The sequence below is a fragment of the Centroberyx gerrardi genome, chromosome 6 (genome assembly GCF_048128805.1).
Source record: "Centroberyx gerrardi isolate f3 chromosome 6, fCenGer3.hap1.cur.20231027, whole genome shotgun sequence".
NCBI classification, from domain to species: Eukaryota; Metazoa; Chordata; class Actinopteri; order Beryciformes; family Berycidae; genus Centroberyx; species Centroberyx gerrardi.
In genome coordinates this window covers 6,893,407-7,037,585 of record NC_136002.1, presented here as the reverse complement: position 1 = coordinate 7,037,585, position 144,179 = coordinate 6,893,407, and the positions used below count along the sequence as shown (strand labels likewise).

The 144,179-nt window shown below is 45.7% G+C and overlaps 1 protein-coding gene across 6 annotated transcripts; it reads right to left on the bottom strand.

Moving 5' to 3' along the window:
- Positions 1 to 44,789: 44,789 nt before the first annotated feature.
- On the bottom strand, positions 44,790 to 97,626 carry LOC139927485 (ephrin type-A receptor 4). 6 transcript variants are annotated; one of them, XM_071919642.2, is made up of 17 exons: positions 97,515 to 97,626; positions 95,597 to 95,664; positions 92,057 to 92,720; positions 73,612 to 73,767; positions 66,170 to 66,505; positions 60,212 to 60,336; positions 59,883 to 60,042; positions 58,648 to 58,759; positions 56,424 to 56,482; positions 55,800 to 55,913; positions 54,874 to 55,068; positions 51,111 to 51,172; positions 50,265 to 50,474; positions 49,991 to 50,140; positions 49,343 to 49,539; positions 46,709 to 46,867; positions 44,790 to 45,412 (listed from the first exon to the last, which is right to left on the bottom strand). In XM_071919642.2, the coding sequence occupies exons 1-17, from the start codon at positions 97,609 to 97,611 to the stop codon at positions 45,298 to 45,300; spliced, it is 2,979 nt and encodes a 992-aa protein (XP_071775743.1). In that variant the 5' UTR covers positions 97,612 to 97,626; the 3' UTR covers positions 44,790 to 45,297. The 6 variants fall into 6 exon arrangements, with proteins under 6 accessions (XP_071775743.1, XP_078140324.1, XP_071775739.2 ...); XM_078284198.1 differs by having other exon boundaries at positions 54,874 to 55,110; positions 97,515 to 97,611; XM_071919638.2 differs by having other exon boundaries at positions 50,241 to 50,474; positions 54,883 to 55,068; positions 97,515 to 97,611.
- Between the last annotated feature and the right edge of the window lie 46,553 nt (positions 97,627 to 144,179).

Genomic DNA, 144,179 nt, shown 5'->3' with positions numbered 1-144,179 from the left:
AGTGACTAGTTTACAGTGGGCTTGGGTTTAGGGTTATGGTTATGGTTAAAGTAATAATCAGTGACATTTTCATATAAATACATTTCCATTTTGCTTTTCTCAGTTGCCGTGACAAAGACATCATCAAAATCAAAGGGGCTAGTTTAGGGCTATAGGGAATAAATGTAGTCAGTGGAAGTTCCTCACAAGTATAGCAATACATACGTGTGTGTGTGTGTGTGTGTCTGAGTGTGTGTGAGTGTGTATGTGTGTGATGTCAAGGGTGTCAGATTTTCGGGCTCCTTCTGACAGTAGTTCTAAATCTCAGTGTTTGACATAAGCTCTGAGACTCTCTCTCTCTCCCTTTCTCTCTCCCTCTCCCCTCATGTCTCTTTTATCTGGGTTTTGGATTCAACTTCAGTGAAAAGAGAGTCGGAGCACTCGCTGGGCTGGTGGGCAGCAGAAAAGAGAGGGTGACGGGGGAAAGGAAAAGGAAAGGGAAAGGGAATGCAAATATGAGAGAGGTAAATGAAGAGGGGATGAGGTATTAGAGGGAGAGGAGGGAGGGAGGGAGGGAAAGTGAGAAGGAGAGATAGGGGAGAATGACAGATGGGCCCAAAGAAGAGAGGGCTGCTGGGTTCAGCACTGCGGCAGAGCGGAGCATATGACAGCTTTACAGTGGGCTCTGTGTGTGTGTGTGTGTGTGTGTGTGTGTGCTCATACGTGTATATCCTAGCTCTTACACAAGTGAGTCTCCATGAGTGTGTGTGTGTGTGCACGTGCCTTGGCGTCCTGCCAGTATTTACCTAGGACATTTTGTGTGTGCTCAGTGTAGCCAGAGGGACCGTTCCTCCACCTGTTATCCTTCCATTCTTCTCCTTCCTCACCAGCTCCTGTCATCCGTCTCTATTGACTTAACCAGCGATAAATCAGGGCCGCTGTGTGTGTGTGTGTGTGTGTGTGTGTGTGTGTGTGTGTGGGAGTCGCATGTTTGCCTTAGCCTCGGCACATGTTGGCTTAGCGCTCAGGAGGATTTCGCACCACCAATCTTAAATGCATTGAAATTTGTTTACACGTGTTTGCCTGCGCCCGCTGCTTCATCACATATTGTTTTCATGATACATGGCCGATCCTCCCGGTATGTGCGGGTTTTCAGAAAAAGGCTTCGACCAAGAATATAAAATATAATACAGTATATGCGTGTGGATATGCTTGACGTTGCTTGTGCTATTTTTTTCTTTCTCTCTCCAGATGAAACCCCATCCCGCCGTTCCCTCCTCCTCGTTCCAGCTCCCTCCGCTCCTCCTCCTCCTCCTCCTCCCCATGTCGGTCGTAATTTCTGCACTTCCCCGTTTCTCTGGGCTCGGCTATGATGTCTGGAGCCGAGGTCAGAGGTCGCGTGGGCCAGGTGTGCTCTAGCTGGCGCTGGCTGCTAGCTTCGTCTCTCCTGCTAGCCTGCTTCTCTGGCACAGAGGACCAACTCAGCGGGAGGACATTTTGTTCTATTGTTCTCTGCATGGGTTGGGTGTTAGGCTGAACTGTTTGCGTCTGGCAGCCTTGCAAATTACATTATTTATGAAATTATGTGGAGCTCGTAGGTTAGGTCGGCTAGTAGCGGTGATTTGTGCCTCACTGGCAGCACTCGCTGTGCAGGGGTAGTTGCAAATATAGAGCCTTTTACATAAAATTACCTACAAGTCTCTACTTTTGAATCATATCCCTGTAACTCACATGTCTACTGTCTTTTAAATCCAGTAATTCTGGTACCAGATCCCAGGACTGGTCAGTTTTAAATACTCCACGCATAAATTCTGAACTTGGCAAGGCCGGCTTCTGGCACTACGCACATTACAAATGGAACAGACTGCAAAGCGGTTCAAAATAAAATTTCTTTTCTCCCTCAAATGAGATTTGTGATTGGTTTCTTCGTGAATGTTTCTTGTTTTCAGGACCTGATTAAATAAAGGATACAAAAATATATTGTGTGTGTGATGATTTGCTCAATAAAAGAGCGTGCATCTTATGGCTCCATGGTGAGGTATAACATCGTCTCCTATGTGCAGGCATCCTCCATCTCGGCTCTACAGTCTGTTGTACCTGACCCCTGCCGCATAAAGCTTCCGTTACGTAGCCGTAGGACCGCCGTAACAGATGTCGCTGACGCTTTTTATTGCCGCGGGGTCAGAACCCGTCTCTTAGTGCTTCTACTTTTGGACGAACCAGGGAGGGGGAGACATGAGGCCAGCGGAAGAGCCGCGGCGATGCGGTTCGCCTAAAAATGGAAGATGTGAGATCGTGACTGTCACGCGCCATTGATTATGAGTCAAGAGTGACGTTTACCTTCGAAAGCACGCACTTCGCGGCAGGGGTTCGCTCACACACATTCATAAACACACGCACGCACATTATACACCCTTCACATGCGGCCCTGTTGCCCGGGGCGATAACCCAAACATACATAAGCGCTAATCCACAGCTGATTTCGCTATGAAACGGTACCAGAGCGTTTAGGGTCTCTGCCTTCTCTTTAAACTGCCGAGGTGGATCACAATGGGTCCGAGGGCGTAATGAGAGGCCGGAGCAAAGGGGCCCCCGTAAAGCCAGCCAGGGATTTAACGGGGGCTGTGGGAACGCAGGGGGAAACATTGGATCAATGTCGCGGGAAGGTTGATTTAACGTCGCATGCGAGCCGGGGACGTGCTCTTGATGTATAGAGGATTTTACAAGGGTTAGGGAGGGTCGAGGGACTCCGGCAGAGGGAGAGGGAGGGCGATCTGGGACGGGTGGAGGAGGAGGCCGAAACAAAAACAGACCCGGAGACAGTTGAGCGCAGAAATGAAGATGAGAGGCACAGAAATAAATAGAGAGAAACAGAGAGACGCTCCGAGACATATGGGATTGAGAAGGGAAGTCTGCATGTGCTAACTTGTGGCCTGTGACATACCATTTGTCATGAGTCAAGAATGACAGAGGGGGGACAACAGTGGAAACCACAATGTGATCCCTTTTCTCCTTCGTTCACTCTGGGCTGTCATCCCGCTTCTCTGCCCTCTGGTTTTAGTTTGCCTGTTTAGACTTTCTCTGTGTCTTTGTGTCTGTGTGTCTTTGTGTGTGTGTGTGTGTGTAGGACTGTGTCCCAGAGCACGTGCTGAACAGTATGTAAATGCCAGGCCATGCTGAGCCCGAGGGCAAGCGGGCCACATAGGGGACAGGAGAGTCTAGAAATGACTTTTCCACATGCTATTTTAGAACACACTCCTCTCCTCTGCTGTCTAGGCTTGCTCTCTAGGCACACGGATGCATAGGGACACAGATGCACACACACACACACACACACCATTTACTCCTCTCCCACAGCCTGACCCACTCCCACACACACACAGAATATATGATCTAACATATTCATGTCACGGACCCCTAAATATACACACATTAGGCCCCACTGCTCTCCATTTGATAAGATGGGACACCCATATGGGAAGACTTTTGATTTAGTATTGAGTTATATCACTGTCTACACTGTACATGAGGGGATAATGTGTGGTGAGAGTGAAACCTATGATTACTGTAGTCATTTCTTATCCATTCTCTCACTGGGATAATTTTCCAGCAAATTAAATTATAGTGAAAGTAAACTATTCCTCGTCCTGGAACCTCTTCAAGGACCCCACTTTGAGAACCACTGAAATATGACATCTCATCCCGTCTCCATAAACCACACGCTCCCTGTTATCGGCACCATCCAACTCTTCTAACTCGACAATCTTCCAACTCCCCGCAATCTTTCCGCTCCCCCCGTTCCACTCAACCCACCTCAATTAAACCAGGAAGTCCCACCGAGATAAAGGATCTGCCCCATCTCGGCAGCCAATTGTCACTCTCCTGACGAATCCACTCACCTGGTTGGCTAGATTGCAATCAGTGGGGGTTGATTGAAAGGCAAGGACACAAAAGGACAAAGGCAAAATCACTTAGGCAGCCTATTAGGGCTGGAATGGGAGGCCTGCTCGCAACAATACAGTAGGCACTGATAATCTGCTGCTGATAAGGAGGAGAAAAAAGAGTTTCCAGTCCTCAGGGGGACTGTCAAGTGGTGTGTGTGTGTGTGTGTGAGTGTGTGTGTATTAGGGGTAAGGTGGCATAGGTGGATTGGTGGGAAGGATAGTATGTGTTTGTGCATGGGGTTTGGGGTAGTGTGTGTGTGTGTGTGTGTGTGTGTGTGTGTGTGTGTGTGTACAGTAATTGTAGACCTAAGTGTGCCCACACTCTCCCCTACCCTAATTGTGGTCTTTGCCCGTGTTTCGTAATCAGTATGGCACTTGGATTACCATAATACACTTCCCACCACCAAATTCCTATACAGTACAATACAGTCAGTTTTAGCCAAAACCTCAGTGGGCTTAAAGCTGAGAACGCAGGAGTAGAAACCCTATAGAGGATTATGGTACAGCCCCGAGGTCCCTTATTTTAGAATAGAGGCCAGGAATGTTCTACATCACTAACACCCCTCTAATCCTGCACTGTACCGATCTGTGTGTGTGTGTGTGTGTGTGTGTGTGTGTGTGTGTGTGTATGAGAGAGAGAGAAAGAGAGAGAGGGGGAGAGAGAGACCACAGTAAGTGGCTTGAGAATCCCTGGGCTTGTGTATGCGTCAACAGTCAGGTGGAGGTCAACTGGGTCTGTTAACAGATGGATTGATGCAGGGATCAAAGGGTCACTTTGTGCGTGTGTGTGTGTGTGTGTGTGTGTTGGGGGGGATTCAGTGGCCTTTTACAAATGTTTCGCAACTGATTTCTGGTTAGGGGTTAGAAAAATACTTGATATATTACATCTGTTCCAGCAGTTTCAGAGTGCTGTTCTTCTGCTGAGGCGAGTCAGGTAGTTTACCATGCTTCTCCTGCTGTGAAGATACACTGGTAATATGACTTGCTTTATAACTGTTGCACTGGATTAGACTTTTCAGCACAGTTTAAACATAGCATGTATGTGTTTACCCAGTTCCCCCATGGGGATCATTGATGTTCCATCCAATGTGGGGTGAGAGGAAAAGACGGCATATGAAAGGGTGGGAGAGGCCCGTTTTTCATTACCGAGGGTACAATACTGCATGGCATTCATGTCTGCTGGCATTGATTTGTGTTTGTATATGTGCCTTTTGTGAGAGGTTAAACCCACTGCTGTCTAATGATGCTTTCATGTTGTCTCTCTCTTCATCTCCCTCTCTTGGTCTGTCTGCCTCCATCCCTCTCTCCCTAATAAAGAGAACAGAGCGATATGCATCAGACATCAAACGACATCAAAGCCCCACACACTGTTTACCTCCGACGCTTTCTCTCCTTCGCTCTCTCGCTCCTTTTTGGTGTTTTTTGCACAAACATTACCTGTCTGCAGACACTGTTTGATGTGGAGCACCATTGGCAAAAGGTGTATGTGTGTGTGTGTGTGTGTTTGTGTGTGTGTATGCCTATACACTAAGGCATTGTCCTCATCCATTAGGCATATCAATCCACAAGTCACCATCGCAAGTGGATTTTCCACACTCCCATTATACCTATGAAAAGTGTACCTTTGTCATGCTAACCATGAGAGTCCCAATAGAGGGCTTTCAGGTGAAGTAACACACTGTCTGTCGGCCATATTGTAGCACTGGGCAACAATGGCTGAGAGCAGCTGATACCTGCTGAACAGATTGCTATTCTAAATGTGCGACTTGGCCGTCTCAACAGAATTCAAATTTCAGCTCTGCTTTTGACTGGGAACTGACAATTTCAGATACATCTTTAGATAATGTCAGCTTGTTAGCTAGCTAACCTTAGCATCTGGTCAGCTAACTATCACTGTCCTGTTGTTAACAGGTGATTTTTACACTAGCTAACGCATCTAGTGGAAGCTAGTGTTAGTTGCATGTTTGATTGCTTTACTAAATTTGTCTGCTAACTAGTTAGCTAGCTAAGAAAGCCAAAAACCAACAGTTTGTTCAGGTTAACTGAGTTGACTCGTCTCAAACTACAACACAGAGTGTTTTAGAGTAGAGACTAGGGCTAAAGACAAGACTTCACTATGTCACAGTAACCTATATACAGCAAAACTACATTACCAGAGCTCCTCTAGTAATACTATTGCTGTCTGGCCTGGACCAGTAAATATACTCTGACGTCCCGGGGTAATTTTAATCATGTCCAGATAGACATCTAGTATTTCACGCAGTTAACCAATATTGGCACCCAGCATCTGGATTACAAGAGCCATATAACCAGTGGCAGGGCAACGCAGCATCACTCTTTAGATTAGATGAAACTTTAACGATCCCTGTGGGGAAATTAGGTCGTTGCAGCGCCAAAAGTAATAGGTTTCAGCGGGGGAAAAAGACAATAGAATATAGACACACAAACAGAATATAAAATAAGCAATAAAAGGAAGAGATACTGCCGCACAGTTTGGTGCCAAGAAAATTAAAGTAATGGACAAAATAGTGGAAGAGAGTGCCTTTACTTACAGACTGCTGGACCAAATTTAGCTTGGTTTGATCCGAGGATTGCTGACCTCCAGAGAGAGGCTGGCATCGTACATATTTGCCCCCGAAATAAAGCCTCTGTCATGGGGTTGAGAAGACAAGGGGTGAATGGACAGGGGTTAGTCCAGGTTCAGCCAGTAAAGAGGAGTGTATGGGCATCGACGGAGAGTGTGTGTGACGGACCGACGAGAGTTTTTGGAGGTGTGTGTGGGATCAGAGAGCGTCGAGGGTGTGCTCAGGGGCTTGGCATTGACAAAAGTGTGTGTGTGTGTGTGTGATGAAGTGAGGTGCCCTGTCCTCCTCCAAGGGCCTGTAACTCAAGGTTTTCATCAATCACTCCCTCCCTTCTTCCCTTTGCTGTCCTCTCCCTGTCTCTCACTCCTTTAATTCTCTCTCTCTCTCTCCCCCTGCTTCGACCACATTCCTCAATCAAACTACCTTTCTGTCTTCTGTTTTTTTTTTTTTTGCCATTGTCTTTTCTCCCCCTCCACCCTCTAACACCGATGTCCTTATAAACTTTTTCATTGCTGTTTCCTTCTGTCCTCCCTCGCCCTCTCCTCCCTTTTATCTTCCCCCACGTAGTTTCATTTCTCTCTCTCCTTCCCTCTCTTTATCTTCCCCTCCCCTGTCTCCCTCATCATAATCGTCCTCATCACCTTATACTTTAGCTCCAGGTGAGTCCCGTAGTGGCTGTGCAGTGTGTACAGAGGGCTGCCAAGGCGTCTCCCCGCAGCTGTGATTTATGAGTGCTTTTACAGCAGGTATGTTTGCCTAACAGTCACCTATCAAGGAGAAAACCCTCCTCACCGCTCTTCATTTCCTTATGGACTTTTTACAGACCCCAACTGTCAACTCCAATGACCCCCTTTTTAAAGAATAGTTCAAATAACAGCCTGTAAAACACCCCCGCTCCCACCCCAGCCTGCGTGCCAAAGTGTCTTACAAATCCGTTTTATGTGACTGATGCGGGACGCCTGGGTCTTTCGTGCCGTCCCGTTTGAAAAATTCCCGTTACCGACGCTGTAAAGTTCTCGTTTTTTGTTCGACGGGGCGCCGATATTGCCCTCATATATGCACATATGGTGTGTGATATATGGGTAATGGCTAGACACAGGCGCCCATTCTCTTATATACAGCAGAGAGGATGACTGCCTGCACTTTGTTATGGTTCTGTGAAGCTGACATAGGGGGGTAATCAAACACACATTCTGACCTGTCCGGAAAATGAAAGTAAATGTGTGTGTGTGTGTGTGTGTGTGTGTGTGCGTAGATGCACGGCATCAGTCTTCCATGGTTTTTATGTGTGCTCTCCTGCCTCGGTTTAAACCGCGCGCAACCACAGATCCGCGCCCACCCCAGTTAACAAAACACAAATTAGGTTTCCCAAAACCCTCAGCGTGATCTAACTACTGAGCATTAGTGAGAAAAGTCGTCCCGCTGAGTTCCCCCCGTTAGCCTGGAACGAAGCGCCAGCGGGGTGGGTGGGTGGGGGGGGTTACACAAGTGTAACGTTAGAACGACGTCGGGCTAGAGCTGTTTTTCATTCGCCTCCTTGGGTGAAGCAAGAGACGAAAGAGAGGATGGAAATGGAAGGGGAAGGAGGGAGGGACGAAGATGAAGAGTTGTTTTGAAGGATGTTGTTTGGTTTTTTGGAAGGGGGGGGGGGTGTAAGGATAGAGTTATCCTCCAGAGGGGTTTTTGGTAGCTTTGAGGCATCCTTGGCTCTTGAAGCACTGACTGACATGTACTTCATAGCGCAGTTAGCACTATATAGATATAAGTCCAACAACACTTACAGAAACCCAAAGAGGAGAGGAGGGAGAGGGGGGGAGGCGCTGCTTGTGTAAGACTGTAAAAGTGGTGAAGATTTGTTTGAGTATAAGGTTTTGAAAAAGTGTTTGAATTGCAAATTCATATGACTTTTTGATAACTGTTCAAATCTACTCTAAGATGTAGCCCATATCTGATACCAATATGAACTGACAGCGATGTCAAAAAGATGCGCTTAAGTAACAATAGCAAAATACGTCACATCTGTTTTTGCACCTCTACTTGTTTCCAACACATTTCCGTTACTGTCTGTGCCTTTGGGTTTTGACTGAGGCGTCTCCCCAAATACCAATACAGTGGTGTATTTGTCTTTCTTTCCATTGTTGTGTTTCATTGTCCTCCATGCTAACCCGTGTTGGCTCAGCCAAGCCAAAAGCCAAAATTATGACAATTGTCTGAATGACGTAAGTTTACTTATTGTCATGGCGACACAAATTCTGATTGGAGCGTTCAAATACAAATTGTATGTAGGTCGCATGTATCCATGTGATCCTGATCGGAACTGAAAACTGCTGAAAAATGCAGCTTTTTGCCAGAAAACATCAGATCTGTGTCACATGTGAGGAAAAAATCAGAATTGGGACACTTTCAGCTGCAGTATGAACACAGCCTGAGTGTCAGGATGTGGTGTGTGTGTGTGTGTGTGTGTGTGTGTGTGTGTATGCATAAACTAGAGTGTGTGAGTGCATTTGTGATTCGCCGTGTGTGGTCAGTGTGTGTGTGACTCATATCATGGTGGAGATCTCTCCCCCTCCCACCACACAGTGACACCTGAGCTGCTCTTGTCCCGCCCACTTGCCCCGGGGCTTCAGGTGTATGAGCCCATTCATCACCTGTCAATCACCGCGTCAATAGCTGTCGATCACATCACTCCACCCCTCCGTTCCTCCTCCGCCTCTACCTCTCCTCTCCATTACTTCGCCTTTTAACAGGCCTCCCTTTGTTTCGGCAGCTTTTGTGTACTCTGATTACTGTTGTTTTTCAATTTCATGGCCATTTCTTCCCCATAATCAATTTGCACAACATGCCCATTACTTATTACTGTTTGCCTCAGTTGCAATTGTCTTGGAATTCAATAATCATTTTCGTTCTTTTCTGCTTGGTAATTGAGGCAATGGAGTGTGTGAGTATGCTTTTCTTTCTGTCTAGGGCACTCTCTCTCTCTCTCTCTCTCTCTCTCTCTCTCTCTCTCTCTCTCTGTCTGTCTCTCATTCTTTCTCGCAGTGTGTGTGTATTGTGTGATAATAGTGGTAAGACCTTGCGCACTGCTAGAGCATGGTGGTCAATGAAGCTCTAAACGCCAGAATAATTACTCTTGATAAAAACACGTCAAAGAACATCAAGGACACACTCACACAGAAATTGGCACACACACACACTAACAACACACGACGAACACACACACACACACACACGGACACATGCACACATCCTCTGTCTCTTGCTCAAACATTTTAATTAAAAACCAGAACTCCCAAATGTCGTGAAAACGACACGGACGGCCACAGTATTTACGATCCGAGCGCCGAATTACATTTCCATCGTGAAAACACAACACTAATAAATCACACTTTTCACATTTAATGCGGGATCCGGTGACAAAATATGACAAAGTTTTATGCAGAGTTTTCATTTCCTAATGGTTCAGGTCTTACCTCCTCTCATTCATTCCTTTTTTCCCCCCCTTTCTTGTCACCTTCCATCATCGTCCTCATCTATCCTCCGCTCCTTTTCTCCCGCCTCCCCCTCCCGAGTTTCCTCTCCGTCTTTTCTACCTCTCCACCGCAACGGTACTTCATCTCCTTTCCCCTCCTCCTTTGTCCTCTGTTTTCTTCTTCCTTTCTCCTCTTCCTCCCCCCCCTCCTCTCTCCATCCCCTCATTGGGAATAGGAGGTAATTTAGAGCGATGTAGGTTAATGACGGCGGAGACTTGCGTCGGCCGCAGTGGCCCGGTGTCTGGGAACACGACTGGAATCCAGACTAGGACATCTGACATCCTCTCCCTCCTACTGTACGCGCCGACGAGTTCTGAGCAACTCCAACCTGACATTATCCCTCTCCAAGTCGGATAAACCCGGAGTAGACTGCTTCCCAGTGCCCTATTTTCTTAGCGATTTGGTGGAGAAAGGTGGATGAAGGCTGCGTGAGTTCACATACCGCTGCTAAAGCCCCGAAGTCTGAAATATTCATTTTTGTGTGTGTGTTAATCTATAGGTGACTCCCACCCAGACCATCTGTCGGTACAGTACACGAGGAGGCATTAATCAGGCAGCTCTTGACCATAGCGGGCCCCCCTCTCGGCGTTCCCCAAACATGCTTCAGTTCTCACACAGTTGTTTGTCAATGTCCGGCCCGCTCTGCAGAGACGCTACAAAACCCTCCTTTGTCTAGTTGGCTCTTTAAGGCGCCCCGGCGATTTAAAAACCTCCCGAATGGGGGAGCGGAGGAGGCCGCGGCGAGAGCATCCCCCGCTGTGATTTGACAGGCTACTGTTTACCAAACTCTCCCTCCGTTCTTTACCCCCTCCTCCCTCCGTCATCTTTGCTTTCTCTCTCTCTCCGATTCTCCCACACAAAGGGAGGCTGCCCGGAGCGAGGGGGAAGCCCTTGGGCAAACAGAGGCCCAGGCAGGAGGACAGAAGGCCATTGATGGCCCGCCGTATTGACAGGGATGCTGAAAGACACCTCCAATGGATGGGTAGAAAGAGAGAGAGAGAGAGGGAGAGGGATGGAGGCAGGGAAATGGGAAAAGTGGGTGAGCTCCAGGGGCGTAAATTCACTAAACCATAAGCTATGGCAAAGTTCCTACAGCTAATATCATTTGCCACCAAAACTTCCAAACCTGCTTATATATAGACTTATTTTCTGGGTACTGGGTACTGGGTTTTCTGGGTAAGTGGAGCAACAACTGATGACTGAAGATATTATTTGCTCTCTATGATGAATTACTACATGTAAGTCATCAAACTATCAGTTGGTGCTGAATGCTGTCTTTAGATATGACTTCCAAATATATTTCACAATCTTTGCTCTTTGTTATAATGATAAAAACTACAATAATCAAATTTGGACTCATTAATAGACTAAAGTAGGACAACTTGTCATACCCAATAAACACCCATGGTGAGCTGTTGGAAGGGTGGTATTGTTTAAGTTAATCTATAGTGAATATCTGGCCATTTTGTGCAAATGCGCTCTGATGTACTTTTTTTTTTTTTTTCCTGTAGTTTGATAGTTTTCACACAGTGCATATCTGCGCTTTCACTGTTTTTGCCTGGGGTAAATTTGAGGCTTATTATCTGTTCAGCAATTAGCAGGCAATCTGCTCATTATCAAGCCAATTATCCTGCACTAATAGCATGCTTAATCAATCTCATTTTATCAATTATTACCGTTTAAGGAGGTGAGCGCCAGATAATGACGCAGTAATTTGAAGTCAGACGGAGTTGGAGCGATAAGAACTAAGTTGTTTAGACTGTGGGGATGGTGTGCGTTTTGAGATTGAGCGTGCATGTGTGTGTGTGTGTGTGTGTGTTGGGTGCAGGGGGCTGAGTACTCAGTGCGTTGTGTGTGTGTGTGTGCGCTTTTTCTGCACTTTTTTGTGCGTGAATGCATGCGTCTGTCTGCGCGTCTGTGTGAATTTGAGCGTGGGCAAATGAATAGGGAGCATGTGAAGCGGCAGGATGTGTGTGTGTGTGTGTGTGTGTGTGTGTGTGAGGCGGTGTGTGTGTTGTGCTGGTGGCGGCAGCTGCTCTGAGTGCAACATTGTCCTCTGGAGATAAGAGGACGGTGCCGCGGTCACAACTGTAAGACTTATCTAAAGGGACCACGCACCATTACACAGCTATTCCGCCACGCTACAGCCCACCATTACACACACACACACACACACATACACAAAAAGCATATAGACACACACACACACTCAGCCCATATGGATGCATGCTCGAACAGACTTGCTTGCGCACACACACACAAATTGTATACACATACACGACCCATATGGACACATGTGTGAACAGATGCATACACACTCACACATACACACACACACACACACACACACACACATCCTGGCAGACACTCTCCCCAACCTCCCACGCCACAATCATTTCTACAATAACCCCCATCATGCACATAATCTTTTGTCTGTGTCTTTCTGGCATGCACACACACACACACACACACATGCACACACACACACATTTCCTAGCCATTGCCCATGGATGCCCAGGCGGGATGCCCTGAAGGGGGCATGGAGGACAGGGTATCATTTTCAGAGAAGACCCAGTGGCCCGTGTAGCCCTCTCCCCACAGGGCAGAGTGTGTATGTGTGTGTGTGTGTGTGTGTGTGTGTGTGTGCGTGTCACGAGGAGGAGGAAAAAAGGGGGGGGGCATTAATTACCTGTGTGCTTCTCCTGCTGTGGGAGGCACAAAGGTCGCCCCCGTCGAGGGGCTAATTATTAGGAAAAGAGCTTTTTAATTTACCGCTGTCTGCTGCCATTCCTAGGAGGAAGAGAACCATGTCACTCCGCGCCGTGTGTGTCTGTGTGTGTGTGTGTGTGTGTGTGTGTGTGTGTGTGTGTGTGTGTGTTGGGAGGGGGAAGCACTAAAGAGGCACACACACGGCCCTCACAGGTGGCCCTCGAACTGACCCCGTGACCCCTGAGGACATACACACTTTATCTGGAGCCCTGTTGTTTCCCCGATGCCCACAGCTGTCAATCACCTGAGGTAGGAGGCGGATTGAGTAACAGCGCAGTGTTGTCAGGTCAGATGATGTAATACGTGGGAGGAACATACTGGAAGGGCAAAGAGTGTTTGTATACAAAATTAGAGCTATAAACAGACATGAGACGTCCAGTATGAGGATACCAAATACACTTTCCCAAGATGCATTAGAGTAGTGTTGGACATGTCAATCATAAAAGTGATATATACTGTATATAGGTATAGTGATATATAGATTAATTGTTTCAGAAATCATATTACTTCCATGTAATTTGTTCCATAACACCTCAAAAATGGCAGTTGGCATCTGCACTTTCCTTCAAAAATCAGGATAACTCAGTTCCCTCTGTGAATCATCAGGAAAACAAACAGTGCTGATGTCCAGTTTCTTGCCATCCGTTTGCTTAATAACACCAAAGCAGTGGGAACACCTCCACCCACAGAAAGTAAACTCATGTTTAGTGTGAGAGGATGATGACTAATTAGGAAAACAATTTGGCAGGATGTCCAATCTGACATTTAGAGGGCGCGATAACAAAAGTCCCAACTTATTTTTTCTGATCAGAAACTGTAATATCGTTACTGAGATTGAAATAGTCATCCGTTACACTGGGAAAAGTAATAACATTACTGTGATAATAACATTACCGAGTCACACGTGACTATATCCAACACTGAGTGTGTGCAGGCAGACACACTCATGCACACACACACGCAAAGTCTCACATTCTCTCTGGCACACAAACTCGCCCCATCCCACCCCGATTCTCCGCCGGTCTTTTAACATGCGCCGCCACAGCTGCACCCACACAGCAGGAGGAGGGTGGGTGGGTGGTGGTGGGGGGGGATCTGTGGATTTTTCAATCAGCGCCGGCTCTATGAGCCTCCTCTCCTGTTTGAGATATTCTGTCAGGTCGCTTCCCTCCCAGCTCGGCTTTCCTGCAGTCTGTCAGATCCTGCTCCGTCTGCCTCCCTGCTCTGTCTGCAAATCAATGAACCCTAACACCCTCTCACACACACACACACACCATACCCCCCCAACCCTCAATACACCCCCCGGCCCGAGAGCCAGCATGGGGTCCCAGTTTCCTGACACACAATGATCTCTCAATCCGAGGGGAAGTAATCCATTTAGCTCGCGCACGCGGCCTCCATTTTGGTGCCTTTATCACACACCCCTCGCTGTTTCAGTGTCTCATGATTTTGATGCCGTGGATTTAAGAGGCGTCGGGGCTGAACTGATCAGCGCACGGCTGGTTTAGTCTTTTCAGTCGGAGGTGGTGAATAAGCCGGGTCACTTTCTGTTACATGCTCCAACATCTGCTGGATTTGGTTGTTATGCTTGGAATGAGTATAATCTATTTCCAAATATGGGTTATTCAAATTATGGATTGCTGTAGCCTACTCAGGGTTCAGATTTATTATAAGTTCAAATAAATATTCATTTTGCTACTCTCTATTGCAGACTGATGTAATGATTCAACCTATATCCAGTTCATGAAAGCTCTTACATTCACTGTTCTAAACACCCGGTGTCTGGTAGCTCTTTCCTGGGAAAAAGTTTCTGGTTTGTTTGTAACAAATAGAAGAAGAACTGGGTAGTTAGCATGAGCAGCAGTAGCCACTATGGCTGAACACAACAGAAAAGAACAGTACAGAAACAAAGATCACTAAAAAGGCAAGTTTAAAGAGTACTGACACAAGATATGTTATTAACATATCTTCTGTTGAAAATTAACACAAATGTGGATTAGGTATATAGATTCCATATAGGTGATATTTAGTTAGTGAATCAATGATGGAGTGACAAGTTTGTGTGCATATATCCATATATCCATCCATTCATCCATCCATCCATCCATCTATCCATCCATCCATCCATCCATCCATCCATCAATCCATCCATCCATCCATCTATGCATCCACATATACATATAAACTTACATACATTCATCTATCCATCCATCCATCCATCCATCCATCCATCCACAGATACATATAAACTTACATCCATCCATCTATCCATCCATCCATCCATCCATACATCCTGCATTCATTATGTCAGGTCCAATGAAAAAAACACATCATTTATCCATTTATTACATGTATTGGACAGGCATAGTTGAAAGTATTAATAGTAACTACTTGCTCTAACTGCAATATCATCTATCGCCATTCCCAAACTTTCTAGTGTTGCTTTGGGTGGAAAGTGTGGTAAGAAGAGAGAGAGAGTAGTGAGTGTTTCAAAGGAGAGCTCAGAGCTCAGCAATATAGAAGTAATATTTAATGTCGGGGAAGAGAGCAACGTCCAAATCTCCTCTGAAATGAGAGCGACTCGTCGGCCCCGGCCTCTGCAGCGAAACTAACCGGCTAAAGGTGTCCAGCTAAGAGGTCACGACTCACACACCGCAAACACACACACACACACACACACACACACAGACGCCGATACAATAAGACATGCACACACACAATCCGAAGATGGGCCACTGTTGCCATGGGAACAACCTGCCAAATCCTGTGAGTGAGACGTATTTAAATGGAAATCTATCTGCTGCTCCCCCCACCCCCCCCCCCCCCCGTCAGAAACCCAGATTCATTTCAGAAACCCCCGCAATTCTCCACTCCTCGCCCCCCTTCTGCCTTGTCTCGGTGCGTTTGGGCACGGCTGGTCGCACCGCAAAGACAGCGCCGCCGAGAGGTTTTTAAGCAGATTATCGAACCCGCGGCGAAGGGAGGGAGGGAGGGAGTGGGGGGAATACGGAAACTAATAAACACGGAGAAAAACCCCAACAATGACGCTTTTTTTTTGGGGGGGGGGGGGGTGGTGGAGTGGGAGGAGGCTCGGCGATGATTTAATTCAAATTGTCATGTTCCTGCTTGAAACGGAGAGAGACTAATTCCAGCTTTAATATGGGTTTACAAAATGATACTGAGCCGTTTGGGGAGGGGTGTGGGGTGCGGGGAGCGGGAGTGGACGCCGATGCGGAGAGGGAAAAAAAAAAAAAAAAAAAGTTGAGGCTCAAGGATTTGGCTGAGGGTATTTGACACAGCCTAAGTGGGCAAATTAAGGATGATGTTTTTCCTCTCCGTTTCTTCAGTTAACGTCAGCGCACTATAGAAACGTTGGGACCGATGCGGAGGGAAAAAAAGCCCGATGGAAGAAAATAGGACAGGACAGGAGAGGAGAGGAGGGCGAATAAAGGGATTTTCTCTCCTCCAGGATGTTTCTTACTCAGCCTGCCTGGAGAATAAGCACCTTTGCCCTATAAACCGAGAGACTGTGGCTATCCTGTTAGAGGATATGATACTGTGTGTGTGTGTGTGGTTTGAGAGAGTGTGTGCACCGTATGTGTTTGTGTATGTTTTTACCTTTATTTTGGGGGTTCAGTGCCTTGCTTACAGACATCTTGGAATAGTTGCTGAAGGAGGGAAGAGCGTCACTCCTTCGCTTTCTCCATCCGCATTTTCCTAGCCGGTCCCGGGACTCGAACCGGCGACCTTCCAGCCCGTTCTGGAAACTCAAGGCTATTGCCGCTCCTGATGCGTGTCGCTGGTGTGTGTGTGTGTGTGGTGTGTGTTTGTTCCATATTCCCCACCCCAGCGGCGGGGTTAGCCTTGAGTAGACACTGATAACTTGCCCCATTACCGTTTGCCTTGACCAGGCTCCCTAAGGAGCAGGCGGTATGGAGGCCTATTCCTCTTGTCCCAGCACCAGCTCTGCCGCCCACAGCCTCGCTCTTTAGTGTTTACCTATATTTTTTACTCCGAAGGAAGGAACAAATTAATCAGCGAGTGCTTTCTGTAGCACCGTGCAAATGTGCCGTTTGTGACTAATGATAGTTTGAGGTTAATTTGTACACCTTCGAACGCGCCTCCTGTGGGACGCGCGCGTCTGTGTGTGTGTGTGGGGGGGTGTGGGGGTGTGTGCGGATGCACACGTGTGCGCACGCACTTGCTTATGTTTCATTTACCGCATTCCCCTGGGCTAAGAAAGTGCCGTTCCTATGGTCCTATTAATGAATCACTTAGCTAGCAGTTACAGCTGCTTTAGCCCATATAAATAGATACTCCAGCCTGTTTTACATTTTAATACACATCGTTTACCCTTCTTTTACCTACCGCACGCTCACATGAAAGCACTTACAGACCCTTATCCCCCTATATTAGATGGAAAGTATTGAGGATCAAGCATCTTTTTAGTGCAATGACTCAGCATGTGTGTGTGTATGTGGTTGCCATATCTGTGTGTGGCAGCAGAAGCTGATGATGGCAGTGTGTACATGTTTGGGTACCATAAACCTATGTGTGTGTGTGTGTGTGTGTGTGTGTGTGTGTGTGTGTGTGACATTCACGCATGCATGCATATCTGTGCGTTACAGAAAAAGTGAGCTGCTTGTAGAGTGAATGACTGTAAATGTTATGTACTGTGTTCCACGATGGTTGTATGTGTGTGTGTGTGTGTGTGTGTGTGTGTGTGTGTGTGTGTGTGAGAGAGAGTTTGGGGTGGGGTTCAAAACCCAAAGCCACAGCATGAGCTCACCGCCCCACCATGAAAGCGATGTGGCACGGCGGTTGGCATTTTGGATCAGCAGTAGATTTATAGACAGATACTGGCACCCAGCATGACACGCCACCCAGCTCATTATGTAGGCGAACCCTCCCCCCCCTCCCCATTTAATAAGCATAAATCTGCATACCAGTTACAGGAAACTCAAAACCCGTGACATCATCAGGTATCACCTTTCCGGGTGTGTGTGTGTGTGTGATTGGATTTAATCAGCAGAGAGTGCTATTATGACTTGTTTCTGTAACTGTGGATGTAAAGTGGTCATCATTATTGCCGTCGGGTCTTGAATGGCAGAGTGGGACGGTGTCAGGAGTCCGTAGGCGTTTCGGTGTAGGCCGATGACGTAGTGCCACTGTACCAGAAAGTCATGCTGAGTGCATCTGTCGCACAATTAAAATGGATAAAGGGGAATGACAGAGACAAAGAGAGAGAGAAGTAAACATCTGAGCCAAATAGTTATTTCCACAGACAAAGGAAAGACATTCAAGAAATTATATTTTATGAATTTGATTCCCCCCTCTGAACAAGTCTAACCCAGATTGCTGAAACTAACCAGAAGAAAATCGAGCGGTCTCGTGATTGTCTCAGAAATGTTCCCACAGCTTTGTTGTCTTTCCAGACGTCCCCCCCCCCCACCCCCACCCCCCACCCCCCAAATGATTTTTCTCATTATAACGTACTCCTGGGCTCTGCCGGGGATTCGGCGCGTAAGACGTTTTCATGTGTCCCGTGCCAAGCGCTCGCTCTCCGCTGAGCACGTTAACGACCACCCCAGATGGACCGCATCACTTCCTCCGAGAGCCGCCTGCTATCGCTCAAAGTGAGAGAGAGAGGGGAAGACAGACAGACAGACAGAGGGAGAGAGAGGGAGAGAGAGAGAGAGAGAGAGAGAGAGAGAGAGGGAGAGAGTGATGCTCGCCAAGGGAAGGGAAGAGAGGAGGGGAGACTTGCCCAACCTTCCATTTCACATCGCCGCACAAAATAACAAGCTTTTGACGGACAAGCACAAAATCTTTCACAGTATGATATTATGGCGCAGTAAAAAATTCATATTAAAACAACTTTGGAAACCGTTTTGGGCTGACATCAGAAAGATATGAAGGCTCTGATTTCACTACAGATGACTGCGGACGTCGTCTTCAAATGTCAAACGTCAAGGTATGCACGTATACACACACACACACTCCTCCCATATGCACACGCACACTGGAAAACCGATGTCACTCCCTAGCACCCCAGACAGTAAAAGCTAACAGCGCAGGACATGGACTCTCTCCTAACTATCCTCATCCCACCTCCAACCCCCCCCCCCCCGCTCCCCCCAGCTGTCAGGCCCAGAGGGAGAGGCCTGACATTGGCCATGCTCCCTCAGGAAACTCCCAGGCCCCCGGTCCTGGCCCGTGGGTCTCCCGGCCCTCCAGCCTCCCCTCTGTTCTGATCTCCCGGCCAGGACGCAGTTGGATGCGTGTCAGAGTGGAGGAAGGCCAGCGCTCCGACTCCCTGTTCCTCTCCCTTTCTCTCTCTCTCTCCTGTCCCGGGACTCTCGCTGGATGGATGTCAGCCCCCAAACGAGGCGGCCTTCGACTCCTTCTCCTTCCTCGTCCTCCCTTTCTCTTCCTCTCCTCACATTTCGGCTTTTCGCTTGTGGGAAAGCCCTCCGTCTCTCGATCCCCATCGCGGGGTATCTTGTGTTATTTTCTGTTAGTGTTGTGGTGTTTGTGGTCCATTTTGTCTGAAGCAGTGTGTACAAAATGGGGAATAAACTGAATTATTTGGTTCGGTATATGTGTGTGTGTGCGTGTGTGTGTGTGTATTGGGATGGCTCTCCAGAAGGTCAGGGGGAGATGTGGTTTCATGTTTAGTTTGGATCCATTCTGACGCTGATTTGCTCTGCTTCTGCAAAATCTCACATTGTTGTAATGTAATGGGAACCGAGCCACAAGGTCAGCTTGTAAGTGTGTGCATGTGAGTGTGTGCGTGTGAGTGTGTGTATTTCTTTTTGGCTGTTACTGTTAGCATGCATTTTTCTTCTCGTGTATGTGCGTGCATGCATGATTTTTTTCTTTAGTGTGCGCATGGATCCCTGCATTTTTTTGTTTTTATGTGCGTTTGTGTACATGTTTGCATTGCTTTCTCACTTCGCCTCCCTCTGCCTGTGTATGTTTGTTTGTGCATGTGCATGTGTGTTTGTGTGTGGTTAGTTGAGGTTGATGAGAAACCCAGCGTTTGGCAGGCTAACCATTGTGGCCGCTGCTCTGTTTGTACAAGTTTCTGGCACGGTCTTTGTGAAAAGCATACCACGCTGTCCTCTAGCCTTGCAAACAGCAGCACACACACTCACACACACACATCCGCTCTAGCTTTCATTTTCAACAGCGGTCGCTATTGTCGGAAATCTGCCCCTAAAACCTGTAATAAAGCAAATCAGATTGCGGTGAAGGAATTAGAATTAATGTGTCTTGTAAAACAGCTTATGCTTCTCACAGCCATAGGCCTTAGTCAGCCACTGAGTCACACTACTCTGTCATTTGTTGTATGCCAAACACACAAGCTTTACTGAGAAACAATTTAACATCTGCTGTGTAATAAATTATCTTACCTAAGTAATTAAGTAATGGTCAAGTTTGACTCTATTCAATTCAAGACTTTCTTGGGAATCAGCATGAGTCACAGGTCCCCCATATAAAGAGCCAGGTTGCTGTAGAATTGCTGCACCCGAGTAAGTTTTGTTGAGTAAACTGCGATATTGACCAGCTGTCTGCCTCCACGCCTCTGTATTGACTGAACCCATGCTGCTGATTCAGAATACTGCAGGTCGTTTCCTGAGAATTTGGCCCCTTTTCCACCTGGCATCAACATGTGTCTTGTATCTGGACTGTCTAGATATGATTACGATGAATTACAGTTTCACCAGACATTAAAATGCATCTCCAATATACATAGTGAAATTGGATTTTTCCTCTCCCTTTCCAAAACGCAGATTCCTCTTGTAATATTTACCTCCTTTAAAATTGACAATAAACACCCCAGCTTGCTTGTTCCCAACAAGTCCTCCAACCCATCCGACCACATAGGTCGTTTGTTCCTACCCTCTAATACGACCCACAGGAGCGTTTCCAACGTGATCTCACAAAAATACGTGAAATGAAAACAACCCAAAAATACGTGAAATGAAAACAACCCACAGGAGCGTTTCCAACGTCATCTCACAAAAATACGTGAAATGAAAACAACTTGGGTTATGGTTATGGTTAGGCAACTAAAACAACTTGGTTAAGGTTAGGAAAATGGTTTGGTCATGGTTAAATTTGGAAACGCTGGGAATCGACCTATGAGGTCGTTTTTTGGTGGAGGACAGGCTCCTCGTTCCATATCCACCAGTATCCTAACAACCTATTATTGACAAGCATGTTAAGTTGCTTGCCACGTGGTTGGATCCACGCAATAAAGCATATACCATTTACATAATTGCTATATGTGGATTGGAGATGCAATACTGTTACACTTTGTTCATGGGGCCAAATGTGCTTCTGGACACTTCCAGAGGCTATCAAATTATAATCTGAGCACCAAGGTGGAAATAGGGTCTTTGAGTCTCACTGAGCTCCAAAACCCCCTACCCTGGTCTTCAATCCTTTAGCGGTAAATTATCCCTTCCATGTTGAATAAGGCTAGAGACACACTGTACAACTTTTGGGCAGATTATAGCCACAAATTGGCCATCAGATTTTCAAGATTAGGCCGAGTCAGTGCTAGTTTGGGGCGGTCACAGTGTATGGTTGGCACAGATGATCTTGTAGTGTGGGATGGTTAAGGACTTTAAATCTCTTGCCTCCCAATCCAGCCAGGACCATCACCATTATCTCAAGCATGTTTGATTTGTACAACTCGAATCTGGACAAGTCTTAACATCCTCCTGTAGTGTGAACTGGTCAGCGACTCAAATCTGATCCGGGGTTGTGTGGCATTTTTACCTCGTCGTCACGTATGTTCCCAAAATCCAACTGGCTGTCAAGTGTGTGTTCCTCTACGACACAAGATGGAGATCTGTGACTGCTAGCCACCGGTGTGTCATGTCTATTGTTTTCACAGTAGGTGATTAGCAAATCCAAGAATGTGGCGAACGTTCCTCCCAAGTGTTCTTTCGGAGCATCTTTACAGTTTGGGATCGCCTGTGTGTTCGAGGTCAGACCTTCAGTTAAGACGTTCAGCTGTTCATTTCCCAAGATGTTTCAACCGTCGGTAGATTGCCGCCTGTAGACTAGTACTGTTTATTTGTGTCAGTTAGTTTGGATGAGATGCATCCTTCCTGCAATGGATCTTGGGGATTCCCATTAGTTTTCATCAAACAGTCACCATCCAATTCATCCTTGATATTTTGTGGTTGCCAAGTAAACTTACGGAATCTTCCTTTGTCCTCGGCTTTCTTTTGTTCCGGAATCGTATTTCGACCTTTACATATTACGTCAAACACATCCCGAAGAACTCAAGAACGGACAAGGTCGCATATTGAAAAAGACCTTGTGTGTTCAGTCGTGTAGCGAGTCCCCAGCCAAAGAAGTTGCTCCCTTTTTACAAAGTCACCTTTCCTGCCTGCACTGCTGACACACCTGTTTGTAATTGACTCTGATTAGGGGAGTAATGCTTTGCACCTGTGCCACTCGGCGACACTCGGCCGTCCGGCCAATCAGGAACGAGGCTTGTAAACGTCAGCCAATGAGGGACGGGGCTTGTAAAAGTCGATTAGACATGAAAGAGGAGCTGGGATTGATGCCGGCCCTTCGGGGCAGGATTTTTGGTGAAAGACTCTCAACACAGAGCGGCTTGGATTCATTCCAGGCTGCTGAAAAAGATACGCAAGATGGGACAGATAAGTGTTTTGTCAGATGGATGTAGCTGAAAATATGATACTCCGTTGATATAGTGTTTCATTTCGGTTGGTGTTTATTTCTCTTTTTCTGCAAGTCAGTTTCAAATGCTCCAGGCTTCTGTCTCTGTTCTCCTTTCTTTCATAGTGTCAAAGTTATACGTGTGCGTGTGATTGTGTGTGTGCGTGTGTGTGTGTGTCATGGAGGGGATTAACAGGTCTGGAGGTATGACAGCTCAGTGACAAGGCCCGGTTTAACTCATCTGACTCCCACTGCGGTCAGTACCAACACTAATACACACTCATACTGTAATGCAATGCATGGGAGAGCTTACACACACACACACACACCTACACACACACACACACACACACACACACACCTACACACACACACACACACACTGACACTTTATCATCATACTTCAATGGACTTTCCTCCACATAGATAAAAAAGGGCATATCACACACACACACACACACACACACACACACACACACACCTCCTCTCTCTTGAGCAGATGCAGGCGAAATGATCTGACCATGCAGAGTTCTGGCTCTCTCCCTCCTCTCCTCCTCTCCCATTCCTCCTCCCCTGTTCCCTATCTCCCCCTCAGGACAGGTTCAGGGTAAGGGCAGCTGAGAGGGGGGGAGGAGGGAGGGAGTGAGGGAACAAGGGAACGAGGGAGGGAGGGAGGAAGTGAAGGTATAGAAGGAGGTGCAGCAGCAGCAGCCGTCTACTAATGAGGTGCCTGGCTCCCACTATAAACCACTACCGACAGATATAGCCAGAGGACGGCAGGACCGTGTGTGAGTTTGTTAGTGTGTCTCCATCTGTGTGTGTGTGTGTGTGTGTGTATGTGTGTGTGTGTGTGTGTGTGTGTGTGTGTGGATGCATGATAGAAAGAGCAAGAGGGGGAGAGAGAAAGGGAGGGTCTTGGAAAAACTGGAAAAGTAGAGGGATGGACAAGTTTATGTGTTAAAGCAACACTCTTGCTCGTGAACTCACTAGCTGGCTTATCATCCAGGTGTTTTATTATGACGTATTGAATTAGAAAAGCTGAATGGAAACAATAAATTTCAGTCTGGAACAAAAGTTTTTTAGACTCGCTTGAGGTGGAAAAGGTTGTTGTCCATGAAGGAATTATGGGACTAATGGCAATGGAAGCACATTGGTGAATAAATCATGACGCTTGGGTTCAATCTCATTGCACAACAGGTTTAAAAGTGTCTTCTAAAAAATGTTGACTGTAAAATATCTGTCAAGCACACTAAAGAACAAAAACAACTTGTCCAATACCAATCGATCATTTAATGACTTTCCATTTTATATGCTTTTTTTTTTATTCAGGAAGCCTATTTATTCGCTTCAACCCAGCTGATAGAAACGTACCTAATTTGAATTTTATTTTTTTGCGGCATTTTACAATTTTGTGCAAAATTCGCTTGACTGTTGGATGGAAACAACATTGGCTGAAAATATCGGGAGAATGAGACTATAAAGCATAGGACGGAAATCATGAACTGACTAACAATGAACAGATGCGGAGGCAGTGTTCTTACATTCATGATCTCAGTTATTATCGTATTCTGGCAGAATTATAGTCTAATAGAATATGGGTTGAAAAAAAAAACCACATTTGGAGCACTTGAGGTGCGCTCGATAGAACTTGCCAGAGGCTTGAATGGCCTCTAAAGTGGACCCATAACTTCCCCAGATAAGATAAGTCGACTTCTTCTTGTGTGTTCAGAACTGAATAAAGTGTTTGGGCCTCCATTTTCCCAGGTCTGCTCCTGATCAGAGGAGCAGCCAGAGATCAAGAGGGAGGAAAGAACTTTCATTGGCGGCATTTGTACAGAAACAGAAAATCAGATTTTTTTAACTCTTCATGGAGCAGATCTTGATGTTTTTCATGGCTGGTCTCAAAACAGGAAAAGATCAGATTCTCCCGATTTAGAGAGCCGTGAAAAAAATCCTATCTGCGCTCCAAAGGGTGAAAAAAAAAAAAAATCTGTGCTTGTGTAAATACAGCCGTATACAGAGAGAAACACAGGAGCTGATTCTGCATATTTCTCCCCCCCAAAAAAATAAAAAAAGTGAAGGAAGGAAAAAGACACAGAAAGGGGAGGTGATGGAAGGCAGAGATGGAGAGAGCAAAGGGAGTCTCGGAGGAGGGGGTGGGGTGGGGGTGGGGGCGGGGGGGGTTTGGAGTGTATCTCACACCACCTAGGTGCGTTTGAAATTTACAACGTGCGGTCTCTTGCGCTAAACGCAGACATTAAAATCATTACCGCTGTGTGTTAGCATAGGCTTTCCTCCACCAGGGCCACGGGGTTGTGTTTTACGGCTCTTTTATTTAGTAATCCACTGCGGTTTCTACGAGGCACAACCCCCCCCAGCCTCCTGTTGCAACTCCCTTCTCCTTATCAAAGAAGGCCATTGTGTATTTATTATTGAGCCTATAATCCAGCTATCAATCCTGGCACCGGTGTGAAAAAAGTACATACGGTTAGTTCTGAAGGTCGACTCGCACGAGAATTGATTTACAGACAATAGCATACAGAAAGAAGGAGAGATAAAGATAGATAGAGATAGAGGGTGAGAGAGATATTTCCAGGCAGTAATCAAAGGCAGAGGCGTACATGTACAGTGCAAACACATACCCAGACACAACCTCAGTTTAACAGCCTTGTAAAGATTATAAATAAAATGCGATGAATTTAAAAGCTCTTATTTGTGTGTGTGTGTGTGTGTGTGTGAGATGGCGGTCATCTGATATAAGCAGCATAGCCTCGGGGAGAGAGCGTATCTGGCATTCCACCGCGGGTTAAACTCTGAGTCAACGCTATGTTTTATGTCCGGGCCGGAGAAATTCATTACATCTTATCACACATTCAGGTTTCGGGGTCAGCCGCCGAGCACAAACCCACACATGTACTCAGTGTTTATTATCGTGCACTTACATATTATTGCACTCCCACGTTTTCATAATGCACGTATAAGGGGGGGGCAAAGGCCCGGGCTGAAATTCGGCGTTTATTAAACAGCCGCTCCTATGCCGGAAAACTCATTGCTGACATTCTCGGCGCATAAGCAGAAGTAAAAGAGGGAGAGAGGGAGAGGGGAGAGAGAGTGAAAATTCAAAGAAAAGGGAGAGAAATAAAGTGGGAATGAGAGACGCTGAGAAAGAGAGAGATAGTTTACAGAGAGTTGATTTCCCAGGGCATTCCAGGCGTACCTGTCTGCTACCGTCCGGCCCGCTTCTCTTTATTGCTGCCTGCAAATGGTATGCTTTTGATAGAGAGGAGGCATGCAAGGCCGCCGCACAAAACCTCAGCCAGCCAGAAATGAGGGAGGGAGGGAGGGAGGGGGGGGAGAAAAAAACAAAACAAAACACAAATTACTTCTCCCTACTTTTCCTCGGCCTTGGCATTTCTTACGCCTAAATCGTCAGAGGATACTTCCAAGCTCATAGACTAGCCGGTTCGGCGTAGCCTTGTCCGAGTCGGGATGCTTTAGAGATATTTGGCGTTGATGTAATGGATTTCAGTACGCAGACCTCGGGGTTTGAAGGCTAAATAAAGGGAGGCGTGTTTAACTTGGGTTTACATGATGATTTGTCTCATATCTGCAGGAGAACAAAGAGTTTTCGCTCTATGTTGCCTTGACCTTATTACCCCTTACCACGCGCACACCGAGACCCGCCCACCCTCACACACACACACACACACACACACACTTTATTGATTTAACCTCCTGTCCCACTCTGCAATTCTCATTACCTTACGTCTGCCTCATGCAAACTCTCTCTCTCTCTCTCTCTCTCTCTCTCTTTTTCTCTTGCACACACACACACACCGATAGCTTCCTTGGCCTAGAAATGAGTTTGCTCTACTGTGGATAGAGAGTCCCTTGTGTATCGGATGGGTTTTCATCTGACTGTAGCAGATACCCTTGGCCCAGTTCATCCCCGGCTCATCACACGCACGTCAATACGCCAGCCGCCGAGGCCGTTTCACGTGCCGCCGAACAGACTCCTGCGCTGCGACTGAGTACCGCGAAGCAAGCACACAATCGCTGAGGAGGCTCCGGCGTGTTTAGTGTGCTCGTCTCGCAGGAGAACGCACAGTGGACCCACCTATGTGTGTTCAGGCCACTGCCAGCGACTACCTTGATATATTCGTTAACTCCACTAATTAGTCATGATGTGTTTTGCTCCGCAGTGCTTCAGTTACTGGAAGAACAGAGTGAGCTAAGTGTTAAGAGGGGGAGTAGATTTGGCAGAGATGTGAAGCCGCGGAGGGAGAGAGGAAGAGTGTGTGTGTGTGTGTGTGTGTGTGTGTGTGTGTGTGTGTGCTACCGTATGTGTGTAACTGTGCGTTCTGTGTGCTGCATACTGCGGTTTGCAGCCCCGGTGACTGATGTCCCGTCCTTCCTGTCTGGAGGTTTGGATTGATGTGCGCGGCTGCACTGCAGTCAAGGCCGACCTGGCTCGACCCAGCACCTCCCCAGCCTGGCCCATCCCCAGCCTGGCCCTCCCCAGCCTGGCCCTGGCCTGTCCTGGCCTGGCTTGGCACAGCTCGCCTCAGCCCAGCAGCTCCGACCGGGGGGGGAGGGAAGCTGAACCTTGAGGGCCGCAGATATACGAGCCCTAACTGCTTTTTCATTAAGCTCGCTGTCATTATGAAAAAGCCCTTTCTTTTACCTTGTTTTCCTTCTCTTCTCCTGCTTTCTCTCTTCTCCTCCTCCTCCTCCTACTCCTCCGCCTCGTCTGTCTCCCTAATACTTTCCCGTTCAAGGACGGAGCAGTCGTTTGGTGCTTTACGGTGGAGAGGAGCCGGGGCTGAAATGAACAACGAGCTCTGTTCTGCCGTGTGTGTGTGTGTGTGTGTGTGTGTGTGTGTGTGTGTGTGTGTGCGCGTGTGTGCATGAGCGTTCTTCAGGGGGAGTTGCAGAGCTCGAGGAGATAGATGACGAGAGAGGGACGGCCGTTCTGAGGTGACGACCTCAGCAGTGTGGAGATTTAGCGGAGTGTATAAGGGCAAGTCGCTCTTCTGACAAATGGGGCGGTGTGTATTTCAAATCATTAGACAGCGCCCGTTCCACCACCACAGGGGGAAACAGAGTGTGTATTGTGTTGAAAAGAGAGTCCTCGTCTCATACTTTGTACTTTCCCAAACTACGAAAGCAATCTCACTTCCGCTCCAATAACTCCATCTTAGGCATTTCCCTCTCCGATAAAACGTTTTTGATGATTTTCAGCTCAAATGTTTGAACTATCGGCTTGATTTATTCATCGATGTAATTGGATGTAATGACGGTTTGATGAAAACCACACACCGCCTACCGAATACACACACACACACACACACACACACACACCCATGCACGCGACCACCTCGTCCCCGATCGGCCCCTCTGAATTCCCCACACATGCGAGGCAGACAATCCTCCTTGACATTTCTGACATGACGCGGCTGTATAGCATTTTTATTTTTCTTCTGTCCCAAACAAAGCCCATAACTCACGCACCCTTTCCTCCCTCCTCCTCCCCCCCCCCCCCCCACCCCCAGATCGTAAAGGCGGGGTGGAAGGAATGAAAGGCGAGTGGCTGTTTTACGGCGGGGAGCGGGATGTAAATCCTGCGGGTCGTCAAAGGAGGGGCGGCTGGGCTGAGGGAAGGCCTCCCCGACTCTGGGGTACGACTCCAAACAAAAGACGTCTGCATTCTCCAGAAATCATAAAGGAACCTCCCTACCACCCACCAGCATTATGGGGCAGATCACCCTCACATATGGCACATGAGAACCTGATACGTGTATATGCAATGGACGCCAATGCGGTCTTACATACTACTTAGTTATAGACAAGACACAAGCAGAGAAACAAACTCCCATACACAACCAGTCAAAAGTTTGGACACTATTTTCCACGTTTTAGAATAATAGTAAAGACATTAATTGAATTATGCAGTGACCAGAAAAGTGTTAAACAAATCAAAGCTATCTTATATTTTATTATATTATTATATTTATATTTTAAAGTAGCCGCCCTTTGCCTTGATGGAAAGGCAAAGGCTTTGGAAAGAAATTCATACATAGGCATCAACTTCACTATTTATATTTGTCTAAGAAACACATTTCAAGCATTTAAGCAGAAGCCTTCAGATCAAAATGGCTTTAAGAGAATGAAAAACATAGAACATTCAATCAGGTGGGTCCAGACTTTTGACTGGTAGTGAACATGTGTAGGTGGCATGCACACAGTGAAGGTGTCAGGTGGGGTTTGACTTATATGGGTTGTTTATGGCTTTTGGATTACAACCGCCAATATCTTTAAACTGAACCTTTCATGTCCACAAAACTTCCAAAAATGTGCAGCGTTTCCAGCAAAACTGTATTCTTATCAGGGTGGAAAAGCCTCTGAAACAGCACTCAGACCATCATGGGACACTAAAACTCTCCACTGAAAGCCAGGATAAGCACATTCCTAGCTGCAGCTCCTTCAGGCAGAATGCCCTCCCCCTGACTGATTTAATGGTAGGGGAAACTCTGGGATACATTAGGGCTTTTAAATGGAGAATTCATTTACAGAAACATTATTGAACAATTAAACGAATGAATACAATGTGCAAAGAAAGCTTTTACTGCTGGTTTTACAGACTGTTTTATGTAGCTGTGGTCAGGGAGGAACCTGTATCATTCTTGAATGACACTAACTGGCTGATACCTGATTTTTAATAAGAGGCCAGCAAACCGTAGTTTCAAGTGTGTCATAATCACACACACACACATTATGAACCCCCTCTTTTCTCTCCTCCTCTTTATCCCTGTGTTTTTCTCCCTCCTCTTCTAGCCGGCTGTGTTTGGTGACCATAAGTGCTGAGAGCGTGCGATGCTTCATGGCTCCTGTATGAATTATGCATGAGGTCTCATTGTGTCGCGCGGAGGAGCGCTGGATGTAAATCGATAGGTGTTCACTTCGACTGACGCGAATGATATCTCCCCTAAGCAGCTCCCTCACCTCTCATCTCCCCGTCTCTCTCTCTCTCTCCCTCTCTCCCGCCGTCATTTTACACCTCGTCCTGGGATAATAATGTTTACCGATGCAACATCAGTCGCGTCCCCCCCCCCAAAAAAAAACACATGCGAGCAAAACACAGGATTAGGGCGGCTTTTGATGAATGTATTCATGCGTCGCTCTGAACGGATAAACAGATGAATAAGTAAAATTCTATTCATCGCCTGAAAGGAAAAAAGGGAGGAATGAGCAATGACTGGAATTCTTTTTTTTTTCTCTCTCTCTCTCTCTCCAGGAAGGTGGAGTGTCACTTCTGAATGGGGGAGAAACTGATGTAACTGCACGTAACAGATTTACAGTCGCTGGATTACAGTAGCTCTTATCCAATATTTACTGCTAAAAAATGCACACACACGCATTATTCTGGTTAGAAAAAAAAAAGATAGTTACTTCTGATTTGATCCTTTGATTACATGATCTTTCTTGGATCACAGGAATATTTCTACCATCTATTTTCAGGATGTTGCGGCTTTGACCCTTGACCTTGTTTATGATTTGTTGCTTGTATTGTTGGAATAAGAGGAGGAACATGAGTTTATATTACTAATGCACTCATTCTAAGACTCTCTGAATAAAAGCGTCGACTAAAGGGCTAGAATATAAATGTATTTGTTGGATTTCTCAGAAATATGTTTGCGGGGAAGAGGCATTTAGACTCTGAAATTACAGACACCGACAGAATTTTACACATCTCAGAGTAATGGCTGATAATGGTGGATGATGATCCAAACTGCACTCTGTAAACTGCACTTTTTTTTTTAGATTGTGGAGGCAAAATAAACTAAAAGAGAGAGAGAAATGTGCCATTAGTGAGTTTGAATATTCCATTGGATTACATGACTGAATGTTGGAATGTTTTCAGGTCAGCCTTCCTTTCTGCCAGCTCAATCAATAGAAACGTCTTTTCCACTCGACTCCCATTAGCCTGTCGCCCCCCCCTCTTTAAGTATCATTTGTTTCCAACACACAATGGGACATTGTAAGGGCCGGCTGACACACCTGTTGTGGAGGTCACAGAGGCCGCGACCTCGCAGCAAAGGGAAGAGGAAGTGTGTATCTGTGAGCTCGGTGCCTCAGCCCGACCTTCAGCCCAGCCTCTGTTTAGTTTTTCCCAGACCGAGCGGGTCACATTTTTATTTTTTCGCCGTTTTATTTTCCGTGTAATAGCGGTGGTTTGCTTTCTTTATTTTGCTTTCCGTCGTTCAAGGTGGCGTGTCGGTGCCTCTGCTTCTGTCTGTGTTTCTGTGCTTCTAGACACACACACACAGATATATACACATGGCACTCCTACTCCCGCTTTGAGCATTTTCACAGAGGCTAGTGCCCTAATCCACCTGGCTTTGGCTCTCAACTTCCCAAATGCCGACAAGAGAGTTGGTCATAACTCATCACACACACACTCACACACACACTCGCACACACAGTCACACGACGGCCGTTACTCCGGGGGCTTTCTTTGGTGAGCCATCGGCGCCGTATTACATTAAAGGTCAGTTACCAAGTTTCCATTTTAGCTCGCCTTCCGCCGGTAGCAAGCTGTGAGCCAAATAAATTGGAGGATTGTCTGTCAGCCCGGCCTGTTTGATTTCCTTGGATGGCTGGGAGTGTTTTGCTTGGAGGTTGTGCAGCCGCCCCAGCCTCACATCCACCCTTTTGAAAATTACATTTTAACACCCGGCACGGGGAAACTGTCTGTCATTATGTGCGGCGGGTTCGCTCTCAAGTGTGATCGTGTCAGTGACTTATGAGGATGTGAGAGGTGAAATGTGAACATGCTGGTGTGACGTGAGTGTATGGGAGTGTGTAAGTGTGACTACATGTGTGCATGTGTGTGTGTGTTCTAGGGTTACACCAATATATCAGTACCCAATATTGTCCTTTAATTTAAAATTATATCTGGTCCAGTCAGTATCATCCACCTCTGATATGATGGATATGATGCAGTTTGATTGATTACATATTTATTGTAGAACTGATCAATACTACACTCATTGTATATGGGAAGCTCTTAACCTGAATTGACTGGATCACACACAAGTATGCATAAATATAATTATTATTACTACTATCCTGGGTTTCAATTAAGCGTTTTATAAATGCTAAATGTTGTTTCAGTGGCTTTTCCACCCTGACAAGAATACAATTCTGGGAGAATACTCACAATACAGTTTTTTTTTCTTTGGTATGAAAATGGTCAAATTTAAAATGAATATCAGCACAAAAACAGTTTAAATCCAAACCCCATATTGGTCTAATCTTTGGTCTAATCTTGCAAACATGCATTCATTCTGTCCTTTAACTAAAAATGCAGAGAGAAAAGCCAGGGATCTATTTTTAAGTGAACTGAATTCCACAAAGTGGGCACACTTTCTTCCTCTCTCTCTCCCCACAGACACGTTAATCTCCTCTGTTTCACCATCTCACAGGCTTCAGGGACCGAGTTAGCCCTGCAAAGACTTTATTTAGACTAGAGAGAGAGAGAGAGAGAGAGAGCGAGAGAGAGAGATGCAGAGAAAGAGAATGGAAAAAGAGACAATAAGCAGATGTTACAGGGAGGAGAGACGTTTGGGAGACATTTTTGGGGGGTGAGGGACATGAAGGACAGAAAGACGGTGATGAAAAGAGATAGAAACGGGTCTCAAGAGTAAGTAAAGTTGTAAATTTGAAATGCTGATGAAGTAATGTATATCGGCACTATTGGGTGAAAACTTCATATTTTCAAAATGTCAGCTTTTCAGGAACTAAAGAAAAATTTTGAGATTTGATTTGGCCGAGACCTGAAACTTAAGAGGAAGAGGGAAAGTGTGAGTAAGAGAGTAGTGTGTGTGTGTGTGTGTGTGTGTGTGTGTGTGTGTGCTGCTGTTTGAGCTAAGAGGGGTTTCAGACAGGCTGGGTGGAGGTCCTCCAGAGTGGAGTGATGCTGTTTTTGTCTTCCATTAATTAGTGGCATCCTCCCGTTAATCTCTCTTCTGTAATGAAGGATCACACATACAGCAGGGTTATTCAAAGTGTGTGTGTGGGGTGGGAGAGAAAGAGAGAGAGAGAGAGAGAGAGAGAGAGAGAGAAAGAGAGACAGAGAGAGAGAGAGAGAGAGAGAGAGAGAGAGAGAGAGAGAGATGGGTAAAATGCTAATTTGTACTTTTTCCTTCTTGTATCCTCTGAAGGTCCTCAGATGAGTACACACAGTCCACTTGCACACACACACACACACACACACACACACACACGATTGATCACGCACAGTAAAGCTCAAAATGCTTGTAAACATATTTAGCTGTGATTTCAAAGCTGGTGTTGTGTCCCCCAGTAATAAGAGATATAATAATCCCATAATAACATTTAGAAGGATAGCATACAAATATTAAAGCAAAAATATACTATACTATACTATTCCTCTAAGCTCCTATTGGAATTTTATAGTGATACATAGGAGATTAAAAAATGCCATTAAGTAGGCTACAATAAGGTCACTATAAACTCACTATTGAGTACCACTGACACACTAACATTCCCCATAGGAATATTATAGTCCATACCATAGCAGATAAAATATGCCATAGAGTAAGATAAGGTCCCTATAAACTCACTAGTAAGGATCATAGACATGCTATAAGTCTCTATAACATTATTGTATTGTTATCATATATATAAAAAATACCATAAAGTATGATTAGGTCGCTATAACCTCACTATTGAGTACCATGTTCTAAGATTATTATGGACAGTATTTTTTTCTTCAAGGGTACCTATATATTTTTATATTTATATATTTTCACTACTCAGACGAATCCAAACGATGTCTTCACATTCCACCGCAGTGCTGCAGTTCAGTTAGTAACCACACAAACTCCCAGGAGACAGAGCTCAGTCTTGGACCATGAGGGAATTTAAGTTATTGGACCTTCATGATTCGTTAAGAAAGGTTCCTTGACCCAGTTTAATTGGCAATTAATAAGAGGCAAGACTTCAGTTGCCATGGTGACAGTCCATGCACAAGCTCCCCAAATAGGTCCGTTGACCTACAGTAATGACGGTAACGATACTGCAATAATAGTTAATAATAGGTAAAGGCCCTAAGGGTAGTCAAGGAACAAATAGAGAGCCGGGTTGAAAATAAACTTTACCATCACGATTTCCAACCTTTTGAAGGCAATTTCTTCAGGGAGACATGGATTTCATGGATAATTGGATTTCATATTAATGAATTAGTCTCTGGGAATGATTTGTACCCATATATTTCCAGGTACAGCTCTCTTTCTGGCGCTTGTTGAGCAACTCACCCTATGTTTTCTATTGGCCCTTTATAGCTACTTAATGGACTGTACGATTAGTGTCACGGGTTCAAAAAGCGCTAGGAGGCTAACCGGTGAACTAAAGCATGAACCACTTCATCCAATTAGCCTAACTGTAACCTTATTGTGGCCAAGCCCTGACTCCATCAGTACAGGCTGTGTGGTCCTACAGCATGTAAAGGGCTAAAGGGGAAACAGGCTGGGCTGGCTCTCTCTCACCTGGATCTTAAAGAGGATATACAGTGCGCTTTGCTTTGGGGTGGTGAGTCTCTGATGCGTAACATATAAGCAAACACAGTCCCACTCACGCACGAAAAAGTTCATGTACTGTACATGTGCTGCAGGGATTTGAGTGCAAACATGAAACTGCAAAAGCAACGCCGTGCTAAGCCTTACACAAACACACACTCACTGAAAATACACAAACACACGCTCTCTTACTAATACACACACCTTAACTACTCAAAAGACTCGCTATTTTAAACTTTTATACCCACAAGCACATTTTCTCACAAACATACACAAACACACACGCCGCCTCATACCCGCAGACATATTTTTACTGGGTCTCCCGGGTTGATTATACACACACGCACGCACACACTCCAACCGACCGGCCAGTCAGCCTTAGTTGTTGTTTTTGGACTCGGGGGTCTAGTTAGCACAGGCTAATATCAATCATACAGGCGGTGGAGACTGGCTCTGCGGATGGGGTCGGGTATGGGTGAAGGGCCCAGCCCAGATCCAGCTTCAGCCCAGACTCCCTCACTCCAAGGGAGGTGGAGAAGAGGAACGGATGGCGGGGGTGGGGGTCAGAGATTGAATGATGGATGAATTAGGATGTGGGGAGGCAAGCTGAGCAAGACTGGATAAGACTAACACAAAGAAATATGCAGGCAAATACCACCCCGCAACAGTACTTATTACACAGCTCTGAATACTCAATAATCCTTACTAATCATATCAGTCTATAGTCAAGTCCAGTTGTTTTTGTTGATTTGCCATCAAATTAACTAGCTGCACCTTGCAAACAAACGCTCAGCTAATCTAGGTGAGCAACATGGAAGATTGTTGCTTTTATTTTTTTTGGAGAGCACAGAACTTTTGATTGCTGGTTAGAGACTGAACGACAAGCTTACCAGATTTGTTTATGTTTCTGTGGTTACAGTTTTGCTACTGTCTAGCCCATGGATGCTAGCTACAAACGTTTCTGTGGTTACAGTTCTGCTACACTGTAGCCATGCTAGCTACACACGTTTCTATGGTTACAGTGCAGTGTAGCCATGCTAGCTATGGTTACAATTCTGCTACAGTGTAGCCACAGATGCTAGCTACAGATGTTTCTGTGGTTACAGTTCTGCTACAGTGTAGCCATGCTAGCTACACATGTTTCTAGGTTACTGTTCTGCTACAGTGTAGCCATGGATGCTAGCTACACATGTTTCTAGGTTACTGTTCTGCTACAGTGTAGCCATGGATGCTAGCTACAGATGTTTTTGTGGTTACAGTTCTGCTACAGTGTAGCCATGCTAGCTACACATGTTTCTAGGTTACTGTTCTGCTACAGTGTAGCCATAGCTGCTAGCTACAGATGTTTTTGTTGTTACAGTTCTGCTACAGTGTAGCCATGCTAGCTATGGTTACAGTGCTGCTACAGTGTAGCCATAGCTGCTAGCTACAGATGTTGCTATGGTTGCAGTTGTGTTGAACTTTTTTTTTGGTGGAAGCTTGTAAATTACTTAGCTTGTAACAAATGTGTCAAATGTGTCAAATGATTAATGTCTTTGGTAAGTAGCTGTGTAATAAGTGGGATAATGTACAGGGAGGCTCCGGTTTGTGTTGGGGTTAATTCACCATGTTAGGGCTTATTTTGCCATAACCATAACGTGAATTGATTCTAATGACATTTTGATCATATTCCACACATATATGCATCAATATGTTTATTATTAGCCCATTATTATTGTTGTTATTATTAGTAGTAGGAGTAGTAGTAGTATTACATATATGCCGCAAAATACAAGTATCTTCTAACACACACACACACACACACACAAAATTCCCTTGTTCACATAAGCCAGGCATGAAAGAACCCTTCCAGACATACAGACGAGCTCGACTGTTACATATTTCTCAATTCATGATCTTATCAAAGCGTGTTGTACCACAATTCCCTGGCATGGGCGGTATTTTAATTCCATTCTCCAACCTCTCCAACTGAGGATTAAGACTGTGTGTGTGTGTGTGTGTGACGTGTGTGCAAGTCCACATATATATTCACATTTGTATGTTTGCGAGCGCGCGTGTGCGTCCACGCTTGCATGCATGTGTTTCGGTGGGCACAATTCCAGATGTGAGCGGCGATAGGGATCTTATTGTTGTCGACGGTCCAAGGGCCAAAGCCGCGCTGAGCGGAGAAAATCCCTGAGCCAGACTCTCTCGCCGGCATTACCAAGCTCTCTGTCTCCTTCAATCTATACTCCTTTCTCTCACCGTTGGTCTCAAACCAGGCGATGATGGATGGCCGTTGTGTCGCAAGGTGCCTTTTCTTTCACTCTATCATTCCCTCCTTTTACTTTTTTTTTTTTCCATTCGGTTCCAACTTTTGAAATGAAGTGAAGTGAAACAAGCAGTTTTGGGGGTAATAGCAGCGCGAGTGTTTGGATTGAATCACCTGGCTCTCCCCTGCCTTTCGTCCACAGGTTTCTCTTTTCTTATTTCTTACTCTGTTTTTTTTCCCTCTTTTCCAATTCTCCCTCTCTGTCTCTCTCTATATCTCTCTCTGTCTATCTGTCTCAGTCTATCAGGCAGTTATCAGGGGGATTTGAACACTGTTTTCACTGTGATAACCAGGTTCTGCTCTAGCTGATAGGCTGCTGGATCTTCATCAGGACACTGTCCAGAGACAGGAGGAGGAGGAGGAGGAGGGAGAGGGGGGAGAGGGGTGTGGGGGGGGTGGGGGTTGACTTGATTAACCCTCATCTTGCCGGCAGAGATGTAAGCCTAATCCACGTCACCCCGTCGACCCTTCCCGCAGCACACACACACACACACACACACACACACACACACACACACACACACACACACACTCGTTTTCTACCTTGTGTACTGAAGAGTCCAAGACAAGAGACCTGCAGGCTGGAGAAAGTGGTTTGCTCTCGAGATTAGCATGTTTGTGTATGCGTGTGTGTGTTGCGCAGGGTCAAAGGTCGGCATATCAGGTGGGACCAGCAGTGCGGCCACTGGATCTGGATAAGGAGCAATTGAGCGGTCAAGTAGGTGACCTCCCTTCGCCTTCATTTTGAGAATAGGCCACCCGCCGGCGCCCTTTGGCCCGGAGGTGAGATTAGTCTGGTGGGGCTGATAAAGCTCCAAGTCCTCCCAACAGACCAACAATCACTGAGGATTACGCTCCCGCAGCGAGCTGGTTTCCCACACAATGCAGGTGGAGAGAGATTGAAAAGCCACTTAAAGGCTGCCCTTCGGTTGTCGGTTTGGCGTCTGTAGCCTGGAGCGAAAAAACATACTAATTTAGGTGAGGTTTGTTGCAGTTGTCATTGTCGAAACAGCAGAGAGAGTATACTGTTGTCTTCCAAGAGGAGCAGCTGCAGCGGCTGTCAAGCGGCGGCGCGTTCAGCTAGCGCATTCTTTGGCTTTGCAGAGCGCGCGTCCGTCTCTATCAGCTTCGTGGACGCAGATGTTCGTGGCGGTGGTGTGTTTGAAAACAAAGATGTTTTACGAGGTGATGAACAGAGGATTCATAAACAGAAGAGATCCTCTTCGCCCTGACCCAGCACTCCCCATTCATCCCTCTATCATCCCTCCCCAACCTACAGAACTCGGCTCCCAGTTTCGACTCCCAGTTGCAGCAGAAGTGTGTGTCATAGTAGAAGAATGTAAAAAGATTGTAGTGGCCTTGGAAAGGTGGGCAGAGAGCCTTCCGTCTCAGAATGAGATGTTCAGACGTCACTGCAAGCAGAAGTACAAAAGAGTCAGGGGAGATTTTTGCTCCTTTCCTTTTTTCTCAGTAGTTTTTCTTAGTTGTCCTTGCCTCGCGAACAGTATAGAGCAACGTTCTCACCTCTCTTTGCAAACTTTTCACTAAAGGTTCCCATATAGGCCTATGTGACACCTGCAAGGTATATATTTTCTATTTATTTTCAGTCTCTCTCTGAAGTACATTTCCTCGTATCCGCTGCCAATTACCTGTAAAATTCATGACTGAAAGAAGTTTCTCAAGTTGTCACCCATCCGTCTTCGCTCACTTCTCCTCTTCCCCTTCATCTCCCTTTTCTCCGTTGCTTCGTCGCGCCAATCCGGAGCTCTGTTTGTTTTGTTCTCGCATTCTCATTCATCTCCCGTTCATTTCCGTCGCTCACAGAACACTCCGGGAAAAAAAACAAAAAACACAGTGCCTTTGGGCCGCGTTGCAGCCAAGAGGGGGTGCTGCTCCCATAAGTGCTTTTTCATGTTGTCGGGTGTTTGTCTGCGATAGTTTCTGCCTCTGGTGTCTGCCGAACCAAAGCTGCGTTTGGCGGCTACAAAGACGGTGTTTGACTGAACTGAGCACTTTCAAACGGAGCTAAATTAAGACACAATTCGGTATTTCTGTCATGTTGCCAGGATCTGTCCGCACCTGTTCCTATACGGGTTTTTTTTTCTTTTTCGTCCCTTCACGGGTATCGCTCAGCCTTGTCCATCAAGAGTCCTCCGAGGTAAAACCTCGCAGACCGGCCACAAGGTCAACACTATGCTGGAAGCCTCTCGATCAATACGCTCAGACGTTTGAGAGGCTCTGCCCGCTATTTTCCCACTGAAGCTTTCAACTCTCGCTGTTTTCTTCCCCCAACCGCTCTTTTTTTCTTCCCTCTTGGCGGATGGGATATTTCCCCATACGTCATAATAGCACTCTTTCAGTTTCCCTCTCAAGTCGTCCTTCACCGCAACAAAGAAAAACCAACCAATCACCTGGAGAATTTAGAGAGGGAAACTCTTGAATCAACATGGGGTGAAGCGGCTGGGGATTAACGTCGAAGCGTTTGGATTATGGATTATAATATTGTGTAGCCGTATTTAAGGACGGCGACACAAAGGACAGAGTTAATCGTGATGTCAGTCTGAAGGGTGGCGCCCTGTTGTGATTGGCTTAGAGGAAGGGCCGAGAAGGGTTTTATCTTTCGAATCGGGAAAAGTGAATTATGAAACAATGGGACCCGAAGAAAAGGGTTGCAATGACAGTATGGGATTGAGGGGGTTAAGCCGGTTTGAGGAGCTAGCACTCCATCTAAAGGTTTCATAATTAGATTGGTTGACAAAAGGGGCCGGGGCTTCCAGTGTTTGTGTGTGTGTGTGTGAAAGGGGGAGGTGGCACGGTTGGATTGTTATCTGTTGACTTAGTCTTCATTTTAGCCCCTTTGTTTGCCTATAAGTATGGGTGGGTTCGCACAACGGAGCCTCGATTGAGTTCTCACAATCGAGACAAGTCTTGAAGCGGTCTGAGGAAGCCCGCGAATCCCAGAACGAAACGCGATCGCTTCCACAAATAACACGTCGATTCAAGTCTGCGCAAACCCACATACAAAAAAAACGTATTATTCTTAGGAAAATAGATCTGATATGACGCTCCACATCAATGGCAGACATTCTCGACAACGCTCCAAACACTGGAAGGTCTTTTTTTTTTTTTTTCCACCATCTGCGTTCTAGTTTTGTCCTAATGAAAAAGAATAATGGACTAGAATACATGGGAGACCAGTTTCTTGGGCCCTGTCCCTGAGAACACAAGGCTGAGAGAGTCTTTACTGACTGAAGCGTCGGATTGAGGTGACTGCGGTCGATTCGTTAGAGCTAGAGGAGAGAGGCAGCATTCCAGTCGCAACATGGCCGCTACCTGAACTTTCAACATGACTTGGCTTACTCCGGTTAGCGGAGACAGCCAACCTTTCCTTTCCATGTGACCTACGCTAACTCCCCCTGTCTGGGTTTCTCCCTCCTCGTGTTGTCTTCCTCTATCCCTCCCCCTCCTTCGCCGCTCTCTTCCAGAAGACTGAATTTTGGCGCCTCTCTCCCGTCTCTTTCATCCCCCCCATCTGTCTCTTTCAGCAACACATCCTCTCGCCCGCTTTTTATCGACATTGTGTTCCTATCCCTCTTTCTGCTTGTGCCAGTCGTAGGCCTATAGCACAAAAAAAAAATCTCCTTTTGTGTATGTGTGTGTATGTATGCATTAATGTATTTGAAATGTGGAATGGCCGTGCCAAGTTGTCAAAAATGAAAAACAAACATGTTCTCTGTTGGGGGCGAATTTGATCGAGCTCGGTAATCTTCTGCAGCCTTCCCCTCCAACATGCACAAGCTTGCCAACAAACTGTAGAGGAGACACACACACACACACACACACTTTCCCTTCAAGGCCGATAAACATCTCCCACTGCAATCTTCAGCGCTTTAATGTATGCATGCCTCGTCCCGGTGATTTCTCAGGAAACGTGTAAAACGCCATTTAGTTTCAGCTCTGTTTCTAAAAATGTCCTTTCTTCCCCCTCTCTCTCTCTCCGCGGGCCCTTATCAAAAGACTCAGGACAATCAGCGGTTTTATCACTGCTGGAAATGAGTGCAGGAAGCAGATGTTGTTCTGATTAAACACACACACACATGCGCCGCGCCAAAACGAGCGCCGCCCGCCGCCGCCGCCGCCTCGAGGCCCGAGAGGAGTTCGGGGCCAAGCCTGGAGTCCAGAGTCATGATATCTGCTAAACATGTGCTGCAGAGGGGACACGCTGCCAGCAGACGAGAGATTTTTTCTGTGTGTGTGTGTGTGTGTGTTTAGGTTACACAGAGCGAGAGCGAAAAAATAGAGACTGAAAAACTAGGCCAAGAAACTGCTTGATGTGCTACTTTGGCCTTTCCCTATTGTTATGCAACCCTCTATTATATCCAATCATATAATGTAGTAATCAATGCATAATAGCTAAGTAATCAGCCCTCCTCTGTAGACATAATGATGATAATAATTGATTGACACACTGATGGCCTTTGTATCAGACACTCAAGTGTGTGTGTGTGTGTGTGAGAGAGAGAGAGAGAGAGAGAGAGAGAGAGAGAGAGAAAGAAAGAGTGCTTAATAAGAAAAGGCAAAGAAGATCTTCATATGGTTTCTACTTTAATAAGAATGCACTTTGGCACCCCTTCATTTTCTTCACTTTAGGCTATCATTTTACAAACTAGATATAAAAGGCCATAAATAAATGACATAAGTTACATGTACCTAGAATTCCTTGACAAAAACAAAAAACAAAAAACAAAACAAAAACAAAATCATGTTGATGACAAAATAAAAGTACAAAAAAAGATTGAGAGAATGTTAGATCTACATGGCTAGATCATATGGCATCGGAAGGCATACAATGACAAACATTAACTCTTGCGTTTTGTTAAGGTTTTTTTTTTTTCTTTTTCTCTTTTCAAATCGTCCAACATTTAAGTAAAGGAAAAAAGTATTTTACAGTACATTCTGGTTTCCTTCTCCTTCCCCAACATGTCTTGCATATTTCCAAACAGGTCCTTTTTTTCGATAGATTAAAATCCCCCCAAAAAACAAACATTGCCAAAAGAAAAGAGCAGTAGAGCTGGTATTAAGGACGGAGGTGCTTTTGTATTATGTGAAGCGTCGCTTATAAGTTCAAAAAACATTCACGTAAGGATAGTTAAAAAAAAAAAGAAAAGAAAAAGAAAAGGAATATAGTCCGTTGGGTGAAACCTGCAGCTGTATGATGCATTCTGGAAAAAACAAAAAAAATAACAACCAATGATTTTCCCTTCTTAAACACCTTCATCCCCGCTTCTCTTATCCTTTGTCGTGTACGTAGGTGCGTCATGTTAAACTGTCCCCGTTTCCAGATCTAGAGCGATGGTTCCACATGAGCTCGGAGAGTCCAAACTCTGTGCTGTGTTGTTTGTATGGGCAGGAGGCTTTTTGTCACACTCGTCTTGTGTCTCTGTGTGTCCATTTTGCAACCCGCTGTTAGTGCCAAAGCAGAAATGGGTTGCGTTCCAGAAAGCTGTTTAATAAATGCTGTTGCTGAGTAGAGCTTGCACGACGGGAGCAACATCACCGTTACATCGTTTTGAGACGACACAAAAGCAAAAAAGTCCAGGTTTTTTTTTTTTTTATATCAAAAACAACACAACTCTGTAATCTCCTCCTCCACAGTGGCATGAAAACAGACACATTACTGATAGTACTTCGAAGACATTGTCACTCATACGATTAGACTCGCGCGCACACACACACACACACACTCACACATGCGCACACACACGTCGTGCACACTCAGAACACACTCGCACGCTCAAATCAAACGCTTGTTACTATACATGCAAACAAAAACAAAAAAAACAAACAACAAAAAAGAAACCAACGCAAATTAAAATGAATTTTTTTCCAAAAAAAATACAAGTACATTATCCGCTGGAGCAGGGCTTCTAGATTATATTACATTCTTTTTAATGTCTCTTTTTTTTATGCTGTTAAATCATTCATAGTGTTTCCAGTAAGTTGTTGGATGGCCGCGGAGCACATAGTGGCTAGTTTGTCAGCTTGACGCGGTGTGACGGTGGTGGGGGACGTCCCAGACGCGCCGAGATGGATCTGTCATCTCGGCGTTGGAGGAGACTCCAAGGAGAGGAGGGAGGGAGGGAGGGAGGAGGAGGAAGACGAGGAGGAGGAGGAATTCTGGTCGTGGCGAGCGAGGAACTGGGATCCTGTTTATGATGGACGGCAGCAGCTGGGGAGAAAGAAAAGAGAGGGAGAAAAGAGAGGCCACGTCAGTCATGGCGGTTTTGACTATAAACAATTTCTGCTTGGCATCCAGTCCTGACCGACAATACTCTTCTGCCGCTCCAGCTCTGTGGAACATTCGACTCATCTGCTCGACAAAATACACTGCCAGCGCCAGATCATCATGATCCGGAGCCTGGGAGGGGCCGCCCTGCAGCGGGAAAACATGGATGTCGTGGCAACGAAGTATTAACTTGTGCGCACCACATGCTATTGTATGCGCATGATATATAAAACGTGCCTTGAGTTGCATAAAAAGTGCGTCAACAGATATAAAACGTGCTATGTTCATATATAGAGCCACGAGCCAGTGCAACCGGACCAGTTTTCCCAGACCTGGTGTTGAGTGATACAGATCCTTCATAAAGTCTACAACATCCCTCAAGTTGGCATATTGATGCATTATAGCCCATTAGCTCTCAATATCCTTGTCAGTTGTTTCTTAGTAACAATTAAGGCTTTGCATTGCAGTGCTAACTCATTCCCTGAGGTTTTTACCTGAATTAAAACTTGATTCATGCATTTCTATCCTTATACCTTATCAAATGCCTGATTCAAATGCCTATCTTTATTCAAATAAATCAGTCAACTAAATTCAGACCATTATGCTAAGTGGGTGAGATCAGTTTGAAACTTGCTGAACAAGCTAAATCTAGCATATGCTTCATTAAATTGTGGGCATCTGTTAATTTGTGTGCATAAATTATGAGATTCTGCGCACAAAATAATGAAAATGAGAGCAGGGATTAACCAAAAGGAGGGAACGATGTGTATCTTAATGGACCCGGGAGCGTGAGGTCTACCTCAGGCCCTTGATGTATTTTTAGGGTTTGTTTTTTCCTGCGGTCAGTCGCAGGCTCCGCACGATGATGACATCACCATATCGGTTTGTTGGCTCGGGAGAAAGCACCTTCTCCTCATTCCCGCAAAGTGTTAGTGAGCCGTGCTTCACTCTGGTGGGCTCTGTTTGGCTGACTGGGAGTCGGCCCGCTGATTAATCCCTCTCATTAACATGCCAGCGGCGTCGGGGCCTGGTGACTGATCACAGACCAGTGGCTATTGATCTGCTCTCGCTGCCTCGAGGTGGCGCGACCCGCTTGTTAATTAACACAGTTTCTGGTGCCGAGAGCCCAGTGATCCAACGCTCAGCAGAGAGAGGGAGGGAGGGAGGGAGAGAGAGAGAGAGAGAGAGAGAGAGGTCTAACTCTAATGAATCTTATAGACACTTGGCTAGGTATACCTAATATTAGAAACCTGCACTGCAATAATAAGGGAAGGTATGATTTCATATATGAGAGGATCACATCGCTCTCTTATAATGAGATAGAAGCCAACAACAATAATCCAATCCCTTTATTTGTTTTGTCTTAATAGGGCTTTCGTCTGCTGAGTCAAGGCACAAAAAAATAAAAAAGAGCAATCGATTCTTACCTTGATGACGGTTTGAGTAATATCCTGCAGGTATTCTCTTGCTTATTTTCATGGCGATGATGACGCAGATGATGCTGATTTATTACATATCCGTATTGCCTTTGTTGCATCCTTTTGTCCCAGTAAATCCTCCCAATACACTCTCGCGTCCATGTTGAGGAAGCCAATTCAACTGGTCCAAACAGCTGTCCATCAAAAGTGGGGAGGAACAGCTGGTAGCTCCTGCAAGGAGGAGGGGGGGTGGGGGGTAGGGGTGTGCGGGGGTGGGCTTTTGATTCAGATGGGAAGATGAATGGAAGAATCCAAATCGAATGTTTAGGAGAGGTGCGGGAGGGCATTTTGTGGAGGACGAGGGGTGGGGGTGGGAACGCTCCTCTGGAAGATCAAAGACATTCTTGGCAACGTCCTGAGGGCAACAAAACACACCGTTCTGGGACAAAAACAAGGCAGAACAGAGCGAAAACACAAGAACCTCCTCAAAACAAGCCCTCCCCGCACGGCTGCGTCTCCCCTCGGAATCCAACCCTCAACCTCTCAGAGATTCACTGTTTATATCTGACGGCCGGGATCCTCCATTTTGTCCGTCGGATAGCAAACAGATCCAGCCGAGAGAGAGAACAATGGCAGCCGGGGCGGCCCGCGAGTCCCACAGAAACAATTCATATACAATAAACACAGTCACAGGAAATCAAAAAAGTCTGCTCCGCGGATTATTCCAGAAAGAAAGTTCCAGAAACAACACTCTGCCCGAGAGGAGGAGGAAAGGTACGGTTCCCCCTTCCCTCGCTTTTCCTTCCAGACCGTTGAAGGCACTCCAGATTGGCCTCTCGGAAGCACTTTTCCATCCGTCCGTCCATCCATCCCTAAACGCCGCAGACAGAAGTATCCCGTTCCACAACAACAACAAAAAAAAAAGGGCAAGGTAAAGGTCTGATTAAAAAAAAAAGTGCCATTTTCACCACTTTTTTCTTCTTCTTCTTCGTCGTCTTCTTTTTCTTTTAGATCCAATTTAAAGTGCATGGATGAGGTAAACTATTTCTTCATAGTTTATTTGTCTCTTTTTTTTATATTTAATCTTTTTTGTTATTTATTTATTTTTTTCATAAGAAATGAAGTCGCTTCGCTTCCTTTTCCTTCCATTTTTGCTTTGTTTTAAATCTCTCAGACGGGAACCATTCTGCCTTGCATCTGTTGCATTTGGGACAGCATTCCCTGGACGCTGGTCAGGATCTTGTTCTGGTGCGCCGCCGAGGAGATGCCGATGCGAGCCATGTCCCTGGAAGGACAACAAGAGGGGGGAAAGCAGCCATTTAGGACCGGGGACAACAACAACAAACGCAGCCAGCTGAGTGATGGAGGCCTGATCCACATGATGGCTTTTACAGCCTTCCAGTGGAAACCAGCCTGACGCTTTAACTGCTGCAGGAGGAATTCAACTTGCCAACACAGCAATCCTAATCCTAGTAATCTTGATAGGTTAGAAATAAAAACATTACAGCCATGTGATGGAGGCAGATAAGTAGAGAAATATGGAAGAGATATTTAACACATGTATACACTGCAAAAAAAATGACATGATTGGCAAGGTGGTAAGGGGTTTTTAGTCAAATGATCTCACTGCACTACATCTCAATGAGTTCAACTTTTTTGATTTAACTTGTTTCAAGAAATTTGCTTCAAAAAGTCAACAAGTTAAACATTTTTAGAGTGATTTAACCTGTTTCAAGACATTTGCTTCAAAAAGTCAACAAGTTAAACTTTTTTTCAGAATGATTTAACTTGTTTCAAAACATTTGCTTCAAAAAGTCAACAATTTAACTTTTTTAGAGTGATTTAACTTGTTTCAAAACATTTGCTTCAAAAAGTCAACAATTTAACTTTTTTAGAGTGATTTAACTTGATTCAAAACATTTGCTTCAAAGCCTTAAAAAAACAAGCCTTTTACGTCTTCAAAACCCTTCAGATTTAATTCCTAGTTTTGTGATTATTTCTTAAAAAAGTCATATGGACAAGTCAAGTGGAATTTATTGAAATCAGCAAAATTATCTGCCAGTGCAGTGAGATAGTAAGACTAAAAATATCCTGAAGTAAGTGTGGATACTTGCCAGGCCTGACGTTTTTTTCAGTGTAACAGTTGAACAGCTGAATATAAATGTACATTATCTTTTGCCCTCCTTCACTGCCAGAAAAATCCATCTTAACAAGTAAAATAGTATAGTATTGAGCGATAAAATATCTATATTTTTTTAAAACAAGTGAAAAAATCTGTCCATGGGATGAGTTAATTTCACTTAAGGTATATTTTAGGAATTTGCTTGATTGAAGTATCAATTTTCTTGATACTTGTGTAGTGATCTGCCTTATTCTGCCTTGCTTCTAGTAAAACTCACAAAATAAATGTGTCACTAGTTTTAAGAAAAAGCATATTTTAAGGCTGAATATAAAACTAAATGACTTTTTTGCAGTGTTGACTCTCTCACTCATTCTTCCTCTGCCCTTTCTGTGTATTCCCCTCCTCTCTCATATTCCTCTTCCCCCCTTCCCTCCCTCCCTCTCTCCCTCTCCTACTCACTCCTGTGTCATGTGGACCACGGCCTCCGGAGTGGTGTAGCCGGCCGCGGTGAAGTTGTCGCTGTATCTCTCCATGCCGATGGCCTGCAGCCAGTCCTCCACCGAGCCCACAGCCGAGGACGCCTCGGGGCTCGCCGGCTCCAGCAGGGTGGTGTTGGGCCTGGAGGAGGAGGAGGAGGAGGAGGAGATGGATGGAAGCAGAAGAGGAGTAGAGAGGAATACATGTTAGTATAATCAGAATAATGACACACTGAGCCATTGTTCTCTCATTTTCTGGGTCTGTTCAACCCTAAAAAACCCTTCTATCTCTCTTTTTTCCTCTTATTCCATTCCTTTTCCTATCACTCGCTCTTAGAGGATCATTCTATGGTCACAGGAATCACTATTGCTCTGACCTTTGCACTCCTTTTGGTTGCTTGTAATTTTTGGTGATGTAGTAATGGAAACTTATTCCACTGTTGCATTGATTGTCAGTTATACACCTGAAATCCCAGCATGCATCCCAGCATGCAATTGACTGACGGCGACGTGCAGGAGTTTCAACGTCAACCCAAAAAAGCACAACATTTTCACAATCTGATATTATGCCATGGTCAAAATTCATATTAAAACATATCTGAACTGATATCAGAAAGATATTTAGGTGGATGCAGGTTTTCAGTGTATATTTTCTGGGATGCTGCTGTGCTTCATTATGGCATCCAGCCTGCAATAGGAAGTTTTGCTCGAGCTTTAGCCCAAAACCATGATGTGTCCATCAGTCCGTGCAAATAGACAGTAAAAAATCATCGTCCGCTTAAGTGCCTTTGGCTTGTAGCGGCAATGATCCGCTCTCTTACACCGTCTGGCATGTCATTCATACATGACAGCTACAGCGAGATGGACCAATTAATACCAAACCCCAGGCGGAGGGGGTGACAGCATGCCCCCTGGCCTTATGGGAACTGGAGTTTTCCCGCACCTGACTGTGATGGTGTGGTACAGTATCAGAGGGGCATGACACATAAACCTTGTGCGATGACAGAGAGCTACCCACAAGCTATAAAGTGAACCATGGTACATTTCTCTCTCTCTCTCTCTCCTTCTCCTTGATGGAATCAGCAGATCTGTCAGATTCAGTCCCCCCCCCCCCTTTTTATTGGTCCTACCAGAAACCACGCCAAGTCAAACACGGTTCCTCCCGGGTGTCACCGACACAGTTAGTTAATCCTTATTTAAAAACAAAACCGGGCCCGCGCACACTCCAGTGAACTTCAGTTCCCCCTCGCGTTCAGATATTCATCAGCGCACGTTCGGCCCTGACACGCTGACAGAATTACCTCCTCCTTTTTTTTTTTTTTTTTCCCCACTAATTTCTTTTAGTTTTCCGTCCCTCCTTTCTTCCGAGCGTTGCTTCGCAGCGGCGCTGTCGGCCATGAAACATTTACATGGGGCCAGCGAGTCTGACGCGAGGCACTGGGCGTGCTCAGTGGAGGTCTCGTCCCGCTCGGCTGACTCTCTCTCTTCCTCCCTCTCTCTCTATCTCTCTCTCTCTATCGTTCTCTCTTTCTAAAAGGATGTTGAGTTGAAGTGTGAGAACAGGATGTCAAACCCCTTAATAAGCGATCCCTACTCAGTAGGTGGAAAAGATTATATATAGGGACTCTCTTTTCTCACACACACACACACGCACACACACTACCCCTTCCCTCCTATAACTGTGAAAGCTGCATTTATAGGATTCAGTTCTGCTAATTACTCCGCAAGGACTCCCCTCTCGCTCTTTCTGTGTCCCATTAGGTGAGCGCGTGTGTGTGTGCCCGTTGCGCGCTCACACACTCGTTAAACTAAAACAGACTCCCACCGGCCTGCGTCGAGTCTGTAAACACGCGTAGGTCATTCTTAACACGTTCAGCCGCTCCAGAGTAATGGCGTCGGCGCTGTAAGGTCATGTTTGTTTTTAACTCGGCGTTACGTCGTAACTCTCCTCTCTGTTAGACCGGGACATTCCTCAGCGTACAGCACCATTAAGGCCGGTTTGCAGAAAATCCATTACGGAAGGTGTTTGTGCTGAATATAACGGCACGTTACTGGTGGATAACGTTTAATGGTGAGTGTAAATACCAGAGAGAGTAGGAGAGTGTGTATATGTGTGTGTGTGGGGTAGAATATAGCGTGCATTTTGCTGACGAGTACAGCTGATGAGTAGATGTATGTGCCATTTTCAACACATCTATGAGTCTAGTTTGGGACAACATACATGTTACTAAAAAGACATATTGGCATAAAATACATTATTAATGTACTTTGTAGGTACATTAATATACTATGGCCCTGATGTAAAATTCCATGATTTAAAACTGTTCTTCCTTCCTGGTTTGTTCATGTTGTTTTTCTAAAGGGGAGAACAGTCTGGTTTCCACTACAGATGGCCTGAAATACATCTAATGCAATGAATGTGTGAAACAAGTTGGAAAATACATTCTGCTGTATTCCTGTAAAGTGACCCATTTGTGAAACTTTCTCAGAGAATTTATCAAATTCCCTGACTTTCCCTGTCTGGACTCCCTGTTTTCGTACAAAACAAAACTGGGCATCCACGTCAAATCGATGTCATATCCTTTGCGTCCCCCCCTCTGTCCAGAAGCCCTCTCACCTGACGGCGGTCTCTCCCCCGGTCCTCTTCAGGGTGTTGGGGTTGCGGATCAGCTTGTCCAGCATGTTGACGATCTGTCCGAACTTTGGCCGGTCGGCCCTCTCTCTCTGCCAGCAGTCCAGCATGAGCTGGTGGAGTGCCACGGGGCAGTCCATGGGCGGGGGCAGCCGGTAGCCCTCGTCAATAGCCTTGATCACCTGGAGGGAGGAAGGGTAGGGGGGTCAATGCATGTTCTAAGTCACAGTGGTTATCCTTAGTTAGCTATGGGCTTGAATGAGAGCAGGATTGAAATAAAAAACAAAAAAAAACAGGGGGTATGATTCCAGTTTTGTTGTTTTCTTTTCACTCATTTTATTACCGTAGCTTAATTTTTAATCACCTAGTCAAGATATTTGGCCGTGCATAAATTCCATTCTTTATCATCATCAGTGACACTAGAAATGGCAATGCATTGTATAAAGATAAATGGGAATACATTGATCACGTTTTATCACTGCTGAAGGCAATTTGTGTAACCGAGTTAAAATGATGGAGGATGTTTTAAAAATGATCAACAATCCACGAGACTGGGAATTATTGTTACCGCCCTAATTCATCCCATATATTGTTTATGATTGTCTGTCTTTAAATCCATCTGTCATGACTTACGTCCTGGTTGCTCATGTCCCAGTATGGCCGCTCGCCGTATGACATCACTTCCCACATGACGATGCCGTAGCTCCACACGTCGCTGGCCGAGGTGAACTTTCTGTAGGCGATGGCCTCCGGGGCCGTCCAGCGGATGGGGATCTTCCCTCCCTGTAATTGACAGGCAGATTGAGTTAATGAAAGTGGACAGAGCGGACAAGGAAGGTGACACGCACACAGACCACTGGCTCCGTAACACACACACACACACACACACACATACACACACACTCACCCTGGTGGTGTACGCAGCCTCGGGGTCGTCCTCCAGGACTCGCGACATGCCGAAGTCGGACACCTTGCACACCAGGTTGCTGTTGACCAGGATGTTGCGCGCCGCCAGGTCGCGGTGAACGTAGCTCATGTCTGACAGGTACTTCATGCCCGAGGCGATGCCGCGCAGGATGCCCACCAGCTGAATCACCGTGAAGCGCCCGTCGTTCTTCTGCAGGAGGAAAAAAAACCCGGAGAAATTGACTAAAAAATAATCATGGCAGTAGGTTTTGCTTCTCAAATCTTCTAAAAAATATCCTACATTTCTTGTGTTTAACATTCAAAAACGACTACAGATACAAACAAACTTTTACTTCAAACTATGGAGTATGTACCTGTAAGTATGTACCTGATATGTAAAATTCTAATAATTAAGGATTTTTAAGAACAAATGTAAGAAAACTTATACCTAAGGTTTTTGATCAAGATTGTTGACACTTCCACCTTTATGTCTTCAGTGTTTTTTATTTCCTTATGGTCCACTCTAATGCTTTAGCACATTATGTATGTTTAGTGGATTGTACACACTAGCTTAGCATCATCTCAAAAGCATTAGCATACCACTATAGTGCACTAAACAGTGGAAACACAGAGGTGAAACCAGCGCCAGTTTCCTTGTTGGAAAACAGTAAGTTGATCAAAGAGCGGATCAAGATTTGGGAGAATGTTTTTGAATGAGCGCTTGTAATTTGGGTGGATAACATTACTGAGATAAGATGGGATCAGCACGCTACAGTTGCACGCCTATCGCACACACACACACACGCATACACACACACATGTGCACAGACAGAAACGCATGACTGACCCTCAGGAATGCATCCAGCGATCCGTTTTCCATGTACTCTGTGATAATCATCACTGGCTTACCTAGAGAAAGAGAGAAAAACAGAGAGAGAGAGAGTGAGTGAGAGTGAGAGAATGAAAGGCAGATGATTATGGAGGTAAACGATGCACATCACAGCCCAGCGCAGCGGGGGGCTCTCGGGGGAATGTGTGTGTGTGTGTGTGTGTTAGGCCATCCATCTCTGTCCTGTGGTGATTTAATTAGCTCAGTGTTACGGTTGCCCTGACGTCCCCCCCACTTTCCCTGCACATGCAAAGGCATCTCCACTGAAACAAAACACCAGCGCGCACACACACACACACACATCTTCTGTGTATGCAAATATGCACTGACGTTGGCCGCATTATCCAGTCTCATCACAGTCACGCACCCAGAATCCCTCTAACTCGCTATTTGTGTCACTCACTGTCCCTTTGCCCCCGTTCTCCTCTGCCAACTTTCCACGCATCTGTCACTCTCCCGCTAGTTTCTCTCTCTATCCCTTTCTTTTTTTTCCTCTCTCTCTCTCTCCCCTCTCTCATACTCTCTTTCTCTCTCCTTTCCCCATCCCTGCCACTCCTCTCTGGCCTTTCTCACCCCATCCCTCTGTCTTTCCCCCTCTCTCCCTCTCTCTCTTGGGGGAGCGTCTGTGTCTTTATCTGAGCTGGGAGGGGGGGGGGGGGGGGAGAGGCAGTGGGGAGGGTGGACATTCCCTGGTGGGTCTCTGTCTGTCTTTGTCTCTTAGGACAGGGGGGGATGGAGGGGGATGAGAGAGAGAGAGGGAGAGAAAAAATAAGGAGAAGGGAGGGAGGGCGGCTTGTTTTTGTCCCATAGCGCCAGCAAGATGGTGCCTAACCAGCCATGGCAACAACACATGCCGAAAAAAGCGCCGCAAATTCCCTCCCTAGGACGGCGGTTTCCCTTACGTTCCATTTGGAGTGGCGCGATTAAGGTAGATTTAGAAGATTATGTCGCTTAAGAGAAGTGCTGAATTAAACCTACTGGCTGGAGGGGGAGGCTTTTTGTAAAAAGCTCCAGTGTGCTCTAGCAGGATGCCTATAGCAGCAGAGAGCGGAGCGGCTGGCAGCTGAGGTCTGGAAGGTGAAGTTCCTCCACTCCGGCAGGCCGCCGGCCGTGCCAAGAGGCCGTCAGTCAGCGCCTTACCCGCCGCGTGATTGGCACTCCATTAATTACGGGGCGCTCCGGCGCTGCCCCGAGAAGAGGAAGTGGAGTTAAACTCGGCGGAGAGCGGAGGCCCTCTTTGTCAGCCATCTTTGTTCCCCTTTGTCCCACGCCTCTGCCCCGGGGCCGCCGGTGATTGACAGCTCCCCAATCAAGTCTGAGGAGCGTCTGACCTGCGACCCCAAACTCTCGCCTTCCCAGCCCCGCCCTCTTCCTCCCAGCCCATTTGCATGCTAATTCCTTGTTTACTGAATACGCCCCGCCGCCTTTGGCAATGAACTCTGGGCGAGGGCCCCGCCAGTGGGCCGATTATCACCTGCCAACAAAACGGGGGCCGAGGGGGAAAGCGCAACAGGGGGACAACGCTGGGCTAACGCTGTCGGGAGGCCCCCAGCGTTCGCGGCGAACAAAGCTCCGGCTCGGCCCTCCCTTTTTAAAAGCGGATCTTTCTGAAATTAGCAGGCGCTTACCTTATGTAAATGAGCCGTTAAAACGTATTGCGTCCGATTTTAGGCGCTAATGAAGGCTAGATTTTAATTACACAGTGACGTAATAGAAGCCTAAATAAGAGTTTAGGAATGGCGGACCGCAGCCGGCCGAACTCAGCCAGAGATTTTTGCACATTTATGTATTTTAGTGCCTATTTAGAGTCCCTCAATAATTAATAAGTCTTAATTGGCTCTGTTGGACATGCCAGCAAAGTGAGGCCAGATTGAGAGAGTCCCTTTTAACTTGATTGTAATGGGGGGGAAAAAAAAGTGCAATTCAAATAATGGATTTTTAATAGATTCCACCGACACACTCAAGTGTGAAGGACTAATTGCTCCAAACCTTGTGTCAAGCTCTCAGAAGTAAGTGTGGAGGGGAGGGGGGGGGGGGGGGGGGGGAGATATTGGATGCCCTTCTTGCTTCGGCTCGCTATCCTTTTCATGTCGGCTCCCGTCACTGCTCCGTAGCTCATTTGCTTCTCCTCCATCTCGCTCTCTCTCGATCTGTTTCTTTTCCAGCCTCCGGTTCACTCCAACCCCCCCCCCCCCCCCCCCCGCTTTCTCTCCTCTCGTCCCCGCTGTTGTTCTCTGTCTTTCCTCTAATCTATCAGCTCCTAACCGCTTCCCCGTCTCTTCCTCTTCCTTACGTCTCTATCCGCGCCCTCCCCTCCCCTCTCTCTCTCTTCCTGCTCGTCTCCAATTTCTTTTCCTTCCTCCCGTCCATCCGTCTTCCTTCTCTCTCTCTGTGTCTGTCGTCCTCACTCCGTCTCTCCGCGGTCGGACGGGGTCTCCCCCCTCCCCCCCGTGGCGAGAGGTGTGATAGGTGATAAGCAATTGTGCCCGCGCTGCTGTTCACTTCCAGCTCTCTGGCAGGGCTAAATGTGTACGTGTGTGTGTGTGTGAGCGTGTATGCGAGTGTGTGTACGAGAGAGACAAACAGAGAGACGGTGTTATCCAGCACGGTTGAGCACAGATAGGCCTCGGCTGTTCTGTCACGACACATTAAGGCAGTTCATCCATCTAGCCGAGCCGAGCCAAGCCATCAGCTATGGTAACACTCACACACACATGCGTATAATCAAAGGCGCGCGGACACCGACGCCCGCCGACAAGACAACCACACACACACACACACACACACACACACACACACCTCCATCCTAACAAATAGCATTGGGGGAAGGTGTGAAAGGTATGAGAGAGAGGAGAGAGAGAGTGCCAAGGGCAGAGAGAGAGAGAGAGAGAGAGAGAGAGAGAGGGATTTGGCTGGTGTTTTGTGGCCATGCAGCAGCAGATAGAGGAGGGATAGGGTATCACTCCCTAACCCCAAACACATTTACAGCTGACACCATGATTAATGAGCCCAGCGCTGGGCTACAGGGCCTGTTTCTGGACCCATTAGACCCCCACTACTACCCAGCTACCTCCACCTCCACCCCCCCCTCTACCACCAGCGGACCCCTTCCATCTGGACAAAGCCCACCTGGGGATACCCCGGATGGGACGTCCGGACAGCACACACACACACACACACACGTGCACGGATACAAGCACACATGCGAATACAGACATCCTGGAACATATGCAACCCAAGCAGGCATATATCTTTATATATATATATATAGAGAGAGAGAGAGGGAGAGAGATATATGGCCAAAGGCATTTAAACACACACAGCGGACAGTGCGCACACACACACACACACACACATACCTCAGAGTAACAGTGATGGGAGCGCCCCTACACTCACCCTTCTCCAAAGTCACCCAAAACCGCAGACGTGGTTTGTAATGATTTATCGTTATGTTTTTTTTGGGGAAAGGGGACAGCGGAGGTGAACGTCCTCTCTGTGTTATTATATTATAATAGTTTCTGTGTATGTGTGTGTGTGTGTGTGTGTGTGTGTGTGTGTGTCTGTGTTGAGTTAAGGATTTGTGCGCTTATCCTGTAGCAATTTCTTGTCCCAGAAATAATTTCGAACGGCAAGAGAATTACACCGCAAAAACAAAACTCATTTCACAAAAACCAAACTCTATTTTCTATCGACTCATTTCACAAAAACAAAAATCGGAGGCCGGACATACATTTGGTGACCACGCCCTCCAGGTGGATGATGTTGGGGTGGTCGAACTGTCCCATGATGCTGGCCTCGGACAAGAAGTCCCGCCTCTGCTTGTCGGTGTAGCCGGCCTTCAGCGTCTTGATGGCCACGCAGATCTCCCTCTTGCCCGGCATCTTCAGACGGCCGCTGCACACCTCGCCGAACTCGCCTGGAGCACACACACACACACACACACACACACACACGCACGCTCAGATTGAATACGTGGAACGATACACACACATGATCCATAGTGTAACACATGCAAGCACTTTGATACTACGGTGCATAAGCCATAAATCAAAAATGAGAAGGGAGTAGGTGTGTGGAAGGTTGGCTGCACACTTGGAGTATTTGTACGTGCGTCTGTGTGTGTGTGTGTGTGTGTGTGTGTGTGTGTGTGTGTGTACATGTTAGAAGGGGTCCACTTTAATCATTGATCCGGGTCTCTAATCCCCCCCCCCTCCCGCCCCCCTTCCCCAGCGGAGCAGAGAGAGAGGGGAAATGGATATTGATTCTTTCTCTTTATTATTTTGTCATTGGATGACTTTTCCTGGCCACAGGAATAGCAGGGACAACGTATTTAGCTCTGTGTTGTTTTTTTTTGTTTTTTTTTTCGTTTTTAACCAGTTGACCTCTCCAGAGGCAGCCCAAATGTTATTGTCCGGGAAAACAGTGTTCTCTTTATTCTCCTGAAGCACACACACACACACGAGTGCACACACACACACACCAATGCTGACAGCAGAAAATTTGTATGAAACTGATAATAGGATATGCCATTTGGTGGATGCTTTTATCCAAAGTACCTCACATTAACACTGGCAGTGTTAATGCCTTGCTCTACCCATCGAGCCAAAACTCTGCATTTATATCACCAGTGATGAAAAAATGACTCACCAATACCAATAACTTTCTCAATCTTGATACAGGAGGCGTCGATCTCTTTGGCAAATTCGCGGACGGCTTGGTTGGGGTCCTCGTAGGTAAAGGGGTCGACGTATATCCTCACTCCTGAGAGAGGGAGGGAAGGAAGGAAGGAGGGAAGAACGAAAGAGAGAGAAAGAGAGAGAGAAAGAAAGAGGGGAGTGAAAAAATGAAGGTTAATTCATTCCGGCAAGTACACCCCATCTGTTCTTTATTTCCATCATGCTGCGGGCTATACCGCCTTCCTCTGTGGAGCCTCTCCTCCTCCTCCTGCTTTCTTCTCTCCGTACCCCTATTCAACTTCCACTCTGACTCTTATTGCTTTTCATGTCACTATCGCTGACTCGGGTGAAGATGGAGCTCATTAACTTGAATTTTCTGCGGCACGCAAATAACGATGCTGATGACTTGATAATGAGGTGTTTGGAGAACGTTAAAATGCAAAAACATTAACTTCAAAACAAGTTGGTTTTTTTTCCCTCCCCTCCATTTCATGAGCTTCATTTGCGGTTTTGGGTGCATTCACATGAACGCACCTGACTGCACTAATGTTTTTCAATTACAGCATGCGTTGGTGTAATGCTAACCGTGAGTTACCTTGGTGTAAGTGCTTCTCCTCGTCAGAGTCCTGCTTGGCCTTGCTGTACTTACTCCTTCTGGGGGCAAAAACAGCAGGACGGTCAGTTGGAGGGACAGCGGCAGATGTGGAATTAATATTTCACATGTCAGAAACTGGAAAGTGTGTGTCGAAATGAAAAGCACAGCATCTGTCTCCTGCATTTAAAAAAAATAATGTTTCCAAACAGGGGTGTCAATTCAGTAAAACCAAAGCTAAGTCCCTCCATCTTATATGATTTGCCACCGAAACCTCCAAACCTGCTTATATATCAACTAAATTTATCAACTAAATTTTGGGGAACAGTTGGAGCAATGACTGATGACTGACAAGATCATAATTTAATTGATATGATAAATTATTAGATGTAAGCCACCAAAATATCAGTTTAGATGGAACATTTGTCCTAAATAATCCCCTGATATGATTTTCTTTTTTAAATATGACCAAATATTCCAAATAGATTTCTGGCATTTTTTTTTGCTTGATCGTTGCTCTTAGTTAAGTGAAGGATAAAAACTACAAGATCAAATTTGGATTCACTAAAACATGGCAACTGCCACACCAAATTGACACCCATGTTACCAAACTGCAAACTCCTAATAATTTGAGAACATCTGGCTAATTTCCCCCATTGACATCTTAGCATTTTGACATTTTTACGTCATTCGTTCATTAAAAGGGTTATGAAACTTTTTTTACATGCGAAGAGTAATTCCAGATGTTCCAAACCACAAATGTGACTGTAGAAGGTTTCTTAAGGGCATCAGGCATAGCAAGAACACAAGAGAAGGGAAGGGAAGGGAAGGAAGAGAAGGCAGGAAGGTATACAAGATGTAAAATTGGGACCTCGAGACGATGCACTAAAATCCCCCTCCCAAGTCCCTCAACAGGCGGACACCGGTGCTTGTATTGATGTGCGGGGGTCAGCGGTGGAGATGACCAGATGTGCGAGACATTGTCCCGCTCTGGTTGTGTAATGATGGTAAACGGCTGCGTGATTACAGCCCCTCCCCTCAATCACCGGACGGCCGCGGCAGCACAATGACAGTGGCCGTCGCATGCATATAAAAAAGCCCAGAGACAACCACCTGCTTGGCTGGGGAGAGAGGCAATCACATGCAAACAGAGGACACACACACACACACACACACACAGAGGAAGCAACACACAGGGGCGAATGCGCATACGCACACGGGAATCGGCACACATGAACACACACACAATCAACAAGCCCCTTCACTCCCCATTATCCTCAACACCACTACACACATGCAAGCTATGATTTTTTTTTCCGCGTGAAGAGGCACACACACACACACGCACACACACACACACACACATAGAGGGCTTAACACACACACGCAAACACAAACACAGGAACCGACAGCCCCCCCTCCCCCAGTGCCACTACACACATGAAAACAATCATTTTTTCCATATAAAGAGGTGCACACACACACACACACACACACACACACAGGGAACGTTGTAAAAAACCCTGAGGTGAGGGAGCCCCATCTGCATGTAATCCCATCTGTGTGACGGTGCTTTGTCCTGCTCGCTGGTTAACACCCTGAGATTGGGTCACTGCAAATCCACCTGCTGCCTCTCTCTCTCTCCTTCTCTCTCTCTCTCTCTCTCTCTCTCTCTTCTGTATTCTATCTCTTACTTTTCATTGCCCGCTATCTTATTGTCCACCCCCCTATCTCTCCCTCCCTCTCTCTCTCGCTCATTCTCTTCACGGTGGTCAGCACTTCGCAGCAGGAGAAAATAACCGGCGGGCTGGGATTACGGCCACAAGCTGAGAGACGGAGGGAGGGATGGAGGGATGGAGGGATGGGAGGAGGAGAAGCGGGGACGGATGGAGTGGAGAGGGAGCGCGGGGTCGCTGATTGCATCTCTTCAGCTGTCGGGGCTGTCAATCACGGCTCCGGTGTGGCGAGTCATCACTCAACCGACACGCGTGGTGCACTGGCTGTCTGGCTCGGGGTGTGTGTGTGTGTGTGTGTGTGTGTGTGTGTGCATGTGTGTGTGTGTGTGTGTGTGTGCACGACCGTCCATCTCCGACATGTGACAGCTACTTTTCCCGCCGCTAAGCAAGACATTCCTCATCTCGGAGGAAAGAGAGAGAGACAGAAAGCAGAAGGGAGAGGGAGAGAGGGAGGAGAGAGAGAGGTGAAGATGAAGAGGGATGAAGCTCACCTGCGGCTGATGACGAAAGCGCTGATGAGGATGATGAGGAGGACCACGCTGCCCACCACCGACACCAGCAACACTGTCGAGTTGGTCCCGTCGCCGATAATAGGAGCCGGCACTGTGGGAGAAAGAGAGAGAGAGAGAGAAAGAGAGAGAGAGAGAGAGAGAAAGGTTGATAAGGAAGAGGGCGAAAAAAACAGGGAGGGAATGTTGGACAGAGACAAAGAGCAAAGTCAATATCATCGCGCTCGATCGAGTCGCCGCACATGAAAGAACCAGTGTACACTCTCTTGTTTGTCAAAGTCATTGACCTCCCTCCCTCTTCCTCCCTTCCTCCATTACTCTCTTCCTCTCTCGCTCTGTCTCTCCCTATGTTTGCCCTCGTTGCCTATCCCTCCTTTTTACGACCCCCCCCCCTATAAAGTCCTGTGTTTGGCGTGCTCCATCGAGAGACAATGGTGTCCCATTAGGATGTGTGCTTGACCGTGTCATTATCATGCGCCGCTGTCCCCCATCTGCATTACAAAGGGGACACCTGGGCCTACGGGCCGTCGCTGAATTATAATCTGACATGTGATATCAAATGTGATATCAATGTCAGAGATGTTTAGAAAAAGTACTATTGAAAGTTTAGTAAAAGCTGGCATTAGAGTTAGGCTGACATTGGCCTTTTATATATTACTGGTTGTCTATGGGAAGACTTTAACCTGAATTAATTCTAATGTGACATTTTGATCTGATTCCACACAAGCATGCATTGTTGTTGTTATCCTGGGTTTCAGTGGAGAGTTTTAGTGTCCCATGGCCTAATTTCCACAGCATAAAACCTGGGGAAACACTGAATAATTGTAATTTTTTAACATGAGAATGAAAAAATTTAAAGATGACTAACAGCAAAAAAAATAATCTATCAGCAGCTTCAATCCAAAAGTATCGGTACTGGTATCATTCTTCAAAAACCCATATCGGTCGAGCCCTAGCTGGCACATCCGCTGAGATTCATTGCAACTTGGAGAATGCAGGCTATTCAAGTTTCCAGTCAGGTGCTGGAGCACAATATCATTTATCTTTTATAGACAACAGCTATTTTGATTAATGACTCTACAATGAAAGAGACAAACTCGTAAAAGATGCTATCATTGCAGGATTTTGCAGAAGCGGGGGCGATAAAGCTGGCGAGGCGCCCCGCTCGCTCTGCAGTGCGATGATGTCATCAGTGCGAGCCGAGCGGAGTTGCTCACCGGAGTTGGTCATGAACTCAAACGGGGTGCTGAAGTCCCCGTAGCCGGCCGCCGTGCGGGCGCGCACGTGAAACACGTAGGAGGTGAGGGGGGTGAGGCCCTTGATGTCGGTGTTCCTGGACGAGGTTTTTATGATCCTGTAGCTCCTCTCATTCTGGTCCTGAATAGAGAGAGAGAGAGATGTGGTGAGATGTGGTTTTCTTGGTTGGTTCAAACGTCTTTGAACTGAAAACATCATTTTCAAAAGAATAATTCACTTGCTGTATCGCTATTTTGGGAATTTTGTTGGATTATTCCGTCGAAACTACATTTCCCATGAGGCCCCTCACCTTCTCGTAGTATTTGACCTCGTACTCCAGGATGACTCCGTTGGCTCTCTCAGGTTGCTGCCAGGCCAGGGAGATGGTGTGTCTTGTGATGTCCTTCGCCTGGATGGAAGTCACTGGGGAGGGAGCTAGTTAGTGGATCAAAGAAAGAGGGAAAAAAAAAAAGAAGGAAAGCAATTTTAGCCCACTGCTGTCTCCCGGTGCTCCATGTTGTTCTCAGACTTGGAGACACCAAGTCTGTTTTTTGTTGCTCTCCTAAATCCCCTACTCTTTGCTCCTGCTGAGAAAGTCAAACAGTGGGCCAGGCCACAAGGCAATCACTTCCATTTGTCTTTGAGCTTGGCTTCCATTCAAAAGCTGAGGCGTTATATAGCTATACGGCCACACAGCTAAATTGCCATGGAGTGTATGGCAATACTCTATTTCTGAACCAATGGTTGGCATCCATAAAACTGATCCAATTTCCCCTCGGCTGACGCGAGCGCCTGAGCCACTTTTCCTACAAGCTGGCAAAATAATGTCTAACTTCATTTTCTGCACATTCCCAGGTCACCCTGGGAAACCGTGCGCCGCTACGAAGTCCGCCTCGGAAACCTCAAAATGAGCTCGACGCCTCGCCTTTTTTTTTTTTTGTCTTCAAGGGAGCAAATCAATTGGTTTTCATTAAAGCTCCAGTGAGCGATCTTATCTCAAAGCCCTTTCTACAGCAGCTGATAATGAGGCCATATTTCAAGCCGCCGCACTATCTGCGCTCAGCCCCCTTTAACATGTGAAGGTTAAAGCACAGATAATGGCTTACACTCGTTCCCCTCCCTCCCGCGTGTCACCGCCGCACAAATCAAACCTCTATCTTCGGGGAGTGTGACAACACTAAAATTGGGTCATACACACACTCGACACTACAAAGAGAAATCCATAGGCGTACAAGAGATACTGTCGTAAACAGCGAGGCACTCGTGTTCGAATCCAGTTTTGAGCAGACAGGCATATATGGGGTGGGCCAGATGGAGTTATAGAGCGAGGAACGAATAGGCACGCTGATGTGTGCTACACACACGCACACACACAACCCAGGTAGAGATGGGAACAAGTTTTAAAGGCGTCGTAAGAGGACACACACACACACACACACACACACACACACACACACACACACACACAGCCCTTTCCTGCTTCTCGCCTCCACAACAGCCTGAAATTGAAGTCCCTGTAAAGCTGAAACAGCCATCACCCCACCCCCAACACCTTCCCTGTTCCTCACACACGCACTACTAATGTCTAGTGTTACCCTCGACAACCAAGCAACAACCTCACACATCTCCCATCTCCTCAAAGTGAGAACAAAGCAGCGCAGAGACAAAACCATTTCCACTAACAGCCTGCTAGCGTTTCCCTGTGGCTCTTAGAAGTTCACAAAGACAAAAGTGAATCTTTGACCTCTGGCCTTCAGCAGTACTGTAACCTTACTCGTTCCAGACCATCTGCCTTTTAAAAAATTACAGTGGGATGATTAATGAGGGATTCCCCGGTCCACCGATTATGATTGGATTATCTATGACATTATATACATTCTCTTCCCTTTGACCAGGGGCTCCAGGGAGGCTAGCCTTCATGCTAACGCTAACAAAACCTGGCTTTTAGTCAGGGATTGAGTTCAAACGGGCCTGGAATCCAAGCACCAGTGATGGATTGAGTTTCAGCGGGGTGAAGCGGCGGGGGGGGCAGGCAATGGGTTTGGGATTGGTCGGGGGGATAGATGGAGATGGAGAGGGATGCAGACATGTCTGGGTAAATAGATTTGCCCAAGGTTGTGTCATCCTGCTGGCCTAATGTGTTGCGTCTCCGTTAAACAATTAGACGGCGGCCATTTGTATCCCTCTGATCAATCTTACCCGGCAGCGAGAGCCAATTTGAAGGCCCCCACGGGGCCGGCCGAGGACGCTCCCGCTCCGAAAGAAAACCCCCAGAGGGGTCACGGGCCCTCATTCCCCCTAGGTAATCCACACATCCATCTTTCCTCCAAAGATGACAGATATGGCGATTTAATCGTGTTACGCTCCTCTTGTTGCGTTTTTTTTTTCTCTCCCCTGGGCTAATGCGAAGATAAAGATGAGTGATTTTCTGAGTGGTCCCTTCTGAGGTTCCATACGTGGAGGACGGCGAGGTTAAAAACAGAGCGGACACCAACTAAGTGATCCATCAAGGCCAAGGTTTTATGACTTGTAAAAGATATATTACTCAGAAATCCAAATTATACACAGACGAGTTACAAGATACACACACACACGATCAAGCCACGCATGTACATACAAAGCTGACGCAACCCTAAAACTAACATGTCAATCCAGACTAGATTAAAGTTTAACCTGAGGCTGTGATTTGGAGAAGCCCATGCTAGACTCGCTGGCACCTCTGTAGATGAATTTAAATATGTGGGGCAGATCCGTAATTTTTTACCGCCTCCTGAACGTGTGGGCTAAAACGCTGGTGGAATAATAAGTGTAGATGCAATGAATATTCATCTCATTTCAGAATAGTGTGCTCCAAAAACTCTTTCACACACACACAAACACACACACACACACACACACATGCGGCAACACAAAGGACCTCATTACACAAACAGACAGATGGAAATACACACAGAAAAACATACACCTACTCCCATTATCTCACACAGACAGCGAAAAAACTCAATCACACTACCTATGCATACATTATAATGAGTTACGCCAGAGAGACAGAGAGAGACACACACACACACACACACTCAAAGAGACCCGGGTTTGGGTTCGGGTTTGAAAAACCCTCCATCCCCGGAGAGCAGCGGAGCTTGTGTGGCCGTTTTTTCTGCAGGAGTTTGTGAGGTTTTGTCTCGGCATGAAAAACAGAGTTTGTGGAACGAGCGAGTTTGTCTTTGCGAACATGTTCGTCGCGAGGTATTCGGGCGGCGGGGAGCGGCTGTGGTCGGCCCGAGCGGTCGCGAGAATATGCGGTCGATTACGGTCCCGACATTAAAGGAGACGAGGGGGGGGGGGGGGGGGGGGGCACATGTGGTTGCCAGATTGGAGCCTGGTTGCCAGATTGGAGTCGAGGAAGAAAAAATAGGCGAGGAGGGAGCCATTTTTCGGGGCCTCAAGAAAATGGTTCCTCCGTACAAGATCCCCCCCTCCCTCCGGTCTGTAAAGCCTGCTCCCCACCCCCCCACCCCCACGCGTTTCCACACGCATGTCTGTCTGATTCGCCAAAGAGATGGAAACTCACACACATGTGTACTGACAGACGTGCCCACACACACTCTCTCATGCACTAATTCACTCCTAGACACATACGCCTGCCAAGTATTTTGTATAGAGACATAAACACCTCTCTCTCTCTCTCTCTCTCTCTCTCTCTCTCTCTCTCTCTCTCTGTCTCTCTCTCTCTCTCTCTCTCTCTCTCTCTCTCTCTCTCTCTCTCACACACACACACACAAGTGCTTGATCCCATAAAGGGGAAAAAACATCCATTTACAGCCAGGGGTCAGTTCAAAGCCTGGACATCCCCCCCCCCCCCTTTTCCTCATGCAGTCCGGGTGAAAGGGTTACACCCCGGCTGATTTACGATGGCCGAATTGTTCATGGTGCGACGTGGAATCTGACCTCCTCATATGCACACACACACACACACATGCCCGGTCACAGATGCATGCACATGCAATCAAATGCTATAGCGCTCGCACGTCTTAATTTTTGCCCCCCAATGCGGCTCTGCGCTCTACTTCTACCTATTTTCCCCTCACTCTCCCACAAAAACACACGCACACTTTTCCCATCCAACCTTTCTCCTCCACTTCTTCCTCTCCAGCTGAAATCTGAACTTTATGGAGGGCGGTGGCGGGGGTGTCTTTTCCACAGCGTGTATAAATCCTAATAAATCTATCATAATAAATGTGTAATCCACGGTGTCTGGATGAGGGGAGGCGATACAGAGAGAGGGACAGCCGCAGATGACTGGCTGGATTACCAGCGGCTGAAACCAGAGCTTCCAAAGCCCCTACTGAGCATTAGCAGGGAGAAATCCAATCAGTCTGGGGCTATTCTCCTTATCACGCACACACACACACACACACACACACACACACAAATTAGAGACACGCACACGTAGAGACACATAGAGGACATTGTTGGAGAGGCAAATGTAGTTCGTCCAGCTCACACACACTTTCAGAAACATTCCACGTAACACATTTTCTCGCTCACAACCGAGCACGCAGTCGAGTCATGCACATGTGCAAACACACACACACACACACGGACACACACTCTTCCAGAGTTTCCAGCTGCAAGCTTCATGTAACTAATCCAGAGAACAGTTGTGAAACATGCATCAGTGACAAGCCAAAGGCAACATCATCTATATCTTACAACTTCAAGTCAGCAGATTAGCCTGGAGCAACCTCGAGGGGGACGTCACTGTGTGTGTGTGTGTGTGTCACTGTGTCTACGTGTGTGCATGTGTGTGTGAGAGTGCGTACGTGCACCGTTTTTGCGCAAGTGTGCGTCAGTGTGGTCGCGTACGTCTCCACACTGACACGCCATTACCGGAGCTCAGCCCCGGCTCCAGGGTGCGCTCCATTACGGCTCCCACACATGCCTGTCTGGCGGGGCTCGCTGCTCTCCCACAGGCAGCAGAGCCATTCGTCTCCATCTTCCTGACCCCCGGCCGATAAATCAAACCGTCGTGTCCTTAAATAGCCGGTCCAGAGTCGCGATTCAAGATATTCGCCTTTTCCCAGGGATGGAAATGAGTAATAAAGAAACGTCACAAAAAGGCACTTAGTGCGCCACCCAAGAGCGGAGCAATAAAAAAGTCCGAGGTAATGATCGGCTATAAGAGCGGAGAGAGGAGGGAAGGATGGAGAGACAGGGCCAGAGTCGTAAAAATCCATTTGCACAACAACTGGTTACAAAATGGCTGAATGACAAAACAACGGGGAGGCTTTGAACGCACCCCCGGGCAAGAGGGCTCTTCTCCGGAGAGGCTGTATTCATGGTTGTACTCTACTAGAATAATCACACACACACACACTCTCTCTCTCTCTCTCTCTCTCTCTCTCACACACACACAATCCAGCAGCATTTGTAATGAAGCCTCCACAGATCAATAAAACTCATCTAATTCATTAGCCGGAGAACTAAATATAGCGCGGTGCCCCTATCTTCATCCTCGGCTTCTCGTGCCTAATTATGCAAAACTCAAGTGAAATATTGCAGAAAATCATTTCCCACTGCAGAGAATCCATCATCCCGCTCGCTAATCATCGAGCTTTCGCCCAAATTATTCACAGCTTTGATAAACATGTTTTGACATGCAGATTGCCCCCAAAAAATATACTTTGAGCATCCAGCGTAGCGAACCTGTGTTCTGCATGGCTCACATGAAACCTACACACACACGCACACGCACACACACACACACACACACACACACACAACCCCCCTTGCTGACAGTATTACAGTATAAATGACAATTACACCAATGTGACATTTTGTGACAATGTGACCTAATGTGACATTTTGATTGGATTCCATAAGTATGCTAGCAGTAGCAGGAGTATAATTAATATCCTGTGTTTTAATGAAGAGCTTTAGCGTCTCACAGTCAGTTTCAAAGGCATTTCCACCCTGACAAGAACACTGATTATCTGTCATTTCTGGCATGAACATGGTCAAATTTAAAGATATTGAATATTGGCACGAAATACTGGCTGTCAGCAGCTTCAATCCAAAAATATCCAAATTAGTATCAGCCTTCAAAAACCCACATCGGTCGAACCCTAACGTTTACTGGCAGATTGTTGTGTTATCTTTTGTGGAAATGGCATCCTTGAATAAAACTGGTTAAGCATGTAAACAAACACATCCCCTCTTCCCTATCCACCGCCCCGACCCCAGTCCCGCCCCTGTCCCGCCGACTCACCGGCCTGGTTGGTGGTGACGGTCACCGACACGGCCTGCTCGGGCCCGGGGCTCTGGGGCGACACGCCGTTCACCGCCCAGATCTCGAAGGTGTAGTTGGTGTGGGCCTGCAGGTCGTTGATGGACACCCGCGTTCCCTTCAGGCTCAGCTGCTGGGGGCTGAAGTGGACGCCGTTGCCGCAGGGCTGGCAGCGGCGGCCCTCGGGCCCGCAGCGCTTGCACACCACGTTGTAGGTGAGGTCCTGGCGCCCGCCCGAGCTCAGCGGGGCGCTCCACTCCAGGTTGACCGAGGTCTCGTTCACGTTGGAGATGAGGTGGAGCGGCGCCGACGGAGGGCCTGGGGAGGAAGGAGAAAGAGGAACGGGTTTATTTACCAGTGGTGGTTGGAGCAAAAAGTGTGAAGCCAAATGCTAAGCGGGTAGAGTGAGTTGTTTTGCTGGACTAATATTAGCTTGTGGTTGCTGTTGGGAAATGGAGGAGAAAGGAAGATTATGGCTGGAAGTGCTTTCTGCTGATTTGATGTAAACAGACTGCTCGTCAGACAGCTGTGAACAACATTATGTTTCTGTGATAAGAAGAAACTTAAATGATTCCTGTGGGGAAATTGGGTCATTCCAGCAGCAAATAGTAAGCAAAGAATAATAGCATATAACTAAGAATAGAGCAAATGGGTAATTATATTAGCAATACATCAGCTTGTGGTGAATGTTGCAAAAAGCTGAAACCCTAGAATGGGACTCCCTCCCGGCTATTGACTATTTCCAAAAGCACATATATATAAAAAAGATGTAAACATGTGTAATTGACTGGGCCGTCCCTTTTACTGAGAACTAAGGCGTCTTGGATTCCCTTTTAATGTCCTGTCCATTACGGCTGGGGAGGATCCGATTTCAGCCCGGTTAATTCAGCGCGTTAACTGAAATCCAATAGGCCGGCAGATTTCTTTCCCATTCATGTGTCGAATGTTTCAGCTGGAGGTGGCGGGGCGCCCGGGCCCGCTGCTAACAGTGGGGCTTTATGGCACCCGCTCATAACTTTAGACAAAGTTTGCTTTGGACCCTGTTATTAAGTTCCTGCTTTGATGTTAAAGGCCTATACCCAGGGCCTGCATGCTGCAGCTTTATATGGGAACAGCTCTGCGGAAGCGTGACGTGAACTCGCCTGGTTCCTCTGCTCATCAATCCCAATTTACATGTCAGCCCTATTGTAATTAATGTGTTTTTTTGCGTTGCTTTCAAACATAAGCGACGGTAATTGACTTAACTCTCCCTCTCTCTCTCTCTCCCTCTCCCTGTCTGTTTCTCTCTCTCTCTCTCTCTCTCCCTCTCTCTCTGACTAATGAAGCACACGCAAGCGGGCTGGGGGATCGATGCAGGGTGAAATATGAAAGCGAGTCGGTCCGCAGACGAATCATTTCACAACGGAAATTAATTATCAGTGTTATTTTTGGAGGAGCAGAGTGGCAATGAGTGATTTCACAGAGACACAGAGAGCAGGAGAGGGGTCGGCGTGTGTGGGAGTGTGTGCATGTGTTCGCCCGAGAGAGAATAAGTGCGCTTTTGTGCATGTGTTTGACTGTGCTGTATTAAGGAAGATGTGGAAGTTGAATTGTATCCATAATGTATTTATGCATGTTCGCAAGATGCTGTACGTGCGCTCATGTGTGTGTGGACCGTACACGTATGTGAGCATTTGTGGCGTTCGTCTGGCAGACAGTAGTGAATAAGCCGAGGCTGAGAGGAAGGAGACGTAGAGAGAGAGAGAGAGAGAAGGACAGAAGGAGAAGACAAACACCGTCTGTTCATCCAGGAAGCAGAAAGCCACTGATTAGTATGGAAGGAGCGGGTCCGCATGGGGACGGGAGGGAGAGAAATGGATGGATGGAGGAAGGGTGGAGAGAGGGGAGGAGGAGGGGGGGTTGTTTAACTGAAAACGACCTAAAGGGTCACTGACAACACCAGACACAAGCTGTGTGTGTGTGTGTGTGTGTGTGTGTGTGACACAGAGAGACAGAGAGCGAGATGAAAGGATGCACGGCGTTAATATCAGCGTCACTCTCAACCTCCCCTACCAACCGCAGCCGCCAATGAAAACCCATTAATAATTCTCATTAAAAATTATGATAAAGCACCGACCCTCCCTCTCTCTCTTTCCCCCCCTCCTTTCTCCTCCTCACCCCCTTTTTCTCTCCCTCTTTCTCCCCCTCTTTCCCCTCCTCCAGACAATGGGAACAAGTTACAGATGGGGTTTCTAAATTAAGGTGCCAACACCCAACCATCATTATAATAGTCCCTTTGTCAGTGTGCTAGGTTCAGTGTCACACACACACACACACACACACACACACTCACACACTCACACACTCCCTCTATCTGCTCAATGGTGTCCAGCATGAGATATAAAGCCATTACTAGGCTGCTATCTTTACTTATGGCAGTCGTAAACGAAACAGGACAAAGGTAATATTAATGTGGGAGGTGGGGGGGGGGGGATTTTTTGAGCTTGGTGGCGTTTCGGGTCAATGTCTGAGAATGTGTGTGTGTGTGTGTTTGGGCGTGTGTGTGGGCTCTATGATCACCTCAGTATGACTTTTGTTTGTTGCCTATTTGTTGCTATGACGAGTGCTGCAACAGTGCAATATAACTTTATGACTTGGACTGTATATTGAAGGTCCCAGTCCTAGAGACACACACACACACACATTCCACCACATCCCAGTAGTCCCCCCCCCCCCCCCCCCCCCCACACACACACACACACACACACATACATTCCACACGCACACTACCTTTGGCTGTACCTGACGCTCTCCCAGAATGCACCGGTGGGAGCAAGGGAGCGTGGGAGAGCCGTCGGCTGTGACTGACACCCGGTAATTAATCCTGGGAGAGAGCGGCGGGGGGAGAGACGAGAACGCGAACGCGACGCTCACGCAACCTTCATACAACGTCGGCCCAACGTTGCCTTAATATTCCGACTCCTTGCGAGGGGGAGGGTGGAGGGGGGAGGGGGGACATCCGGAGGGAGACTTTCTCCGAAACTTTCTCCTGGAGAAAGTTTCGACTAAAAAGAGTTTGGTTTTTTTCCCCCTCCCTCTCTCTCTCCTTTCCATTCTTTTATGGCTTCGCAATTTGCTCAGAGCCTTATTTCTTCCCTGTCACTCCATCGCTCCCCCCCCCCCCCTTTAATCTGTCTTTCTCATTTTTACTCCGCTCTCATCCTCCATCTTTCCTCTCTGTATCCCCTCAGTCTTTGCTCCTGCTCCCTCTCCGCCCCCCCCCCCCTCCTCCTTCCCTTTCTCCTTCATCCCTCTCTCTTTCTGTCTCCTTCTATCAGTAATTGTTAGCCGGGTGTTGTGCAGGGCCGAGGTAGAGAGCAGGGCTAAATTGGCCGGAGCATGGACCCTGCTATTACCATCCAACTGGGATTTATTCGACACACACACACACACACACACACACACCCCCGGGGTCCCCGCTCTCTCCATTCATTCCTGCCTCCATCCCTCCCTCTTCCTCCACCAAACCACCGCTAAGAAAACTGGGGAAAATCTGAGAAACACATCAAGGGCCAACAGAAACCCCAAAATGGAGAAAACCCCCTCCTCACAACCTGAGTGCAGCGGAGCAGCCCGCTCCCATGGGTGTCTGTCCCTGGTCCTCATTACCGCCGCGTGGTGTGTGTGTGTGTGTGTGTGTGTGTGTGTGTGTGTGTGTGTGTGTGTGTGTGTGTGCGCGCGCGCGTGTCCACATACATTCATATACTTATGTGCACCAGCCTGTGTGTATGCATGACTGTAACTCCATGTAAAGTATTAATATAGTATAGTAATAGTATTCTCCGTGTTTAAAGTTTATATGAGACAACAGGTAGCAGACAACCTGTTGAATTTCTTGAAATGTTGAAATATCAATGTCTGTTAACTGTACTGTCTATCAACTGTGTAAACTGTATTGTAAAATGTTAATTAATTAAACATTTTTGTAAAGTTTTTTGTGAACCTTGTCACCGAGAATCCAGAAAAATAAATAAAGAAAGAATAATAATCTTTAGCTATGTAGCTCAATTCAAAGCTCAATAACAAAGGATTAAAAAAGGATTAAAAAAACAATGTGAGATAAAATCGACAGCAAAAGCAATGAAAGCAAGGCAAAAAAAACACAAAAGCAAGGAATAAACCATAACAGGGAGGTCAAAAAAAGACTGCTACATAACAGCAAGTGAGTTTTAAGAAGCGATTTGAAAGACGATGCAGATTTAAGCAGCCTAAGCTTCTCAGGCAGGTCGACCCACAGTCTGGGAAGCAAAAGACCCGATTGCCTCTTGTTTTCAATCTGCAAAGAGATTATTCTGATCAAATGTGGCCCACAATGACCGCTTATCAAAAAACAAATGCTGTGAACAGGAAAGGAGCTAAGATGCAAGATAGAATAAAGGAGGAATAACAGCCTGCACACACACACACACACACACACACACACACATGCACAACAGCGGAGTAACAAAGCATCCAGTTTTAATCATCATTTCGCATCGGTAGACCCCGAGCTAAGAGAGGGGAAAAGCGTTTTCAATTACCCCTAGACACACACACACACACACACACACACGCACCCCAATTACCGGAGATGCCGGCTCTTTCCCAGCCTGACCTTCAGCAAGGCAAACTGGGAAATGACTTTAAGAGGTTTTTTTTTTTTTCCCACTCTGTTCGTGACTCTGAGTGGGTTTTGCAAGAGAGAGAGAGACAGAGAGAGAAGAAAGAGTGAAAACAAAACGTGGAGATGGAGGGATGCTTGAGTGACAGCTGTAATTACAGAGCTCTAACATGTGGGAGCGAAGTAAAAAAAAAAAAAACACGCACGAGGAAGGAAAACAACACAGACGGACAGACGGGGTGAGAGGTCAAAGTTCAAACGCTGACCGGCTGACAAGACGGGGCAAAGGTCGGCGAGGGAGGCCTGCTAATGTTAAGTTCCTAACGTTGGAGTCCGGATCAGGTTCCACAGAACACTACGAGGAAATCGCAACGCCATTAAATCGAAATTCCTACCCAAGACGTAATGGCGTTGGCATCGCAGAATCCTATAAAATCACTCTTTACCTGGTAATGAGCATTGACAGCTGTTGCTTGCACCAATAAAACTCAATTTTAAATCCAAGGAGATATTTCAAGCTTTCTGATGACATTGCAAATGCCATGCTGACTAAGAGGGCGATGGGGATGAGCTCCCAGTTTCTAATGGAGGTGTAATAACTCACTGTAATAGTGATGGGAGAAAACAGTATGGGGTTGCTGTTCTGTCCCGTTCCTACTGGGATTAAAGCGATAATCTGGGACAGTTTCATATTAATGAATGTCGCATTTGCTACTCTCTATTGCTGATTAATATACCACAATAGTGATTCAACCTATAGCCAGTTCATGAAAGCTTTTATTTGCTGCTCTAAATACCCGGTGTCTGGTAGCTCTTTCCTGGGAAAATCCTCTAGCGTGCAGGAAGTGATGCGTTTTATTTTTATGGTTTTTTGGGGAAAAAATAGAAGAACTGGGTAGTTAGCATGAGCAGCGATAGCCACCATGGCTGAACAAAGAAAAGAGTACAGAAACTCAAATTTCATCAACAGAAAATCCAAGCTCCGCCCACACTGTTTGATTGACAGGTGAGGTCTGGGAAGAAACTCCACAGCAATGAGCGCTTGGCACCAAAGATGTCGCCAAAAACAAAAAACACGAGGATCTTGCGGATTGTCATTTCAATAAAGATCTTGATAATGAAAGTATTATAGCTGAAATGACCTTGAACCTATAGGATCCAAATGAAGTGGTTTCTCTGGCGCAGCTGCACCAGGGGACACATTAGAGGCGATTCAGTTGAGTTCGGTGCGTACACAGTTAACCGTTAGGTAGTGGGGTTTGGCTGCTCATCTGATTCAATAAACTCTTTTGTTGAGTGATGAATCCACATGAACTTGACGGATCATTCGGCCCAAATGGCGAGCCAGCTATGAGCTAAGTAACATAACAGATGTTTTGGCTGTTAAAATCGCTGTATGACACACACACACACACACACACACATACACACACAAACCTCTGTCATGTAACAGTACAAATGCTAGTTTGTGCAAAATGAGAGTGTGCGACTTTGTGCCTTGTGTGGGTTTTCTCTTTTCCTTTGTTTGTCTATATATATATATATATCTACCAGTATGTATTCACATTCCCATGACTCAGACAGAGAGCGAGGGCTAAAGAAGGAAGAGGTATCATTAAGCAGCAGGACTGTTAACAGTGTTTGTTATCACAGTCGTGGTGAGTCAGGGGGACTATTGGCAAACCCAGCTTCACCAGGGATTGACTCATACACCCGGATGGAGACAAGTAGAAAAGAAACACACACAACATTTCTCCTTCAGTCCTATCGCTTTCTGGCATCATCGCCGTCTTTCCATTCCTGTATTTAGCGCCTTGTTCTCTCTCCTTGGCACCCTAACCCCCTTTTCTCTCCATCGCTGCATCTTATTTGTTCTCTGGGAACATTCCCGGCTTTCCGTCTGCCCTTGTTTTTCACCTTTTTCCTTCATCTCACCGCGTCTCGACCAACATTTTATCTCTATTTGTCTTTCTCTGTCTGCCTCTGCCTCCTCTGGTGTTTTGCAGTCTCCGTGTGGAAGGCTTGGATGTAGCGGTTTATACCCTCATTAGCTCTCTGTCACCATGACTGATCACTAAGTACCACCGGGAATCAAAAGACACCTATTAAAACAGCAGCCGCCTGCTTTATGTATGAGTGCGAGTGGGTGTGTGTGTGTGTGTGTCTGTGTGTGTGAGTGTGAGTGTGTGAGAGAGAAAGAGAGAGAGAGAATGTGTGTGTAATTCAGGTTGACATTGTGTGTGTTTGTGCGACATGAGAGAAAGAACGAGTAGGTGTTTTTTCATAGCACTGGAATCAGTGTCTATTAGACATAGGCAATCACTGTGTATGTGTGTGTGTGTGTGTGTGTGGGTGTGTATTTATAAAATCCTCAGTTATGATCTGCTGAGTCACATACACCTTTGACCACATAATAGTTAATTTAAATCTGAATTACATAATATTGCAATATGTAAACACACTTTTGACCACACAGTAATTTGCTTAAATATGAATCCACTAGCCAAAAATCTCAACTCATACCGGTACTTTCTTCTGTTAGCAAACATGTTGTTTAGCTACTGGTGAACGACTATATTGCCACTGACTATATTAATTACAAAAACTAAGAGATTTCTTGAACATTTGAATTCTTTCTTATTGCAATGGTGTGTTCACAAAGTAGCTGAAGCATCATTCCTAACAATCCCTCTCAGCTGTAAACCACGGCCTGTCATGGCTTACTGCTTGTATAACTGCATGTCATGTGTGCATTACTGTATGTTCTGCATGTGGGTGTACTTACGGGTGCAGGGCATGGACGCCGGGTCCGTCTCGGAGCGGAAGTATCCCTTGTCGCAGGCGCAGGAGGTGGATCCCTCTCTGACCGAGTAGCTATGGAGGGGACACTTGGAGCAGGAGCCGTCGGTCGCCAGAGCGCGGTAGTAGCCGATCTTACAGGCTGGAAGAGAACAAACACAGTCAGGTTTAGGCTTAGTGGGATAGGATGATCAGTTTTCAGATTCGTTTTTTAAGCCTTAATATAAAACACAATGAAATTGGGTCATGGCAGCAGCAAATAAGTTTTGGTGGTAAGTGACATTAGATGCAGGGACTTTGCCATAGCTGAGGGTTTAGGGAATTGATGTGCCTGACATAAAATAGTCGAGTTCCAACAGCAGGGAGGGAGGAACAGTATGATCTTGTCTGTTTTTCCCCCCATTAGCAACAGGCAAACAATCCATTCCTCTAGTGGTTTCTTTTTCTCTTCCCCCCATCCTACCTCCCTTTGTCTAATTTTTTCCTCGCTATCTGTCTTCGCTGCTTCCTTCTATTTCTCCTCTCTCAAAAACCTGTATTCGATTATCAAAAATAACAGAAGAGGAGAGAAGCGCACTAGTTGCTCTGACACAGAGAGAATATTGAATAACCACCCCTTGTCTTTCTCCCAAATTTAAACTATGCTCTATTGGCAGGACTTGGAGCTGCGATGAAACCGGAGCCATTGGCATTTCAGACCATTTAACAAACAAATGCCACCGCACTTGGCACACCGGGACCCCTGTCACTCTTCTAAGCCTGTTTTCACCCTATGGGCCTAACACACACACACCCACACACACACACACACAACGCATGTCTGAAATGGCAACCTAAGTGACACTTTTCCTACTTTGGCGACAGTGCTCGCCTTTCTTTTGACTGACAGTTTGATTGGAGGGCTCGTCTTTCAAGGAGTTTCTCTCTCGTCTATCCGTTCCTATAATGGCCGGGGAAGCCTGGCTGGGTTATATTTCACCCCCTGAGCGCTGAACCAGAAGGGGAGGACAAAAGAACAATTCTCCGAGAGGTGCGGCACAGACAGTCAGGACACCGATTGGACCAAATAGCCTGTCAATCAACGAGGCGGCCGTGCGCTTGGCGATGGGCGGCGATTGGTATTGAGGCCAGAGGGCCGGTGGTTTGGGTTTTGGTAGAGTGGGAGTGGTGTGCATGCGTGCGTGTGTGCGCGCACGCGGTGTGTGTGTGTGTGTGTGTGTGTGTGTGTGTGTCTTGTTATGATGTAAAAAGACCCACTGGAGACAGATGGGTAAATCCATACCCAGTATAAATCAGATAATTACACTTTTCTAGTCTATAGGGGTAAAGCGATCCTCCCCAGCTCACACACACACACACACACACAATCACACACTGAGGCACACTGCCCGAAACATGCGCTCACGAACACATACGCAACCCGGTTCCATAATTGCATTCAAAGGCATGAATTTCCACGCCACAGTCATAAATACAGGAGGGAATCCTGCATACAAAAGAACAGTCTCATAAACAAACTCCCACATGCATTTGCCACACTAGAAATCAAATCGGTGCCCGTCCGCATGCACCGCACTCAAGGAGGAAGTCCGTCCTCCAACAAAAACACATTCCGCCGCCGTCCAACAAGCTCGCCCCATACGCACGCAGCACAAACAGCAGAGGGAATCCACAAACCCCCGAAAATGCAGGGAAATCCCTCTCTTTGGAGGCGTAATAAAGTTGGGCTCTTTGCCCCGCAGCCTTCTCCTCTCTAGCGGCGCGGCTGGATTAGCGTTAACCGCGCCGGGCTAGCTGCTACCTGCTGAGCCTTTCTCTGCCCGTCCCCACTCAGTCAATCAGGGCTAAATCCCTGCCGCTTCACTCGCTAACGCTAAGCTAAGGGCCTCTTTGATTATAGCCTGCGGGGGTGCGCGAAGCCTCCATTTCTTCTCTTCACAGTTGCAAAAAAAAGGAGGGGAGATTAGTCGGGAGGCACTTTGTGTTATCTCTCTATCTTTAAAGAGGCCCCGGGAATCTTTTAACGCCCCATCTCGTCGCTAGAGGACGGGACGCATGGGGACTTGTGGGTATTGTTTGAGGGGGGTTGTGACCGATTCAGGTGACAAAACACGAGGTTGCCGTCGGGGTTTGTGAATGTGCGCTGACCAGGAAAAGTGTCCAGAGGGGAGAGCGGGGTCAACCAGCTGTTTTGGACTTATGTTCCCTCGCTTAAAAGCTGGAGGGAGAGTTAATTGAGCCCCATGCTTCACGGCCCTTGGGCCTGAGCCTCTTTAAAGAGACCACTGCCACATTCTAAGAGCGGGCCGCCTCACACTGTGCACGCTTGATGAGTTTTTCACCCGTCAATTATTAAGCTGTCCCGGGCTGACCCACAGGCCGTCCCAGAATCCTTCGCTCGACTCCAAATCCCCGTTCGCCGTAGATACGCTCTGGCTATCTTCCCGCGGTTTGCGATTCCGCGTCGCAGAAATTGTGTTTGAAAAGGCGATGTCAACATATGAGGAGTTGTTTATAGCGGCGACTGCCCCGCAGAAAGGAAAAGGCACGGGGAAAAGAGAGGTCGATATCCAAGTAAAGCTGGGGAATTTGCTTCCCATTAGGAGTGTGTGTGTGAGGAAAGAGACCACAGTAGTGGGTGGTCCAAGAGACCGTGGCTTCAGAGGGGAATCTCCCTTAAGACTCGCTGGATTTATCACTGTCCGGGCCAGCCGTGGCAAACCCACACACTGACGCACACACACACACACACACACGAACACACATGTATTTAGTTTTTATGGGATCTGCGCTGTGAAGCCCTCATCATATCCTCTCTTCTAGTCTAACCCAGTTTTTCCAGACCATCTTTTTTATACCGTCTCCCTTCTCGCCCCATCACTCTCCTAACTCTCCTCTTTATTATTTTTTCTCGCTCTCTCCTCTCATTCTCATTCTCCCTCGATCTCTCTCTCCCGCTCTCCGAGGCTTTCGCTCGGCAGGCCTCCTTTCAGACAGAGAGGGGTTTGTCAGGTGCCAAATCCCTGAGCTGCGAGATCAAAGGCAGACAAAGAGACTGGTGACTTACTGTTCTATTCTGGAAAGGCTCAAAATGGAATCCCTCATAGGCCGGGACATTGCATTCTTCCCCCTGTTCTCCCCCCACCGGCTCTTTCACTCATTCAATCCTCCTCTATTGCTTTAGTCTTTTTTTCCCTTTTTGTCACTCCTTCCTCCGCCCCGTCCCCGTCCCCATCCCCGTTGTCTCTAAGCTGAAGCACGTTTGGGGGGGAAAGGGGGGCGAGGAGGGTGCAGGGAGTGGGTTGAGGGAGTTAATGAGTAGTTTTGTCAGTGTGGCGGGGATTCTGCTGGCTGAATTGGTCGCAACGTGCGAGGGGAGGGGAGAAGGAGAAGACAAAACCGTCGACGCAGCCATCTGCAAAAATAAAGGAGAGCACAAAAGCTAATGATACAATGATGGCTACCCACACGCGAGCCGACTAAAACTTAACTAAGTTCTCCTCATAGTGGCAACTACCTACACGCCAGGCTTGGAATAGCCACGGATGCTCCCTACACTGCAGCCAAAAAAAATACATCTACCCACACACCCACCCACTGCAGCCCACCTTGAGTGACCTGCATGCAAAGCTAGATAGGCAAGCTATTCTGCAGCCTACACAACAAAGCCTCCAATACACTGGGGACCAAAAGCATGAGAGCAAACTCGCGCTACAAAAGCCGTCCAAAAAACCCCAGGAATGTAACACACAACACACGGCACACAATAACTAGGCTTGCCCGGGCAGCACAATCGGTCCCCTTTATAATCAAAAAAAAAAATTAAGTTCAAACTATATCGCTTTCCCCCTCTTTTATCGCCGTGCTTTATTTTCTTTTGGGTGATGAAACTCGGTCACTCTTTTTTAGTCATAACAGACAGTGAGCGCTCTTCAGAAGAGCAGTCGGAGGCGTCCTCACAAAGCCGCTCTTTCAAAAAAGCGAGCGATCGGTTTTCAGGACCTGAGGGCAAGGAGAGCCTTTCCTTCTCCCGCACCTTGAGGAGCCAGCGCTCTCTATTCAACCCGCCTTTTCTGCCTATATCCCTCTCCCTTTGTGTCTCTTCCATCTCTTTCTCCTCCTGTCCCTGTGGAAAGCTGCTCGTTGCTCAGGTGGAGGCTCCTGCTAGAGAGGATTGCTATTCCAAGAGCGCTTTGTTTACCCCCTGGCTGCGGTCCCTAGCTGAATTTTTAAAGCGAGCACTCAAAGTCACGGATGTATACGCTCTCCACTCCCACACAGACATACATACATACAAATAATAACAGACTATCCATATCCATACACCTGAGCCGCTGGCATATTAGCAGGGATAACTAGCTGCTGACCATTAGCATCTGTCAGTGGAACAGCAGGAGAGCGGAGCAGGTTAAGTCATTAATTCCGTCGCCGGGGGTTATTAATTACCTCCGGCCCTGACGGCGACACGCAGCCACACGGCCAGCGAAAGCCATCAGCGTGATGGATGAGGGACACACGGCCACCGCAGCTGATCACCGTGATTGATGACGTACACTCGCCACCCGTCTTAACCTTGACCCGGCGGGGGGAAAAGGTCCCGCAGTAGTGGTACCATCCCTTACAAACGCTAACCAAACAAGTCTAGCAGTGACATCCGGGTTGACATCCTCACTAGTGTTAATGAAGGCTAAGAACAAAAAGCCGCCGAGGCTAACGGCGTTAATAATACAAAAGCCAACCTCGCTGACAATCACTACGGCTTTGCGAGCGGCGGCCGGTGCCAGGGTGCGCCGGAGTTGCCAGCAGTCTGTCTGTCAAATGCCAGATGATTTATAACTGTATTTTCAGCAGCAGAGATCCATCAGCCAAGAGCCACCCAAGACGCTGTCCTAATTAAAATGTCTGTACCTGACACATAGGAACACAAGCCAAAGAACCAGATGAGCAAAAAAAAAAAAAGCCCTGAAAACAAAATAACAGCTATGACAACATTTTTAAACTATCAAAATACGGAGCTCCTTTACACTGATTGTCATCATTTTTTTTACAGCTTTTTCAATCAACTTGCAGTGAGTATACACAGAAAAAAGAGGGTTCTTCAAGGGTTCTTTGGTTGTTTGAGTCACTCTAATGACTCAAACAACCCTCTGACTCGTTAAATATAAAACTGGAAGAATGGAATAAAGATCCCAGTGTGGTTCTTAAAATGTGTTTTGCTGCTTTGGAGCATTTCATACAGCCATAAATGGTTCTTTCCAGCACCATAAAGGAACCATTTGAGCATGGTGCTATAGAGAACCTTTCTAAAAGGGTTATTTGGAGGCCCAGAAAGGATTCTGCTGAGGTACAAGCCTAACAAACGATTTTCCTGGGTCTATATTAGCGCCCCTTTTTGTTAAGAGTGCAGTATGGTGCCCACTATTGTTAGTATTTGGATTGCATAACTGAAACATCGAAATATTGTTCTGAAGACTTCCTGCAGACCAAGGTCTCCGCGTTCTTATTGACACGTAGGCCCCGGCTTCCTCCCTAATTCCTCCAGCCTGGTCTTAAGGAGGCCGAACAGAATGGCGGAACATATTGGTACAATGGCTATATCGGAATAATCTAAAGTATTACACCCAGCCATTTCAGAATGGACACGTCCACTCCTTAGAAAAGTGGGACACAGGGCGTTGGAGGACAATGTTGGGAACAGAAAGAGAGACGTGCAGAGACACAAAAAGAGAGACAGACGGAGACAGAGGAGGAATATTGAACAATAAGGCGAAGTGCACAGAGAGGCTAAATGGCTGAGACCCCGGAACAGACAGGGAAGCTGAGGGAGATAGAAAGAACAGGGAGAGGCAGAGGCTCTAAACAGTTCCATCTTTGTGTGGGGGAACAGTGTTTGACTTGGCCACGGTGGGTGGGGGCCACTCAGATTCCACTTTGGCACCCATGCCAGGTCCGCAAGGGTGGCACCACCCAAAGCCGGGCGCAGCGCCAACCCGCAACGAACCTTTTGTGACCCAAGATTCACACAGCAGGTGGGTAATGGACTATAATGCACGGCAAACAAGACACGGATAAATATACAAACAGCGGCTCACGCACCTCTGCACACCTGCACACAGTCAGGTATGCACACAAAGCCCTTCAAAAGCCCTCTGGACTATACAGATGCACTACCATGCAAGCATGCACACGCACACACACGCACACACTCACACACACATCAACCAAACAGGCTTTGTGTAGGCAGTGCATCACAGAGACAGGAGCACAGCAGGGATGATGGGAGGTAAACAAACTAAGAGTCAAGGTATTGTCTTTGTCCAATTTCCCCAAGGTCTCCAGGGGCCAAAGTCTCATGCTGGGCTTGCGGTGTATGTGTGTGTGTGTGTGTGTGTGTATGTGTATGTGTGTGTGTGTGCCTAAGAAGGGAGGAGGCAGGGTATCTAGCATGCTTTCCTGACATTGTTTACAATGAAAAGAGTTGCATTTCAATTCAATTATGGAAAAAAAGAGACCGGGAGGAGGGAGGGAGGGAGGGGGGGAGGGAGGGGAGGGAGGTTATGCTAATGTTGTTGTGCTAGGGGACACTCGCATCGGCACACACCGCTAAACAATTGGGTGAGTTAAACTATTCTGCGTGCGCTGAGTCAAGGAGAATGGGGCAGGAAAAGGGAGGATGTGCGAGGAGAACGCACACAAACACACAAACACACACACACACACACTAAGAATAGGCGTAGAGGAAGGGGAAGCGATAGGGAAGCGGTCTCAATGGGGCCTCATATCTAATACTGTAAACAAGTGTAAACCACGTGTCACTGCTGTAGCACAAATACATAACAAATCACTGTAATCCCCCACAATACAACACATGTAATAATACAAAGCACAGACAGTTTTGTCGACTTAAAATGTGTAAATTGGACTTTTATTCATTCTTCTACAGCACTGTTTGTACCTGTTCTACGTTCCATGTGTGTGTTTAGTCTCTCTCGCAAATCTCAATGACATATACTTGCACTGATACAGGCTAAACTAATCAAGTATTAACAGTTATTCCAGTGGGAATCAAATCCGTAACACTGACAATTAACCTGCTAGGCTGCATCAGACCACCCTAGCCTGAAGCTAAAAGCTTATCGTCAATATCCATACACACACACACACACACACACACACACACACACACCGACCCGTTTCCCACAGGTGTGTAACCTCAGGTGGCTGAGACGCTAAACTGTCGATGGTTAGAGCATGACATCATTACCGCAAAGCCATATCACATGTACCCCAAAGCAAAAATAAACATGCACTTCCATATCGTGTAGCGAGGAATCCAGTGATGCAATCGTAAATATGGTAAGTAAAAAGGTGATCATAAAAAGAAAAAAAGCCCCCAATCAAAAATCAGTTATATTGTCAGAAAAGCATTAATTTATCACTGATTTGTAGAATCCTTGGGTGTTCTGGAGACAAAATCTGGTCTAACCTGGTATTTGATGGGTGTACCTAATAAACTGGCTGTATGTAACATCATATAACATCAGTTTGATACTATTTAGTGTGATATATACTATGAATTTACCTCAAAAAAAATGTACATCAGCCCGAAAAGGTGGGCAAACTGAGTTAAGGTGGGTTTACCCTCCACTACATCCCTGGTGGGTTCAAATCAACAAGCAAAGAAACACATCAAAAGCACACACACACACACACGTAGACACTCAAGTATGCACAGACACACACACAGAAAACCTAGTTGCCTGTGGTCTCAGAGGTTAGTTTAACATTAACCTTGCTGGTTTCTGAGAGGGGGCTAGGTGGGTTGGAAGGAGGAGGGTAGGAAAGGGGAGACTTACTGGTGAAAAGGAAGGTATTTTTAGGTTGTTTGTTTAGGTAATCCACTTGTAGCTCCCAGACGACAGCCTGTCTGGGGCCACAAAACACCTTCCATTGTGTGTGTGTGTGTGTGTGTGTGTGTGTGTGTGTGCCTCTGTGACCACCGTGCACACCATTGTGTGGTTTGACATTGTGTGCATCTACATACGTTTTTATGTGTATGTGTGTGTGTGTGTGTGTGTGTGCATGTGCGCATACCAGCACTGTGTGTGTGTGTGTGCATGCGCTCAGTGAGTATACATACAAACTTTCCTGGGTCACTAGCTCTTCAACAGCTCATGTCAGCCCAACGAGGCCTCACCCGGTCTCCACTGTGGCTGTCACTGCTTTGACCTTTGACCTGTCCTAGTGTCACTCCTAGGCCTCACTTTCCCCTCTCTCCCTCTCCCTCTTCCTCTCTCCCTCTCTCTCTCAAAACATAGCTCTAGGAATGAGGTCATTTGCTGTCGTGGAAGCGATATCCCCACCAACTTGAAACGGTGTCAGCTTCTGTTGGCATGGGAGCACCCATGACATTAACCTGTAGTGGAGTGGGGGAGTGATGTGTGCATGTGTGTGCATTCCTACGTTTGTAGTGTATATGTGTGTGTGTGTGTGTGTGTGTGTGTGTGTGTGTCCTCATACTTAACTTGTGAGTGCATGCCTTGCCCTCCCCAGCCCCAGGCTAGTTGAACCTGGCCTTGCGGGGGGCTGCGGGGTGTGTAACAGGAGCCCGGGGTTAATGGCTGCTGGTTAGACTGGGTTACTCCGCTAATGTGTAGCGTTTTAGCCTTTAGCTTTGATGTGAGGACAGACGCACAGGCACAGCGATGATGGGAAGAGGCAAACAAAAGGCCGTGAGATTCAGATGCACAGCGAGGCTTTTGAAGTGGATGTGTGGGCGCCACTGGAAAAGAGCCAGAGTCGAGTTTCTGCCGCTATGTTTTGTATTACTTGGACTCCTCCTCGCCCTCTTCCACTGCGAGCGCGTCTGTGGGTCTCTTTTTGTTTCCGTCTCTCACGTTATCTCTCCTTTTCTTTGGAGTTTTCTTTCACCACTTAGGGTGGTGATGTGTACTTGGCAGTTTCGTGGGCGATTTGGGCAGCACCGGTGCCCCGCAGAGTTGTCCCAACGTGTGTGTCACTTCCTTTAATCTCTTTCTAAACACTGCCAGCATCGTATCTCTACACTCTTAACAGAAATGGTTCTATATAGCACCAGAGAATGGTTCTTTAGGCTTGTACCACAGCAGAATAATGCTATAAGCAATCATTTTAGAAAGGTTCTCTATAGCACCATGCTCAAATGGTTCTACATAAACCCCTTATGGTGCTGTAAAGAACCATTTAAGAGCGTATGAAATGCTCCAAATCAGCAGAACTTTACCACACTGAGTTCTTTATTCTGATTTTTCTCTCTATAATCACCATCATTTTCTCTCCCCCTCTCCCTCCTTCCTTCAGGTTAACCAGCTCCCTGTATACACACACAGGTAGTGATATTGGCAGGAATATCCACTGCTGCTCTTGGAGGTCGTGACACGGCCACGCTTCCGCTTGTTCAAAGAGCGATCGCCGCCTGTACCCATAACCCCCCGCTTCATCTTTCACATCTCCGGCCGTTTATCAGGGCCACCCCGACAGGACTCAATTTATCTTTCCCTTTCCTTCACTCTCTCTCACTCTCTCTCTCTCACTCTCTCTTTCTCTCTCTACCTGGATTTCTATGTGCTTCCGCTTCATTTCAATCGCTCACTTTCTCTCGCTTCCTTTTCACCCGATCTCTCTACATTTTTGCTATCGCTCTTTTTCTCTCTCTCCCTCCTCCCTTCACATTCCTCCGTGGTGTGAGTCTTCAAGGGATCAGGTTTTTTTTTTTCCTCCCCTCCAGCAGTATTTGACGGCTCTCTGCGGATCAGGGAGGATCAAGGTTTCTAATCCCACAGACGTGCCCTCCACGCCGGGCTAACGCCGACACACCTCTCCCTTTGGCTGGAGGTGTGCAGCTCTGGATCCCTGGAGCTGCCGGACCCCACGTCCCCAAATTAAATTTCACCACTCCCACAGTGAGATTATACCTCACACACACACCCATGGTGTGTTTGATACACATATAGTAGATGTGTGTACCAAGAGGTTGCCCACCTGATATCTAAGTTCTGGCTTTGTCAGTGGGGATTTTGCTGTGTGAAAAAAGGGATTTGGTGTGTGCTTGTGTGTGTATGTATACATATATATATATATATATATATCTGTGCTTGCATTTATGTATCTTTGTGTCTCTATTGTATGTCTATGAACCTGTTTGCATGAACCTGCATGTGATGATTCTTCCTACATACAAATCACTCAGTACAAGTGTCTGTGCGTGTGTGTGTGTGTGTGTGTGTGTATACGTTTGTGTGCCTATTGTGTGTCTATGAACCTACGTGTGTTTGCATGTAATTATGATCACTCTCCTTCCTACATACAAATCACTCAGTCCCATTCTGTGTGTGTGTGTGTGTGTGTGTGTGCATGCATGTGTGAGTTTGTATATATATCTGTGCTTGGCTGCTTGTATATGCATGTGCTAGTGTCTGTGTGTCTATTGTGCATCTATGAACCTGCATGTGTTTGCATGAACCTGCACGTGCATGTGATCATTCTTCTTCCGACATACAAATCACTCAGTCCAAGTGTGTGTGTGTGTGTGTGTTTGCCCAGGGAGAATGAGCCAGTGTGCCATCGCCTCCGCCATCGTGATTAGAAAAGGGGGGATCTCAGCTCATTAAAATGGGCACCGCGTCCAGACTCAGGGCCCATCAGATTACAGAGCGGCCCTTTATTGCAAGGCTTTTTGTCATAACCCCCTAACTGATTACCACGGGGCAGCCTTTGATTCCCCACTGAACTCTGCGCCCCGCAGAAACAGGATGACGGCGAGGGAGAAGAAAAGACCACCTACTATCGTCCTGGCAGGATAGAGGGAGCTTAAGATAGAAATCAGAGCAAGAGAGAGAGAGAGAGAGAGAGAGGGAGAGATAAAGCACTTTTCAAGGTGTTTGCAATCAGCCTCCCATTGTCAGATAGCGAGGCAGAGTTGGCCGTCCGTCTGAAGAGCCGCTGTGTCGCTTCGTGTGCAGGCCGCGATCGCACGACGCGATCGGAACGTTAATAGAAGTTTATGATACAGCATGTGATACGCCGGGCCGTGACAGATGCACAGAATAAATATAGGACAGATAATGGATCAGACACACACACTCTCTCGCTCTCTCTCTGACACACACACACACACACACACACGCACACACACTTCGAGATCAGCAACACATTGCCCCGGATCAAAGGGATTTCCGTGCAATGGTGAAGCGATGGATGAAGTGCAGAAAAAGCACGGTTGCCAGACTGGAACTAAATCTCTTCCCACTTCACTTCCCCCCCACCCTCCTCTCCCCCTCTCCCTGTTTTTTTTGTCTCTTTTTCTCTCTCTACCTCCCTCCCTCCCTCCTCGTCTCCATCTCCTCCTCTCCTCCTGGCGAAAGAGGTCCATTCTCCCTCTTTTTCGGCACAAAGAAAGTGGCAGAGGCCCTCTTTCTCTTTCATAACCTCTCTCTCTCTCACTCGCTCTCTCCGAAACAGTCCACCCATGCCCACTTGATCGCTGTCCACTTCTCTCTCCATCCGTCTTTCCCTGCCTATACATCCGTCCATCTCTTTTTATAAACCCCCCCCCCCACTTCCCTTCTCTCTCCGTCTGTCAGCCAGGCGAGGGAGAAAATAGGGGAAGGAGAGGAAGAAAAAAAGAAGCGAGCGAAAGAAAAAAGGTAGAAGAGGGGAAAGAGAGCAAGAGGGAGAGTGTGCAGGAGAAAATGGAGGGGAAACAGGCAGCAAAACGCGGGGGGGGGGGGGGGTTGGAAGGCAGGGATAGATAGAAAGAGAGAGAGAGAGAGAGAGAGAGAGAGAGAGAGAGAGAGGTTGTGTTGGTAGAGAGCCGGGGTATTGATTCAGGGCCTTTTGACATGCTAATTTGCTTGCTGACTGCTTTAATCGCTCCCTCTTCCCATCGCGGGCTTCAAAGAGAGGATGCTTTTCAAAAAGATGAGGGAGGAGAGAGAGAGAGAGAGAGAGAGGAGAGAAAGAGAAGAGGATAGTCTGGGTCTAGAGAGAGAGAGAGAGCGATAGGGAGCAGGGAATTTTAGACGGCTATTAAACCCCTTTTTTGACATTTCCGCTACATTTAGCTGATGCTAGCCGACTATCTCGCTAGCTGCACTGCAAAAATGTCCATCTTAACAGGTCATTTAGTCTCATATTCAGTCTTGAAAATGGTATTTTCCTTAAGTGAAAAAACCTACCAATCTGGCTTGAGGTAATTTCACCCATTTCCAATGCAAATCAGCAAATCATTTCGATATTAGTGGAATGCCTTCTACTGCCTTGTTTCAAGACATTAGCACGTGTTTCCACAAAAAAGTGAAACTACTTTGGAAACATGTGAAATTACCGCAATTTTTTCACTTGTTTTAAGAAACAGAAAATTCTAAGACTGAATATGAGACCAAGATGAACAGTTTTTGCAGTGTAGCTCAAAGCTAATTCAATGTCCTATTTACTCTATGCATTTTATGTGCTGCGCTAGTACTTTTAGCAGGCAGTAAAAGAAATGTCCATCTTGACAAGTCATTTAGTCTCATAGTCTCAGTCTTGAAATCTTACTTTCCTTTAAACATCTGAAAAATTCTACCAATAGGTTGAGATAATCCCACTCATTTCCAATGCCGTTTCACTTGTTTCAGGCATTTTCTTCAAATGAGCGTCAGCACTTTGAAACCAGGCAGAATAAAGCAGGCCACTCCGGAAAATTCTTGAAACAAGTGGATTTTCATCAGACACAAGTCCCACTGGCAGAATTCCCTACTTATTTTAAGACAAACGAGCTTTAAAGACTCAATAGGAGATGAAATGAAGATATTCATCGCAGCGCAATCCATCTGCGCGCGTGCCGCGTTAGCGCCGCACTACGTTCAAATAAGCCGGCACTGTGGGAGCGCTGCGCGGCCAGCGGCTCAGGTCACGCTCGACCACCGGTGGCTTCCTGCCCTAAATAGGGCAGCGAGAGCCGAGAGAGAGAGAGAGAGAGAGAGAGAGAGAGAGAGAGAGAGAGAGAGAGAGAGAGAGAGAGAGAGAGAGAGAGAGAGAGAGAGGGGGTGATGAGTGTCAAGAACTGCAAAGGGAACAAACACTGAGGCAGGACGGCAGCCCGAGCAGGAAAAACATTTCAGCACCTCGGCTAATGATGGCTGAATTACCCCCCGCCTCCCCCCCCCCGACCGGCCGAGGGAGGATTTGTCAGGGGGGAGGGGGGGCATTTTTTTCTTTTAAGTGGAGCTAAACAAGGACGGAATATGAACAAAAATGCTTTAAGCAATTACTTCAGCGGGGGAAGGGAGGGGCGGCGGAGGATAGTGCCGTTGCTCATGAGACATTTTGTCCTCTCTTTCTGTATCCGTTGTTCTTTCCTGCTCTCCGCTGGTAATAGATTCCTCGTCTCTATTCAGCAGCACAAAATGAGCCTCTCTGGTGGCGGGGAGAGTGATGAGTACATTCACCTCCATTCTGCTGTGCTCCGAGTGTGTGCGCGTGTGGGTGTGTGTGTGTCCCTAATGCATGCTTGAGCGTGTGTGTGTGCGTGTACATATTTGTGAATGTGTGTGTGCTTGAGTCTGTCACTTCGAATGGTCTTTTTTTGTATGTATTTGTGCCCGATTTTTTTGCCCTGATACATGCATGCATGCATGTATGTAGGTTTGTGCCTGTGCGTGTGTATATATGAATATATGCATGTGTGTGAGAGCATGTACATACTTGTGAGTGTGTGTTCACATCTCCTTTTTTTGCATGTGCGAGTCTAGATTTTTGTGTTTCGAGTTTGTGTGCGCTCTCATACGCATTTGTGTGTGCGTGTGTGTGTGTGTGTGTTGTGTGGGAACAGTGACGGGTGATGATGTTCAGTGTGGCGCTCCCGCCTCCCTCCCAACAGTGAAGGTAATCTCATTATTCAGCCCACTTCCTGCTGCTGCCACCAGAGACAGGCTGACGAACACTAACCACCCCGACGGCCCGGGCGGAGAGAGAGAAAGAGAGACGGAAAGAGAGAGAGGGAGCGGGTACAAATCGCGAGAGAGAGATTCAGCAATAAAAAAGCCGCACTGGTGGGAAGAAGGAGAGAGGAAGAGACATGGGGAGAGAAGAGTGAGCCCATAAAGCAGTAGGAGAGGTGAAGAGACAGAGGACAGGGATAGAAAGAAAAAAAAAGACAGTGGATAGACAGACAAGCAAACAAGCGAGCCGAGAGGAAGATGCAAATACTTCATTTGTGTGTATGCAGAGGAGAGGAAGGCAGGGGAAGGCAGGAGAGAGGAGAGAGGAGAGCGAGAGCGAGGGACTGAGTCTGTGTATTTAAAGCCATCGGGGACCGGCGGGCTAAATAGAATTACGTGGTGAATTTAGAATGATGCTCCCAAGTGCATATTTAACACTGTCAACAGAGGGGGAGAGAGAATGGGAGACCTAGATACACTTGCACAATGACTGGAGCACAGGAGAGAGAAACCTCATCCCTAAAACCTCTTAATCCAATACGGATGAGAGTTTTTTCGGCTCAGCAAAGACTACTGGGAATAGAGAGAGAGGTGGTTGGGGGGGGATCTAAGGTGGGAAATGGCTCCGATCATGCACACCGTACGTCAAAATCCTGTTCTAAGCTGTTATGCACACACACACACATGCATTTTGAGGGAATACACAACTTGTGGGTTGCAGTAAGTAGGTTAAGGTGTTGGGAGTTAAAGCTAAGCTGCAGTTCCGGGGTTTGGGGTTCGATTCCCGCTTAGGCCACCCATGCTATAATAATAATAATGATAATATGCTTTCTTTATATAGCACTTATCTAAAAACAAAGACTTTACAAAGTGGTTTACATAAAAACAGAAGGAATAGAATGAAAGGAATACAAATATAATGCGCAAGGGTCCCAAAAAAAAAAATAAAGAGATAAGAAGAATAAAAAATTAAGATGTTGATGTTTGTTAAGCTTTAGGAGTGTGTGTGTGTGGGTGTGTGTGTGTGTGTGTGTGTTGAGTGTAGGGAGGTTGTGGCGGTAAACAGCTCAACCATGAACTAGCAGTCTGAGGTGTCAAAAGCGTCTGTCACCTTCGCGCCTCAACCAAGCTATACCCTCAACAAACACACACGCCAATAAAGGGAACTTCAACACACACACACACACACACACAGCCCCAAATCTGCTGATTCTCCTAACTACACACTATCATTACTGCACGTACGGCAGAATTGCAGCCAGAGCACTCTGTCGTTCAAAGATTTCCCCTCACTCACTGACAGAAATAGACCAAATTATGATTATTATTTCCCCACACGGACACACGGTCCCCGCTAGACTCTCTCCCTCCCTCTGTCTCTCACCAGCTCATCAACACTCCCACCCCTCCGCAGTAGGGACCCCCTCACCAGATGAGGAGCGAGGGGATAGGGACATCCTGACCCCCACCCATCCCCAAGAGTGTGTGTGTGTGTGTGTGGGGGGGGGGGAGGTGGCGGCGGCTTAGAGGGAAAGGGATCCCAAATGCAAACAGACAGAGTCGCCTCTCCTCAGATCAGGGGCCCCCTTGGCCCTTGGTGCCCCCGGTGCCCCTCTCCCCTTGGCCCTGTGTGTACACCCTGGGCACCCTTGGCCCACCTCGAGCGCACACACACACACACACACACACTGAACCCCCGCCCCCCCTCCCATCCCCAGCTGTCAAAACCCTGACGTCTTAATCAATCCTGGACCCACGACCCTGTCAGACGCGGCAGTAAGATGGATGCAGAAGGGGACGACCCTTGACCTCTGCCAGGGGAGGAGAATACAACCCCTCTGTGCCCCGTCACCCTCCCCCCCTGCCCCCCTTTCTCTCTCTCCCCCCCCCCCCACCCCTCTCCCCCAGCTTCGCCATCCCCAGTCGGCTTCGCTGCTGCCCCAAACAATGATGGAGGAGAGCCCATTCATCCTGGGCTGGGAACCAGGGGCCAAGGTGCCCTTGTAACCCCGCACGTACACAAGACTAGCAGAGACACACAAGCATGTGAGCACAAACGCCAGACACACACACACACACACACACAATTAGGCTTGTCTGCACCCCAGCAAACTTTCAAACAGAAAATTCAAGCCACATGGATGAGGCTGACGCACTCACACACTTATTAAACGTATCTATCCTTCTTTTTGACAGCGCTCATAGAACAAACTATGTACACACACATACAGACACAGACACACACACACACCCTACTCCCTCTACCCCCCGATACCCACTCCTCTCTCCCCCCTATATCCAGCTCCTGTCTAAGTCCCTTGGTCAACATGGTCATATAGGAGCGGAGCCCCTCTCCCATAGAGCCTGTCACACTGGGGAATATTAACCAGCTCATCAGTGCACTTGAAGACTGACAGTGGCCGCCACCTTTTAACCCTTCAAACACTGGGGCTGACCCCACGCCGGCGCCCCGGGCCGCCATGGAGACTCATACACATTGTGTGTTGTCCAATGTCGATTCTGAAGTGATATGTTAAAAGGCAGAAACGGCAGTAACGGTTTATGGATGGCTTTTTATGCTGCGTTTCATGATTTGTACCGAGCTGAAAGTGAATGGAATGGATATATTGGCCTGTAAACTAATAGTGCACTGTAAACTTACACAAACCAAATCAGATGCCTTATAAGATGTGAACTTAATGGATATATTGGCTTGAAATCAATATTGCCTGCTCAAAGGCTGGCAGACGCAACGAGACTGCATTAGTCATATAAAATGAAGGTTTCCAAAGTCTTTACGGCCCTCTTTGGAGGGTAACAGCTATTTACCTCAACTGAAATTGAATAGGAGAGATAAGGAGCCTTGCTGCTATTGGCATCTTGCAGGCAACGCAAAATTATGACAAAGATCAGTGTTCTCATTTTGACTTGAAACAGGAGAGGTCATGGTTGTGCATTTCAGTTGAGAAAGCCATTCCAGAGGAGATTTACCTAAGTTCTGTGGCGAACTACCCTCTGGTCTCTTTCTCTCAACTCTCCATCTCTCTCTGCTTCTTTGAAGCCGACCCTGGGGATGGAAACCTGGCCTGAGCCATCTAAACCCAGCAACAGGGGAGATGGGCAGGATTCCAAGGAAATTCTTACTGCCGAAACGTTACCCCTTTACACACACACACACACACACACACACACACACACACACACACAGCCATCTGTGACCACTTGCACCCCTGTGCCTCCCCACCTCCAAACAGCCAGCGCTAACCCTAAATCACCAGACCTGTTTGTCATGCAATTAGTCCTCTGAGATAAAGGCTCCCCCCATAAATTAAGAGAGGTGGAGTGGTCCGTCCCCCTGTTAATCACCCGTGCCCAGCCTCTGACCCCACGCTGGAGCAGCCCAATGCTTTTTGTGTGTTTGGGGGTGGGGGGGGATACCAATAAACCTGCCTGGCAGAATTGCCATCCGCCTTGTCTAGCCAGTTGACAGCCTCACCTCAGCTAGGCACAACGCATTATCCACAAAACAGCTGCTGAATGCTACAATATACTACCCACAATACACTGTGCGCAATGCATTGTTTGAAACATGCAAATTAAACTGGTACAAAGTCTATGAAAAATCCCATACACCATCAGAAATAAAATCTTGGCCTGAAATCTGTGAAAGCAAAAAATATGGACAGACCTGTTGGCAGGTTGCTTTCTCTGATGTTTGAAGAGCGTTCCAAGGCTATTTCTTGAGATCATTGGCATGCTGACAGTTATATCATGCTCATGATTTGAAAAATCAGGCAGCAGGCACTCGACACTGACCTTAAAACCTCATCAAACAGCGGCGTATAGGATCACGCCGAGGAGAGACTACAATAAACGGCCACAATGGGCTTTTCCCCCCCCTACCAAATAGCGCCATTTCAACCCCATCTCACCGCTGTGTATTTTCACTTCTCCCATACCTGCCTGGAATGATAAACTCTCTCTCTCCTTCTCCCCTCTAAAGCTGTCTATCTCGCTTTCCCAGCTTTGAGCTCCGTTGGGAATAAGTGAAAGGGCTGCTGGGGGGTGAGAGAAACAGCGACAGTGCGAACCAGTTTGAGCTCTACCCTCCTGGCGGTGTCACCAATCCCCTTGGGATGCATCCCATTGCACAACACCTCCCAGTGGACCCGCTAATTACTCCATTTACAATCATCATCGCCTCTATCACCCAGCCAGATACCAGGAAGAAGGGACGCATAGAGTGGGAGGACGGGGAGAAAAAATAACCAACAGAGTGAGAGGTGGGTGAATGGAGGGGAGGGAGGGACAAAGAAGAAGGACAAAGAGAGAGAAACATGGGGGAGAGAGGAGGGGGGGGATGATAAAGAGGTAGGCTACTGTATGAAAAGACAGCATTGGAAGGGAGAGAATGATATATGAATAGAGAAAGGGGGGGTGAAAAAAACAAGACAAATGTCAGTTCTTTACCTTGGCATTCCGCATTGCGCTCCTCGTATCCAGGGTTGCACAGGCAGTTCCCAATGGGCACCAGCCACTCTCCGTCAGCCCCGCAGTACATCTTGGGAACCTCCTTCTCCTCCGAATTATCCACGCACGAGCCGCGCACTTCCACAAGCGAGGAGGTATCGGCTCCGGTGATGGTGTCGGGAAACTGGGCCAAGTTACGCACCGCCAAAGGACATTTCTTGTAGAAGACCCTGACGGACACCAGCGCGATGCACGCTCCGACGTCCTGGAAGGCCAAGTAGAAGCCCTTCCGGGTCAAGGCGCCCACGTCGCGGACCTCCGTGTTCAGCTTCATGATGCGATCGCCGATGTCCACCTGGGTGAAGCTCTCGTCGGCGGCCACGGTGTCGATCTTGCCGAACTGGTTCTCGCGGATGTAGCGCTCTTTGTCGTTGTTGGACTCGTAGTAGTAAAGGTTAAAGGTTTCCTTGCAGGTTCCCATGACGCCTGGGAGGCTGTTGCAGTCTCGTAGGGTGAACTTGATCTCGATGTAGACACGCTGGGCGCCGCCGCGGGGGATCCAGTCAGTGCGGAGCCAGTTGTTCTGGTTGGGCTCCATGACGTTGCACACCTGGTACGTCCGGATGGGAATGTTCTTCTCATCCATAATGCTCACTTCCTCCCACTGGAGAGAGGACAAGAGCAGAGAAATGTTAGGAGGCTGTTCTGGAGTTTGGATTCTTAATTATTTTTTCAGTCTGCAACCCAAACAAGGAATTTAGTCTCTGGTCCTCAGGCTTATGAAAACATATTGCTACTCTTGTCACGTGGAGCCCCAACACATGTGACCTATTTTGAGTTTGTCCCAAACCAGTTTAAGAAAGACATTCATTAATTTTATGAGCAATAGGAAAATGCTATAACAGTGTATGGGGATTTTTTTAACAAGAGCATCAGAGAAATATCAGAATCATCTGCTCTCAAAATAAAAAAAAATTAAAAAAATAAAAAGTAGGCTATAATAAAATAAATATCACACATAACAGTGATCCAATGCATGCCAAGAATGAGAGATACTGTGAAAAAAGCATGAGAGAAAGATTAGTCAATATTTGAGTCTCAGCAGACCAATTAATTGATGGCTAAACTTAATGCATATTTTATGAATGGCGCCTAATAGACTTGTTAGGGCCTAATATAGAATCATAAAGATATTAATATTCATGGCTTCTCTTCAACTGTGAGAAAGGAAATTTGTAATTAGTTCTATGCCTCAGTAAAGACTACTGTTCAATTACTTGGGGAGCTGTATTGACAACCCACACACACCCCCAGCACGCGCACATGCACACACACACACACCATCACGCTGAGACATATAGCCTTATGGCTTAGGGTATCGGAGAAGAAAAAAAGGAAAGGAAGAAAAACAGGGGATTAGAGGAATGTAAAAAGTGAAGGTCTCTGAATCAATGCTAATGATCTAATGTGGGCCTGCTTTCCATCTGCATACATGATGGGGAGCGGGAGACATTTTCCACCGCACACATGTTCACTGCTGCTGTTAGTATGAACTCATAGGAGAGAGACGCTGACATGGGCCGCATGGATTACGTTATCCAGCGTGGCCTGGCTTATTTTTGCCGAGGGGGGAATGTTTGTTTTACTTATGATAAAGTTCCCCTCTCGACAGAGCACCGCTGAGCAAATACAAGCGCGTCTTGAGAGGCTCAAAGCGGCGTGCTCTCTTAAGTTTTTCACAATGTGTTTTAAATATAGTCTTTGATTGAGCCGGGTTGTAAACAAGAGCGGCCGAGCCTTGGCTGTCGTATCTCTCAGCCCGTTTAGTGAAACCGCACAAAGCAAAGTAATAATGACACAGTGGAAGATATGGGTTAGGCTGCCAGATTTGATTTGACGCCTTATCATAAACAATCTGGGTTAAAGCCTTATTTCCCTGGAGTAGGGCAGATAACACTAAGCATAGCTGCGGCTGTAGGATTTCAGACAGTGCCTATCAGTCCCCTCTGCTCCGTTCCACTCTGCTTTCTTCCTTTCGCCCCCCTCCTTTTATTGTGGAAATCAAGCAGCGCTGAGATAAGGCCGCACCTTTCCCCGATAGCAGGGACGAGGGAGAATAGGGCCAATTGGTCGTAATGAGAGGGTGAATGCAGCCTTGCCGGGGCTGCCAGGACCCTGTCAATCACTTGTTTGTGATCAAATGGCCGAGGGGAGGACCTGAGCCCGGCACCGGCCAAGTGCATTGAAAAAACCCCACGAACAAAGCCAACAACAGCTGCACGAGGTGAAATTCTGGTCCTCTGGGTTGATTTTTATGGGTCGAGGTGGTTGTTACTAATTTGTATTAATTTGTCATCAAACCTTATAGAGGCCTGCTTGTATTGATCGTCAAATGTCAACAAGTGGGACAAGCGGAGCAATGACTGATGATGACTGACAAAATACTACTATTTGGTCAGTGTGATAAATTATTACATGTAGGTCAGGTCACCGAACCATCAGCTTAGAGGGAACATTTGGTCCTGAATGCTCTCATGATGTGATATTTTTAAATATGGCTTCCGAATACATTTCTGGCCATTTTTCATTGATCCTTTCCCTGTTTTCTAGAGGATAAAAACTATACTATAAGTGCCACACATTGCCATACCCAATTGACGTCCATGGCATGGCTGTGGCCCCGGGGGGCCCCAGCAACCCCCCCCTCCATTATCCCTCTCCTTATCAGAGCCACTATATTATCCCAATTAGACTGAGGGATCACGCATTTGGTCCGCTTTACTCCCTATCGCTTTATAGCCCGATCCAACCGTCCTGCGGCAAGGACTGAAACCCACTGCCCTTTCCCTTCATTCATCCATTCCAGCGGGCCCTTTCTCAGCTGCCAAGTTCCTCTCTCTCTCTCTCTCTCTCTCACTCTCCCTCTCCCTCTCCCTCTCCTCGACTCAATGGGGGAAAGGGATATAAAGTTTCTCCACAAAGACCGATTCAATCCACCGTCTATTCAGGAAACCCGACGCCCGCTGCAGTATCGGCCCCTGCATCTGACCATTACAGCGAGTGGTTAGAGAGAGAGAGGAAGAGAGAGAGAGAAGGAGAAAGAGGAGGGGGGGGGGCTATGCCTATAGACCAATGGTTCTCAAAGTGGGGTCCAGGGATCCCCAGGGGTTCTGGAAGGGGGTGTCCCCATGCAACAAAATGAGGAATAGTTTAATTTCACCATAATTTAGTTCACTAGAATTCATCCCAATTAGAGAATGTGTAGGGATGATTGTTCTAATCAGTGTCCTTCTCATCACTACTATTCCTACAGTGTAGACAGTTACAATTCAATACTAAATCATCAACAACAAAAGTTCCCATTTTGGATCATTGGGACTAAATCTTATCAAACAGGAGCCTGCAGGGCCTAATGTGTATCTATTTGGGGTCCTTTAAGAACCCCTGCTTATACGGGACATTATCTCTCCATTTTTTACTCAATGGGGGACCATGCTTCCTAACAAGGGGGCACTTTCAAAAAAAAATAAAAATACTTACCCCTCCTTCTGTTGGGTTTGCGACCCAGCCCAGCTCCCCCTGTACAGATCTGGAGTCCAGTAACGTGACTGGAAAACAAGAGTGGGAGAAGTGAGCAGTCCCACTCCGTCCATAGAACAACAGCATTGGCATATATAATCCACTTAGGTCTGACACACTGAGGATGAAATCTGATTCGTATAAAAATAACCTTAATGCATAGAATTGATTGTGAAAAGTGGTTTATCAGGCAGGAAAATACATTTGTGGTCAATGTTTTCGACGCTGGTACAGAGATAATAATAATCAGTGAACTAAGTGTTAAAAATGGTAACAAACGCAGAAAATATTTGTTATGCGCAATTCCCTGTTTTGCATCACGCGGGTCATTTTTATGCCGTTTGATTGATTTTTCGCAAGGCAAAACGGTTTTCTGCAAATGACAATTGCATTTCCTCTATTCCATTAATCTCATGACGTCTCAGTTTGCTCAGCATAAGGTTCTATTTGGAAGTAATGTTGCTCGTAATCGAAATCAATTAGCGAGCCGTGTGGATGAACTTGGTCCAAAGAGAAACAAAATGAATGTTAAATTCCCCTGACAGGCTGACTGACTTGACAACATTTTCCCCTTTTTTCAGCAGGGACTAAAATAAATTAGCCTAATGACGCATTCGAGAAAAATATTTTGAGCGATTGTTTGAATTAAATAGCATAGACCCATATTTTTATTTCATTTGAGGCTGTTTTGAATTCGACGTGTTTATACTGCCTAATGAACTCGTCGCTAAATTAATAAGTCTGCTATGTAGCCTGGGTCCACAGTAGGCTATACATTAGGCTATTTGTTGAAATTAAAAAAAACCTGAGGCAGTGAAATGTGTTTCAATTAAAAAACTGAGCGGGCGATGTATCATTCTGGACTCATTTTTGTTGTGACAAACTGCCCTGCTTTGCCAAGCAGGACAGATATGGATAGGTTCTTACAGAATTTGGAGATGATGTTTCAAGCAAAATTAACTAATTCATTTACTAATGTCTACAGTAGAATAGGTAGGCTATAGTAGGTGGACGCTGCATACACAAGGCCTACAGAGTAAGATTTGGAAACTGGACACTTGCGCCCCGGGACCCCGAGTATTCCAATCCCGAAACATGCCGAGTTCTCTCCTATGGAGAGGACGACACGCCATGCTACACTCAAAATCTGCCAGTTTAAGGTTTCCTTGTTTTTCAGCCGAAATGCATACCTGGCAGATCATAACTGAAGACCCTTTATGGATCGCTGGGAGCCATTCTTTAATTCGGCGTACATCTGATATACCAAGCAACACTTATTTCAATAACGTTTTAACTTTTAGAATTGGTTTGCCTGTCATTCCCACATCTTCTTCCACCAAAACACATCGTGTGAACCAGTGATAAAACTTGAAATTGCATTCAAATAAAGTGCTGCTTGGTGGATCGAATGTATGCCGAATTTTCGAGTGGCTCCGATCGGTTCGTAAAAGGTCTTCAGTCATGTTCTACGAGGAATGTCCGTGTACCGAGGAGCAAGGCAGCATTATATTGCCAGATTTTTTGAACGGAGCTTGGCATGACCTTCTCTCCATACACGGAGAAAACGGCACGAATCGGGGCCACAAGTATTCCTGCTCCCAGGCTTTCAACAGCTGGCACGATCCGAGCTAAGCCAAGACCAAAACAGCGATGCGCATTCGGACAGCCACTTCTGATTCCAGTTTCGTTCAGAGAAAACCCCGCAAAAGTCGCTGCGTAAAGGTGACCGTCGGTGTTTTCCACCTTTAAACTGAGTGCGGCTCCACGCACCAGCGACTGGGGGGCCACGAAGTGGAGCTCCGCGGCGCACACACGCACACACGGCGCGGGGATGAAGTCAAAAGTCCGCCGCAGTTATTTCCCCCCCCAACAACCTTACCTTCATTTGGGGGGTATATCCGTGCCGGCGAAACAAATGTAGAAATCCCAAGCAGAAAAGAGGTGGCCGTAAACAAAATCCCTGCCATGAGTGCCATTTGTGTCGTTGCCCCGTTTTTCTTTCCTCTTTTCTTTCGTTGCTCTTGTAGGTCCTACTCTCTCTCTCACTCTCTCTCTCTCTCCCTCTCTCTCTCTCTCTTTCCCAGTGGAATATGGGTTTGAAGCGGACAGGGAGAGAGACGCACCGAGCGCACACAGCCAGGAGGCGGGTCTACTCTGTGCGCTCTGACGCGGCCCCCGTCAATCCATATAGGAAACGCAGTGGACGGGGAAAAGAGGGGGGCAAATAATCATTAACTACCCCCACCTACCAAACCCCTCATTTGCGAATGGCCACTATAGTCCGAGGATTGTGTGAGGTAACATTTGTCCCCGGCATTTTCTTTTGCATGTTGTGCCATACAGATACCGAACAAGCAATGTAAAAGTCTGTATTGCTACTCAACGGCTATGACAAGAGAAATGGAGTGATAAGTGGATTGATGTGACTAGACTAAACAGCGGGGGAAAATGTCCCATTAGTCAACAGTGACAACGAATGGGAAGTCAGTGTGTATTGCACTTCAACTGCGCCGCTTCAATTTCCATGTGAGTTTGTTTTGGAAGGGACGTCGACCGCGATCAGTGCTTCCTTCATTTTAAATGAAAAAAAGAAACGTCTCCTAACCTGTTTATTTATATGCGCAATATTGAATGCGTCAGTTTTTGTCCTGTGTCTCTCTCAGCAGTCACACTGTGTGCTGATCCTGCATGTAGTCTGGCTCCAGTCAAGCGCAGCGCTGTCCAAGGTGAACCGCATCAGACCAAGGTCGCCACCTAGCGGAAATATTGACGCCTGTTCTGCCTCCAAAATTGGATTATGGAACAAGTATGAGCATGACCCCCTTAACAGTACATGGTATTGCACTTTGTGAAATTGACAATCCCCGTTTTGTGACCAATACCGAGGCTGTATTGGATTATTGTCACTTGCTATTATTCTAATATTATCAAGACTTTATTGGAATTCATGAGAAATGTGCAAGCAAATCCATCCATAACTGCAGAGTAAAGTAGGCCTGGTGTTGTGAAGCTTGAAAGGTGAAGATGCCTAGGAATTGATGTAGAAGTAACGTTAATTCCCCGGTTTTGCCCCAAACAAAGGGGGCATTGTTCTTGTTAGAGAAAGTCCAGCTGTGTCCAGGTTTTGGGTTTTGCCTCGGGTGCTCTCGCTCTTTCATGCCCTCCTACGCAGGTCTTCTATTGCTCCCACGGGATGCGGCCATCACGGCAGCAGGCGAGCGACCCTCAATGAGCTGCAGAGGAGGTTGTCACTGCGTGGGCAGGCTAGGGCGTTCTGCATCGCCACACACGGCAGTTGATGATTCCACATCCACAACCGCCACCTTTAGAAGCTCTCAAGGCTGCTGTATGTGAAGCTATGGCATTGAGAATGGATCTCTTTCAGGGCTGTAGGGTGGCCTAGAGGTTCAAGAGACCGCTCAACTAGAACAGTGGTTCTTCAGGGCCCAAAGTACCGCAGGTTTTCTGTCCTACCAGGTAGTTAATTGCATTCACCTGGCATTCCAGGTCTAAATCAGTCCCTATTAGACAGCTAGAATGAAAACTAGCAGGACTCTGGGGCTCAAGAACCAGAGTTGGGGGCCGCTAAACTAGAAGACCTGGGTTCAAGCCCCCATGTTACAAACAATCCTCCCTGCTGAAGTGTCCTTCAGCAAGTGACTGCATCACTACCAGCTCCAGGGATGCTGTTCTGTAGCTCTGACCTCCCAGAATGGAGAAAGTCAAAAGAGAATTTCAACATGGGGTTCACTTTACTGTTATTTTTGTAACATGAACGTGAGACCCACTATCTTTCTATCAGTGGCCACAATTTAAATGGAGATATGGAATTCAACATTCAGGCAGCTACTATCAAAAACCCATGTTTGTGATGAGGAGACAGTCCAGACTGTAATATGTTTTTCCTGAGACCCAGCAGGTGCCTGAATGCTTCTTTCCTCTCGTCTCATTGTATCGTCATACATATATAAATGCATCTTTGTGTAGAAATATTGTCTGTAGCCTCTAGCATTCAAGTTTGGCAAATCAACTGCTCTAGTTCCCATGCCTTTTAGTAGCTGTCATACCAACCTCAGACTTCCAAGACTTGGCGAAGATATATTTGAATCCTGCCCATACAAGGCAACATCTAGGAGTTTTCTCATATGGGTGATCTCATTGTGAATAGACCTGCCTTTGTCTCCCAGGCTTAGACAGACATAGTGTGGCTTTGGTTTCCCTCACAGATGCCACTCAAAGAGAGAATGGTGTTTTTATACATTATTGGCCTGGGAGGGCAGCGACGGAGTCCTGATCTTGGACTGCTCAAGGAAATTATGTTAGATCAGGAGGAATGTGACTGATTTGGGAATGGATGGAGGGGTGTGTGTGGGTCTGTGTGAGTGTGAGCACGTGTGCTGAATGAATATTGTCTTTATGAGGGTCTCCTGGGACGCCATACTGTGTCTTTGTGGGGTTGCGGTCTCTCCTCGCGAAAGCATCTCGACCAGCGTAATGAAGCAGACGAAGCATCTGGTGCCCCGCCGAATTGGGCCAATTTACCAGCACAACATCGATTGTCCAGAACCCTATCGCCAGATGAAAGGCACTTTTCTGTTTTCCCCTGACGACAAGCCTGACAACCTTAAAGAAGCCAGAGGGGGACCCGGCGGTGTCGCTTTTGATCGTTTTCGACCAATGGCGGCGAAGTTACCGGGAGCGTCGACGAAGGCGGTCTAATGAGGCATGGGCGGGGCCGGGATGGGGCGCGAGGGGGTGGCGTCTCTTGTCTTCGTTCATTTGTGTCACGGTGTTTTTGATTGATTACACTCAGATCGTTTCCTTTATCCTCTTGTCAAATGAGTGGCTTTTTTTGGGGGGGAAAAGTGGCAGAACCCCCCCCACTCCCTCCCTCTAACAACCCACTCTCTGCTTTCTCCAGATGGCATCTACTGCCCACACATCTGCATTGTGTGCCAATCATGCACACCGACTTCAAATCCTTTGCTCGTACGGGTAGACACACACAAACTTGCACAAACACACACAACTCGGATTACACCGATATGTTGGTTTGCTGATCTATCGGGCCGATATTTGCCTTTTATTAAACAGTGGATATTGGAAATGTCACCCACCTCTGATATGAAGAAGGTTCCTCCTTTTTTACTTAACAGCTTCAGGAGTGTCAATCTGTAAAACCTGCAGTGAAACCTGCCTCACCCTGCCTTAAGGAGCTGCTAACCACCTAAAAGAATTTCATTAGTATGGCTTTTAAGTTTTAGTGTCCCATGATGGTCTGAATTCTATTTCAGAGGCTTTTCCACCCTGACAAGAATAGAAATTTGGGGGAAACACTGAACATTTGTAATTTTTTGGCATGAAATGGTCAAATTTAAACATTTACATTAAACTTTCGGCAGCTTAAATTCAAAAGTATCAGTATCAGCATTCAAAAACCCACGAGTCAAATCCTACCCACAACAGCCTCACTCACTCATTCGCATCTCTTCAGGTGGTGCACCACACATTTGTTTAATTGTCGAATAGGCGAAAACCTCCAAATCCTGTCCCGCCTCCCTGAATACAGTTTGGCCCATTGTTTCAGCTCATTTCAGGCTGATCCCCAAACTGGGCTGGAACCCTAAGTCCCCCCCTGCTGGGTTTTGACCCCCCCCACCCCCACCCCCCCCCCACCCCCCGGGCTAAGGGCCCAGCCCACCGCCTCCGGATCCCCAGCCTCATGCAGTGTTCCTCGGGCACGCAGTCAGGAAGACGGTCCCTGGAGGTCAGAGCGAGTGGGAGTCAGAGGAGACCAGCGGAGAAAGGGATGAGGAGATGAAAGGAGCAGCGGGAGAGTAGCTTAGAACTGGCCGACAGAGTGTCAGAGACTGAGATAAGATCCACTGGACTGGAAATATCACGCAAACACACACACACACACACACTGACACGCACATGCACACAACCTACGCATACTTGTTTTGTGTATTATCCAAGTGCAACTGGAAGGCAACATGGTGAGACCTGTTTTGATCGTTGCCTTTAATCATCTGTTTCTCTCGAGGCGTTGCAGTCATACTAGTTAAACCGGAAATCTCCCTATCATTCTGCCAGCTTATTTACATTCCATATCTGATAATGTCAATGGGTTATAATATATATTTGCATCTCTGGACACATGCTCTTTTATCTCACACCTGATCATTTGAATAACTAGCGATAGACCTGTAAATCTGTCAATTTAGCCGCTGTATCTTTATTCATTTATTTGTTGTTATTCTCAGTGTGTTTGGTTGTTGCAATTACTTGTTGTAGCCTATTATCCCCAGTACAGCCTATTAATGTTATTCCTTTCTATATCCTATTCTCTGCTGCTGTGTTGACCCAAGTTTCATCCAGTCTAATCTAATATTGAGGAGCGGTGTTTAGTCTTGAGACAATACAGTAGTAGGATTGGGTGGTATGGCCTAAAATTCACATCATGATATAATTTGAAGCGTGCATGATCACAATATATTGTTTTGTCTTCTGAAGTCATAACACACTGGTTTACATACCGTAGATCCACCGTCTTTGAAGCCGTCTCTACTGTTTGAAAGGAACCCATACCCTTACATAGTCCCACAGTTATAGCATGTGTATTGCAACTCCACTGTTCACTTGTTCACTTGTATCTCCTAAGGACAGCCTTAAATGTTTGAGAAACTGCGATGTCTGACCTGCAAAGCATTTGTCGTCCCACTGCTCGACCATTCACTTTCTTTTCCTATTGTTTTCCTCGTATTCCACAATGTGTTTGGATTTGACGAGATGAATAATATTCCTCTCCATCCTTTGCAGAGCTTTAGGTCGCCATTTCTCCTCCTGAATTTCGAATCAAACCAATGAAAGCCAATGTCCGGGTCAGCTGGGCACGTGATTGGCTGGCACAGGCCAATAAGGACGTTTCCATTTACAGGTGAAATGATGAGGTTCTACCTGTAGCCAAATTTATACCAACGTACCTTTCATACTGTTAATACCGTTCACCCCTATGCAGTAGTATATACACCAACCACCACCATCACATACGAAGGCGAGAACTCTTTAGCACTGCCTTTAACTCCCTCCACTTCCCCTACATCCTCACTCCAGCCCTCCGCCATGCAGCTCCCATCCCCATCCCCCATGCCCCGTTGCTGGCTGTTATCTGACCTATGCGTGCCCCTGCCACCCGGCTCTTTACCCCCTGACGGCAGCGTGTCAGTCGATAAGCGTCACGGCGGGTCCGGCAGTCGGGCCCAGCGGGTGCCAGCTCTCTCTATGGCTGCGGAAAAGCGGCCAAGCGGCAAGAGACCCTTTCTGTCGTTTCAGAATTACCTGAGGGTTTTCAAAGCGGCCTGTTGTTGCGTCTACTTCGTTGTTTACCTCCCTTCATTCTCTATAGTCCTGCGTCGTTGTTCTGGGAAATGCCACCGGTTTGAGACTCGACAGCGGGGGGTGTGTGCTCACGCAGAGAGTTTCTCTAATGCCAACGCTGTAGTATAGCTTCCCTGATCAAGACGTATTGAGGTTACATGCCTTGCTCTAACACGTCTGACGGAAATAAATGGAAACTGTATGAAAGCGGCAGAAAGCACATTTTGCGGAAAGCATTATTTCTTAGGTCTGTGACTAAGGTGTTTGATTTACAAGTTGGCGAGTCTTGCTTGATGAAGCGGAAAGGTAGCAAAGTTGTATCAAAGTCACAAATTACTCTTTGTAACCCCATGAAAACCCGCTTATCCAACTGTTTTGTTGTAGAAGTATCATTTTTGGTTGTTAGGGCGCTGGGTAACGATCCAGTAAACTCTCATCTGGCCGCCAGATTTAGTTGCTGCCGTCGGATGCATTTAGATGTCAGTGGCAGCACATTCACTCAGTGCTTAAAGCATCAACACAAACTACAAATCAGACCCAACTTCAGGCGGCTTTTCAAGCTTTATGTAAAAGATTACACGCGAAAGAGACATTTGGCAGTCGCGAGAGGGAATAAGCGCTCTGGGGGAAATGATTTAAGGTGTCTCTAAGACATTTTATGGCATGGTGTCAGGCGCTTCAGAGCACCTCCTAATCACCATACATAGACATAGACAGGGACATGGAGAATAGTGAGAGCGAGCTTATGTGGAAGATATGGAAGGTGTGGTGCACCTCGATAAGGGACAATACCTTAAGCCTATAGGTCTCTGATGGTGTGTGTGTGTGTGTGTGTGTGCATGAGGATATGGATTATTGTGCGCAAGTCTGTGTATCTCTATGTATCTACTTGCATACATAAGAGTCTTGATATGCGTCTGTATGAGTAGACGGAGAGGCAGAAGTCACATTGCATTAGCAAATCAGTCATTTCCAGATAATCTCTCTCTCTCTCTCTCTCTCTCTCTCTCTCTCTCTCTCTTTCTTTCTCTGTCTGAGATACAGTTTTAACTGTGAGTTCACGCTGTAGAGCACGGATTTAGATGCTGGGAGCGAGCGTCGCCGTAACACACAGTTGACACTTGGCCGAACCGTCGAACTTGACAGTGTGAGAATTGAGACTTGCAGAATTGGTGTTCAGTTTCTATCATCTCTCAGCTCAGCGCGGCTCTAGAGAAGGTGCAGACGGTGGTGGGAGTGTATAAGTACACAATGAGCATTTGGTCTTTCAGATGCTGCTCTGAGACAAATATTGGTAGAAATTAAAGCTGCTAGGTGCAGCATTTTAAGCATCAATATATCATTGTTATATTAATTGTGATACCTTGGTATAATTTCCATAAACAAAATGAGACCATGTTCGATTGGTAGCCTCTATCTCACACCAGTTGAATTGTTAGTGCTGGTATTTCTCAAAATTAAGAGCACATTTCCTATTGCTTCCTATTTTAAACAGCGCCCTATTCCTGTTTTGTGCCATAAAGCAATCTGCCTTTGTGCTGAAAAGCAACCCAGCAGATTTCCCACCAAATCCGACCCAGTTGCACACAATGTAAAATGCAGTGAGGCCAGTAGAGACTGCAAATCTTCTCAGCCATGGTCTCGTTTGTTTACAGTAATCGTACTAATGTCTCAGAATTAATGTGATAATGATGTATTGATGTTAAAATGCTACATGTAACACATTTAATTGACATAGACCTACAGGTTATTACCGGCAGGCTGCTTTTGCATTCCCTGTTTGTTTTCTTTCAGGATTGGTAGGTGAAGAGCGGAGGGTCGTCAGTGCTGATGGGACGCACCTGGGCCCGGCGTGTCCCCTGAGCAGCAAGCGGCTCTCTCCCCACACACTCCTTTTGTTATTTCATCTCATTTGAGCTCGGTTATTGCTTTACGCGCCATACAACACCTCTTCACTGCATATCACATGCATCACACTCACCTACACCACTGATATACTGACACTCACACACATACATTGTATTTTTGTCCATTATCTTGTGGCTTTACATTAAATTCCTTGGTTTTTTTTTGCAGTTCTGTTCTGCATGTCTCCCTCCTTTGTTGCAACCTCTAACATTCTCAACTATCTATATCTAGAACACACAAATCTGATCTGGTCACTTGTCACTTGCAGTGTGGGCAGTGAGCCTAAAATATCAGATTTGAAAAACAAATCAGCCTTTCCTCTGTGTGAACATAGCTTAAGGGAAATACTTATGCAACTCAGTTTGGCTGTCTGTGTTAAGGGTTTTGCACAGTGAAACCTTTAACTGCTCCTGTGTATTATATGGTTCAGTCCTTTCCCTACATGGGCAAAGGGCCTGATTCTCCACAGATATGTTGCCTATGGCACCCTAACAATTGAAAGAATGAAATAATTCAGCTACTGTAGGGAAATAGTAGAGAACTCTATAATGTTAAAAACATCCAAAATGGCCCATAGACAAATCATTAATGTATTGTAATGTTCTTGACTGTAAAATGTGATTCTACTGTATATTTTCAAAGGGTTGTACCCCTATAGTGCCTCCTGGTAAAAACAACTGGTTTCTCACAATAGTGGTGTATGATTGGAATATACTTATTTCAACTATGCATGCAATCCTGTACTCCGGATAAAGGCTATTCCAGCCGAATCATGCTAGTTTTTAACATTAAATCTTTGCCTATTATTGTCCAAGAGTAGCTGAATTATTTCAATCTATTGCTTCACTTTGATTAATGCACTTTGGGGGAGCTGTCAGGTTGCGGCAATTTGTTTTACCCTAACAATTGAACACCATTTAATCGGCCTCCTCTCCGGGGACAACAGCAGAGTCACTGACTCATCCGACAAGATATCTGCGGAAGTCACAATGTGGAAGCCAATCTAATCTTGTGCAGAGATGGAGGGATGTTGAAGGAAAAATGTTTGGTTCAGACCAGGTATTCTCTCTCTCTCTCTCTCATTCCCTCTCTCCACCCACTTCCCTCTCCCTCCCTCCCTTCCTTCCCTTCTCCCGGTGGGCTGTGTTTGTACCATGGGTGCTGATGGAGGAGGTGGGTGAGGTAGGGCTGAGCATGGTAATCACCTAAAGGTGGGCTGGTTGCTATGGCGTCCCGCCGCTGCACCGTGACAGCAGCGCGAGCTTATTGAGTTGCACAGAGGAGGAGAGAGCTGTCGAGCTGTCGAGAGCACTGAGGATCACACACACACACACACACACACACACACACACACACACACATGCTTGTCTTAGTATACTTGTGAGAACTGGCTGCATTTATTCCCCAACTTTAACCCTTACCTTAAACCTAAACCTAATCATAATTCTAATCTTACCCCTAAACCAAAATCTTAACAGTAAATTACACAAACTGACAGGTGCACACAAACCTGCTTGCATACACACACACACACACTCACCGCACATACGCACTGAGCATGGACACACTCAGAGAGAAGTAAGACTGCAGACTGAGGTGGAGGCACACACAATCCATGCACAAAAACACATGCGCAGCACAAAAATAAACTTTCAATTCAGAATAAACATACTCACAGAGAAACAGAGTCATCCAGAGCAACTGACAGCTGCACACATATTTGCTTTAAATAAGCATATTCAAACACACAAGCAGATGGAGAGAGAGAGCAAGCAAGCAAGGGAGGGAGAGCGATACAGTCACACCAACCATCTAAAACACACAGGAGCACACTTGTAGCATGGGACAATATGTGCTGATAACAAACTGTGTCAGCCCACAACACCAAACATCAAGCTGCAAGAGCTGTGGGCTACAGATGATGCAGCCCGCTGTCTCCCGCTGGACCTAAACTAACACAAACCATCATCTAGACATGTGCTGCAAATAAAAAAAGAAAAGAAGAAGAAGAGGGTTGTTCTGTGCAAGGCGTTCGTATTCTGTCAGAAACATGCGAACACACATGCACGCACAAGTCGCTGATACACACGCTGCTCTTATAACTTGATTCCTACTCTGATGATCCCTCCCAGCACACACACACACACACACACACACAGGTAGCACCTCGGTGCCAAAATAGCAATTACCCGTCCTGTGCAGTGAGATAGGAGCTGCTGGCCCCTGGAGCAGCCGCCTGTTATTACTTATGTAAATATCGCATGGCAGTGTCTCTATCCAATTTGGAGAAGAATGACAGTGTGTGTGTATGTGTGTGTGTGTGTGTGTGTGTGTGTATGTGTGTGTACTGAGACGGTTCATCTGCATAGGGATCAAGGTAGGAGTAGTGTGTGTATTTATGGGTGTGTGTGTGTGTGTGTGTGTGTGTGTGTGTGTGTGTGTGTGTGTGTGGGTGCAAGTGGGGACAGATGATATTTCAAGTCATTTCATTCTGGTGAAATTGGGAGGCAGAAAGACAGACAAGACGGCACTGTGATGAAGGAGAACATGCTTGGGAGAGATGGGAGAGAGATCCATACATTTAGAATAGAAATGGCTTTTGTTATTGGAAGAAAAATTGCAATTCTGAAAAGCCGCTTCTCACACCATCAGGTGGGGAATGGCTTTATGAAACAAGAAAAAGTGAGGAAAGAGTTTCATTCCAAAATGAGATCTGTAACATTTGGAAACTGTGATGTCTGACTCTTACAAAATGACAAATTAGGACAGATTTCAGGACTGATGAAGATATTGATGAAGTTTAAGTTACTTTTTCTTTTCAAAACGAATATACAACATTTTTGAGATGAATAAATGCAAGGTTACCGTACATACAACATGATAACAAACTCTAGGAGCCGTCCAACTTGCAAACAACAACATCAATATCTCACACAGTTCACAATTACTAGATAGCAACTAGCACAAGCTCTCCCTTTCCGTAACATTTGTGTTGTTGTCTTATTTCCAACACCTTCCCCACAAACTGTTAAATGACCACTGTTTGATAACCAGTCAACAGCTGGCTAATAATTGATAGGCTCTTGTTTTTCTCAGCTCAGACGGGTGGATGATAAGAAGAGACATCACCCTCCTCCTAGCACCTCAGCCGTGACCCCATGACCTTTCTCATATGACCACAGTTACCATGACTGCATTAACAAACCCTGTGACTGAGGGACACCCAGTCACATTTTTACAGTGACATTGAACTCGTGAATCAGGTTAGGGTTTCGTTCAGCGTTTTCAAAGAAAATACGCTATATACAACATCTGTTTCAAACTGCGCATTGTGACCGGATTGTGATCCTTTATCATTTATTAAGACCCACTAATTTAATAACTATTACATGAAGGGGAAAAAAGTTATAACTTTAATGGTAGGGAACTTTTATTACATTAATGGGAAATGTATTACATTTACAGGATTATTACACTATTAAGTGCAAATTGTTACTCCGTTATTAGTTGTAACACATGAACTTCTACAATATGAACAGTACTTCACTGTTTTGCTGAGCAGCAGGGAACCAAAATTAAACCCCAAAACTTGTATCTTTGTTTAATGTTTAATACTATTGTAACTGTAGTCATAGGAATAAAATTATGAAATGAAGATACAGTGATTGTTGATACCATTATACATATACTTAGAAACTGAACTTTACATGGAAGAGCAATAATAGATGGTTTTGTGTAGAGATCTGACTTTTGGTGAAGGTGGATATAGTAGTAGTTACTTTAATGTTCAATAAATTCAACTTATTTTCTATCCTATTGGCTATCTCTCCAACGTAGTTTTACAAAATTGCTCTGTAGGTATTTTGGCAAAAAGGTAAATACTCTAAATACTCGTGTTTTTCTTTTTTTGCAATCCGTGTCCCCGTATAGCTCACTGCACAGTCCTGCAGTCACTTACTGGTTTGTGCAGCACTGAGCAATCCCTACCAGCCACTTCAACCGCTGTGAAACCACTTACAGCTAAAAGCAGGTGGGCTTCCATCCATCCCACCTCTATACGTACGGATATACCTTTGGAGTGCAGTCCCCTGTGTCCCCCTCGCAACCTAACCTCTGCGAAAAAAAAAAAAAAGCCCCTGTCCTCCTCTCCAGTTCCCCCTCAAAGGTTGCAGGTAAATGGGGTAATCTCCTGGCCCATCGCCCCCTCTCTCTGGATGGATGAAACTCAAGCCCCCCCGTCGTAGCGTTTAGACCCCCAGCCTGCCCACTCCCAACAAGGCCCACCTCTCTCTCTCTCCCTCTCTCTCTCTCCCTCTCCTCATATCTAATCACAGTCCATTAGCCGCCCCATTAAAATTCTTTTGTCCAATTTGGGAGGAATGCTACCCTCGTGGAAAAACAGAACGGAGCCACAATAGGGCCTTTTCAAATCGCGCTCGACTTTTATTACTGAGAGTCGCTGAGGAGTGCCACCCACCACCAAGCACCGCTGCGTCTTCCAGTCCCCTCCTGTTTGCTCTGGTTGTGTGTGTGTGTGTGTGTGTGTGTGAGGGTTAGAGTTAGAGAGAGACAAGTCTGAGAGAGAGGGAGAGTTGCTTGATTTGCACGTGTCCGATGTTTATCCGGTTTAGCGGCATAACTCGAAACCCGTCTTTATTGAAAATGCATCAAGGTGATTCTAAATCAGGAAGTGCAGAAAGGAGTTCAGAGTGGGAAAGGTCAAGGGTCGGCTGGCGTCCGCGTCATCGGGAACTATCTGTCATCAGCCTCAATATGTTGCCGTCTCCTCGTTTCACATCGACTCCAGTGACACAGACTTGGCGTCCAAAGCACTTTGCGCGTCTTCGGCTTGCATCGTACCTTGTGTCTGGCCTTATTTCATGCTCATTTATGCCGTATTGAATCGATGTCATGGTGTAGAAAAGCCCCTTGTCTCACTGCTAGAGCCGCGTCTACATCGACAGTACAGCATACAATGAGAGTGATATGGATGTGTGTGTGTGTGTGTGTGTGTTTGTTGATTTGAGTGTGTCTCACAGTGTGTTGGGTGGGGTTTGTGAGAAGGTGCTTTGGCCCGCTGCACTACATAAGCCCTCTTTGTCCTTGATGGAGTGTGTTGGGTTGGTCTGCTGGTCGGCTGACTGGTTAACTCACTGGTTGGCTGACTGGGGGGCTTGCGAGACTGATATTTGCCCCAGCAGAACGTGGGAAGCTCTTAAAGGGGGATGAGTGTGGGATCAGAAAAGTACACTCCGTTGCAGGGGACTGACATGCAGGGACACACACACACACACACACACACAGGCTTATCCGTCGGCATTCTGGGACACAGGCTGCAGATGACAGGCAGGTATGACAGGCAAAGACATACTGATAGCAGATAGGACTGGCCATTTGACAGATGGCTCGTGTGTGTGTGTGTGTGTGTGTGTGTGCGTGTGTGTATTGACTGCGAGCGAGAGAGAGAGAAACTTTTACCAACTATGCATGTAAGTGATAGTGAAGACTAAAAAGGGGGAAATACAGTACATGCTTATGTGTGACTGTACACTGATAGGTGTTTGGGCATCAAGTGTGTGTGAGTGGGAGAGTGAGTGTGTGTGTGTCTTTGCGTGTGTGTGTGTCAGTGCTCTAGGGGATAGGCTTCCATTACACCTTCCTCACAGTAATTACTAAAATGAGGCCAGCACTCATAGGAGGGGGCTTTCCATTACTAATGCCCTAATATGTAACAAAAGGGTGCATGTGTGTGCGTGCGTGTGTGTGTGTGTGCATGTGTGTGTGTGAAAGCCTATCAGAGTCATGCTGAACGGTGTGTTTTCTGTCACTAATGCCCAGCGCTTCAGGTGTTTTTTGTCTTTGCTGTTTTACCATTAGCATAACACTTACAAACAGATTATAATGAGTACATATTAAGTGGCAAAGGAAATGGTTTGTTTGATATTGTCTGAGTGTGCGTGTGTGTGTGTGTGTGTGTGTGTGTGTGTGTGTGTGTGTGTGTGTGTGTGTGTGTGTGTGTGTGTGTGTGTGTGTGCCTGCAGTGAGCATGTGTAGGTGCAGTACAGCAGTTTGAAAACCGCTGTATGAATGAGGGTGGGTGGGAAAGGTGAGAGAGGGGGAAAGAGAGGCCGACATTGAGAAAGAGTCTTGGTGTGTGTGTGTGTGTGTGTGTGTGTGTGTGTGTGTGTGTGTGTGTGTGTCCCACATACTGTAAGCCTAGATGTAATCCAGAGCAGGAAGCAGGGCAGGGCGTTACAGTAGGTGTTAAAGCTCCACTGCTTCCCTGAAACACTGCCGTTGACTGTTTCACTCAGTGCCCGCTAATATGGAGCCCCTATTGGGTTTCAGCGCGGCAGCCCACGCCGCGCCTCCGACCGTCATCGCCAGTCGAGAAACCAACCAAGCGTACACTCAAGGTCACCCGGTATGGAGACCCGCCGACTGAACGAGGCCGGTCCGACATTTAGAAAAGAATCTCAGGTTGTGGCTTCTTGGTGCAACGGAGCAGAAATAGCTAAACGATGGAACTTGGATCTTTGCAATCCCGCTGAAACCCTGTCAAGATGGAAGCACTGAAGTTTTAGCAAATATGATAATCATTTTAATACAAGAGTTGTCTCTCCCCTCAGCTGAATTATTACAACATAAAAGGTTTCGTGGCAGATGTTCCGGGCTTCCACAAGAGCTCAGAGTTTGATCTCCATATGCTCGCCCCTGACATTTATCCCGGTTTTATCCACTTTTGACAATCTGGAAATTGCGCGACATGTTATTTCCCCCCTTCAGTGCTTTATTGCTGAATCGGTCCAAAAAAGACAACGCGATACATCACAACATGTCAAGAAACTTCCTGTAACAGAACTGTGTCATCGCAAGAGACACTCATTTGCTTCCTATGCTGACGCCCGCGACACGGGAACCCAGCTGTCTTTTCAAAGAACAAGACACGTCAACGCGGTTCCTGTTGCTGGCCTGTCGGACGGAGTCTCGCCCACTGGGCAACTACCTGTCAACAAGATCTCAGTCCTTTATCGCCTCCTCCTCCTCCTCCCCCCCATCCCCTCTGCGTTTGACACTTGTAGATAACAGCGACTAAAAAGCCTAACACGGTCCCTTCGTGTGGCGGTGTGTAGGTGAGAGGGGGCCTGTTTGTCCGTCCTGCTACGTTTCACTGTCTTCCTCATTTTAGCCAATCAGTGTTACCTGATCTATTGTCTTCCGGTGCTACACATGGGCTCTAGTTAGCATCTCCCGGGGTTACGAGCCAAACAACCACACTCTGATTGGAGGGTGTTTATTGAGTGAAACCGGGCTGCTAAACTGACCTCCAGTCAGCTTTGCTATCTCAACCTGCTGAACCAAAAACAGAAGGAGAGTAGTGTTGGATCATTATATCAGTTTGCAGGTATATTGGGCTAATATTGTCCTTTAATTAAAAATCAGACATGGTCCACTCAGTGTCATCCACCTCTGATATGATGGAAATTATGCAGTTTGATTACATATTTATTGTAGAATTCATCAATACTACACTGGTTGTCTATAGGAAGACCTTAACTTGAACTGATTCTGATATGATGTTTTGATCAGATTCCACACAAGGATGCATGAATATGTTATTATCATTACTAGTAGTAGTAGTATTACTATCCTGGGGTTTCACTGGAGTTTAAGTGTCCCATGATGATCTAAATGCTGTTTAAGAGGCTTTTCCATCTTGACATGCATACATTTCTGGGGGAAACACTGAATAAATGCAATTTGGGGGGATTTTCTTGGCATGAAAATGGTTAAATTTAAAGATAGCAAAGATCAGCACAAATTATCAGCTATCAGCAGCTTCCGTCCAAAAATATCAGTATCGGCCTTCAAAACCCCATATCAGTCAAACCCTAAACAGAGCCATATGAAGACGATCTGATCCTGGGTCAGAGCGTGGAGGCTGCCAGTTGCTGTCAGTGGAGTGTTTATTGGAGAAGGGAGGAGAGTGGATTGGGGGGTCTGGGGACTTTAAACAGAAGCTTTTGAAGATCAGTGGGGGCTAACGGCTTGACGGCTTGGTAACGAGTGGAGGATTGGAGGAGGTGTGTGAGGAGAGGTAGGGGGGCTCTGTGTGGCTGGAGACCCAGCTGAAGTGAGGCTGTCTCTGGGGCAAAGCTGGTCTGGTGTGAGCCTGAGAGAAGGTCCACAAAACACTGAGACAATGAAAAAGCCAAGGCTCCTGTATAATATACAGCATATACTGCCTTTGATGTTGGAACAGAGTCATGTCTAGGCAATGTGCACTGAATGTACAACATATTAGGGATGCTTACTCTTCTCATGAAGTCCACTGATGAGGTGAATCCAGGTAAAATCCCTTATCCCTTATTGATTTCCCTTATTAAATCTATACCAATCACAAAGGAGGAGAGGTAGATAAAGAGAAGTAGACGAGTTAGAGAAGGATTTTTAAGCTTTGAGACAGCTGAGATGTGGATTGTGCAAAAGGAGCTGCAACTCGAAATCAGGAAGACAACGCTAATATTTTGTACATTCAGTGTATGTTGAGGTTTGGCAGGAATAAGGGAGTAATGGGTGGGAAGAGGAGATTGGGAAGTAATGTATTTGTTCTCTGCTTATCTATATCCTTCTGCTGCTGCAGTGACCCAATTTCCCCACAGGGATCATTAAAGTTTCATCTAATCCAAAGTGTTGGAAAAGTTGCCTTAAAAGCATAATATATTACTCATTAATTTTAATTGAAAATCAGTTGGATTACAATATGTTTTTCTGTAGAGAATACTGTATTAAAGCTTTACTTCTTCTCTTTCAAAAGAGGCACGCTGGTCATTTAGAAGAACTAATTGACTAAAATGTTTTTCTCTTTACCTTCAATTAAGTCAAAGTAGCTTTTGTATTTCCACTATGAAAATATTAAGCGGCATGACATCATAGTTGTCATTTGTCTTTATACCTTGGAATGAGTGAAAGCATATGAAGAAATGAGTAACAGCGTACAACTGACAGCTTAACAGCTTGACTTTTAAAATATCTGAACACTCAAGTAGAAATATGATTCTGAATTGCCGTTTTCCTCTTAAAAGCATAGCCATAAAATCTTCATTATATGCATCACATCACTTTGTAATTTATAAAACTAATATTATGATGTAACCCATAGTTACAGTAACTCCGGCTGGCATTCAGCCACCAGTACAGTATGTGGACGCACTGTTCTTTCTCTCTGTTACAGCAGCAGAAGGTGTGTAAAGAGATTGAGTGTAAAGGTCATTACTTATCAGATTCATGTAGGCTAAGGAAAACCACAGCAGCCTTTATTCTACACTTTTCTGAATTTGCCCGGTCTCCTCTCACCAACACTGCACTTCTTTTTTCTTCCTTTGTCTCTCTATTTATTCATGTGTGTGTCAGGTGAGAGCCAATCATTTGCACATGGTGCCTTTACCTTGGTGTCAATACACACATGCAGGCTGGGTGAGAATTGGCAGGATGGGGGTGGAACACACTCACTCACACACACACACACACACACACACACACGCGCACACACACACACACACTGCTGCCTATAAATCTTTCTACTTTACAATCTTCATTTGACTATGTGACCTCAGTCGAGGTACACATTACTATTCAAATGTTCAAGCAATGCCTCAAACGTTTTTTTCTCCCTTTGTTTGGTCTGTGCCGTGTCTGTTTATATAAAATCATGACACACTGCTTCAAATATGGAGAGAGCTGTTGCACTGAAGCAAAGACAAAGAACAAGAATGCCAGATATTTATAATGCAGATATTGCAGATACTCTTAAAAAAGGGGGTTCTATATAGTACCAGAAGATGGTTCTTTAGGCTTGTATCATAGCATAACCCTATTAGAAAGATTCTCTATAGCACCATGCTCCAATGGTTCTACATAGACTCCTTATGGTGCTGTAAACAAGCTTTTAATACTGTATAAAATGCTCCAAATCAGCAGTTTTAAAATAACTTTTTAAGAACCATACTGGATTCTTTATTCTGATTTGCCAGGTTTATGATTTTAACAAATCAGAGTCTTTAAGTCCAGACGGTTCTTTCTAGAACCGCCACCTAACCCTTGGAGAACCCTCCTTTTTGGTAAAACTACATATTAGCTCCTGTTTATGGGCTGCACCAGTACGCACTCATTGCACTGCAGAATGAAAGCAGTGAATTACAGAATCAACTTGTGACATTTAACAATAGTTCGATGCTCCTCTGAAAGCCTCCGTCAAACTTTTGTGAGACGAAAACTTGGATATCTTCATAAAAACAAAGGGAATACTTCAGATTCAGAAATGATTCAGCATTTTCTGCAGAGCGGGCGCGCTCTAGTCGTCATTGACGTTTCGGGCTTGCACTGCTCCGAGGCTTAGGCAGTGGATTTTCAAATCAGGCTTTGTTATTGCAGGAGGCCGGGGGCGGGGGGGGGGGGGGGGGGGGAGCAGATGCTTCGTTCATTCAATCATGCATGTCACGCTCTGGACGGCTCCAACCTCTCTCTCTTTCCATCTATCCACCTCTCTCTCTCTCTCCCTCTCTAGCATTCTCTATAGTTCTCTCTCCTTTTTTGTTTAACCTTTATTTATCCAGGGAAAGTCGACGGCGTGCTCTTTTCCAGCTTCACATTCACACAGTTTCACACGTCCACAACTGGGAGCTGCCCAGTACAACCACAGTCTTCTGCTCATTGGCTACTGGGAGCACCAGGAGCAACTGGGGGTTAGGTGCCTTGCTCATTCTCTCTCCAAGCTGCTAGAGATTTGAACCGGCGACCAAGCCTGCTTCTCAAACCTCTATGCTGCTGCCGCCCCTCTTTCTTTAGCTGTCTTTTGCTGTCCATGTCACTCTTCATTATGTGCGTGTGTGTGTGTGTGTGTGTGCTGTGGAGAAGATACATCTGGCAGAGGGTGCTAATCTAAGCCAGGTGGTGGAAGACCCATCGCTGTTGTCATGAATGTGACGACAAACTGCCAGCCACCTCACACTGACCCCCCAATGAGGAGGAAATGTGTGTGTTTGTGTGTTGATCTGATCCGTGTCTGTGTGTGTGTGTGTGTGTGTGTCTGACAGAGAGAGAATAGAGGGTTCTGTGTTATTACCGTACCTGCATCTGTGCATGAGGGAGAGAAACAGAAAGCAAGAGTGCCATAGAGAGAAAGATTTTGCAGCATTTGTTTCCCTGCACATGTGTGTGTGTGTGTGTGTGTGTGTGTGTGTGTGTCTGTCCTTGATCTCCCTAGCTACAGTAGCCCACCCATAACTTGGCACATCGGGGCGACCGGGGTCCCGGTGGAGTGTCAGTGGGTGTCAGAGGGCTGCTTACATACCATGACGGATGGGAGTGGGGTCACCAGAGAGCCAAGCATTTCATCTAACGCCACCTCTGACCACAGCAGGCAGACACACACACACACACACACACACACACTGTCTCCATCCCTCTTTATCTGTTCAGGTTTTACTCGCAATGTGTTTCAATCTAATACACTTGGTCTCTATTTCTCTATTACTCATTCACTTAAAAAAAAAAAGAATTATTCCTCATTTGTCGTCAATTATTTTAAAAGTTATTTTATTGCTTTACTTATTATTCCCTGGGAGCAGTAATTTGTTACACTACATGTTAGATTACTTTTCTGTATTTATCTTCTCATACCATTGAAAACCAGGATAACTCAATCACCTTGCCTATGCACTTCTATGTGAATGAACAACCAAATGGCGTTTATGATCAATGTTCTTGTCGTCCTCTTGCTGGACAAAATCCAAGTGTAGTGAAAATACTTACATCTGGAAAAAGTAAACTTTTCTATCATTTCAAATTCATACCATTTTAATCAGTTTAAATCAGAATCATATTTCCATAAAAGCAATAATTTCTGTTTTTAACATACAGCAGTTTGATACTACTTACAATGATGTATAGATTTCTGTCAACCTAAAAAGGTGGGAAACTCTTTTCTGCAAATAAAAAGGTGGCTAAACTGAGTTTAGGTGGGTTTACCCTCCACTACATCCCTGATTACCACCCAACACTGGAAGTTAACACACACACGCATACACACACACACACACACACACACTCACAGTTACACACACTAATTTAGTGGGGTGCTCTCCTGTTCTCTGTCCCAGCTGGGTCCTAATGCTGAGAGGTGAAAGGCTCTTTGGGCGTCTGGCCCTTGAGACAATAGAGTAATTACAGAGGATCTAGAGGGAGGAAGGACCCTAAACCCTGTCAGCTGCACACCCAGACCCCCCCCCACACACACACACACACACACACACACACACACACACACTACAACAGACGGCTACCGCAGAATCAGAATCAGTTTTATTGGCCAAGTGACTTTGCATGTACAAGGACTTTGACTTTTGCTCCCATAGGTCACATAAACATTAAACAGAACAGAACGTAACACAAAATTATAAAAAAAAAAAAAAAAAATTTAAATTCTAAGCAGAAATTTCTAGGAATAGGCTTTTTTTTGAAGTAGTATAAAGAAATGAGTGTAGTATATAGAAAAGAATAAGTAGAATATATATATAAAAAGAAACAGATCTTTACGTCTTCAGAGAGAGGAGAGAGTAAAACAGAGAGAGAGAGCGAGAGGGACAGAGAGAGAGAGAGAGAGAGAGAGAACTTTAACACATAACCCCAGGCCCAAAGCCATTACAACATTGAATATGTTTTTTGGTTGTGAGCAGCATGACACAACATGCACACATGCATGCTGTCAAGAGGCTGCACATCTCAGCTGCCCCACTTCCTGAATGTGAGCAACTCCATGATGAATGAATGACTCTATGAAGACAGAGGGGAGTTATATCCTGCCTGCTCCAAAGGTGGAATCAAGGGCCTCTGCACCTGTGACTGAGATGATATCCATACTACACATGATGTAGATAGATAGATATAGTCTTTATTGTCCCGCAGGAAATTTGTTTTCACAGCCAGTACATGCACAGAAACATAGATAACCAATGTACGCAGAAGAGCAAGATGGATGACAGCCTATCAGCACTCAGCAGTTACTACATCCACTACTGCAGCCACTGAGCAATAGGTGAAGGAAGAAGAGGACATCCAGATGACTGGAGAAGAAGCTGACATAGAGAAACATGGCTTTTCCCTTGAGATAGGCACGGATATACGGTTTGTATGGACAATACAATACTGTATGCAGACACACACACACAAACAATACTACAATTCAACATGTCCTACTAGCTTTTGAACAATTTGCATAACTAAATGTTGTCAATTGTGGAGCTGGTTTCTGTCATTATAGATCTTGATGATGAATAGCACATGGTTTTAAACTAAATTATTTATCATCTCAATATGGTTTGAATAAACTGCTGTCTGTTGGTTTAAGAAAAATGACATTTTGTATAGCCTACTGCTTAAGCAATACTGCTTCTGATAAAGAATTGTGCAAATAAAGTAATTGAATTAAGAAAGAAAGAAAGGAAGGAAGGAAGGAGAGAAAGAAAGAAAGAAAGAAAGAAAGAAAGAAAGAAAGAAAGACATTTCAGACATGACAAGACCCATTACGGGCCAAAACACCGCCCAGCAATAAGAAGATAGAGATTATTAACTAATCTTTAACAATTCTCTAATGCATTCATTATAAAGAAATCAGCACATGATTTCCAGCAGGACTGTCAAATCTCTCATCTGCTAATAAGGGCTTTGAGGCTGATGGCCAAACAGAGATGACAGCCTCTTTGTGTCGCCAAACTGCCTCCCAAACAAATCAGACCGACTCGCCGTGAAATCCATTCATAGAGCCATTAACGTAATTGTGTCGTATGACATGTATGAAATCAACAACAATGCTGCGCCTCCTTAGCGTGTTCAGGAAGAGTGATGGCCTGACAAACTAACTGGGGAAGGCGATGGAGAGACAGGGATGGGAGGAAGAGCAAAGACGGCTACGATGACAGAGGTTTGTGTGAAATGAAGACAGGTGGGCCACACTCAGGAAGATGTGGGTGCTTCAAGGGTTCTGTATGGAAACGTCATGACTGAAAGAAAGCTCAAATAAAAAGATGGTAAGTCGAAATAAAGATCCTATTGTGGTTCTTCTAATACTGCTGATTTAGAGCATTTCATACATTCTTACATGCTATTTTACAGCACCATAAAGGGTCTATGTAGAACCATTTGAGCATGGTGCTGTAGAGAACCTTTCTAAAAGGGTTCTTTATGGCACTTAAAAGGGTTCTGCATAGAGAACCATTCCCTGGTATTATATAGAACCTCTTTTGTTAAGAATGTACAGAGAAAAAGAGAGAGCAAAAAAGATTGTAACAAAGCAAAAATGGATGGAGGAAAAGCCAAGGAACTGAAATTGACGAACAGCTGCTGAGGAAAAGGATGTGTCTGTGTGTGTGTGTGTGTGTGTTTGTGTGTGTGTGTGTGTGTGTGTGAGTGCATGTGTGTGTGTATGTCAGCATGTTTTCATACGCTCGAACTCATGGACATTCTCAAACTCATGGACATTCTCAAACTCATGGACACTCTCAAACTCATGGACACTCATGGTATATAAATCTAGAAATATAGAAAACAAGCCGACCCAACAGCCAGGCATCCAAACATGCAGCCTCTGTAGAACGCCACAAGGTCAGCACCGGAGCGTAACATCTCATGTCCTTGTCACGCCTGTGCGGCGGGTTAGAGCCGTGACAGCGACGTGACGCTGTTGCGCCCCTGTTAATGATAACCCGCCTCTCTCCCAGGGTTAAAGTCATTTACTAGGCCTGTTCTCCTGCCTCATTCCTCAGTACCAAAACACAGCCGCCATCCCTCAATGGCACATAACCCAGAGTAGCGGAGACAGGCCATATTTATCACACTAAGCCAATGGTAAATGACTTAGCCCAAAACTCGCGCTCACACACACACGGACACTTTTTTTCCAGTACATGCTGTGTAGTGGACAAAGGAAAATGTAAACTGGGAATGGCTGACAGTGTGTAGCTTTGTCTGTTTTGAAGGGGCTTGTTTGTAATGCTACAATGACTTGTGTCTATGAATAGGCTGATAATTTTGTTGTTGAGTGACAGTAGCGTTAGCTTGAACCTCACTGATTCAGTGTTGACAGATTTCCTTTCTGCAAACATGTTGGTTGTCAGGAAATCATCCCCAGTGTCAAGTAAGGAGTTAAACTTACTTGTTACTGTAATTGAGTAGCTTATTTGTGTACTTTGAGTATTTCTTTAAGTCACCTCTCTAGTTATACTTTTACTTAAGTATGTAAGTATTGTTGTATTCACTACATTTTAAATCACATCTATTACATAGTACAAATTTTGTAGACTCTCCATAAGCACTCCATTAGAAACCAATAGTAAATAGCATCTCCATCAAACCGGCTAAAGTATGTAGAGGAAACATTAAGTGAATTAAATGCTCAAATGTATCTATGAGCAGCTTAGTTAACATTTGCCAAGAAGCCATGCAGCTACAGTGTTATTAGATTATGTTAGCCTTGTTGACTAGCTAGTTTGCTAGTCTTGCTAGCTAGTTGGATAGCTAACAGCAAAAGAAACAATGGGGTAGGGCATTCATTGCTCATTTTCAGCATTTTATTTTTCATTTTAATTTTAGAAACCTCAACATACCCTACAAAACCTAAGCATTATCTCATATTGAATGCTCCATCCCCTTGTCCTGTTTGAATTGTGTGGGAAAGATCATGTAACAATGTCAGTTTTCATAGGCTACATTTTAAAATGAGGCACTTTTAACCTTTACGTGAGAAGCTTTTTACACCAGTAATTGTACCTCTACCTCAGTAAAACGTCAGCAAAGTAACAGCACTTATATGAGCAGGATATTTTGGTACTCTTTCCACCCCTGCCCAACTGTAACATGCCGCCAAATGACTGCTTGTTCTGCTGCTGTGAAAACTATCCTGGGACTCTGAAAATGACAGAACTCCTCTGAAGAAAATAGTTTCTAGGGAAAATGGCTGAATAGGAATTTGTCATCTCAGCACCACTGTAATCACAGCACTCTCCTCAGTCACATAGCTTCAATACCGATCAATCATTTAAGGCCCTGACACACCAAACCGACGTCAAAGAACCAGCGGCGATGAAGGCCGACTGTTGCGTCGCCTCACGTCGCCTGCGTCTGGTCCAAAAAGTTGCACTTGAACACACCGCAAAGACTACACCCGACGGCCAACTAGCACGTACGTTCTGCGCATGCGTGAGGGGAAATAACCATATGTCTGATAAGAAGTTGCAAATGGCACTGGCGTTGTCAGCCCTTGGTCTTTTGGTTGTGGAAGAAGAAAGGAAGAGGCGGAGGCGAAAAATAAATAATACCGCACTAAATGGGTGAAATCATGAATAACGTTACTCCAGCGACAGGCTCAAGGGGCTTTCCCCAACCTGTGTCGAGAGCTGGAGATAAATGAAACCTCCGATTTAAAAAATTTTGCTCGGCTCTTTCCTGTTCTGTTCCACATGTTGAAGGAATTTATCAGTCCAATCATCCAGAGGCAAAACAACGAACTATCAATCAGAGTGATCTCTCTCACCGACGGGCTCCGACGCCGATTCAACATGCTCAATCGGCCGAAAAGACGCCGACAGGGTCCGACTAGTGCCGACGGTGCGGGACACACCGCAAAAACTAGGGACACCAACGCTTACCGACGGCCCGACATTGGCCGACGGCCGACTGTCGGTTTGGTGTGTCTATATATAGTCTGCTAACATGGCAATAAAGTGAAGATGTTACGGTCTGCTCCGCTGTTCAGAATGAGACTCTTTACCTCCTCAGTGCATATGCAAAAGTTTTTTGGGGTTTTTTTTTTTTACAGTATACAGGGAAACCTATTTATACTGTTGTACCTACATCTCAAACTGAAAAGGAGACAATTCAAACATAGTGCACTCTTACAAAAAAGAGTTATATAGTACCAGAAAATGGTTCTTTATGCTTGTTCTACAGCAGAACCCCTTTTGGTGCTATAAAGAACCATTTTAGAAAGGTTCTCTATAGCACCATGCTCAAATGGTTCTATATAAAGCCTTTATGGTGCTGTAAAAAGACTTTGTAAAGAACCACACTGGGTTCTTCATTCTGATTTGATTTTTTTTTTTTTTTAAATCAGTGGGTTATGTAAATCAGTATGGTTTAATATAGAACAACTCCCCTAACCTTTGAAGAACCCTAATGTCACTGTCTCTTATAAGACAGATGGTGAGAGCAGAGTGCTTATCTCTACAAGTCAATCTCTACCTCTGTCTTTTGCTCTCTCTCTCTCTCTCTCTCTCTCTCTCTCACCTCTCTCTCTCTCGCTCTCTCTCTCCCACATTATACAGTATCCACAAGTCCTGTCGCTCTCCTCCCATGTGGCAGTGTTAGAGTCCTATATGTCAGTGTTAACTGTAGCCATATGGTGCTTTCCTAGAGAGTGGCTGTGGGTGTCAGTCACAAGCCAGCCGTTGGGGACAGGCCCACGGGCCACTGACAGATGACAATTACACGCCATAAGAACCCATTGAGAGAGAGAGAGAGAGAGAGAGAGAGAGAGAGGGAGAGAGAGAGAGAATTGTGGTAGCAGGAAGAATCTTAAATATCCGGGGAAGAGCACGGGGAAATAATTGCAGTGTAATATAAAAATAGACGGTAGACAGTGTGTTGAGAGTGTGTGTTTGTACATGTAGAAAAAGGAGGGTTCCTCAGGGGTTCTTTAGTTAGTGGGAACCATATTGAAAGCCTGTGTGGCTCTTAAAAAGTTCTTCTAATACTACTAATTTGGAGCATTTCATACATTGTGTGTGTATGTGCGTGCATATCTACATGTGCGTCGGTGCATGCATGTGTGTGATCATAGTCCCCTTTGGTCCACCCTTAGGACATCAGAGAAACAAAAGCAGTCAGATCTTCCCTGTCAGAAGCCAAGCGCTCCTTATTGACATCTTCTCGTCTTCCTCACCCCCCTCCTCCACTCCCCACCTTCCCACTGCATCTCCCAGGCTTATTTAGCATCAGAAAGGGCCCGGCGTCTTCAGTGCGTTACTTTAAGTCTCCCGAGCCCTCCTCAGTCACTTACCAAACACTTAATCACGTTTTGGGATGTCGACCCTCTCCACCCATATTACTAATCCCCCCCAAGTCACATAGCTTTTGTCTTCTGCTAAGATTGAGGCTTAGGGGGGGCTTAGACCTTTCCTGAGAGGCAGAGACCTGGTTCCTTGGAGTCAGACTAGTGAGGCTAGTGAGGAATAAAAATGTTCGGGGCATTCCCAATTACTGCAACATTACGTATAGGAGCATGGAATTGGCTTTGTTTGGGAAGCAGCCCAGTATGTGTGTGTATGTGGGCTGTATATGCATATTCATCGGTATGAACATGTGTGTGTGTGTGTGTAAGAGGAGAGCAGTGTGTAGCAGCATCATGTAGAGGGTAATCAGTCTTAATTGGTTCAGTCTGATTATTATTTATTATTATTTCCTCTAAAGCCTTTATTCAGCAAGCCTCTGGACACACACTCAGGAAACAGCCACTAATTACTAATGGATGATGACAAAGAGCCAGCGAGCCGGGGTCAGCCAAGGTGTGTGTGTGTGTGTGCGTGCGTGTGTGTGTGTGTGTGTGTGAGAGAGAGAGAGAGAAAGAGAGAGAGAGAGTATACAGGCCGTTCTCTTATTCATCAACTAATTCCTTCCAAATTACACTCTGCGTCTCGTTCTGCGCTTCTTCAAATCAATAAAAGAAGTTCTGTTCAACTGTGATTCCTACTCAACTGTCAGTGAATTGAAGGAGCGCTGAACCTCGAAGAACCAAATCTATGAAACCAGACACTATCTGCTGCACCTCTATCACTAATCTGACTTAATCTGACCTAATACCTAACTTCTGACAAAATATTCTTTTCCCACTGGATTATTTGTTTTACAAAATGGCAGTAACATGCCTTTGTGATAGATAAAAGAACTCAAATGTTCAGGAAATCAGTAATAATTAAATCAGATTTTTCCACCTTGAAATCTAACTCTAGCTAGAACAGTAGCTAAACAACATGGTTCCTAAGCAACACAGAAGTACTGGTATGAGTGGTTATTCTCACATTAATATTTAAATGTACTGATAGTATAAGATAAGATAAGATGAAACTTTAATGATCACCATGGGGAAATTGGGTCACAACAGCAGAAAATAGCACCGAAAATAGAACATAAATAGGAATAAATCAAAAGAGGGTTATTTAAATATAATGCATCAACACTAGTATGTATTATGTATAAATATAGATAAACGATAAAATGTATGAAACCGGTCACAAGTGTGTGTTTTTTGACAATTTTACAATAGCTTTGAACATGACTCAGCCAATCAGAACCGTGGATCGAAGCTATCTGTTTAATAAAGAACTATTTCTCCTTTCTTCTCATCTCTTTGTTTAATGGTGCATTCTCTGTCATATTGAGAGAACCAAACTCCATTAAAAAATCTGGCAATTTAATGTTGTCCTGCTCATTGGCAAACTTACACACTTGGTAGAACATGACTTGAGACATTTTACAAATCATTAGGAACCGCCCTTCATTTCCCACAATATTCTTCCACCAAAATACACCAACCAATGCTAAAAGCTGACATTTTATTGAAAATAAAGTGCTGCTTGATTTTATGTTTATGTATGCCGAATTTACCAGAAGACCCAAACAATTCGTAAAAAGTCCTAAGTCATGTTGTAGAAGGTGTATACATTTGCCAATACGCAAGGCAGCATTAAACTGCTAGATTTTTGAATGGAATTTGGCCAGGCCTTCTCTCCATACAAGAACTAATCCTCCCCCATCCCCATCCAGCTCACCGAGTCAAAGCTGACCATAGAGCCACCACTGTGCTATTAGGATGCAAGCCCCATTCAGGCGGCTGCTGCTTCAGGTACACCCACGGGTGGCTTAGGACACCCTGCTGCTCTGTCATTAAACACCCCCCTCCCACACACACACACTCACACACACAAAGAGACACAAACACACATTTTCCTCTTTTCATCCTGGCTGAAAGAGTTTCCAGGGGTATGGGTGGACAGGCCTGCTGGGGAGAGTGGCAGGAGGAAGGGGGAGGGGTTTAAAGGGTGTGTGTGTGTGTGTGTGTGTGTGTGTGTTATGAGCATGTGCCCACCCAAGTACCCTGCAGCTAAAAGTGCATGAGGTAGTTCTATAGAGTCGGCACCAGTGCACATGTGCACAGAGAATCCCACACACTCACAAACATATCGTACACACACACACACACACACACACACACACACACACATGTCCTGCCCTAAAGCTTATATCCCCAGGAAGAGGAGAAGTCTTAAACTGCCCATTGATTTGTTGTTGCTTCCCCTTCAGTGCACGTCTTAATTTTGTTGCTCTGTGTGTGTGTGTGTGTGTGTGTGTGTGTGCATTCCTTTCATTCAGAGAGATAAGAGTGGCCTCCAAACATTCTTGCTCCCCCCTGCCTTGCTCTTCTTTAACCCGGCTTGAAATCCATCCATCTCGTTATTTCTACAGCGCTCCTCATTCAGTCTCTCTGCTTCTTCTCTCTCGCTTTCTGCTCCCTATCACACACACATACACACTGAGTACAGTTTTGTCTTTTTTTTTTACTCTTTTGTCCTCCTCTTTTTTTTTGTTTCTCCATCAATTGAGGCTACATTACAGTCGCCTTGATCCTTTGGCCCTGGATAAACACCATTCATCAAGGCAGGCTGATGTTTGCACCTCTAATTCAAACAGGAAAGTCAGACGCTGGCTGAAAAATGACATTCCTTATGGAAGGGAGTGTGTGTGTGTGTGTGTGTGTGTGTGTGTGTGTGTGTGTGTGTGTGTGTGCGTGTGTGTGTGTGTGTTTGGGGGAGGTGACATGTTGTGGCTGTCATGTCGTGCTCCCATCACCCTCCCCAGTCTCTCCCTCTCTGACCTATGACACACACACACACGCACAAACTCACACTCATAAACTCATACTTATGTACACAACCATGAAATTCACTCTCACACTCACACACACACATACACACACACACACGTCCAGTGTCCAGGTGCAGAGTGTCCCACTGATAAAGCCCCAGCAGGTCAGAGGGAGTCTAGGTAGGCCCGGCTCTTTCTAATGGAAGTGTGTGTTAACATGGGAAGTAACACGGCTGTACATCTAAACATTTACACTTCTGACTACAGGGAGAGATTGATCGCTGCTATCCTGTGCCTGCACTCTGCCTTTCTTATCATAGGACTTCATTAGAGTTTGACAAGTTGAACGCAAATGGCGACATGACATCACTTCACTCGCTTTCAATCGCATCACCTCAGAAGATGCTGAAACATAAGCAAGTGAAGAGTTACGTTCCAACATGAGATATCCATCATCTTATCACCATTCTATTACAAAATCATACACTTATATGATAAACATGATACATTCAGATTAGATTAGATTAGATTAGATTAGATGAAACTTTAATGATCCCTATGGGGAAATTGGGTTGTTAAAGCAGCACATAGTAATAGGATACAGCAAAGAAAAAGATATATACATATATATATATAAATACATATACACATATACAGTATATATACCACCAATTTGTTCTATTCTTATATACATTTTATATATATATATATATATATACATTTTATATATATATATATATATATATACTGTATATATATACGGTATATATATATACCGTATATATATAATATATATAAGAATAGAACAAATTGGTGGTATTAAATATAGCACAACAACCAACAGTTATAACACTAGAATATATTGAATAAAAATATGTGAATGAAAAATGTGCAAATATATGAATTTACAGCATATATGGAGGGTGTGCAAAATAACAGCAGTAGCGCATGCAGAGAAAAAATGAATCAATAACATGAAAAACATTTTTTTTAAATATGCAAATTCATGCAGTATGAAAAGTATTGAACATATAGAGATATTCATTATATAACAAATGAGAAAAGGTTCTTTAACCTTATCTCTTTTGTTCACAAAAAAGATTCCTTTTTGCATACTGAACATATATCTACATTTTAAATACATACTGTATTTTAGAGAAAGTAAAACTGAACATAAGGTTGTGTTTTGTTTTGTTTTTTTTTGTTTTTTTTACCTAATAAGAATCAGATCTGAGGCAAGCAGCAATCAGGAAATCAAATCAGTCATTTTCAATACCGACTTTGTCAGAAGATATAATGAAATAAACTCATCAGTGCATGTTGGCTCTTGTGCTAATCTGGACCAGTCCAAACGTTTGGCCAGCATCCTGAAAGAGCGGACGGATGGCAGGATCTCTTTGCCTTCCGAACAGAGCTTCCCTTATTACGATACACTTTTCATAAACTGCTGGGGTTGCCAGGTCAGACCTGTATCCGTGAGCACTAATTCATGTTTGGACACTGGCGTTCATACTGTCGGTCGGTCACACCGTCCCATTAAGATATCATCTGACATCACGGAGGGGTCAAAGTTCACCTGGTGCAGAAAGGGGATACCTGGGACTCGGAGGAATGGGTCACGGGAGGTAAAGAGGTGAGAGGTGGCCAATATGGCTCTGGAAGGGGGGCGGGGGTAGCTGTCATTAGGTAAATTAATTTTCCCTCAGCTTTATGAGGTACATTTGCTTCAGTGTTGCGGTGTGGAAGGAGAAAAGTCAGGCCGCCATCTCTCCCCAGACCTAATTTCCTGATCTACTCCTCATGCAGCTACACCTAGAACCGCGTATGAGTACATGAGTGTGTGTGTGTGTGAGAGAGAGAGCTGAGGATGTGTGCTGGTGTCAGTCCAGTCCACGTTCGAGTTGTGTTTTTTACGACCGAGACAGAGAAATCTCTGGAATGCTTGCGATAAAGGAGTTTTGTCAGCACACTGCGAGCAAAATAATGGAAAATGCTTTCTAACCACAAGCCGCTGCGCATGCCACAGTTTAACAAGGATTCACACTTAGTAAATAATACCACACACACACACACACACACACACACACATACCTCACCTTGAGCAGAGACTGAAAGAAAGTTCACAAGAGCATGGGAGGGCCGCCTTGTCTTGAGTTTTTGTTGTTGGTACAGTAGACAGTTGCCATGCCAAGCTGCAACTGTGATATTGCAGCTGTTGGACAATGAGCGGACAGATGAGTAAATCTTTTCTCCATCCTATCTTTCCTATAGCAGACCCAACTGTGCAATCCAGAGCTAACAGGCCCTACACCCCTGGGTCTGTCACCCTTTCACCTCCCATGGGACTCCAGCACAGCCCTGCCCTGCCCTAACCAACTGGACAGCGCAGTCTGGGGCCCGAGACGGCTATTTAATTGACCCCTATGTGAATGAATGGGGAAGGCGAGAGGAGCGCCGCTCTGGTCGTCAATAATTTGGGAGCCCTCTGTATTATCTGCCATTGATTCTGCGCGAGTCATCATCTGAGGCCGGAGCCGACCCCGGTTCCGCTCGTGTTATCCCATCGGCCTCGATCAAATGATGAATTACTAATCAATAGGAAACAGTTCGATAAATCCCCAATCGGGACGCCGTGGAGTCAGGATTTTATTTCCTGATGCTCCTTGAAATAGCCGTAAATCTAATTATTTTATGGGGCCGAGGCTCCCGGGCTAAATCGCATTTTATATGTCCTGCAGCGGATATTTCACTTCGGCCTTGGCACAGCTGGGTATGAAGCGCTGTACGAGAACTGTAAAACACTGCTTAAGCTGTGAATGTTTATAAATAAATAATTAGTGGAGCGCAGTGGGGGGAAGAGCCGGAGAAATGAGTGTAATATTTATGGCGCTGGTAAAAAAGTGTGAAATATCACCATGATGACACAGGAGCGGCCTATTCATTTGGTTAAGTGATCAGAGAGTTGGGGATGAAATAGTGGCGGGGAGGGGAGGGGGAGTCGGACCCTGCCAGGGACCCACACTGCCCACTGGCTTACCCACAATCCTCGCGGTTGATTAAGACGACCCATCCTCTTTCATTACATTAGCTCATGAACTATAGGGCCAATTAGAAAGATTAAAATCATAAAAGCGCCCGCGGCCATCCCTCTTCTTAAGGTTTAAGCAAAATTATGTTGACCACGGGCATAAATGTCCCCATTAAAGCCTGATAACATTAAGCTCCTGGACGCCTCTTTCAGAGCGCTTCAGGTGCCTCTCCTGTTCCCTCCGTGCCCTCTCCTCTTCAAGGAGAACCTGGCCCCAAGCATGTAAATGTAATTAGCCAAATGACTGAGGCAACCTTTAACACTGACATAATCATGTTCCGGGTGTCCCATTTGTACAATTTGTAGCTGGTAATTACATATTTAAATTCTGCTTGCCCTTGGATTCTTTAAAGCCCCGGATATAGCCGTTTGCAGCGAGTGTGTGTGTGTGTGTGTGTGTGTGTGTTTGTGTTTCAAGAGGAACCGCGTGAAATGGCGCGAGCTTCAGCCAAAGCGTCCCTTGCGGCGGAGACCAGCGTAAACACGCTCCCAATCCCTTCTCCTGTGGGTACGCTCCAAAGAGAATAATTTCAATCTTTTATTCATGCTGTTTAATGTAACCCTTTAATCTGGGTGAGAGCCCGGGGGTATAGGGGGGGGGGGTGGGGGGGTGGGACGCTAATCCAGGAGTGCCAGCCGCCCCGGTGTGTGCGCTGTATACGACCCCGAGTACACAAGCGCCTATTGTGGCGCCAATCAATCACACACTCATTACACCGGCACCATAAGCGGCGAGGCGTGCCAAGAGCGATGCCCGAGGCCCCGATCGCAGCTCCTGGAGGCCGGTGCCATGCGTACTCCGGGCCTGTGCCAGTGTGTGTGCGGGCACGGCCTTGCCAGACATAACCTGGCGATATCGCTGTGTCAATATGCTCTGAGAGTGCCAGTGTTGTGCCGCGGTGATGCATGGGTGCTGTCTGCCGCTGTATGGCTGCGGTACACAACAGTGCTTTCAGGTGATAGTCTGTAAGAGCCCTCCGGGGGACGGCGGTGTCGGTCCTAACCGCCTGTGATTATTCATTCTCATTTGCCTGCCGGCATGCTGCTGCATGAATGGAGCGATGCACAAGCAAATGATGGGATATTGTCAGATTTGCATGACTGACATTTTTATTTATGAGGTTTGTTGCTGTAATTCAGGAGTAAAGAACAGCTTCAGAAACCAAGGTTAAACTACAATGCTTTTAACAGCTGTGTTTTTCAAAGGCACATTTTGCCGACTCGCCAAGACGGAAACATCGACGACCCGGTTGCGTCGCCTTTTCTTCTCCAGCGGGCGCGGCTGTTGTCGAAATTGCAGGCCAGGCACGCATCCCACCAGATACTACTCTCCTCCTTCTCAGCTGTCGGTAACAACCTGCAGACTTTCCACAGAGGCAGGAGGCTGAGTGGGGGAGGAAGAGGAGGACAAAAGGCTGACTCGGAAAACATTTGGAGCTACCTTTACCTCTCACAGCTGTGCCTCAAAGAAGCAGAGTCTGCCTGGAAGACGACCTTTAACCCCGCTTCCTATTGGATGACCCTCAGTGTCCTCTGCAAAGAAGTTTTTATCAACTTTCGTTCCAAAGATTGCCTCATTGTTGAAATGATCTTAACACAGCTTTAGTCAATTTATTCTGTTTGCAAACCAGAGTAACAGCAACATCAACTTGTGTCTTCCAGACCCATCTTGAGGTTTTATCATGGGGATTATTATGTGCCGTTTGGCTGCACATTACTGTCCAGTTTTACTATACAGGTTGTGGAACAATTTGTATTATTATCCTACACCAAAAGCAGGCAATTCATCAACATGAGTCTCCTTATCAGGTAAAATAATGTACAACAGCTTTGTTGTAACTATGGTAGTAACAGTTGTCTTGTTGTAATTGGTAATTCGAATTTTATATATATGTTTAACTTTGACTGTTTTGTATTGATATTTTAAAATGGACCCCAGGAAGACTACTCTGTCGCTTGTGCGTCGACTAATGGGGATCCACAATAAACAATAAACAATAAACAGCTGGATGTAACTTTAATTTGTAGTAATATAGCAATTTTCCAAGTTCTCAGGAATACTATGCTGGCAGCAGTGTAGCTTCTCATATTCACAGATTTTGGAGAGCCAACATCATCAATGGGATATTGATAAACTGCTATGAGTGCAATGCATACCTGTGACAGGACCTAACTCCCCTTGCTTAGTAAAGGGAAATCAATACTGACTCCATGGACATAACCTAGTAAAAACTCTCAAGTGCTTCTATAGGAGACATTCACTTGTTAGGTTAACTCTAACCTTATGTTTGCCTCCTGATAAAGACACTCCAGTATGAGGGCAAGCTCAATGTGGGCCATAAATTGGCTCAAATTCATATAAGTTGTTTTGTCGTACAACAAGACAGTGAAGACAGGCTATAAGGTTATTATCAGTGATGTATGATTCATGGAAACTGGGTTGAAGAGGACCTTTTAAAAGTTTTATTCCCTTCCTGACTTCAGTGAAAGGAGCAGCAGGTTTAATAGTCTCTAAAAGCATAAACCTCTCACTGAATATATAGTCACACAACTTCAGCTGCTGAGGCATGAAATTGTATGGCATGGGCATTGGATCAATGTGCAATTCATCTGGATGAACAGCTTGGACAGGAAAGACAGACAGGTTGGCTCAGTTTGTTTGTAGTGAATTGGTCAGTCAAGGTCTAAAGTGGAAAATGGAAAATGATGTAATCTGCAGTATACATATAACTGATACATATACCAACTCAATGGCTTTTTACCTAGAATGGTTTATTACAACAGGGTCTACCTCAATGACAAAGGTTTAAATGAAATAGGAAAGAGTCCAAAAGGGCATTTGGGAGTGTAAAATCAATGAGGAAAACTAACCGAAAAATTCTCCCAAATGCTATGCAACCGCTACAATCAATATATACACCCATTAACACAATTACCATTACTGCCATTTCCCTTTTCCCTATTACAGTATTGTAATTCTCTCTTGTTCAGTCTCCAACCACGGGAAATGAGGTCAGGTCTGACTCACAGTTTTCCATTCTTTCTAAGGTTCTTCCTCTCCCGGCTCTCCCAGCCCAGAGGCAGCTGTCCAACTCTTCCTCATTTTCTCCTCCACTCTGGTCACCTGTAGCGTGTCCCCCCCTGGAGGACATTTTGGACACCGCACACACTTGACGGGGGAGAGGAAGCACAATTAAGGCGAAGGGAAATATTAGGACACTTTTCACCTCACACCTCAAGTCTCAAATCTCACACCTCAAGTCTCAAAGTAATCATAAGTCCCTGTAGCAACTGATAACCTAATAACTGTATGAAAAAATTATGTAATAATCTTTCAAAATGTAGTAAAATGTCTCTCTACATGGGTCAAAATTGTAGCAAAACGTGTTCATGTAATAAATTGCTGGATAATGTAATAAGATCACATTATTACATTAACAAGCAATTATTATTATTATCTAAGGGAATTATTACTTCATAAGGGGTGTAACATATTTTTAAATGATGATGTAATAATTATATTCTAATGTAATAACTCAAGTTTTACATTCTTCTAATTCATAGAAGTTGTTACATTGTAAGTCAATATTATTATTACATTATCGGTCACAAATATGTGTACAACCCTTTATGAAGTCATAATTGCCAAGTAAATAATGTAAAAGTATTATCTGGCAAATCATTACATTAACAGGTTTTATCACATTTTTGACTCATTTAGTGATATTTTTAGTAAATTTTGACGTTATTACATCTAATAAAAGGAGCTTGGTATCTTCCCAGTCAGGGTGAGGGTCAGTGGGCCAGTAATGAAACTAATGAGACTACCAGGTAGACGTTGCACATGGTAATGGAGTATTTTTGGCCACCTGTGTGCCTGCCTTGGTGACCAGCCCAGAAGTGGGGAATTCTCTTATTACTTCTCTATTAACATTAATTACAATTACTGTATGCATGATTGCATTGGATGGGGACATTACAAGAGGTGACGTTGGCCGCCACTGCAAAGACCAGCCAAGGAGTCGCTGACTAAATTAATCATCAATAATTAAGTAATGATACAAGAAGAACAATATGCACGCAGCAAGGCTCCAGCTGTATAAAGCCAATCTAAAAGCAGAGGCCCTAGTGTCCTTCCCCAGAGTGCTGGTCATAGTGACCTTCCAACACTGACGGAGATTATTAGCATAGGCATGGCTGCGGTGCTGAAGGGAATGCTGTTAAGCTGCTGTGCTGCTGTGCTGCCCTGCAGCCTCCTGGCGTGGAGGGATATTCTGGGAGAACTCATTGTCATTGCCCTTTCCTTATTCGTGCCTTTAGGACCCCTCCTGATTGACACTATTGTCTATGAAAACGCCTGGTGAAAATGTTTTATCATTTCAATTTAGCTGTTTCACCTCTTGTATTGTGTTTAACCGCAGCTGGGAAAGCATCTCGGCTTTGCCAAGGGAAATCAGTTGAATTCCAATATTTCTGCTCATTCAAGACGAGGCTTCGAGAATGGCTGAGGTATCAAGGGTACAGACAATGTCAATGGAGTTGTATTGGCAGCATCCTGCAAGCTCGCCAAGTCTTAGCCCGGCTTTAATGGGTTTTCGCTCAATAACAATGAAGAGACAGAGAGCGCCATAAAGACAGACCCAGCCAATCCTTTCTGAATCCTAATAGGGATGGATGCATTATAATATGACTGCTTCTATGCGAAAGCCTCCTTTCCGTGTCGAGTTGTCGCGCGCTGCCAATCAAACAAGTTGCAGGCATTTACAGTCTGGCAGGAGTTGGGGAAAATAGCCTGGAGGAGTTATAGTTACAGTACATGTTTACTGTATGAGTGAGGGAGCAGAAAGCTTGTTCTAATTACAGTCGCTGAGGAGGAAAATATTTCCCAAACAAGTCTCTACTGTAACCCAACCTAAAGGAGCCACACCCAGCGACACTATGCATGAACAATCAAAACATTCATGTTATTTTGCATGTTTTGGATCACACAGCACACTTAGAATGATTAATCTGTCCAATATCTCAGTGTGATACAGCATCTACAGAGGGCGCCTATTGCTGTTGCGACTCAAGTGATACAATTCATGCATTTTTTTTAATTTTTTTTACAGCGCACTCAATTATTGATGCTGCCGTGATTTGAAAGTTGAAACAGCTTGTGTGCAAACTCAAGGCGCTGACATGCAAGCTGACATGCAAGATACATATATATATAGTATATGAACAGTGTACAAATATAGGCCTGCAGGTGCTGTGAGCTAAACAGCAGATGCAGCATTGCATGGCCAACCCATGGGCTGGTATGGTATAAAGTGGGTTAGTGGGTCAGAGGCTCACGCTGATAGGAAACATACACTTTTCACACACACTAGCTGCTCTTACAGATTATATTTATTATCTTCGTTCCCTTAGATCTTGAGTCAGCATGCGAGATCCAAGGAGCCATAAAACATTTACACACAATGCTTTAACATAAATTCATGTCTTCGAGCCGACGCTGGATCCAAACTCTCCAAAGAGAGAGACTGCGCTTTCACTCAGATGCATTGCTTTGATATATTTTTTACACATACACCAGGGCATAATAAAAAAGTAAACAATGGGAGGAATACGTCAACACACACATGCTATAGCTTCTTGTGTTTCATATTGACTCAAGTGCTTTGCATCATGCTGTATATAATAAAACTGTCTTCCACTGTCTTCAGGTAAGGTCAGGGGAATAACAGTGCCTTGACAACCATTGGCTGATGCTGTCAAACATCAAGGCAATTTGATTGGTCAGATGAAGGAAGGTAGGTATTTCCTTTTGGCTGCTCATTCCATTGGAAACCAGCCTTGCAATTTTCTGTGGTAAAAAATGCCTTGCAATTTTCTGTGGTTTTGTACTAAAGAGTTGATGCTTCAATCAGTACATCATGTTATTTGGACTTTGGCTGAGGGTAATCTAGCAATGAGGGGTGTAAAAGTTATTTCCATCAAAATACATTCACATCCTCAGCTTGAACATGTGAACAGTGGATGAACATTTGTTTAATAAACCATTCAAAATGATAGATGGATATTTCTTTTACCCAGGTTTCATAACAAATTCTTCAATCAAGAATCAGGCATTGACTATCACACTTACAGTGTCCTTTTGATGACTGCATTGGCTTTAGTTTTGAGAATATGAGCAAAAAAAATAAATCACCCATTCAATGAACAGCCCTTCTTTCATGACTCCATGCACTTTTGACCACTGATGTCTTTTCTGAACAGTGTTTTATTTCAGCAGGGAGTCTTCCCATGCAGGGAAAGTACTGAGCAGAAGTCATATTTCTGCTCTCTTTCTTTTCTGAGAGCAGAGTTACGTTTTCCCGATTCAGCGTTACACTGCAGATACAATCAGCCGGATATTCATGGGACTGATGCAGCTCATAGTAGGTGGACGAGTGCTATTTGTGTCAGCAGCATGGGGCACGCTCCACGTCAAGTGTTTCTATGGCATGGACCATGTGACAGACAGTACATATCATAGTTATGCATGTGACATGAAGTATCAGTGAGTTAGGGTTAACTCAGTTCTTGATACAGCCTGTAAGAAATCTGATGCTCTAAAGAAAAGTTCTAATGAAAAAGAAAAAAATCTCCATTAGATCAGATCAGATCAGAGGGATCATCAAAAACTATCGGCACATTCTGTCGTCTGACCCTGAACTTGCTACTGATTTTCACACAGAGCTGGCGATTTGAGGGACAAATTGGTACATTCTCAGTTTAAGACTAAGAGGAGACGAAGTTCACTACCCTCTTAAAACCTCTACCAACAGGCTCTTTCCCTTGTGGTCATTGTGGCCATTTTCAATTTACAAACATTGGTCCCTAATGGCTTGAATGATGAATTAAATATGAATGTGATGGTTTAATATTGACATCTGGAAGATGTGAATAAATGGAATTAATCATTGTGCTGTGTAACTGTCATATACATATACAGTATGCGTATGTAATCTTTGTGTGCACTACTTGATATTTTTCATTCATTTTCTCTCATTTTAGGATATAAGGAGGATGGGATTGTCGGTCTGTGGTTCTGGTAATGGTTTTAACATGAATTTTTTAATAAGGGATATCAAATGCAAATTGAAAACTAAATATAAGTAAATAATTAATTAAATACTGTATTTTATACTTTGCTCATATCTTAGGCCAAGGTCTACATGCATGTAATTGCTCCACATGCTGGAAAAAGTAATCAATCATTGTACACTGATGACACACTGTTGTCATGGGAAAATGTTGTATCTCCCAAATGTCAACTTTTCAGGAACTAAAAAACAGCCTTGATTTTAAGTTTGATAACCATGCATTTTTTAGTTTATCTTACTTGATTTTGGAAGGTTTCATAAACCCAAGGGTTGTGGAATGTTCTCATCCCATAGAGGAGCATTGAACCCTTCAATTAACATGAAAATCACCAACATTACAAGTTACAAGGTTTTCACCCAACAGTGTCAACAAGTGTAGAAAATAGCTGTCATCCTGTATTACTGCACATTGTATAGGCCTACTCACAATGGCTGATCGGTTTAGGCCTGCATGATCTTATGTGGCTCAGCCCATATACTTATCTCCTGTTTGCACATATAATGTTTTTGTTATTGAGCACTGGTGGTTAAAAATATGTTAATTGCCCTATGTGTGGTTATGTAAAAGTACAAAGAGGAACTAGCTTGACGTGCAAGTGACAGTTGAAATCTAGCGTTTCCTAATCATAAATCCAAGTCCAATTAAAATGGAATACTTAGACAAGAGGGTGACAACAGAGCAGGGCTGCCACTAACTGGAAGATGCCCTGTTTGCTGACATTTATTTTTCAGCCTTTCTCTCCCACATCTCCTCACACAATCAGTCTCTGATTTAGTTCTTGAGTCTAGTGCTGTGGTTCCCAAAGTGGGGTCCTGGGACCACCGGGGGTCCTTGAGAGGGGTTCCAGGGGGTCCCCAGTAAAATGACAAATAGTATAATTTCACCATGATCTCACTCCTTAGAATTTATAACAATGAGAGAATGTATAAGGATGATCATTTTGGTCATAGGTGTTGCTCCCTCCACTGTTAATATCACCTCACCTACATATAACAGACAGTTACATAATTCCTTTCAAAGTCGTTTCTATCTACAAAATCATGTCAGATTGGGCTCCTTAAGACAAAATCTTATCAAATGGAGCTCTAATGTGATCTATATGAGGGTCCTTCATATCAAAAAGTTTGTTACATTGTCACATTGTTATTATTATTATTTTTTTACTGTATCTCCTATAGTCAAACATACCTGAGGCCTTCTGTATTGAGACATTACACCATCATATGCACACAGTTAGTAACCAATGTCCTGCCTATGTAAAGAGGGTGAGGGAGAGAGACTGAAAGCAGCAATGTAAAACACTAGTCCTCTTTCTGTTACCGTCTCTGCCGGCCCGTCGCGGCCATCGCCCTCAGTGGTATGTTGAGGGCAACAAATTGCGGTGAGACCCACTTCCCTGGTGTTTGTGTTGCCACAGCGAATTGCCTCATCTTTTAAAAATGGGGAGGTGATGCATCTGGAGGGATGAAACATTTATCGGAGGACGATTTTTCATTAAGGCAAGGAGAGAGCCTCCATCAATATTTCAATGGGCCTGCTCGCCCGCATTGTGTGTGTGTGTGTGTGTGTGTGTGTGTGTGTGTGTGTGTGTGTGTGTTCTTGTACTTTCAGATGACCAAATGTCTTCACAAGGATATACAGCGAACAAAAATCCTCTAAAGTGAGGAAATTTTGTCAGCCTTCACTTCTACAAGGGGCTAGTTTAGGGTGGGGGCCTGGATTCAAGGTTAAGATAAGAATTAGGATTGAATTTATTGTTAGGGTTAGGGTTAGGGTTAGGGTTAGGGTTTAGGTTTAGGTTTAGGTTAGGATTCGGACCAGTGATGCAGTGGTAAATAAAAAGTTGAGTAAATTTGACCTCCAGTTTGTTACTGTCATAAAGCAAACAACCACAAATAATCACAAAAATCAACTGTATTTTCAGAAAAGTATTAATTTACACCTTTATTTCCCTTACCTGCCAACTCTATGCTAGTCTAAGGATTAAGGTTATGGTTATGGGTAAGAGTTATACATATGTGAGTGTGTGTGTGTGTGTGTGTGTGTGTGTGTGTGTGTGTGTGTGTGTGTGTGTGTGTGTGTGTGTGTGTGTGTGTGTGTAGGTGTGTAGGTGTTAAAGTGTCCAATCTCGACATTCAAACCTACCATGCTTCCACGCTGTCATGTGCTTACTCTCTCTCTCTCTCTCTGTCTCTCTCTCTCTCTCTCTCTCTCTCTCTCCCTCTCTCTCTCTTGCTCTCTCACTCTCCCTGTGTATGGCTGGTAGATGGCTGTTGTAAGCCGCTCTCCTCCGAGCATTTTCAGCTGTCACACTCTCTCAGAGTTCACGGCGCTGGTTTTAGTTCCCTGCATCAAATATTCATAGAGAGGGAGAGCGGAGAAGGAGGGGCAGCAGGTTCGCCCTGCGCTCTCCTGTCCTTCATCCATCTCCCTTCCTTCCCTCTCTTCTCAGCCCCCTTAAATCCTCCCTAGCCCTCTCTGTCTCTCTCTCTCTCTCTCTCTCTCTCTCTCTCTCTCTCTCTCTCCTCTCTCCTCCATCCCTGCTGTTGTCCTTTTGCAGGTTTGAATCTCTGTAATCAAATGGATAATCATACAGACAGAGATAGAGAGAAGACAAAGATAAAGAGATAGAAGACAGAAACAGATACAGACACAGAGAGAGAAAGATCACCGGAATATTCCTATAAAATTCCTATAGGGACATATAGTGTGTCTGTGGTACTCAATAGTGAGTTTATGGTATTTTTAATCACATAATGGTATCATATTCTTATAATATTTTCATAGGGGCTGGTAGTGTGTCTTATTAGTGAGTTTATAGTGACTTTATTGTACTCAATGGTATTTCTTTTATCTTCTATGGTATCACAATAATATTCCTATAGGGACTTATAGTGTTTGTGGCACTACTTCTACTGTGGTTCTCCTATGGCATCACTATAAAATTCCTACAACATTCCTATAGGGACCTATAGGCCTCTCAACAGTGAATTTATGGTGACCTCATTGTATTTTATCTCCTGTGGTATTCATATAATATTCCCATAATATTCCTGTAGGGGCTTACAGTGTGTCTGTGGTATTCAATGGTGTTTATGGTATTTTTTTAAATCTTCTATAGTATCACTATAGCATTCTTATAATATTCCTGTATGGGCTGTAGTGTGTGGTGCTCAATAGTAAATTCATAGTGACCTTATTGCACTTAATGGTAGTTTTTATCTCTTAAGTATCCTATAGTATCACTATAATATTCCTGTAGGGACTTATAGTGTGTTTGTGGCTCGCCATGGTGAGTTTATACTGACCTTATTGTACTTTATGGTATTTCTTTTTTTTTCATCACTGTGATATTCCTTTCATATTTCTCCACGGACCAATAGCTGTGATATTTGTGTAGCAACCCTCTAAAATGTATTATAGGATTATTATAGCTCTTTTTCATAAGCTGGTAGAGGGAGACACAGAGAGGCGGTGAGTGTGATGGAGGGAGGTGACGGAGGATGAGTCGTGAGAACCGAAGTCATGCATTCACTGAGCATGCTTGACTCTTCCCTCCATCCCCTCTGCTCCCATCTCCCCCTGTTGTTCCCACCGCTGTGTGCAATATAGGACTAGGGCTCGCATCAAAGATGGGAATACAAGTGCTGCACTGCCCCTTTATCACTTAGCTTTAGCCCGGAGCCTCATTGAAACAGACATGAGGGGACAAGCTGTGCGCACGCTCCCACCTGACGTGTTAATCACATGTGAAGTATGACCCATACATGACACACACACCCTTATGTTGGTATAAATAATACGGTTAGGCAATGAGGGGGGCTGACAAAGAGAGATGGCGGTTGAAGTATGGAGATGTAAAGTGTGAGGGGGGGCGGGGGGGGGGGGGGGGGGAGCAGGAGTCGGAGTGATAGAACTAGAAATGACATGGGGGGGGGGGGGGGGGGGGGGATTTAAACAAACTGGAGGGAAATGGAGAGATGAAGGGAGCGAGAGAAGGAGGGAGGGCATATGAATATTTGATCCCGCGGCGGGAGGGATGGCGGGGCGGGAGGGCGTCCCAGAAGTCCTTGCGATGAGCGGCGCTGTAAAAATATTTACCTTAAACACGGCACTGTGGGACATGAGCAATAGGGGAGAGGAGAGAGAGAGGGGAGGGGGGAGGAGGGAGAAGAGGAGGAGGCATGAGCGCTATACCACTCCTTCCTTCCTTCCTTCCATCCTTCCATCTTTCCTTTCCTTTCCTTTTCTCCTGACTTCCCGTCAGCTAAACTGGGTCAGCATTACACATCCATACAACACGGGGAGGGAGGGGGAAAGCAGGGGGGGGATTTAAGCCGTGCGAGAGATGGATGGGGATGACGGGAAGAGGAGAGAGAGAAAGAGAGAGAGAGAGAGAGAGAGAGAGGAGGGTGAGAAGGAAACGAGGGATAGGTGAGAAAGAGGTGCTGCATAGGTATGAAACAAATTCATGAGGGTGGAATGCAGAGAGTCGACGCAGAGAGAATGAATGGCAGAGCGGAGAGAGATGAGGAGGAGGAGGAGGAGGAGGAGGAGGAGGAGGAGGGTATATTTGTGGGAGCGTGAGAAAGAGCAGGGACGGAGGAGAGGAGGAAGAATGAGAGTGAAGAGGAGCGAGGGAGGGGAGGAGAGAAAAAAGGCAATGATTAATTCATCTTTATGTTTCGGCGGGGCCACTTGCAGCGTGGCTCTGGCGGCTGCGGGCCCTGAGAGGCTAAACATGATGGAGAGTCGGCCATTACCATGTTTAAAGTGCTGCCTCCCTCCATCCCTCCCTCTAGTCCTCCCTCCATCCCTCCCTCCCTCCCTCCTTCCTTCCCTCTCACTCTATCCTCAGCGTCTTTACATCCTCGGCTTATGCAGCTCTGTTTACATCTTCGAAGTGCAAGAGATGATGAAGTGACGAAGGATGAAGGGAGAGGGAGAAGAGGAGGGGGAGAGGAAGAAAGAGAGAGAGGTAGAGGAAGAGAATGAGAGAAGGATTAGCTCGGCCATGTGTCAGTCTGTGCCTGCAGGCGTATTTACTCCTATCCAGTATCTGTGAACACATGTTTCCCCACCTTGCTGACATTCGACAGAAACCTTGTCATACTGCCCGATGACATCAGACCAGGCCCGGGCCACAATAGTCACTATTTCCTATTCTGGGCATTTCTTATTCTGAGTCACTGATGCACCCATAGGTGATAAAAAACATGAGCAGTGCTTGATTTATGCTATCTTGCAAGCAGGGATGCAGTGGAGGTAAACCAACCTAAAGTCAGTTTACACATCAGTTTACATGGGGAATAGAGATTACTTGCCTTTTTAGGTTTATGTCTTCGTGACATAAATTCAGAGTACATTTCACTGTAAGAAGTAGCAGAATGAAAAGTATATGAAGATATTAGTTTTAAATGGAAAAAAGATAATTGAATGCTTTTATACCATTGATTTTTGTTTATACTGGTGGTTGTTTGCCTTATGATGATGACCAACTAGGAGGCATACATTGAATGTAGAAAATATCAGGGACACTTTCTCTTTTCATGAAGTCCACTGATGATATGAATCCAGGTAAAATCCATCATCCCTTATTGATTCTCCTTATTATATCTATACCAATCACAAAGGAGGAGATGTAGATAAAGAGTAGTTACAGAAGGATTTTTAAACTTTGAGATGTGGATTATGGAGAATTGAGATGTGGATTGTGTTAAAGGGAACTCAAAATCAGGAAGACGTCCCTAATATTTTATACATGCAGTGTAGTTTGCCCTCCTTTTTATGTACCTCTACATCACCTCTTCCACTTTTGAGTCTGTTTAAGCATCTGCCAAGACAAATCCGGCACACCTGAGGTAGTTCAAACAGTGGAAACCCTGGTGAAGTACCTTTACCCGATGCCATCCGAACCCACCTTAGTCCCCCGTAAAGCCCGCCAGGCTGGATGAAAACATCAGGACTTTTCTCAGCCCAAAAAAACTACAAAGCAAAAAGGTCTTTTTAAGTCTGGCGCTGGGACGGCGTCCTGCGCCCCGTCGCCGCGCTCCTCGTCGACATCAAACGGCTGGCAGAGGGTGTGCCAACCGGTTGGCGCAGATGGCCGGACTCAAACGGGACATTCTAATGAGGAGCAGGTAGGGCATTAGTAGTCTGGGCAGGGTGGCAGAGCCCAGGAGACACTGCAACACACACACACACACAAGTCGAACCTGCAGTGGGTTATGGAACGGGAGGCATGCAGTGTGTGTGTGTGTATGTGTGTGTGTGTGTGTGTGTGTGTGTGTGTGTGTGTGTGGTGGGGGTCGGCGCATGTGAGAGTATGCATGCTTTGAGGAGTGAGGAGGGGAGAGGATAACAAGATGGACTCACTCTCTTGATAACTTACTCTATCACACAAACAAATTCCCATAGCCACAAGCTTACACACACACACAGACGCACGCACACACACATACACATACACACACACACACACACACACACACACACACACAATAATCATCCCATAGCCCAGTCAGCCAGCATACCATATCAGAGTTAAAACAGCATAAGACAGGCTCATATCTCTGTGACAGTGCTGGGAGGATGAGGATTCTCTCACACTGGGGTGGAAAGTGGGGGTTAATGGGTTCATCTGCCTCCAGTCTGCAGCAGTCTGCTACTGCCACCTAGAGGCTCTATTGGGTACAACTTTATCCTGCAATAAAAGGTATAGAGGGCATTGAAAGAGCGTTAAGAGAGGAGTGTGCCTGCTATCTAGTGGACACTCGGAGGTAGTGTAATGGACATTGTAGCGGTTAGTCAGTGGAAGACACAGTACATCATTCATATTAATGTTATTATCATGAGGGGAAATTATTATGAGAATTGGAACCTAATATTCAGATGTAGTTATGTCTGAAAAATTTATGCGAAAAGTCATTTTTTATTAAGAATCACACGGGATGATGAGCACCAGTAGTTATGGATTTAGTGGTCGTAGACATCCATAAAACTTTAATAGCAGACAATTATATTGCGCAGTCTCATAATGATGGAAATCTAACACCAAATGAGATGACGTGTCAAATAATATCACGTTAACTATTGCATGGAGATAGATGCGTGTTCATAAAGAAGTCTATAGGGCAGTGGTTCTCAAAGTGGGTTCCAGGGCCCCCCGGGGGGTCTTGAGGGGACCCCAGGGGGGCCCCCGGCAAAATGAGGAATAGTTTAATTTCACTATGATCCACTAGAAATGATTCCAGTTGGAGAGTATACAAGAATGAGTGTTGTAATCAGAGGTTTTATTCAATACTAAATCAAGAAAATCTTCCTATATGGAGTCTCTGAGACAAAACTCATCAGATGGGGTCTGTGGCATGAAAATGTTGAAGAGTCCCTGCTGTTTACAACAAGTGGCCAGTAGATGTCTGTGTTAAGCAGCGTATTTCCTCACAGCCTCTTTGGAGCTGAAAAGCCTCTCCAGCAGGAAACCGTGGATAATGCTGCCTTCAGGGTCTCCTTGTAAGCTCCTGCCTCCAAGTTTGGACGTCGTACGTAAAACTTGTTGCGCACTCAGGTGCTTTTGGATGGAAATAATAACAAAGGTAGATTTTTTTTATTTTGTGATGGCTGATTTTTTTATTTTAGGAATCAAGTAGTGCAGAGCTACTTTGTACTGCAGCAGCAGAGTGAAGAGGAGACAATGCACATCAGGCTTCTAATTGATGTTTTAATTAGTTTATTAGCCAGAAGTTGATGTATATTTGATTGTATATTTGATTGTATATTTTATTGCAGGATGACCAAAAGTAAAAAAAAAAAAAAAAAAAAAAAAAAAGAGTCAAAATGGAAATATTCAGCAACACAAATTATTTACATATAATGCCAACACTGATTTTATTACTTACAATAATAAAAATCAGTGATGTAGTGATAAATAAAATGATCAAATGTTAACAACTACCATTATAAACAAAAAATCTATTATATTTTCAAAAAAGTGTTAATTTTGATTTAATTTCACCAAAAGTGGTTCTGTCCTCATATAGCCTACATTAGTTTGACAGTACTCAC

What these genes read in the sequence shown, in the direction of transcription:
- LOC139927485 (XM_078284198.1), bottom strand. Translation starts at nt 97,611, where the DNA reads ATGGCACTCATGGCAGGGATTTTGTTTACGGCCACCTCTTTTCTGCTT. An exon ending in GGCGTCCATGCCCTGCACCC is followed by an intron (nt 66,506 to 73,611) that starts GTAAGTACACCC and finishes CTTCCTCCCCAG; the next exon opens with GCCCTCCGTCGGCGCCGCTC. An exon ending in GGTCACCAAATGTATGTCCG is followed by an intron (nt 51,173 to 54,873) that starts GCCTCCGATTTT and finishes CTCTTTCTCTAG; the next exon opens with GTAAGCCAGTGATGATTATC.